Genomic DNA, 144179 nt, shown 5'->3' with positions numbered 1-144179 from the left:
AATTCGTCAATGTGTGGGAGTGAGGGATGCAGTAAAAAAGGATTAGTGGATCGGAAATGTGATTGTCGTATCCCAAAAGAAAATCCTGTCGTTTCCATAGAAACGTTACTCGATTTAGAAGGAAATGTCTTAGAACACATAGTACTCGTATTTCATAGCGACGCAATTTCCGTGTGAATTCGTCAATGTTTGGGAGTGAGGGATGCAGAAAAGAAGGATTAGTGGATCGGAAATGTGATTGTCGTATCCCAAAAGAAAATCCTGTCGTTTCCATAGAAACGTTACTCGATTTAGAAGGAAACGTCTTAGAACACATTGTACTCGTATTTCATGGCGACGCAATTTCCGTGTGAATTCGTCAATGTGTGGGAGTGAGGGATGCAGTAAAGAAGGATTAGAGGATCGGAAATGTGATTGCCGTATCCCAAAAGAAAATCCTGTCGTTTCCATAGAAACGTTACTCGATTTAGAAGGAAATGTCTTAGAACACATAGTACTCGTATTTCATAGTGACGCAATATCCGTGTGAATTCGTCAATGTGTGGGAGTGAGGGATGCAGTAAAGAAGGATTAGTGGATCGGAAATGTGATTGTCGTATCCCAAAAGAAAATCCTGTCGTTTCCATAGAAACGTTACTCGATTTAGAAGGAAATGTCTTAGAACACATAGTACTCGTATTTCATAGCGACGCAATTTCCGTGTGAATTCGTCAATGTGTGTGAGTGAGGGATGCAGTAAAGAAGGATCAGGGGATCGTAAATGAGATTGTCGTATCCCAAAAGAAAATCCTGTCGTTTCTATAGAAACGTTACTCGATTTAGAAGGAAATGTCTAAGAACACATAGTACTCGTATTTCATAGCGACGCAATTTCCGTGTGAATTCGTCAATGTGTGGGAGTGAAGGATGCAGTAAAGAAGGATTAGTGGATCGGAAATGTGATTGTCGTATCCCAAAAGAAAATCCGGTCGTCTCCATAGAAACGTTACTCGATTTAGAAGGAAATGTCTTAGAACACATAGTACTCGGTTGTCATAGCGACGCAATTTCCGTGTGAATTCGTCAATGTGTGGGAGTGAGGGATGCAGTAAAGAAGGATTAGTGGATCGGAAATGAGATTGTCGTATCCCAAAAGAAAATCCTGTCGTTACCATAGAAACGTTACTCGATTTAGAAGGAAATGTCTTAGAATACATAGTATTTCATAGCGACGCAATTTCCGTGTGAATTCGTCAATGTGTGGGAGTGAGGGATGCAGTAAAGAAGGATTAGTGGATCTGAAATGAGATTGTCGTATCCCAAAAGAAAATCCTGTCGTTTCCATTAAAACGTTGCTCGATTTAGAAGGAAACTTCTTAGAACACATAGTGTTTAATAGCGACGCAATTTCCGTGTGAATTCGTCAATGTTTGGGAGTGAGGGATGCAGTAAAGAAGGATTAATGGATCGGAAATGAGATTGTCGTATCCCAAAAAAAAGTCCTGTCGTTTCCATAGAAACGTTACTTGTTTTAGAAGGAGAAGTCATAGAACCCATTGTAATTCATAGCGACGCAATTTCCGTGTGAATTCGTCAATGTGTGGGAGTGAGGGATGCAGTAAAAAAGGATTAGTGGATCGGAAATGTGATTGTCGTATCCCAAAAGAAAATCCTGTCGTTTCCATAGAAACGTTACTCGATTTAGAAGGAAATGTCTTAGAACACATAGTACTCGTATTTCATAGCGACGCAATTTCCGTGTGAATTCGTCAATGTTTGGGAGTGAGGGATGCAGAAAAGAAGGATTACTGGATCGGAAATGTGATTGTCGTATCCCAAAAGAAAATCCTGTCGTTTCCATAGAAACGTTACTCGATTTAGAAGGAAACGTCTTAGAACACATTGTACTCGTATTTCATGGCGACGCAATTTCCGTGTGAATTCGTCAATGTGTGGGAGTGAGGGAAGCAGTAAAGAAGGATTAGAGGATCGGAAATGTGATTGCCGTATCCCAAAAGATAATCCTGTCGTTTCCATAGAAACGTTACTCGATTTAGAAGGAAATGTCTTAGAACACATAGTACTCGTATTTCATAGCGACGCAATTTCCGTGTGAATTCGTCAATGTGTGGGAGTGAGGGATGCAGTAAAGAAGGATTAGTGGATCGGAAATGTGATTGTCGTATCCCAAAAGAAAATCCTGTCGTTTCCATAGAAACGTTACTCGATTTAGAAGGAAATGTCTTAGAACACATAGTACTCGTATTTCATAGCGACGCAATTTCCGTGTGAATTCGTCAATGTGTGGGAGTGAGGGATGCAGTAAAGAAGGATTAGTGGATCGGAAATGAGATTGTCGTATCCCAAAAGAAAATCGTGTCGATTCCATAGAAACGTTAATCGATTTAGAAGGAAATGTCTTAGAACACACAGTATTTCATAGCGACGCAATTTCCGTGTGAATTCGTCAATGTGTGGGAGTGAGGGATGCAGTAAAGAAGGATTAGTGGATCTGAAATGAGATTGTCGTATCCCAAAAGAAAATCCTCTCGTTTCCATAGAAACGTTACTCGATTTAGAAGGAATTGTCTTACAACACATAGTATTTCATAGCGACGCAATTTCCGTGTGAATTCGTCAATGTGTGGGAGTGAGGGATGCAGTAAAGAAGGATTAGTGGATCGGAAATGTGATTGTCGTATCCCAAAAGAAAATCCTGTGGTTTCCATAGAAACGTTACTCGATTTAGAAGGAAATGTCTTAGAACATATAGTACTCGTATTTCATAGCGACGCATTTTCCGTGTGAATTCGTCAATGTGTGGGAGTGAGGGATGCAGTAAAGAAGGATTAGTGGATCGGAAATGAGATTGTCGTATCCCAAAAGAAAATCCTGTCGTTTCCATAGAAACGTTACTCGATTTAGAAGGAAATGTCTTAGAACACACAGTATTTCATAGCGACGCAATTTCCGTGTGAATTCGTCAATGTGTGGCAGTGAGGGATGCAGTAAAGAAGGATTAGTGGATCTGAAATTAGATTGTCGTATCCCAAAAGAAAATCCTGTCGTTTCCATAGAAACGTTACTCGATTTAGAAGGAAATGTCTTAGAACACATAGTTCTCGTATTTCATAGCGACGCAATTTCCGTGTGAATTCGTCAATGTGTGGGAGTGAGGGATGCAGTAGAGAAGGATTAGTGGATCGGAAATGAGATTGTCGTATCCCAAAAGAAAATCCTGTCGTTTCCATAGAAACGTTACTCGATTTAGAAAGAAATGTCTTAGAACACATAGTACTCGTATTTCATAGCGACGCAATTTCCGTGTGAATTCGTCAATGTGTGGGATTGAGGGATGCAGTAAAGAAGGATTAGTGGATCGGAAATGAGATTGTCGTATCCCAAAAGAAAATCCTGTCGTTTCCATAGAAACGTTACTCGATTTAGAAGGAAATGTCTAAGAACACGTAGTACTCGTATCTCATAGCGACGGAATTTCCGTGTGAATTCGTCAATGTTTGGGAGTGAGGGATGCAGTAAAGAAGGATTAGTGGATCGGAAATGAGATTGTCGTATCCCAAAAGAAAATCCTGTCGTTTCCATAGAAACGTTACGCGATTTAGAAGGAAATGTCTTAGAACACACAGTACTCGTATTTCGTAGCGACGCAATTTCCGTGTGAATTTGTCAATGTGTGAGAGTGAGGGATGCAGCAAAGAAGGATTAGTGGATCGGAAATGAGATTGTCGCATCCCAAAAGAAGATCCTGTCATTTCCATAGAAACGTTACTCGATTTAGAAGGAAATGTCTTAGAACACATAGTACTCGTATTTCATAGCGACGCAATTTCCGTGTGAATTCGTCAATGTGTGGGAGTGAGGGATGCAGTAAAGAAGGATTAGTGGATCGGAAATGTGATTGTCGTATCCCAAAAGAAAATCCTGTCGTTTACATAGAAACGTTACTCGATTTAGAAGGAAATGTCTTAGAACACATAGTACTCCTATTTCATAGCGACGCAATTTCCGTGTGAATTCGTCAATGTGTGGGAGTGAGGGATGCAGTAAAGAAGGATTAGTGGATCTGAAATGAGATTGCCGTATCCCAAAAGAAAATCCTGTAGTTTCCATAGAAACGTTACTCGATTTAGAAGGAAATGTCTTAGAACACATAGTATTTCATAGCGACGCAATTTCCGTGTGAATTCGTCAATGTGTGGGAGTGAGGGATGCAGTAAAGAAGGATTAGTGGATCTGAAATGAGATTGCCGTATCCCAAGAGAAAATCCTGTAGTTTCCATAGAAACGTTACTCGATTTAGAAGGAAATGTCTTAGAACACATAGTATTTCATAGCGACGCACTTTCCGTGTGAATTCGTCAATGTTTGGGAGTGAGGGATACAGTAAAGAAGGATTAATGGATCGGAAATGAGATTGTCGTATCCCAAAAAAAAGTCCTGTCGTTTCCATAGAAACGTTACTTGATTTAGAAGGATAACTCATAGAACCCATTGTAATTCATAGCGACGCAATTTCCGTGTGAATTCGTCAATGTGTGGGAGTGAGGGATGCAGTAAAGAAGGATTAGTGGATCGGAAATGTGATTATCGTATCCCAAAAGAAAATCCTGTCGTTTCCATAGAAACGTTACTCGATTTAGAAGGAAATGTCTTAGAACACATAGTACTCGTATTTCATAGCGACGCAATTTCCGTGTGAATTCGTCAATGTTTGAGAGTGAGGGATGCAGAAAAGAAGGATTAGTGGATCGGAAATGTGATTGTCGTATCCCAAAAGAAAATCCTGTCGTTTCCATAGAAACGTTACTCGATTTAGAAGGAAATGTCTTAGAACACATAGTACTCGTATTTCATGGCGACGCAATTTCCGTGTGAATTCGTCGATGTGTGGGAGTGAGGGATGCAGTAAAGAAGGATTAGAGGATCGGAAATGTGATTGCCGTATCCCAAAAGAAAATCCTGTCGTTTCCATAGAAACGTTACTCGATTTAGAAGGAAATGTCTTAGAACACATAGTACTCGTATTTCACAGCGACGCAATTTCCGTGTGAATTCGTCAATGTGTGGGAGTGAGGGATGCAGTAAAGAAGGATTAGTGGATCCGAAATGTGATTGTCGTATCCCAAAAGAAAATCCTGTCGTTTCCATAGAAACGTTACTCGATTTAGAAGGAAATGTCTTAGAACACATAGTACTCGTATTTCATAGCGACGCAATTTCCGTGTGAATTCGTCAATGTGTGGGTGTGAGGGATGCAGTAAAGAAGGATTAGTGGATTGGAAATAAGATTGTCGTATCCCAAAAGAAAATCGTGTCGTTTCCATAGAAACGTTACTCGATTTAGAAGGAAATGTCTTAGGACACACAGTATTTCATAGCGACGCAATTTCCGTGTGAGTTCGTCAATGTGTGGGAGTGAGGGATGCAGTAAAGAAGGATTAGTGGATCTGAAATGAGATTGTCGTATCCCAAAAGAAAATCCTGTCGTTTCCATAGAAACGTTACTCGATTTAGAAGGAAATGTCTTACAACACATAGTATTTCATAGCGACGCCATTTCCGTGTGAATTCGTCAATGTTTGGGAGTGAGGGATGCCGGTAAAGATGGATTAGTGGATCGGAAATGTGATTGTCGTATCCCAAAAGAAAATCCTGTCGTTTTCACAGAAACGTTACTCGATTTAGAAGGAAATGTCTTAGAACACATAGTACTCGTATTTCATAGCGACGGAATTTCCGTGCGAATTCGTCAATGTTTTTGAGTGAGGGATGCAGTAAAGAATGATTAGTGGATTGGAAATGAGATTGTCGTATCCCAAAAGAAAATCCTGTCGTTTCCATAGAAACGTTACTCGATTTAGAAGGAAAAGTCTTAGAACACATTGTACTCGTATTTCATAGCGACGCAATTTCCGTGTGAATTCGTCAATGTGTGGGAGTGAGGGATGCAGTAAAGAAGGATTAGTGGATCGGAAATGAGATTGTCGTATCCCAAAAGAAAATCCTGTCGTTTCCATAGAAACGTTACTCGATTTAGAAGGAAATGTCTTAGAACACATAGTACTCGTATTTCATAGCGACGCAATTTCCGTGTGAATTCGTCAATGTGTGGGAGTGAGGGATGCAGTAAAGAAGGATTAGTGGATCGGAAATGAGATTGTTGTATCCCAAAAGAAAAACCTGTCGTTTCCATAGAAACGTTACTCGATTTAGAAGGAAATGTCTTAGAACACATAGTACTCGTATTGCATAGCGACGCAACTTCCGTGTGAATTCGTCAATGTTTGGGAGTGAGGGATGCAGTAAAGAAGGATTAGAGGATCAGAAATGTGATTGCCGTATCCCAAAAGAAAATCCTGTCGTTTCCATAGAAACGTTACTCGATTTAGAAGGAAATGTCTTAGAACACACAGTATTTCATAGCGACGCAATTTCCGTGTGAATTCGTCAATGTTTGGGAGTGAGGGATGCGGGTAAAGATGGATTAGTGGACCGGAAATGTGATTGTCGTATCCCAAAAGAAAATCTTGTCGTTTCCATAGAAACGTTACTCGATTTAGAAGGAAATGTCTTAGAACACATAGTACTCGTATTTCATAGCGACGGAATTTCCGTGTGAATTCGTCAATGTTTGGGAGTGGGGATGCAGTAAAGAAGGATTAGTGGATCGGAAATGAGAATGTCGTATCCCAAAAGAAAATCCTGTCGTTTCCATAGAAACGTTACTCGATTTAGAAGGAAATGTCTTAGAACACATAGTACTCGTATTTCATAGCGACGCAATTTCCGTGTGAATTCGTCAATGTTTGGGAGTGAGGGATGCAGTAAAGAACGATTTGTGGATCGGAAATGTGATTGTCGTATCCCGAACGAAAATCCTGTCGTTTCCATAGAAACGTTACTCGATTTAGAAGGAAATGTCTTAGAACACATAGTACTCGTATTTCATAGCGACGAAATTTCCGTGTGAATTCGTCAATGTGTGGGAGTGAGGGATGCAGTAAAGAAGGATTAGAGGATCGGAAATGTGATTGTCGTATCCCAAAAGAAAATCCTGTCGCTTCCATAGAAACGTTACTCGATTTAGAAGGAAATGTCTTAGAACACAAAGTATATCATAGCGACGAAATTTCATTGTGAATTCGTCAATGTTTGGGAGTGAGGGATGCAGTAAAGAAGGATTAGTGGATCGGAAATGAGATTGTCGTATCCCAAAAAAAAAGTCCTGTCGTTTCCATAGAAACGTTACTTGATTTAGAAGGAGAAGTCATAAAAACCATAGTAATTCATAGCGACGCAATTTCCGTGTGAATTCGTCAATGTGTGGGAGTGAGGAATGCAGTAAAGAAGGATTAATGGATCGGAAATGAGATTGTCGTATCCCAAAAGAAAATCCTGTCGTTTCCATAGAAACATTACTCGATTTAGAAGGAAATGTCTTAGAACACATAGTACTCGTATTTCATAGCGACGCAATTTCCGTGTGAATTCGTCAATGTGTGGGAGTGAGGGATGCAGTAAAGAAGGATTAGTGGATCGGAAATGAGATTGTCGTATCCCAAAAGAAAATCCTGTCGTTTCCATAGAAACGTTACTCGATTTAGAAGGAAATGTCTTAGAACACATAGTACTCGTATTTCATAGCGACGCAATTTCCGTGTGAATTCGTCAATGTGTGGGAGTGAGGGATGCAGTAAAGAAGGATTAGTGGATCGGAAATGAGATTGTCGTATCCCAAAAGAAAAGGCTGTCGATTCCATAGAAACGTTACTCGATTTAGAAGGTTAAGTCATAGAACCCATAGTAATTCATAGCGACGCAATTTCCGTGTGAATTCGTCAATGTTTGGGAGTGAGGGATGCAGTAAAGAAGGATTAGTGGATCGGAAATGTGATTGTCGTATCCCAAAAGAAAATCCTGTGGTTTCCATAGAAACGTTACTCGATTTAGAAGGAAATGTCTTAGAACACATAGTATTTCATAGCGACGGAATTTCCGTGTGAATTCGTCAATGTTTGGGAGTGAGGGATGCTGTAAAGAAGGATTAGTGGATCGGAAATGAGATTGTCGTATCCCAAAAAAAAGTCCTGTCGTTTCCATAGAAACGTTACACGATTTAGAATGAAATGTCTTAGAACACATAGTACTCGTATTTCATAGCGACGCAATTTCCGTGTGAATTCGTCAATGTTTGAGAGTGAGCGATGCAGAAAAGAAGGATTAGTGGATCGGAAATGTGATTGTCGTATCCCAAAAGAAAATCCTGTCGTTACCATAGAAACGTTACTCGATTTAGAAGGAAATGTCTTAGAACACATAGTACTCGTATTTCATGGCGACGCAATTTCCTTGTGAATTCGTCAATGTGTGGGAGTGAGGGATGCAGTAAAGAAGGATTAGTGGATCGGAAATGTGATTGTCGTATCCCAAAAGAAAATCCTGTCGTTTCCATAGAAACGTTACTCGATTTAGAAGGAAATGTATTAGAACACATAGTACTCGAATTTCATAGCGACGCAATTTCCGTGTGAATTCGTCAATGTGTGGGTGTGAGGGATGCAGTAATGAAGGATTAGTGGATCGGAAATGAGATTGTCGTATCCCAAAAGAAAATCCTGTCGTTTCCATAGAAACGTTACTCGATTTAGAAGGAAATGTCTTAGAACACACAGTATTTCATAGCGACGCAATTTCCGTGTGAATTCGTCAATGTTTGGGAGTGAGGGATGCGGGTAAAGATGGATTAGTGGATCGGAAATGTGATTGTCGTATCCCAAAAGAAAATCCTGTCGTTTCCATAGAAACGTTACTCGATTTAGAAGGAAATGTCTTAGAACACATAGTACTCGTATTTCATAGCGACGGAATTTCCGTGTGAATTCGTCAATGTTTGGGAGTGGGGATGCAGTAAAGAAGGATTAGTGGATCGGAAATGAGATTGTCGTATCCCAAATAAAAATCCTGTCGTTTCCATAGAAACGTTACTCGATTTAGAAGGAAATGTCTTAGAACACATAGTACTCGTATTTCATAGCGACGCAATTTCCGTGTGAATTCGTCAATGTTTGGGAGTGAGGGATGCAGTAAAGAACGATTTGTGGATCCGAAATGTGATTGTCGTATCCCAAACGAAAATCCTGTCGTTTCCATAGAAACGTTACTCGATTTAGAAGGAAATGTCTTAGAACACATAGTACTCGTATTTCATAGCGACGAAATTTCCGTGTGAATTCGTCAATGTGTGGGAGTGACGGATGCAGTAAAGAAGGATTAGAGGATCGGAAATGTGAATGTCGTATCCCAAAAGAAAATCCTGTCGTTTCCATAGAAACGTTACTCGATGTAGAAGGAAATGTCTTAGAACACATAGTATATCATAGCGACGCAATTTCCGTGTGAATTCGTCAATGTTTGGGAGTGAGGGATGCAGTAAAGAAGGATTAGTGGATCGGAAATGAGACTGTCGTATCCCAAAAAAAAGTCCTGTCGTACCATAGAAACGTTACTTGATTTAGAAGGAGAAGTCATAAAAACCATAGTAATTCATAGCGACGCAATTTCCGTGTGAATTCGTCAATGTGTGGGAGTGAGGAATGCAGTAAAGAAGGATTAATGGATCGGAAATGAGATTGTCGTATCCCAAAAGAAAATCCTGTCGTTTCCATAGAAACATTACTCGAGTTAGAAGGAAATGTCTTAGAACACATAGTACTCGTATTTCATAGCGACGCAATTTCCGTGTGAATTCGTCAATGTGTGGGAGTGAGGGATGCAGTAAAGAGGATTAGTGGATCGGAAATGAGATTGTCGTATCCCAAAAGAAAATCCTGTCGTTTCCATAGAAATGTTACTCGATTTAGAAGGAAATGTCTTAGAACACATAGTACTCGTATTTCATAGCGACGCAATTTCCGTGTGAATTCGTCAATGTTTGGGAGTGAGGGATGCAGTAAAGAACGATTTGTGGATCGGAAATGTGATTGTCGTATCCCAAAAGAAAATCCTGTCGTTTCCATAGAAACGTTACTCGATTTAGAAGGAAATGTCTTAGAACACATAGTATTTCATAGCGACGGAATTTCCGTTTGAATTCGTCAATGTTTGGGAGTGAGGGATGCAGTAAAGAAGGATTAGTGGATCGGAAATGAGATTGTCGTATCCCAAAAAAAAGTCCTGTCGTTTCCATAGAAACGTTACTCGATTTAGAGGAAATGTCTTAGAACACATAGTACTCGTATTTCATAGCGACGCAATTTCCGTGTGAATTCGTCAATGTTTGAGAGTGAGCGATGCAGAAAAGAAGGATTAGTGGATCGGAAATGTGATTGTCGTATCCCAAAAGAAAATCCTGTCGTTACCATAGAAACGTTACTCGATTTAGAAGGAAATGTCTTAGAACACATAGTACTCGTATTTCATGGCGACGCAATTTCCGTGTGAATTCGTCAATGTGTGGGAGTGAGGGATGCAGTAAAGAAGGATTAGTGGATCGGAAATGTGATTGTCCTATCCCAAAAGAAAATCCTGTCGTTTCCATAGAAACGTTACTCTATTTGGAAGGAAATGTCTTAGAACACGTAGTACTCGAATTTCATAGCGACGCAATATCCGTGTGAATTCGTCAATGTGTGGGTGTGAGGGATGCAGTAAAGAAGGATTAGTGGATCGGAAATGAGATTGTCGTATCCCAAAAGAAAATCGTGTCGTTTCCATAGAAACGTTACTCGATTTAGAAGGAAATGTCTTAGAACACACAGTATTTCATAGCGACGCAATATCCGTGTGAATTCGTCAATGTGTGGGAGTGAGGGATGCAGTAAAGAAGGATTAGTGGATCTGAAATGAGATTGTCGTATCCCAAAAGAATATCCTGTCGTTTCCATAGAAACGTTACTCGATTTAGAAGGAAATGTCTTAGAACACATAGTATTTCATAGCGACGCAATTTCCGTGTGAATTCGTCAATGTTTGGGAGTGAGGGATGCGGGTAAAGATGGATTAGTGGATCGGAAATGTGATTGTTGTATCCCAAAAGAAAATCCTGTCGTTTCCATAGAAACGTTACTCGATTTAGAAGGAAATGTCTTAGAACACATAGTACTCGTATTTCATAGCGACGGAATTTCCGTGTGAATTCGTCAATGTTTGGGAGTGGGGATGCAGTACAGAAGGATTAGTGGATCGGAAATGAGATTGTCGTATCCCAAAGAAAATCCTGTCGTTTCCATAGAAACGTTACTCGATTTAGAAGGAAATGTCTTAGAACACATAGTACTCGTATTTCATAGCGACGCAATTTCCGTGTGAAATCGTCAATGTGTGGGAGTGAGGGATGCAATAAAGAAGGATTAGTGGATCGGAAATGAGATTGTCGTATCCCAAAAGAAAATCCTGTCGTTTCCATAGAAACGTTACTCGATTTAGAAGGAAATGTCTTAGAACACATAGTACTCGTATTTCATAGCGACGCAATTTCCGTGTGAATTCGTCAATGTTTGGGAGTGAGGGATGCAGTAAAGAACGATTTGTGGATCGGAAATGTGATTGTCGTATCCCAAAAGAAAATCCTGTCGTTTCCATGGAATCGTTACTCGATTTAGAAGGAAATGTCTTAGAACACATTGTACTCGTATTTCATAGCGACGGAATTTCCGTGTGAATTCGTCAATGTGTGGGAGTGAGGGATGCAGTAAAGAAGGATTAGTGGATCGGAAATGAGATTGTCGTATCCCAAAAGAAAAGGCTGTCGATTCCATAGAAACGTTACTCGATTTAGAAGGGGAAGTCATAGAACCCATAGTAATTCATAGCGACGCAATTTCCGTGTGAATTCATCAATGTTTGGGAGTGAGGGATGCAGTAAAGAAGGATTAGTGGATCGGAAATGTGATTGTCGTATCCCAAAAGAAAATCCTGTCGTTTCCATAGAAACGTTACTCGATTTAGAAGGAAATGTCTTAGAACACAAAGTATTTCATAGCGACGCAATTTCCGTGTGAATTCGTCAATGTGTGGGAGTGAGGGATGCAGTAAAGAAGGATTAGTGGATCGGAAATGTGATTGTCGTATCCCAAAAGAAAATCCTGTCGTTTCCATAGAAACGTTACTCGATTTAGAAGGTAATGTCTTAGAACACATAGTATTTCATAGCGACGGAATTTCCGTGTGAATTCGTCAATGTTTGGGAGTGAAGGATGCAGTAAAGGAGGATTAGTGGATCGGAAATGAGATTGTCGTATCCCAAAAAAAAGTCCTGTCGTTTCCATAGAAACGTTACTCGATTTAGAAGGAAATGCCTTAGAACACATAGTACTCGTATTTCATAGCGACGAAATTTCCGTGTTAATTCGTCAATGTTTGGGAGTGAGGAATGCAGTAAAGAAGGATTAGTGGATCGGAAATGTGATTGTCGTATCCCAAAAGAAAATCCTGTCGTTTCCATAGAAACGTTACTCGATTTAGAAGGAAATGTCTTAGAACACATAGTACTCGTATTTCATAGCGACGGAATTTCCGTGTGAATTCGTCAATGTTTGGGAGTGAGGGATGCAGTAGAGAAGGATTAGTGGATCGGAAATGTGATTGTCGTATCCCAAAAGAAAATCCTGTCGTTCCCATAGAAACGTTACTCGATTTAGAAGGAAATGTCTTAGAACACATAGTACTCGTATTTCATAGCGACGGAATTTCCGTGGGAATTCGTCAATGTTTGGGAGTGAGGGATGCAGTAAAGAAGGATTAGTGGATCGGAAATGTGATTGTCGTATCCCAAAAGAAAATCCTGTCGTTTCCATAGAAACGTTACTCGATTTAGAAGGAAATGTCTAAGAACACATAGTACCCGTATTTCATAGCGACGGAATTTCCGTGTGAATTCGTCAATGTTTGGGAGTGAGGGATGCAGTAAAGAAGGATTAGTGGATCGGAAATGTGATTGTCGTACCCCAAAAGAAAATCCTGTCGTTTCCATAGAAACGTTACTCGATTTAGAAGGAACTGTCTTAGAGCACATAGTACTCGTATTTCATAGCGACGCAATTTCCGTGTGAATTCGTCAATGTGTGGGAGTGAGGGATGCAGTAAAGAAGGATTAGTGGATTGGAAATGAGATTGTCGTATCCCAAAAGAAAATCCTGTCGTATCCATAGAAACGTTACTCGATTTAGAAGGAAATGTCTTAGAACACATAGTATTTCATAGCGACGCAATTTCCGTGTGAATTCGTCAATGTGTGGGAGTGAGGGATGCAGTAAAGTAGGATTAGTGGATCTGAAATGAGATTGTCGTATCCCAAAAGAAAATCCTGTCGTATTCATAGAAACGTTACTCGATTTAGAAGGAAATGTCTTAGAACACATAGTACTCGTATTTCATAGCGACGGAATTTCCGTCTGAATTCGCCAATGTGTATGAGTGAGGGATGCAGTAAAGAAGGACTAGTGGATCAGAAATGTGATTGTCATATCCCTAAAGAAAATCCTGTCGTATCCATAGAAACGTTACTCGATTTAGAAGGAAATGTCTTAGAACACATAGTACTCGTATTTCATAGCGACGCAATTTCCGTGTGAATTCGTCAATGTTTGGGAGTGAGGGATGCAGTAAAGAAGGATTAGTGGATCGGAAATGTGATTGTTGAATCCCAAAAGAATATCCTGCCGTTTCCATAGAAGCGTTACTCGATTTAGAAGGAAATGTCTTAGAACACATAGTACTCGTATTTCATAGCGACGGAATTTCCGTGTGAATTCGTCAATGTTTGGGAGTGAGGGATGCAGTAAAGAAGGATTAGTGGATCGGAAATGTGATTGTCGTATCCCAAAAGAAAATCCTGTCGTATCCATAGAAACGTTACTCGATTTAGAAGGAAATGTCTTAGAACACATAGTACTCGTAATTCATAGCGACGGAATTTCCGTGTGAATTCGTCAATGTGTGGGAGTGAGGGATGCAGTAAAGAAGGATTAGTGGATCGGAAATGTGATTGTCATATCCCAAAAGAAAATCCTGTCGTTTCCATAGAAACGTTACTCGATTTAGAAGGAAATGTCTTAGAACACATAGTACTCGTATATCATAGCGACGGAATTTCCGTGTGAATTCGTCAATGTTTGGGAGTGAGGGATGCAGTAAAGAAGGATTAGTGGATCGGAAATGTGATTGTCGTATCCCAAAAGAAAATCCTGTCGTTTCCATAGAAACGTTACTCGATTTAGAAGGAAATGTCTTAGAAGACATAGTACTCGTATTTCATAGCGACGCAATTTCCGTGTGAATTCGTCAATGTGTGGGAGTGAGGGATGCAGTAAAGAAGGATTAGTGGATCGGAAATGTGATTGTCATATCCCAAAAGAAAATCGTGTCGTTTCCATAGAAACGTTACTCGATTTAGAAGGAAATGTCTTAGAACACATAGTACTCGTATTTCATAGCGACGGAATTTCCGTGTGAATTCGTCAATGTTTGGGAGTGGGGGATGCAGTAAAGAAGGATTAGTGGATCGGAAATGTGATTGACGTATCCCAAAAGAAAATCCTGTCGTTTCCATAGAAACGTTACTCGATTTAGAAGGAAATGTCTTAGAACACATAGTACTCGTATTTCATAGCGACGCAATTTCCGTGTGAATTCGTCAATGTTTGGGAGTGAGGGATGCAGAAAAGAAGGATTAGTGGATCGGAAAAGTTATTGTCGTATCCCAAAAGAAAATCCTGTCGTTTCCATAGAAACGTTACTCGATTTAGAAGGAAATGTCTTAGAACACATAGTACTCGTATTTCATAGCGACGAAATTTCCGTGTGAATTCGTCAATGTTTGGGAGTGAGGGATGCAGTAAAGAAGGATTAGTGGATCGGAAATGTGATTGTCGTATCCCAAAAGAAAATCCTGTCGTTTCCATAGAAACGTTACTCGATTTAGAAGGAAATGTCTTAGAACACATAGTACTCGTATTTCATAGCGACGGAATTTCCGTGTGAATTCGTCAATGTTTGGGAGTTAGGGATGCAGCAAAGAAGGATTAGTGGATCGGAAATGTGATTGTCGTATCCCAAGAGAAAATCCTGTCGTTTCCATAGAAACGTTACTCGATTTAGAAGGAAATGTCTTAGAACACATAGTACTCGTATTTCATAGCGACGCAATTTCCGTGTGAATTCGTCAATGTGTGGGAGTGAGGGATGCAGTAAAGAAGGATTAGTGGATTGGAAATGAGATTGTCGTATCCCAAAAGAAAATCCTGTCGTATCCATAAAAACGTTACTAGATGTAGAAGGAAATGTCTTAGAACACATAGTATTTCATAGCGACCCAATTACCGTGTGAATTCGTCAATGTGTGGGAGTGAGGGATGCAGTAAAGAAGGATTAGTTGTTCTGAAATGAGATTGTCGTATCCCAAAAGAAAATTCTGTCGTTTCCATAGAAACGTTACTCGATTTAGAAGGAAATGTCTTAGATCACATAGTATTTCATAGCGACGCAATTTCCGTGTGAATTCGTCAATGTTTGGGAGTGAGGGATGCAGTAAAGAAGGATTAGTGGATCGGAAATGAGATTGTCGTATCCCAAAAAAAAGTCCTGTCGTTTACATAGAAACGTTACTTGATTTAGAAGGAGAAGTCATAGAACTAATAGTAATTCACAGCGACGCAATTTCCGTGTGAATTCGTCAATGTGTGGGAGTGAGGGATGCAGTAAAGAAGGATTAGTGGATCGGAAATGAGATTGTCGTATCCCAAAAGAAAATCCTGTCGTTTCCATAGAAACGTTACTCGATTTAGAAGGAAATGTCTTAGAACACATAGTACTCGTATTTCATAGCGACGCAATTTCCGTGTGAATTCGTCAATGTGTGCGAGTGAGGGATGCAGTAAAGAAGGATTAGTGGATCGGAAATGAGATTGTCGTATCCCAAAAGAAAATCCTGTCGTTTCCATGGAAACGTTACTCGATTTAGAAAGAAATGTCTTAGAACGCATAGTATTTCATAGCGACGCAATTTCCGTGTGAATTCGTCAATGTTTGGGAGTGAGGGATGCGGGTAAAGAAGTATTAGTGGATCGGAAATGTGATTGTCGTATCCCAAAAGAAAATCCTGTCGTTTCTATAGAAACGTTACTCGATTTACAAGGAAATGTCTTAGAACACATAGTACTCGTACTTCATAGCGACGGAATTTCCGTGTGAATTCGTCAATGTGTGGGAGTGAGGGATGCAGTAAAGAAGGATTAGTGGATCGGAAATGTGATTGACGTATCCCAAAAGAAATTCCTGTCGTTTCCATAGAAACGTTACTCAATTTAGAAGGAAATGTCTTAGAACACATAGTACTCGTATTTCATAGCGACGCAATTTCCGTGTGAATTCGTCAATGTGTGGGAGTGAGGGATGCAGTAAAGAAGGATTAGTGGGTCGGAAATGTGATTGACGTATCCCAAAAGAAAATCCTGTCGTTTCCATAGAAACGTTACTCGATTTAGGAGGAAATGTCTTAGAACACATAGTACTCGTATTTCATAGCGACGCAATTTCCGTGTGAATTCGTCAATGTGTGGGAGTGAGGGATGCAGTAAAGAAGGAATAGTGGATCGGAAATGAGATTGTCGTATCCCAAAAAAAAGTCCTGTCGTTTCCATAGAAACGTTACTCGATTTAGAAGAAAATGTCTTAGAACACATAGTACTCGTATTTCATAGCGACGGAATTTACGTGTGAATTCGTCAATGTGTGGGAGTGAGGGATGCAGTAAAGAAGGATTAGTGGATCGGAAATGTGATTGTCGTATCCCAAAAGAAAATCCTGTCGTTTCCATAGAAACGTTACTCGATTTAGAAGGAAATGTCTTAGAACACATAGTACTCGAATTTCATAGCGACGGAATTTCCGTGTGAATTCGTCAATGTGTGGGAGTGAGGGATGCAGTAAAGAAGGATTAGTGGATCGGAAATGTGATTGACGTATCCCAAAAGAAAATCCTGTCGTTTCCATAGAAACGTTACTCGATTTAGAAGGAAATGTCTTAGAACACATAGTACTCGTATTTCATAGCGACGCAATTTCCGTGTGAATTCGTCAATGTGTGGGAGTGAGGGATACAGTAAAGAAGGATTAGAGGATCGGAAATGAGATTGTCGTATCCCAAAAGAAAATCCTGTCGTTTCCATAGAAACGTTACTCGATTTAGAAGGAAATGTCTTAGAACACATAGTACTCATATTTCATAGCGACGCAATTTCCGTGTGAATTCGTCAATGTGTGGGAGTGACGGATGCAGTAAAGAAGGATTAGTGGATCGGAAATGAGATTGTCGTATCCCAAAAAAAGTCCTGTCGTTTCCATAGAAACGTTACTCGATTTAGAAGGAAATGTCTTAGAACACATAGTACTCGTATTTCATAGCGACGCAATTTCCGTGTGAATTCGTCAATGTGTGGGAGTGAGGGATGCAGTAAAGAAGGATTAGTGGATCGGAAATGAGATTGTCGTATCCCAAAAGAAAATCCTGTCGTTTCCATAGAAACGTTACTCGATTTAGAAAGAAATGTCTTAGAACGCATAGTATTTCATAGCGACGCAATTTCCGTGTGAATTCGTCAATGTTTGGGAGTGAGGGATGCGGGTAAAGAAGTATTGGTGGATCGGAAATGTGATTGTCGTATCCTAAAAGAAAATCCTGTCGTTTCAATAGAAACGTTACTCGATTTAGAAGGAAATGTCTTAGAACACATAGTACTCGTATTTCATAGCGACGGAATTTCCGTGTGAATTCGTCAATGTGTGGGAGTGAGCGATGCAGTAAAGATGGATTAGTGGATCGGAAATGTGTTTGACGTATCCCAAAAGAAAATCCTGTCGTTTCCATAGAAACGTTACTCGATTTAGAAGGAAATGTCTTAGAACACATAGTACTCGTATTTCATAGCGACGCTATTTCCGTGTGAATTCGTCAATGTGTGGGAGTGAGGGATGCAGTAAAGAAGGATTAGTGGATCGGAAATGTGATTGACGTATCCCAAAAGAAAATCCGTTCGTTTCCATAGAAACGTTACTCGTTTTAGAAGGAAATGTCTTAGAACACATAGTACTCGTATTTCATAGCGACGCAATTTCCGTGTGAATTCGTCAATGTGTGGGAGTGAGGGATGCAGTAAAGAGGGATTAGTGGATCGGAAATGAGATTGTCGTATCCCAAAAAAAAGTCCTGTCGTTTCCATAGAAACGTTACTCGATTTAGAAGGATATGTCTTAGAACACATAGTACTCGTATTTCATAGCAACGCAATTTCCGTGTGAATTGGTCAATGTTTGGGAGTGAGGGATGCAGTAAAGAAGGATTAGTGGATCGGAAATGTGATTGTCGTATCCCAAAAGAAAATCCTGTCGTTTGCATAGAAACGTTACTCGATTTAGAAGGAAATGTCTTAGAACACATAGTACTCGTATTTCATAGCGACGGAATTTCCGTGTGAATTCGTCAATGTTTGGGAGTGAGGGATGCAGTAAAGAAGGATTAGTGGATCGGAAATGTGATTGTCGTATCCCAAAAGAAAATCCTGTCGTTTCCATAGAAACGTTACTCGATTTAGAAGGAAATGTCTTAGAACACATAGTACTCGTATTTCATAGCGACGCAATTTCCGTGTGAATTCGTCAATGTGTGGGAGTGAGGGATGCAGTAAAGAAGGATTAGTGGATTGGAAATGAGATTGTCGTATCCCAAAAGAAAATCCTGTCGTATCCATAGAAACGTTACTCGATTTAGAAGGAAATGTCTTACAACACATAGTATTTCATAGCGACGCAATTTCCGTGTGAATTCGTCAATGTTTGGGAGTGAGGGATGCAGTAAAGAAGGATTAGTGGATCGGAAATGTGATTCTCGTATCCCAAAAGAAAATCATGTCGTTTCCATAGAAACGTTACTCAATTTAGAAGGAAATGTCTTAGAACACATAGTACTCGTATTTCATAGCGACGGAATTTCCGTGTGAATTCGTCAATGTTTGGGAGTGAGGGATGCAGTAAAGAAGGTTTAGTGGATCGGAAATGTGATTGTCGTATCCCAAAATAAAATCCTGCCGTATCCATAGAAACGTTACTCGATTTAGAAGGAAATGTCTTAGAACACATAGTACTCGTATTTCATAGCGACGGAATTTCCGTGTGAATTCGTCAATGTGTGGGAGTGAAGGATGCAGTAAAGAAGGATCAGTGGATCGGAAATGTGATTGTCATATCCCAAAAGAAAATCATGTCGTTTCCATAGAAACGTTACTCGATTTAGAAGGAAATGTCTTAGAACACATAGTACTCGTATTTCATAGCGACGGAATTTCCGTGTGAATTCGTCAATGTTTGGGAGTGAGGGATGCAGTAAAGAAGGATTACTGGATCGGAAATGTGATTGTCGTATCCCAAAAGGAAATCCTGTCGTTTCCATAGAAACGTTACTCGATTTAGAAGGAAATGTCTTAGAACACATAGTACTCGTATTTCATAGCGACGCAATTTCCGTGTGAATTCGTCAATGTTTGGGAGTGAGGGATGCAGTAAAGAAGGATTAGTGGATCGGAAATGTGATTGTCGTATCCCAAAAGAAAATCCTGTCGTTTCCATAGAAACGTTACTGGATTTAGAAGGAAATGTCTTAGAACACATAGTACTCGTATTTCATAGCGACGCAATTTCCGTGTGAATCCGTCAATGTGTGGGAGTGAGGGATGCAGTAAAGAAGGATTAGTGGATTGGAAATGAGATTGTCAAATCCCAAAAGAAAATCCTTTCGTATCCATAGAAACGTTACTAGATTTAGAAGGAAATGTCTTAGAACACATAGTATTTCATAGCGACGAAATTTCCGTGTGAATTCGTCAATGTGTGGGAGTGAAGGATGCAGTAAGGAAGGATTAGTTGATCTGAAATGAGATTGTCGTATCCCAAAAGAAAATCCTGTCGTTTCCATAGAAACGTTACTCGATTTAGAAGGAAATGTCTTAGAACACATAGTATTTCATAGCGACGCAATTTCCGTGTGAATTCGTCAATGTTTGGGAGTGAGGGATGCAGTAAAGAAGGATTAGTGGATCGGAAATGAGATTGTCGTATCCCAAAAAAAATGTCCTGTCGTTTACATAGAAACGTTACTTGATTTAGAAGGAGAAGTCATAGAACTATTAGTAATTCATAGCGACGCAATTTTCGTGTGAATTCGTCAATGTGTGGGAGTGAGGGATGCAGTAAAGAAGGATTAGTGTATCGGAAATGTGATTGTCGTATCCCAAAAGAAAATCCTGTCGTTTCCATAGAAACGTTACTCGATTTAGAAGGAAATGTCTTAGAACACATAGTACTCGTATTTCATAGCGACGCAACTTGCGTGTGAATTCGTCAATGTGTGGGAGTGAGGGATGCAGTAAAGAAGGATTAGTGGATCGGAAATGAGATTGTCGTATCCCAAAAGAAAATCCTGTCGTTTCCATAGAAACGTTACTCGACTTAGAAAGAAATGTCTTAGAACGCATAGTATTTCATAGCGACGCAATTTCCGTGTGAATTCGTCAATGTTTGGGAGTGAGGGATGCGGGTAAAGAAGTATTAGTGGATCGGAAATGTGATTGTCGTATCCCAAAAGAAAATCCTGTCGTTTCTATAGAAACGTTACTCGATTTAGAAGGAAATGTCTTAGAACACATAGTACTCGTATTTCATAGCGACGGAATTTCCGTGTGAATTCGTCAATGTGTGTGAGTGGGGGATGCAGTAAAGAAGGATTAGTGGATCAGAGATGTGATTGACGTATCCCAAAAGAAAATCCTGTCGTTTCCATAGAAACGTTACTCGTTTTAGAAGGAAATGTTATAGAACACATAGTACTCGTATTTCTTAGCGACGCAATTTCCGTGTGAATTCGTCAATGTGTGGGAGTGAGGGATGCAGTAAAGAAGGATTAGTGGATCGGAAATGAGATTGTCGTATCCCAAAAAAAAGTCCTGTCGTTTCCATAGAAACGTTACTCGATTTAGAAGGAAATGTCTTAGAACACATAGTACTCGTGTTTCTTAGCGACGGAATTTCCGTGTGAATTCGTCAATGTGTGGGTGTGAGGGATGCAGTAAAGAAGGATTAGTGGATCGGAAATGTGATTGACGTATCCCAAAAGAAAATCCTGTCGTTTCCATAGAAACGTTACTCGATTTAGAATGAAATGTCTTAGAACACATAGTACTCGTATTTCATAGCGACGGAATTTCCGTGTGAATTCGTCAATGTGTGGGAGTGAGGGATGCAGTAAAGAAGGATTAGTGGATCGGAAATATGATTGTCGTATCCCAAAAGAAAATTTTGTCGCTTCCATAGAAACGTTACTCGATTTAGAAGGAAATGTCTTAGAACACATAGTACTCGTATTTCATAGCGACGGAATTTCCGTGTGAATTCCACAATGTGTGGGAGTGAGGGATGCAGTAAAGAAGGATTAGTGGATGGGAAATAGGATTGTCGTATCCCAAAAGAAAATCCTGTCGTTTCCATAGAAACGTTACTCGATTTTGAAGGAAATGTCTTAGAACACATAGTACTCGTATTTCATAGCGACGGAATTTCCGTGTGAATTCGTCAATGTTATGGAGTGAGGGGTGCAGTAAAAAAGGATTAGTGGATCGGAAATGTGATTGACGTATCCCAAAAGAAAATCCTGTCGTTTCCATAGAAACGTTACTCGATTTAGAAGGAAATGTCTTAGAACACATAGTACTCGTATTTCATAGCGACGCAATTTCCGTGTGAATTCGTCAATGTGTGGGAGTGAGGGATGCAGTAAAGAAGGATTAGTGGATCGGAAATGTGATTGTCGTATCCCAAAAGAAAATCCTGTCGTTTCCATAGAAACGTTACTCGATTTAGTAGGAAATGTCTTAGAACACATAGCACTCGTATTTCATAGCGACGGAATTTCCGTGTGAATTCGTCATTGTGTGGGAGTGAGGGATGCAGTAAAGAAGGATTAGTGGATCGGAAATGAGATTGTCGTATCCCAAAAAAAAGTCCTGTCGTTTCCATAGAAACGTTACTCGATTTAGAAGGAAATGTCTTAGAACACATAGTACTCGTATTTGATAGCGACGGAATTTCCGTGTGAATTCGTCAATGTGTGGGAGTGAGGGATGCAGTAAAGAAGGTTTAGTGGATCGGAAATGTGATTGACGTATCCCAAAAGAAAATCCTGTCGTTTCCATAGAAACGTTACTCGATTTAGAAGAAAATGTCTTAGAACACATAGTACTCGTATTTCATAGCGACGGAATTTCCGTGTGAATTCGTCAATGTGTGGGAGTGAGGGATGCAGTAAACAAGGATTAGTGGATCGGAAATGTGATTGACGTATCCCAAAAGAAAATCCTGTCGTTTCCATAGAAACGTTACTCGATTTAGAAGGAAATGTCTTAGAACACATAGTACTCGTATTTCATAGCGACGCAATTTCCGTGTGAATTCGTCAATGTGTGGGAGTGAGGGATGCAGTAAAGAATGATTAGTGGATCGGAAATGTGATTGTCGTATCCCAAAAGAAAATCCTGTCGTTTCCATAGAAACGTTACTCGATTTAGAAGGAAATGTCTTAGAACACATAGTACTCGTATTTCATAGCGACGGAATTTCCGTGTGAATTCATCAATGTGTGGGAGTGAGGGATGCAGTAAAGAAGGATTAGTGGATCGGAAATGTGATTCAGGAATCCCAAAAGAAAATCCTGTCGTTTCCATAGAAACGTTACTCGATTTAGAAGGAAATGTCTTAGAACACATAGTACTCGTATTTCATAGCGACGCAATTTCCGTGTGAATTCGTCAATGTGTCGGAGTGAGGGATGCAGTAAAGAAGGATTAGTGGATCGGAAATGTGATTGACGTATCCCAAAAGAAAATCCTGTCGTTTCCATAGAAACGTTACTCGATTCAGAAGGAAATGTCTTAGAACACATAGTACTCGTATTTCATTGCGACGCAATTTCCGTATGAATTCGTCAATGTGTGGGAGTGAGGGATGAAGTAAAGAAGGATTAGTGGATCGGAAATGAGATTGTCGTATCCCAAAAAAAAGTCCTGTCGTTTCCATAGAAACGTTACTCGATTTAGAAGGAAATGTCTTAGAACACATAGTACTCGTATTTCATAGCGACGGAATTTCCGTGTGAATTCGTCAATGTGTGGGAGTGAGGGATGCAGTAAAGAAGGATTAGTGGATCGGAAATGTGATTGACGTATCCCAAAAGAAAATCCTGTCGTTTCCATAGAAACGTTACTCGATTTAGAAGGAAATGTCTTAGAACACATAGTACTCGTATTTCATAGCGACGGAATTTCCGTGTGAATTCGTCAATGTGTGGGAGTGAGGGATGCAGTAAAGAAGGATTAGTGGATCGGAAATGTGATTGACGTATCCCAAAAGAAAATCCTGTCGTTTCCATAGAAACGTTACTCGATTTAGAAGGAAATGTATTAGAACACATAGTACTCGTATTTCATAGCGACGGAATTTCCGTGTGAATTCGTCAATGTGTGGGAGTGAGAGATGCATTAAAGAAGGATTAGTGGATCGGAAATGTGATTGACGTATCCCAAAAGAAAATCCTGTCGTTTCCATAGAAACGTTACTCGATTTAGAAGGAAATGTCTCAGAACACATAGTACTCGTATTTCATAGCGACGGAATTTCCGTGTGAATTCGTCAATGTGTGGGAGTGAGGGATGCAGTAAAGAAGGATTAGTGGATCGGAAATGTGATTGTCATATCCCAAAAGAAAATCCTGTCGTTTCCATAGAAACGTTACCCGATTTAGAAGGAAATGTCTTAGAACACATAGTACTCGTATTTCATAGCGACGGAATTTCCGTGTGAATTCGTCAATGTGTGGGAGTGAGGGATGCAGTAAAGAAGGATTAGTGGATCGGAAATAAGATTGTCGTATCCCAAAAAAAAGTCCTGTCGTTTCCATAGAAACGTTACTCGATTTAGAAGGAAATGTCTTAGAACACATAGTACTCGTATTTCATAGCGACGGAATTTCCGTGTTAATTCGTCAATGTGTGGGAGTGAGGGATGCAGTAAAGAAGGTTTAGTGGATCGGAAATGTGATTGACGTATCCCAAAAGAAATTCCTGTCGTTTCCATATAAACGTTACTCGATTTAGAAGGAAATGTCTTAGAACCCATAGTACTCGTATTTCATAGCGACGGAATTTCCGTGCGAATTCGTCAATGTGTGGGAGTGAGGGATGCAGTAAAGAAGGATTAGTGGATCGGAAATGTGATTGACGTATCCCAAAAGAAAATCCTGTCGTTTCCATAGAAACGTTACTCGATTTAGAAGGAAATGTCTTAGAACACATAGTACTCGTATTTCATAGCGACGGAATTTCCGTGTGAATTCGTCAATGTGTGGGAGTGAGAGATGCATTAAAGAAGGATTAGTGGATCGGAAATGTGATTGACGTATCCCAAAAGAAAATCCTGTCGTTTCCATAGAAACGTTACTCGATTTAGAAGGTAATGTCTTAGAACACATAGTACTCGTATTTCATAGCGACGGAATTTCCGTGTGAATTCGTCAATGTGTGGGAGTGAGGGATGCAGTAAAGAAGGATTAGTGGATCGGAAATGTGATTGTCATATCCCAAAAGAAAATCCTGTCGTTTCCATAGAAACGTTACCCGATTTAGAAGGAAATGTCTTAGAACACATAGTACTCGTATTTCATAGCGACGGAATTTCCGTGTGAATTCGTCAATGTGTGGGAGTGAGGGATGCAGTAAAGAAGGATTAGTGGATCGGAAATAAGATTGTCGTATCCCAAAAAAAAGTCCTGTCGTTTCCATAGAAACGTTACTCGATTTAGAAGGAAATGTCTTAGAACACATAGTACTCGTATTTCATAGCGACGGAATTTCCGTGTAAATTCGTCAATGTGTGGGAGTGAGGGATGCAGTAAAGAAGGTTTAGTGGATCGGAAATGTGATTGACGTATCCCAAAAGAAATTCCTGTCGTTTCCATATAAACGTTACTCGATTTAGAAGGAAATGTCTTAGAACCCATAGTACTCGTATTTCATAGCGACGGAATTTCCGTGCGAATTCGTCAATGTGTGGGAGTGAGGGATGCAGTAAAGAAGGATTAGTGGATCGGAAATGTGATTTACGTATCCCAAAAGAAAATCCTGTCGTCTCCATAGAAACGTTACTCGATTTAGAAGGAAATGTCTTAGAACACATGGTACGCGTATTTCATAGCGACGCAATTTCCGTGTGAATTCGTCAATGTGTGGGAGTGAGGGATGCAGTAAAGAAGGATTAGTGGATCGGAAATGTGATTGTCGTATCCCAAAAGAAAATCCTGTCGTTTCCATAGAAACGTTACTCGATTTAGAAGGAAATGTCTTAGAACACATAGTACTCGTATTTCATAGCGACGGAATTTCCGCGTGAATTCATCAATGTGTGGGAGTGAGGGATGCAGTAAAGAAGGATTAGTGGATCGGAAATGTGATTGACGTATCCCAAAAGAAAATCCTGTCGTTTCCATAGAAACGTTACTCGATTTAGAAGGAAATGTCTTAGAACACATAGTACTCGTATTTCATAGCGACGCAATTTCCGTGTGAATTCGTCAATGTTTGGGAGTGAGGGATGCAGTAAAGAAGGATTAGTGGATCGGAAATGTGATTGACGTATCCCAAAAGAAAATTGTGTCGTTTCCATAGAAACGTTACTCGATTTAGAAGGAAATGTCTTAGAACACATAGTACTCGTATTTCATAGCGACGCAATTTCCGTGTGAATTCGTCAATGTGTGGGAGTGAGGGATGCAGTAAAGAAGGATTAGTGGATCGGAAATGAGGTTGTCGTATCCCAAAAAAAAGTCCTGTCGTTTCCATAGAAACGTTACTCGATTTAGAAGGAAATGTCTTAGAACACATAGTAATCGTATTTCATAGCGACGGAATTTCCGTGTGAATTCGTCAATGTGTGGGAGTGAGGGATGCAGTAAAGAAGGATTAGTGGATCGGAAATGTGATTGACGTATCCCAAAAGAAAATCCTGTCGTTTCCATAGAAACGTTACTCGATTTAGAAGGAAATGTCTTAGAACACATAGTACTCGTATTTCATAGCGACGGAATTTCCGTGTGAATTCGTCAATGTGTTCGAGTGAGGGATGCAGTAAAGAAGGATTAGTGGATCGGAAATGTGATTGTCGTATCCCAAAAGAAAATCCTGTCGTTTCCATAGAAACGTTACTCGATTTATAAGGAAATGTCTTAGAACACATAGTACTCGTATTTCATAGCGACGCAATTTCCGTGTGAATTCGTCAATGTTTGGGAGTGAGGGATGCAGTAAAGAAGGATTAGTGGATCGGAAATGAGATTGTAGTATCCCAAAAGAAAATCCTGTCGTTACCATAGGAACGTTACTCGATTTAGAAGGAAATGTCTTAGAACACGCAGTACTCGTATTTCATAGCGACGGAATTTCCGTGTGAATTCGTCAATGTGTGGGAGTGAGGGATGCAGTAAAGAAGGTTTAGTGGATCGGAAATGTGATTGACGTATCCCAAAAGAAAATCCTGTCGTTTCCATAGAAACGTTACTCGATTTAGAAGAAAATGTCTTAGAACACATAGTACTCGTATTTCATAGCGACGGAATTTCCGTGTGAATTCGTCAATGTGTGGGAGTGAGGGATGCAGTAAACAAGGATTAGTGGATCGGAAATGTGATTGACGTATCCCAAAAGAAAATCCTGTCGTTTCCATAGAAACGTTACTCGATTTAGAAGGAAATGTCTTAGAACACATAGTACTCGTATTTCATAGCGACGCAATTTCCGTGTGAATTCGTCAATGTGTGGGAGTGAGGGATGCAGTAAAGAATGATTAGTGGATCGGAAATGTGATTGTCGTATCCCAAAAGAAAATCCTGTCGTTTCCATAGAAACGTTACTCGATTTAGAAGGAAATGTCTTAGAACACATAGTACTCGTATTTCATAGCGACGGAATTTCCGTGTGAATTCACCAATGTGTGGGAGTGAGGGATGCAGTAAAGAAGGATTAGTGGATCGGAAATGTGATTCAGGAATCCCAAAAGAAAATCCTGTCGTTTCCATAGAAACGTTACTCGATTTAGAAGGAAATGTCTTAGAACACATAGTACTCGTATTTCATAGCGACGCAATTTCCGTGTGAATTCGTCAATGTGTCGGAGTGAGGGATGCAGTAAAGAAGGATTAGTGGATCGGAAATGTGATTGACGTAACCCAAAAGAAAATCCTGTCGTTTCCATAGAAACGTTACTCGATTCAGAAGGAAATGTCTTAGAACACATAGTACTCGTATTTCATTGCGACGCAATTTCCGTATGAATTCGTTAATGTGTGGGAGTGAGGGATGAAGTAAAGAAGGATTAGTGGATCGGAAATGAGATTGTCGTATCCCAAAAAAAAGTCCTGTCGTTTCCATAGAAACGTTACTCGATTTAGAAGGAAATGTCTTAGAACACATAGTACTCGTATTTCATAGCGACGGAATTTCCGTGTGAATTCGTCAATGTGTGGGAGTGAGGGATGCAGTAAAGAAGGATTAGTGGATCGGAAATGTGATTGACGTATCCCAAAAGAAAATCCTGTCGTTTCCATAGAAACGTTACTCGATTTAGAAGGAAATGTCTTAGAACACATAGTACTCGTATTTCATAGCGACGGAATTTCCGTGTGAATTCGTCAATGTGTGGGAGTGAGGGATGCAGTAAAGAAGGATTAGTGGATCGGAAATGTGATTGACGTATCCCAAAAGAAAATCCTGTCGTTTCCATAGAAACGTTACTCGATTTAGAAGGAAATGTCTTAGAACACATAGTACTCGTATTTCATAGCGACGGAATTTCCGTGTGAATTCGTCAATGTGTGGGAGTGAGGGATGCAGTAAAGAAGGATTAGTGGATCGGAAATGTGATTGTCATATCCCAAAAGAAAATCCTGTCGTTTCCATAGAAACGTTACCCGATTTAGAAGGAAATGTCTTAGAACACATAGTACTCGTATTTCATAGCGACGGAATTTCCGTGTGAATTCGTCAATGTGTGGGAGTGAGGGATGCATTAAAGAAGGTTTAGTGGATCGGAAATGTGATTGACGTATCCCAAAAGAAATTCCTGTCGTTTCCATATAAACGTTACTCGATTTAGAAGGAAATGTCTTAGAACCCATAGTACTCGTATTTCATAGCGACGGAATTTCCGTGTGAATTCGTCAATGTGTGGGAGTGAGGGATGCAGTAAAGAAGGATTAGTGGATCGGAAATGTGATTGACGTATCCCAAAAGAAAATCCTGTCGTCTCCATAGAAACGTTACTCGATTTAGAAGGAAATGTCTTAGAACACATGGTACGCGTATTTCATAGCGACGCAATTTCCGTGTGAATTCGACAATGTGTGGGAGTGAGGGATGCAGTAAAGAAGGATTAGTGGATCGGAAATAAGATTGTCGTATCCCAAAAGAAAATCCTGTCGTTTCCATAGAAACGTTACTCGATTTAGAAGGAAATGTCTTAGAACACATAGTACTCGTATTTCATAGCGACGGAATTTCCGTGTGAATTCATCAATGTGTGGGAGTGAGGGATGCAGTAAAGAAGGATTAGTGGATTGGAAATGTGATTGACGTATCCCAAAAGAAAATCCTTTCGTTTCCATAGAAACGTTACTCGATTTAGAAGGAAATGTCTTAGAACACATAGTACTCGTAATTCATAGCGACGCAATTTCCGTGTGAATTCGTCAATGTTTGGGAGTGAGGGATGCAGTAAAGAAGGATTAGTGGATCGGAAATGTGATTGACGTATCCCAAAAGAAAATTGTGTCGTTTCCATAGAAACGTTACTCGATTTAGAAGGAAATGTCTTAGAACACATAGTACTCGTATTTCATAGCGACGCAATTTCCGTGTGAATTCGTCAATGTGTGGGAGTGAGGGATGCAGTAAAGAAGGATTAGTGGATCGGAAATGAGATTGTCGTATCCCAAAAAAAAGTCCTGTCGTTTCCATAGAAACGTTACTCGATTTAGAAGGAAATGTCTTAGAACACATAGTAATCGTATTTCATAGCGACGGAATTTCCGTGTGAATTCGTCAATGTGTGGGAGTGAGGGATGCAGTAAAGAAGGATTAGTGGATCGGAAATGTGATTGACGTATCCCAAAAGAAAATCCTGTCGTTTCCATAGTAACGTTACTCGATTTAGAAGGAAATGTCTTAGAACACATAGTACTCGTATTTCATAGCGACGGAATTTCCGTGTGAATTCGTCAATGTGTTCGAGTGAGGGATGCAGTAAAGAAGGATTAGTGGATCGGAAATGTGATTGTCGTATCCCAAAAGAAAATCCTGTCGTTTCCATAGAAACGTTACTCGATTTGTAAGGAAATGTCTTAGAACACATAGTACTCGTATTTCATAGCGACGCAATTTCCGTGTGAATTCGTCAATGTTTGGGAGTGAGGGATGCAGTAAAGAAGGATTAGTGGATCGGAAATGAGATTGTAGTATCCCAAAAGAAAATCCTGTCGTTACCATAGGAACGGTACTCGATTTAGAAGGAAATGTCTTAGAACACGCAGTACTCGTATTTCATAGCGACGGAATTTCCGTGTGAATTCGTCAATGTGTGGGAGTGAGGGATGCAGTAAAGAAGGATTAGTGGATCGGAAATGAGATTGTCGTATCCCTAAAGAAAATCCTGTCGTTTCCATAGAAACGTTACTCGATTTAGAAGGAAATGTCTTAGAACACACAGTACTCGTATTTCATAGCGACGGAATTTCCGTGTGAATTCGTCAATGTTTGGGAGCGAGGGATGCAGTAAAGAAGGATTAGTGGATCGGAAGTGTGATTGTCGTATCCCAAAAGAAAATCCTGTCGTTTTGATAGAAACGTTACTCGATTTAGAAGGAAATGTCTTAGAACACATAGTACTCGTATTTCATAGCGACGGAATTTCCGTGTGAATTCGTCAATGTGTGGGAGTTAGGGATGCAGTAAAGGAGGATTAGTGGATCGGAAATGAGATTGCCGTATCCCAAAAGAAAAGCCTGTCGATTCCATAGAAACGTTACTCGATTTAGAAGGAGAAAACATAGAACCCATAGTAATTCATAGCGACGCAATTTCCGTGTGAAGTCGTCAATGTTTGGGAGTGAGGGATGCAGTAAAGAAGGATTAGTGGATCGGAAATGTGATTGACGTATCCCAAAAGAAAATCCTGTCGTTTCCATAGAAACGTTACTCGATTCAGAAGGAAATGTCTTAGAACACATAGTACTCGTATTTCATTGCGACGCAATTTCCGTATGAATTCGTCAATGTGTGGGAGTGAGGGATGAAGTAAAGAAGGATTAGTGGATCGGAAATGAGATTGTCGTATCCCAAAAAAAAGTCCTGTCGTTTCCATAGGAACGTTACTCGATTTAGAAGGAACTGTCTTAGAACACATAGTACTCGTATTTCATAGCGACGGAATTTCCGTGTGAATTCGTCAATGTGTGGGAGTGAGGGATGCAGTAAAGAAGGATTAGTGGATCGGAAATGTGATTGACGTATCCCAAAAGAAAATCCTGTCGTTTCCATAGAAACGTTACTCGATTTAGAAGGAAATGTCTTAGAACACATAGTACTCGTATTTCATAGCGACGGAATTTCCGTGTGAATTCGTCAATGTGTGATAGTGAGGGATGCAGTAAAGAAGGAATAGTGGATCGGAAATGTGATTGACGTATCCCAAAAGAAAATCCTGTCGTTTCCATAGAAACGTTACTCGATTTAGAAGGAAATGTCTTAGAACACATAGTACTCGTATTTCATAGCGACGGAATTTCCGTGTGAATTCGTCAATGTGTGGGAGTGAGAGATGCATTAAAGAAGGATTAGTGGATCGGAAATGTGATTGACGTATCCCAAAAGAAAATCCTGTCGTTTCCATAGAAACGTTACTCGATTTAGAAGGAAATGTCTTAGAACACATAGTACTCGTATTTCATAGCGACGGAATTTCCGTGTGAATTCGTCAATGTGTGGGAGTGAGGGATGCAGTAAAGAAGGATTAGTGGATCGGAAATGTGATTGTCATATCCCAAAAGAAAATCCTGTCGTTTCCATAGAAACGTTACCCGATTTAGAAGGAAATGTCTTAGAACACATAGTACTCGTATTTCATAGCGACGGAATTTCCGTGTGAATTCGTCAATGTGTGGGAGTGAGGGATGCAGTAAAGAAGGATTAGTGGATCGGAAATAAGATTGTCGTATCCTAAAACAAAGTCCTGTCGTTTCCATAGAAACGTTACTCGATTTAGAAGGAAGTGTCTTAGAACACATAGTACTCGTATTTCATAGCGACGGAATTTCCGTGTTAATTCGTCAATGTGTGGGAGTGAGGGATGCAGTAAAGAAGGTTTAGTGGATCGGAAATGTGATTGACGTATCCCAAAAGAAATTCCTGTCGTTTCCATATAAACGTTACTCGATTTAGAAGGAAATGTCTTAGAACCCATAGTACTCGTATTTCATAGCGACGGAATTTCCGTGCGAATTCGTCAATGTGTGGGAGTGAGGGATGCAGTAAAGAAGGATTAGTGAATCGAAAATGTGATTGACGTATCCCAAAAGAAAATCCTGTCGTCTCCATAGAAACGTTACTCGATTTAGAAGGAAATGTCTTAGAACACATGGTACGCGTATTTCATAGCGACGCAATTTCCGTGTGAATTCGTCAATGTGTGGGAGTGAGGGATGCAGTAAAGAAGGATTAGTGGATCGGAAATGTGATTGTCGTATCCCAAAAGAAAATCCTGTCGTTTCCATAGAAACGTTACTCGATTTAGAAGGAAATGTCTTAGAACACATAGTACTCGTATTTCATAGCGACGGAATTTCCGTGTGAATTCATCAATGTGTGGGAGTGAGGGATGCAGTAAAGAAGGATTAGTGGATCGGAAATGTGATTGACGTATCCCAAAAGAAAATCCTGTCGTTTCCATAGAAACGTTACTCGATTTAGAAGGAAATGTCTTAGAACACATAGTACTCGTATTTCATAGCGACGCAATTTCCGTGTGAATTCGTCAATGTTTGGGAGTGAGGGATGCAGTAAAGAAGATTTAGTGGATCGGAAATGTGATTGACGTATCCCAAAAGAAAATCCTGTCGTTTCCATAGAAACGTTACTCGATTTAGAAGGAAATGTCTTAGAACACATAGTACTCGTATTTCATAGCGACGCAATTTCCGTGTGAATTCGTCAATGTGTGGGAGTGAGGGATGCAGTAAAGAAGGATTAGTGGATCGGAAATGAGATTGTCGTATCCCAAAAAAAAGTCCTGTCGTTTCCATAGAAACGTTACTCGATTTAGAAGGAAATGTCTTAGAACACATAGTAATCGTATTTCATAGCGACGGAATTTCCGTGTGAATTCGTCAATGTGTGGGAGTGAGGGATGCAGTAAAGAAGGATTAGTGGATCGGAAATGTGATTGACGTATACCAAAAGAAAATCCTGTCGTTTCCATAGAAACGTTACTCGATTTAGAAGGAAATGTCTTAGAACACATAGTACTCGTATTTCATAGCGACGGTATTTCCGTGTGAATTCGTCAATGTGTTCGAGTGAGGGATGCAGTAAAGAAGGATTAGTGGATCGGAAATGTGATTGTCGTATCCCAAAAGAAAATCCTGTCGTTTCCATAGAAACGTTACTCGATTTATAAGGAAATGTCTTAGAACACATAGTACTCGTATTTCATAGCGACGCAATTTCCGTGTGAATTCGTCAATGTTTGGGAGTGAGGGATGCAGTAAAGAAGGATTAGTGGATCGGAAATGAGATTGTAGTATCCCAAAAGAAAATCCTGTCGTTACCATAGGAACGTTACTCGATTTAGAAGGAAATGTCTTAGAACACGCAGTACTCGTATTTCATAGCGACGGAATTTCCGTGTGAATTCGTCAATGTGTGGGAGTGAGGGATGCAGTAAAGAAGGATTAGTGGATCGGAAATGAGATTGTCGTATCCCTAAAGAAAATCCTGTCGTTTCCATAGAAACGTTACTCGATTTAGAAGGAAATGTCTTAGAACACACAGTACTCGTATTTCATAGCGACGGAATTTCCGTGTGAATTCGTCAATGTTTGGGAGTGAGGGATGCAGTAAAGAAGGATTAGTGGATCGGAAGTGTGATTGTCGTATCCCAAAAGAAAATCCTGTCGTTTCCATAGAAACGTTACTCGATTTAGAAGGAAATGTCTTAGAACACATAGCACTTGTATTTCATAGCGACGCAATTTCCGTGTGAATTCGTCAATGTGTGGGAGTTAGGGATGCAGTAAAGGAGGATTAGTGGATCGGAAATGAGATTGCTGTATCCCAAAAGAAAAGCCTGTCGATTCCATAGAAACGTTACTCGATTTAGAAGGAGAAAACATAGAACCCATAGTAATTCATAGCGACGCAATTTCCGTGTGAATTCGTCAATGTTTGGGAGTGAGGGATGCAGTAAAGAAGGATTAGTGGATCGGAAATGTGATTGTCGTATCCCAAAAGAAAATCCTGTCGTTTCCATAGAAACGTTACTCGATTTAGAAGGAAATGTCTTAGAACACATAATACTCGTATTTCATAGCGACGCAATTTCCGTGTGAATTCGTCAATGTGTGGGATTGAGGGATGCAGTAAAGAAGGATTAGTGGATCGGAAATGAGATTGTCGTATCCCAAAAGAAAATCCTGTCGTTTCCATAGAAACGTTACTCGATTTAGAAGGAAATGTCTTAGAACACATAGTACTCGTATTTCATAGCGACGGAATTTCCGTGTGAATTCATCAATGTGTGGGAGTGAGGGATGCAGTAAAGAAGGATTAGTGGATCGGAAATGTGATTGACGTCTCCCAAAAGAAAATCCTGTCGTTTCCATAGAAACGTTACTCGATTTAGAAGGAAATATCTTAGAACACAAAGTACTCGTATTTCATACCGACGGAATTTCCGTGTGAATTCGTCAATGTGTGGGAGTGAGGGATGAAGTAAAGAAGGATTAGTGGATCGGAAATGTGATTGACGTATCCCAAAAGAAAATCCTGTCGTTTCCATAGAAACGTTACTCGATTTAGAAGGAAATGTCTTAGAACACATAGTACTCGTATTTCATAGCGACGGAATTTCCGTGTGAATTCATCAATGTGTGGGAGTGAGGGATGCAGTAAAGAAGGATTAATGGATCGGAAATGTGATTGTCGTATCCCAAAAGAAAATCCTGTCGTTTCCATAGAAACGTTACTCGATTTAGAAGGAAATGTCTTAGAACACACAGTACTCGTATTTCATAGCGACGGAATTTCCGTGTGAATTCGTCAATGTTTGGGAGTGAGGGATGCAGTAAAGAAGGATTAGTGGATCGGAAGTGTGATTGTCGTATCCCAAAAGAAAATCCTGTCGTTTCCATAGAAACGTTACTCGATTTAGAAGGAAATGTCTTAGAACACATAGCACTTGTATTTCATAGCGACGCAATTTCCGTGTGAATTCGTCAATGTGTGGGAGTTAGGGATGCAGTAAAGGAGGATTAGTGGATCGGAAATGAGATTGCCGTATCCCAAAAGAAAAGCCTGTCGATTCCATAGAAACGTTACTCGATTTAGAAGGAGAAAACATAGAACCCATAGTAATTCATAGCGACGCAATTTCCGTGTGAATTCGTCAATGTTTGGGAGTGAGGGATGCAGTAAAGAAGGATTAGTGGATCGGAAATGTGATTGTCGTATCCCAAAAGAAAATCCTGTCGTTTCCATAGAAACGTTACTCGATTTAGAAGGAAATGTCTTAGAACACATGGTACGCGTATTTCATAGCGACGCAATTTCCGTGTGAATTCGTCAATGTGTGGGAGTGAGGGATGCAGTAAAGAAGGATTAGTGGATCGGAAATGTGATTGTCGTATCCCAAAAGAAAATCCTGTCGTTTCCATAGAAACGTTACTCGATTTAGAAGGAAATGTCTTAGAACACATAGTACTCGTATTTCATAGCGACGGAATTTCCGTGTGAATTCATCAATGTGTGGGAGTGAGGGATGCAGTAAAGAAGGATTAGTGGATCGGAAATGTGATTCAGGAATCCCAAAAGAAAATCCTGTCGTTTCCATAGAAACGTTACTCGATTTAGAAGGAAATGTCTTAGAACACATAGTACTCGTATTTCATAGCGACGCAATTTCCGTGTGAATTCGTCAATGTGTCGGAGTGAGGGATGCAGTAAAGAAGGATTAGTGGATCGGAAATGTGATTGACGTATCCCAAAAGAAAATCCTGTCGTTTCCATAGAAACGTTACTCGATTCAGAAGGAAATGTCTTAGAACACATAGTACTCGTATTTCATTGCGACGCAATTTCCGTATGAATTCGTCAATGTGTGGGAGTGAGGGATGAAGTAAAGAAGGATTAGTGGATCGGAAATGAGATTGTCGTATCCCAAAAAAAAGTCCTGTCGTTTCCATAGAAACGTTACTCGATTTAGAAGGAAATGTCTTAGAACACATAGTACTCGTATTTCATAGCGACGGAATTTCCGTGTGAATTCGTCAATGTGTGGGAGTGAGGGATGCAGTAAAGAAGGATTAGTGGATCGGAAATGTGATTGACGTATCCCAAAAGAAAATCCTGTCGTTTCCATAGAAACGTTACTCGATTTAGAAGGAAATGTCTTAGAACACATAGTACTCGTATTTCATAGCGACGGAATTTCCGTGTGAATTCGTCAATGTGTGGGAGTGAGGGATGCAGTAAAGAAGGATTAGTGGATCGGAAATGTGATTGACGTATCCCAAAAGAAAATCCTGTCGTTTCCATAGAAACGTTACTCGATTTAGAAGGAAATGTATTAGAACACATAGTACTCGTATTTCATAGCGACGGAATTTCCGTGTGAATTCGTCAATGTGTGGGAGTGAGAGATGCATTAAAGAAGGATTAGTGGATCGGAAATGTGATTGACGTATCCCAAAAGAAAATCCTGTCGTTTCCATAGAAACGTTACTCGATTTAGAAGGAAATGTCTTAGAACACATAGTACTCGTATTTCATAGCGACGGAATTTCCGTGTGAATTCGTCAATGTGTGGGAGTGAGGGATGCAGTAAAGAAGGATTAGTGGATCGGAAATGTGATTGTCATATCCCAAAAGAAAATCCTGTCGTTTCCATAGAAACGTTACCCGATTTAGAAGGAAATGTCTTAGAACACATAGTACTCGTATTTCATAGCGACGGAATTTCCGTGTGAATTCGTCAATGTGTGGGAGTGAGGGATGCAGTAAAGAAGGATTAGTGGATCGGAAATAAGATTGTCGTATCCCAAAAAAAAGTCCTGTCGTTTCCATAGAAACGTTACTCGATTTAGAAGGAAATGTCTTAGAACACATAGTACTCGTATTTCATAGCGACGGAATTTCCGTGTTAATTCGTCAATGTGTGGGAGTGAGGGATGCAGTAAAGAAGGTTTAGTGGATCGGAAATGTGATTGACATATCCCAAAAGAAATTCCTGTCGTTTCCATATAAACGTTACTCGATTTAGAAGGAAATGTCTTAGAACCCATAGTACTCGTATTTCATAGCGACGGAATTTCCGTGTGAATTCGTCAATGGTTGGGAGTGAGGGATGCAGTAAAGAAGGATTAGTGGATCGGAAATGTGATTGACGTATCCCAATAGAAAATCCTGTCGTTTCCATAGAAACGTTACTCGATTTAGAAGGAAATGTCTTAGAACACATAGTACTCGTATTTCATAGCGACGGAATTTCCGTGTGAATTCGTCAATGTGTGGGAGTGAGAGATGCATTAAAGAAGGATTAGTGGATCGGAAATGTGATTGACGTATCCCAAAAGAAAATCCTGTCGTTTCCATAGGAACGTTACTCGATTTAGAAGGAAATGTCTTAGAACACATAGTACTCGTATTTCATAGCGACGGAATTTCCGTGTGAATTCGTCAATGTGTGGGAGTGAGGGATGCAGTAAAGAAGGATTAGTGGATCGGAAATGTGATTGTCCTATCCCAAAAGAAAATCCTGTCGTTTCCATAGAAACGTTACCCGATTTAGAAGGAAATGTCTTAGAACACATAGTACTCGTATTTCATAGCGACGGAATTTCCGTGTGAATTCGTCAATGTGTGGGAGTGAGGGATGCAGTAAAGAAGGATTAGTGGATCGGAAATAAGATTGTCGTATCCCAAAAAAAAGTCCTGTCGTTTCCATAGAAACGTTACTCGATTTAGAAGGAAATGTCTTAGAACACATAGTACTCGTATTTCATAGCGACGGAATTTCCGTGTTAATTCGTCAATGTGTGGGAGTGAGGGATGCAGTAAAGAAGGTTTAGTGGATCGGAAATGTGATTGACGTATCCCAAAAGAAATTCCTGTCGTTTCCATATAAACGTTACTCGATTTAGAAGGAAATGTCTTAGAACCCATAGTACTCGTATTTCATAGCGACGGAATTTCCGTGCGAATTCTTCAATGTGTGGGAGTGAGGGATGCAGTAAAGAAGGATTAGTGGATCGGAAATGTGATTGACGTATCCCAAAAGAAAATCCTGTCGTTTCCATAGAAACGTTACTCGATTTAGAAGGAAATGTCTTAGAACACATAGTACTCGTATTTCATAGCGACGCAATTTCCGTGTGAATTCGTCAATGTTTGGGATTGAGGGATGCAGTAAAGAAGGATTAGTGGATCGGAAATGTGATTGACGTATCCCAAAAGAAAATCCTGTCGTTTCCATAGAAACGTTACTCGATTTAGAAGGAAATGTCTTAGAACACATAGTACCCGTATTTCATAGCGACGCAATTTCCGTGTGAATTCGTCAATGTGTGGGAGTGAGGGATGCAGTAAAGAAGGATTAGTGGATCGGAAATGAGATTGTCGTATCCCAAAAAAAAGTCCTGTCGTTTCCATAGAAACGTTACTCGATTTAGAAGGAAATGTCTTAGAACACATAGAAATCGTATTTCATAGCGACGGAATTTCCGTGTGAATTCGTCAATGTGTGGGAGTGAGGGATGCAGTAAAGAAGGATTAGCGGATCGGAAATGTGATTGACGTATCCCAAAAGAAAATCCTGTCGTTTCCATAGAAACGTTACTCGATTTAGAAGGAAATGTCTTAGAACACATAGTACTCGTATTTCATAGCGGCGGAATTTCCGTGTGAATTCGTCAATGTGTTCGAGTGAGGGATGCAGTAAAGAAGGATTAGTTGATCGGAAATGTGATTGTCGTATCCCAAAAGAAAATCCTGTCGTTTCCATAGAAACGTTACTCGATTTATAAGGAAATGTCTTAGAACACATAGTACTCGTATTTCATAGCGACGCAATTTCCGTGTGAATTCGTCAATGTTTGGGAGTGAGGGATGCAGTAAAGAAGGATTAGTTGATCGGAAATGAGATTGTAGTATCCCAAAAGAAAATCCTGTCGTTACCATAGGAACGTTACTCGATTTAGAAGGAAATGTCTTAGAACACGCAGTACTCGTATTTCATAGCGACGGAATTTCCGTGTGAATTCGTCAATGTGTGGGAGTGAGGGATGCAGTAAAGAAGGATTAGTGGATCGGAAATGAGATTGTCGTATCCCTAAAGAAAATCCTGTCGTTTCCATAGAAACGTTACTCGATTTAGAAGGAAATGTCTTAGAACACACAGTACTCGTATTTCATAGCGACGGAATTTCCGTGTGAATTCGTCAATGTTTGGGAGTGAGGGATGCAGTAAAGAAGGATTAGTGGATCGGAAGTGTGATTGTCGTATCCCAAAAGAAAATCCTGTCGTTTCCATAGAAACGTTACTCGATTTAGAAGGAAATGTCTTAGAACACATAGCACTTGTATTTCATAGCGACGCAATTTCCTTGTGAATTCGTCAATGTGTGGGAGTTAGGGATGCAGTAAAGGAGGATTAGTGGATCGGAAATGAGATTGCCGTATCCCAAAAGAAAAGCCTGTCGATTCCATAGAAACGTTACTCGATTTAGAAGGAGAAAACATAGAACCCATAGTAATTCATAGCGACGCATTTCCGTGTGAAGTCGTCAATGTTTGGGAGTGAGGGATGCAGTAAAGAAGGATTAGTGGATCGGAAATGTGATTGTCGTATCCCAAAAGAAAATCCTGTCGTTTCCATAGAAACGTTACTCGATTTAGAAGGAAATGTCTTAGAACACATAGTACTCGTATTTCATAGCGACGGAATTTCCGTGTGAATTCATCAATGTGTGGGAGTGAGGGATGCAGTAAAGAAGGATTAGTGGATCGGAAATGTGATTCAGGAATCACAAAAGAAAATCCTGTCGTTTCCATAGAAACGTTACTCGATTTAGAAGGAAATGTCTTAGAACACATAGTACTCGTATTTCATAGCGACGCAATTTCCGTGTGAATTCGTCAATGTGTCGGAGTGAGGGATGCAGTAAAGAAGGATTAGTGGATCGGAAATGTGATTGACGTATCCCAAAAGAAAATCCTGTCGTTTCCATAGAAACGTTACTCGATTCAGAAGGAAATGTCTTAGAACACATAGTACTCGTATTTCATTGCGACGCAATTTCCGTATGAATTCGTCAATGTGTGGGAGTGAGGGATGAAGTAAAGAAGGATTAGTGGATCGGAAATGAGATTGTCGTATCCCAAAAAAGAGTCCTGTCGTTTCCATAGAAACGTTACTCGATTTAGAAGGAACTGTCTTAGAACATATAGTACTCGTATTTCATAGCGACGGAATTTCCGTGTGAATTCGTCAATGTGTGGGAGTGAGGGATGCAGTAAAGAAGGATTAGTGGATCGGAAATGTGATTGACGTATCCCAAAAGAAAATCCTGTCGTTTCCATAGAAACGTTACTCGATTTAGAAGGAAATGTCTTAGAACACATAGTACTCGTATTTCATAGCGACGGAATTTCCGTGTGAATTCGTCAATGTGTGGGAGTGAGGGATGCAGTAAAGAAGGATTAGTGGATCGGAAATGTGATTGACGTATCCCAAAAGAAAATCCTGTCGTTTCCATAGAAACGTTACTCGATTTAGAAGGAAATGTCTTAGAACACATAGTACTCGTATTTCATAGCGACGGAATTTCCGTGTGAATTCGTCAATGTGTGGGAGTGGAGATGCATTAAAGAAGGATTAGTGGATCGGAAATGTGATTGACGTATCCCAAAAGAAAATCCTGTCGTTTCCATAGTAACGTTACTCGATTTAGAAGGAAATGTCTTAGAACACATAGTACTCGTATTTCATAGCGACGGAATTTCCGTGTGAATTCGTCAATGTGTGGGAGTGAGGGATGCAGTAAAGAAGGATTAGTGGATCGGAAATGTGATTGTCATATCCCGAAAGAAAATCCTGTCGTTTCCATAGAAACGTTACCCGATTTAGAAGGAAATGTCTTAGAACACATAGTACTCGTATTTCATAGCGACGGAATTTCCGTGTGAATTCGTCAATGTGTGGGAGTGAGGGATGCAGTAAAGAAGGATTAGTGGATCGGAAATAAGATTGTCGTATCCCAAAAAAAAGTCCTGTCGTTTCCATAGAAACGTTACTCGATTTAGAAGGAAGTGTCTTAGAACACATAGTACTCGTATTTCATAGCGACGGAATTTCCGTGTTAATTCGTCAATGTGTGGGAGTGAGGGATGCAGTAAAGAAGGTTTAGTGGATCGGAAATGTGATTGACGTATCCCAAAAGAAATTCCTGTCGTTTCCATATAAACGTTACTCGATTTAGAAGGAAATGTCTTAGAACCCATAGTACTCGTATTTCATAGCGACGGAATTTCCGTGCGAATTCGTCAATGTGTGGGAGTGAGGGATGCAGTAAAGAAGGATTAGTGGATCGGAAATGTGATTGACGTATCACAAAAGAAAATCCTGTCGTCTCCATAGAAACGTTACTCGATTTAGAAGGAAATGTCTTAGAACACATGGTACGCGTATTTCATAGCGACGCAATTTCCGTGTGAATTCGTCAATGTGTGGGAGTGAGGGATGCAGTAAAGAAGGATTAGTGGATCGGAAATGTGATTGTCGTATCCCAAAAGAAAATCCTGTCGTTTCCATAGAAACGTTACTCGATTTAGAAGGAAATGTCTTAGAACACATAGTACTCGTATTTCATAGCGACGGAATTTCCGTGTGAATTCATCAATGTGTGGGAGTGAGGGATGCAGTAAAGAAGGATTAGTGGATCGGAAATGTGATTGACGTATCCCAAAAGAAAATCCTGTCGTTTCCATAGAAACGTTACTCGATTTAGAAGGAAATGTCTTAGAACACATAGTACTCGTATTTCATAGCGACGCAATTTCCGTGTGAATTCGTCAATGTTTGGGAGTGAGGGATGCAGTAAAGAAGGATTAGTGGATCGGAAATGTGATTGACGTATCCCAAAAGAAAATCCTGTCGTTTCCATAGAAACGTTACTCGATTTAGAAGGAAATGTCTTAGAACACATAGTACTCGTATTTCATAGCGACGCAATTTCCGTGTGAATTCGTCAATGTGTGGGAGTGAGGGATGCAGTAAAGAAGGATTAGTGGATCGGAAATGAGATTGTCGTATCCCAAAAAAAAGTCCTGTTGTTTCCATAGAAACGTTACTCGATTTAGAAGGAAATGTCTTAGAACACATAGTAATCGTATTTCATAGCGACGGAATTTCCGTGTGAATTCGTCAATGTGTGGGAGTGAGGGATGCAGTAAAGAAGGATTAGTGGATCGGAAATGTGATTGACGTATCCCAAAAGAAAATCCTGTCGTTTCCATAGAAACGTTACTCGATTTAGAAGGAAATGTCTTAGAACACATAGTACTCGTATGTCATAGCGACGGAATTTCCGTGTGAATTCGTCAATGTGTGGGAGTGAGGGATGCAGTAAAGAAGGATTAGTGGATCGGAAATGAGATTGTCGTATCCCTAAAGAAAATCCTGTCGTTTCCATAGAAACGTTACTCGATTTAGAAGGAAATGTCTTAGAACACACAGTACTCGTATTTCATAGCGACGGAATTTCCGTGTGAATTCGTCAATGTTTGGGAGTGAGGGATGCAGTAAAGAAGGATTAGTGGATCGGAAGTGTGATTGTCGTATCCCAAAAGAAAATCCTGTCGTTTCCATAGAAACGTTACTCGATTTAGAAGGAAATGTCTTAGAACACATAGCACTTGTATTTCATAGCGACGCAATTTCCGTGTGAATTCGTCAATGTGTGGGAGTTAGGGATGCAGTAAAGGAGGATTAGCGGATCGGAAATGAGATTGCCGTATCCCAAAAGAAAAGCCTGTCGATTCCATAGAAACGTTACTCGATTTAGAAGGAGAAAACATAGAACCCATAGTAATTCATAGCGACGCAATTTCCGTGTGAATTCGTCAATGTTTGGGAGTGAGGGATGCAGTAAAGAAGGATTAGTGGATCGGAAATGTGATTGTCGTATCCCAAAAGAAAATCCTGTCGTTTCCATAGAAACGTTACTCGATTTAGAAGGAAATGTCTTAGAACACATAATACTCGTATTTCATAGCGACGCAATTTCCGTGTGAATTCGTCAATGTGTGGGATTGAGGGATGCAGTAAAGAAGGATTAGTGGATCGGAAATGAGATTGTCGTATCCCAAAAGAAAATCCTGTCGTTTCCATAGAAACGTTACTCGATTTAGAAGGAAATGTCTTAGAACACATAGTACTCGTATTTCATAGCGACGGAATTTCCGTGTGAATTCATCAATGTGTGGGAGTGAGGGATGCAGTAAAGAAGGATTAGTGGATCGGAAATGTGATTGACGTCTCCCAAAAGAAAATCCTGTCGTTTCCATAGAAACGTTACTCGATTTAGAAGGAAATATCTTAGAACACAAAGTACTCGTATTTCATACCGACGGAATTTCCGTGTGAATTCGTCAATGTGTGGGAGTGAGGGATGAAGTAAAGAAGGATTAGTGGATCGGAAATGTGATTGACGTATCCCAAAAGAAAATCCTGTCGTTTCCATAGAAACGTTACACGATTTAGAAGGAAATGTCTTAGAACACATAGTACTCGTATTTCACAGCGACGGAATTTCCGTGTGAATTCGTCAATGTGTAGGAGTGAGGGATGGAGTAAAGAAGGAGTAGTGGATCGGAAATGTGATTGACGTACCCCAAAAGAAAATCCTGTCGTTTCCATAGAAACGTTACTCGAATTTGAAGGAAATGTCTTAGAACACATAGTACTCGTATTTCATAGCGACGGAATTTCCGTGTAAATTCGTCAATGTGTGGAAGTGAGGGATGCAGTAAAGAAGGATTAGTGGATCGGAAATGTGATTGTCGTATCCCAAAAGAAAATCCTGTCTTTTCCATAGAAACGTTACTCGATTTAAAAGGAAATGTCTTAGAACACATAGTACTCGTATTTCATAGCGACGCAATTTCCGTGTGAATTCGCCAATGTTTGGGAGTGAGGGATGCACTAAAGAAGGATTAGTGGATCGGAAATGAGATTGTAGTATCCCAAAAGAAAATCCTGTCGTTTCGATAGAAACGTTACTCGATTTAGAAGGAAATGTCTTAGAACACATAGTACTCGTATTTCATAGCGACACAATTTCCGTGTGAATTCGTCAATGTGTGGGAGTGAGGGATGCAGTAAAGGAGGATTAGTGGATCGGAAATGAGATTGTCGTCACCCAAAAGAAAATCCTGTCGTTTCCATAGAAACGTTATTCGATTTAGAAGGAAATGTCCTAGAACACATAGTACTCGTATTTCATAGCGACGCAATTTCCGTGTGAATTCGTCAATGTGTGGGAGTGAGGGATGCAGTAAAGGAGGATTAGTGGATCGGAAATGAGATTGTCGTATCCCAAAAGAAAACCCTGTCGATTCCATAGAAACGTTACTCGATTTAGAAGGAGAAGTCATAGAACCCATGGTAATTCATAGCGACGCAATTTCCGTGTGAATTCGTCAATGTTTGGGAGTGAGGGATGCAGTAAAGAAGGATTAGTGGATCGGAAGTGTGATTGTCGTATCCCAAAAGAAAATCCTGTCGTTTCCATAGAAACGTTACTCGATTTAGAAGGAAATGTCTTAGAACACATAGTACACGTATTTCATAGCGACGCAATTTCCGTGTGAATTCGTCAATGTGTCGGAGTGAGGGATTCAGTAAAGAAGGATTAGTGGATCGGAAATGTGATTGACGGATCCCAAAAGAAAATCCTGTCGTTTCCATAGAAACGTTACTCGATTTAGAAGGAAATGTCTTAGAACACATAGTACTCGTATTTCATAGCGACGCAATTTCCGTGTGAATTCGTCAATGTGTGGGAGTGAGGGATGTAGTAAAGAAGGATTAGTGGATCGGAAATGAGATTGTCGTATCCCAAAAAAAAGTCCTGTCGTTTCCATAGAAACGTTACTCGATTTAGAAGGAAATGTCTTAGAACACATAGTAATCGTATTTCATAGCGACGGAATTTCCGTGTGAATTCGTCAATGTGTGGGAGTGAGGGATGCAGTAAAGAAGGATTAGTGGATCGGAAATGTGATTGACGTATCCCAAAAGAAAATCCTGTCGTTTCCATAGAAACGTTACTCGATTTAGAAGGAAATGTCTTAGAACACATAGTACTCGTATTTCATAGCGACGGAATTTCCTTGTGAATTCGTCATTGTGTTCGAGTGAGGGATGCAGTAAAGAAGGATTAGTGGATCGGAAATGTGATTGTCGTATCCCAAAAGAAAATCCTGTCGTTTCCATAGAAACGTTACTCCATTTATAAGGAAATGTCTTAGAACACATAGTACTCGTATTTCATAGCGACGCAATTTCCGTGTGAATTCGTCAATGTTTGGGAGTGAGGGATGCAGTAAAGAAGGATTAGTGGATCGGAAATGAGATTGTAGTATCCCAAAAGAAAATCCTGTCGTTACCATAGGAACGTTACTCGATTTAGAAGGAAATGTCTTAGAACACGCAGTACTCGTATTTCATAGCGACGGAATTTCCGTGTGAATTCGTCAATGTGTGGGAGTGAGGGATGCAGTAAAGAAGGATTAGTGGATCGGAAATGAGATTGTCGTATCCCAAAAGAAAATCCTGTCGTTTCCACAGAAACGTTACTCGATTTAGAAGGAAATGTCTTAGAACACACAGTACTCGTATTTCATAGCGACGGAATTTCCGTGTGAATTCGTCAATGTTTGGGAGTGAGGGATGCAGTAAAGAAGGATTAGTGGATCGGAAGTGTGATTGTCGTATCCCAAAAGAAAATCCTGTCGTTTCCATAGAAACGTTACTCGATTTAGAAGGAATTGTCTTAGAACACATAGCACTTGTATTTCATAGCGACGCAATTTCCGTGTGAATTCGTCAATGTGTGGGAGTTAGGGATGCAGTAAAGGAGGATTAGTGGATCGGAAATGAGATTGCCGTATCCCAAAAGAAAAGCCTGTCGATTCCATAGAAACGTTACTCGATTTAGAAGGAGAAAACATAGAACCCATAGTAATTCATAGCGACGCAATTTCCGTGTGAAGTCGTCAATGTTTGGGAGTGAGGGATGCAGTAAAGAAGGATTAGTGGATCGGAAATGTGATTGTCGTATCCCAAAAGAAAATCCTGTCGTTTCCATAGAAACGTTACTCGATTTAGAAGGAAATGTCTTAGAACACATAGTACTCGTATTTCATAGCGACGCAATTTCCGTGTGAATTCGTCAATGTGTGGGAGTGAGGGATGCAGTAAAGAAGGATTAGTGGATCGGAAATGAGATTGTCGTATCCCAAAAGAAAATCCTGTCGTTTCCATAGAAACGTTACTCGATTTAGAAGGAAATGTCTTAGAACACATAGTACTCGTATTTCATAGCGACGCAATTTCTGTGTGAATTCGTCAATGTTTGGGAGTGAGGGACGCAGTAAAGAAGGATTAGTGGATCGGAAATGAGATTGTAGTATCCCAAAAGAAAATCCTATCGTTTCCATAGAAACGTTACTCGATTTAGAAGGAAATGTCTTGGAACACACAGTACTCGTATTTCATAGCGACGGAATTTCCGTGTGAATTTGTCAATGTTTGGGAGTGAGGGATGCAGTAAAGAAGGATTAGTGGATCAGAAGTGTGATTGTCGTATCCCAAAAGAAAATCCTGTCGTTTCCATAGAAACGTTACTCGATTTAGAAGGAAATGTCTTAGAACACATAATACTCGTATTTCATAGCGACGCAATTTCCGTGTGAATTCGTCAATGTTTGGGAGTGAGGGATGCAGTAAAGAAGGATTAGTGGATCGGAAATGAGATTGTCGTATCCCAAAAGAAAATCCTGTCGTTTCCATAGAAACGTTACTCGATTTAGAAAGAAATGTCTTAGAACACATAGTACTCGTATTTCGTAGCGACGGAATTTCCGTGTGAATTCGTCAATGTGTGGGAGTGAGGGATGAAGTATAGAAGGATTAGTGGATCGGAAATGTGATTGACGTATCCCAAAAGAAAATCCTGTCGTTTCCATAGAAACGTTACACGATTTAGAAGGAAATATCTTGGAACACATAGTACACGTATTTCATAGCGACGCAATTTCCGTGTGAATTCGTCAATGTGTAGGAGTGAGGGATGGAGTAAAGAAGGAGTAGTGGATCGGAAATGTGATTGACGTATCCCAAAAGAAAATCCTGTCGTTTCCATAGAAACGTTACTCGACTTAGAAGGAAATGTCTTAGAACACATAGTACTCGTATTCCATAGCGACGCAATTTCCGTGTGAATTCGTCAATGTTTGGGAGTGAGGGATGCAGTAAAGAAGGATTAGTGGATCGGAAATGAGATTGTAGTATCCCAAAAGAAAATCCTGTCGTTACCATAGGAACGTTACTCGATTTAGAAGGAAATGTCTTAGAACACGCAGTACTCGTATTTCATAGCGACGGAATTTCCGTGTGAATTCGTCAATGTGTGGGAGTGAGGGATGCAGTAAAGAAGGATTAGTGGATCGGAAATGAGATTGTCGTATCCCAAAAGAAAATCCTGTCGTTACCATAGGAACGTTACTCGATTTAGAAGGAAATGTCTTAGAACACGCAGTACTCGTATTTCATAGCGACGGAATTTCCGTGTGAATTCGTCAATGTGTGGGAGTGAGGGATGCAGTAAAGAAGGATTAGTGGATCGGAAATGAGATTGTCGTATCCCAAAAGAAAATCCTGTCGTTTCCATAGAAACGCTACTCGATTTAGAAGGAAATGTCTTAGAACACACAGTACTCGTATTTCATAGCGACGGAAATTCCGTGTGAATTCGTCAATGTTTGGGAGTGAGGGATGCAGTAAAGAAGGATTAGTGGATCGGAAGTGTGATTGTCGTATCCCAAAAGAAAATCCTGTCGTTTCCATAGAAACGTCACTCGATTTAGAAGGAAATGTCTTAGAACACATAGCACTTGTATTTCATAGCGACGCAATTTCCGTGTGAATTCGTCAATGTGTGGGAGTTAGGGATGCAGCAAAGGAGGATTAGTGGATCGGAAATGAGATTGCCGTATCCCAAAAGAAAAGCCTGTCGATTCCATAGAAACGTTACTCGATTTAGAAGGAGAAAACATAGAACCCATAGTAATTCATAGCGACGCAATTTCCGTGTGAAGTCGTCAATGTTTGGGAGTGAGGGATGCAGTAAAGAAGGATTAGTGGATCGGAAATGTGATTGTCGTATCCCAAAAGAAAATCCTGTCGTTTCCATAGAAACGTTACTCGATTTAGAAGGAAATGTCTTAGAACACATAGTACTCGTATTTCATAGCGACGCAATTTCCGTGTGAATTCGTCAATGTGTGGGAGTGAGGGATGCAGTAAAGAAGGATTAGTGGATCGGAAATGAGATTGTCGTATCCCAAAAGAAAATCCTGTCGTTTCCATAGAAACGTTACTCGATTTAGAAGGAGAAGTCATAGAACCCATAGTAATTCATAGCGACGCAATTTCCGTGTGAATTCGTCAATGTTTGGGAGTGAGGGATGCAGTAAAGAAGGATTAGTGGATCGGAAATGTGATAGTCGTATCCCAAAAGAAAATCCTGTCGTTTCCATAGAAACGTTACTCGATTTAGAAGGAAATGTCTTAGAACACATAATACTCGTATTTCATAGCGACGCAATTTCCGTGTGAATTCGTCAATGTGTGGGATTGAGGGATGCAGTAAAGAAGGATTAGTGGATCGGAAATGAGATTGTCGTATCCCAAAAGAAAATCCTGTCGTTTCCATAGAAACGTTACTCGATTTAGAAGGAAATGTCTTAGAACACAAAGTACTCGTATTTCATACCGACGGAATTTCCGTGTGAATTCGTCAATGTGTGGGAGTGAGGGATGAAGTAAAGAAGGATTAGTGGATCGGAAATGTGATTGACGTATCCCAAAAGAAAATCCTGCCGTTTCCATAGAAACGTTACACGATTTGGAAGGAAATGTCTTAGAACACATAGTACTCGTATTTCACAGCGACGGAATTTCCGTGTGAATTCGTCAATGTGTAGGAGTGAGGGATGGAGTAAAGAAGGAGTAGTGGATCGGAAATGTGATTGACGTACCCCAAAAGAAAATCCTGTCGTTTCCATAGAAACGTTACTCGAGTTTGAAGGAAATGTCTTAGAACACATAGTACTCGTATTTCATAGCGACGGAATTTCCGTGTAAATTCGTCAATGTGTGGAAGTGAGGGATGCAGTAAAGAAGGATTAGTGGATCGGAAATGTGATTGTCGTATCCCAAAAGAAAATCCTGTCGTTTCCATAGAAACGTTACTCGATTTAAAAGGAAATGTCTTAGAACACATAGTACTCGTATTTCATAGCGACGCAATTTCCGTGTGAATTCGTCAATGTTTGGGAGTGAGGGATGCACTAAAGAAGGATTAGTGGATCGGAAATGAGATTGTAGTATCCCAAAAGAAAATCCTGTCGTTTCCATAGAAACGTTACTCGATTTAGAAGGAAATGTCTTAGAACACACAGTACTCGTATTTCATAGCGACGGAATTTCCGTGTGAATTCGTCAATGTTTGGGAGTGAGGGATGCAGTAAAGAAGGATTAGTGGATCGGAAATGTGATTGTCGTATCCCAAAAGAAAATCCTGTCGTTTCCATAGAAACGTTACTCGATTTAGAAGGAAATGTCTTAGAACACATAGTACTCGTATTTCATAGCGACGCAATTTCCGTGTGAATTCGTCAATGTGTGGGAGTGAGGGATGCAGTAAAGGAGGATTAGTGGATCGGGAATGAGATTGTCGTATCCCAAAAGATAACCCTGTCGATTCCATAGAAACGTTACTCGATTTAGAAGGAGAAGTCATAGAACCCATAGTAATTCATAGCGACGCAATTTCCGTGTGAATTCGTCAATGTTTGGGAGTGAGGGATGCAGTAAAGAAGGATTAGTGGATCGGAAGTGTGATTGCCGTATCCCAAAAGAAAATCCTGTCGTTTCCATAGAAACGTTACTCGATTTACAAGGAAATGTCTTAGAACACATAGTAATCGTATTTCATAGCGACGGAATTTCCGTGTGAATTCGTCAATGTGTGGGAGTGAGGGATGCAGTAAAGACGGATTAGTGGATCGGAAATGTGATTGACGTATCCCAAAAGAAAATCCTGTCGTTTCCATAGAAACGTTACTCGATTTAGAAGGAAATGTCTTAGAACACATAGTACTCGTATTTCATAGCGACGGAATTTCCGTGTGAATTCGTCAATGTGTTCGAGTGAGGGATGCAGTAAAGAAGGATTAGTGGATCGGAAATGTGATTGTCGTATCCCAAAAGAAAATCCTGTCGTTTCCATAGAAACGTTACTCGATTTATAAGGAAATGTCTTAGAACACATAGTACTCGTATTCCATAGCGACGCAATTTCCGTGTGAATTCGTCAATGTTTGGGAGTGAGGGATGCAGTAAAGAAGGATTAGTGGATCGGAAATGAGATTGTAGTATCCCAAAAGAAAATCCTGTCGTTACCATAGGAACGTTACTCGATTTAGAAGGAAATGTCTTAGAACACGCAGTACTCGTATTTCATAGCGACGGAATTTCCGTGTGAATTCGTCAATGTGTGGGAGTGAGGGATGCAGTAAAGAAGGATTAGTGGATCGGAAATGAGATTGTCGCATCCCAAAAGAAAATCCTGTCTTTACCATAGGAACGTTACTCGATTTAGAAGGAAATGTCTTAGAACACGCAGTACTCGTATTTCATAGCGACGGAATTTCCGTGTGAATTCGTCAATGTTTGGGAGTAAGGGATGCAGTAAAGAAGGATTAGTGGATCGGAAGTGTGATTGTCGTATCCCAAAAGAAAATCCTGTCGTTTCCATAGAAACGTTACTCGATTTAGAAGGAAATGTCTTAGAACACATAGCACTTGTATTTCATAGCGACGCAATTTCCGTGTGAATTCGTCAATGTGTGGGTGTTAGGGATGCAGTAAAGGAGGATTAGTGGATCGGAAATGAGATTGCCGTATCCCAAAAGAAAAGCCTGTCGATTCCATAGAAACGTTACTCGATTTAGAAGGAGAAAACATAGAACCCATAGTAATTCATAGCGACGCAATTTCCTTGTGAAGTCGTCAATGTTTGGGAGTGAGGGATGCAGTAAAGAAGGATTAGTGGATCGGAAATGTGATTGTCGTATCCCAAAAGAAAATCCTGTCGTTTCCATAGAAACGTTACTCGATTTAGAAGGAAATGTCTTAGAACACATAGTACTCGTATTTCATAGCGACGCAATTTCCGTGTGAATTCGTCAATGTGTGGGAGTGAGGGATGCAGTAAAGAAGGATTAGTGGATCGGAAATGAGATTGTCGTATCCCAAAAGAAAATCCTGTCGTTTCCATAGAAACGTTACTCGATTTAGAAGGAAATGTCTTAGAACACATAGTACTCGTATTTCATAGCGACGCAATTTCTGTGTGAATTCGTCAATGTTTGGGAGTGAGGAACGCAGTAAAGAAGGACTAGTGGATCGGAAATGAGATTGTAGTATCCCAAAAGAAAATCCTATCGTTTCCATAGAAACGTTACTCGATTTAGAAGGAAATGTCTTGGAACACACAGTACTCGTATTTCATAGCGACGGAATTTCCGTGTGAATTCATCAATGTTTGGGAGTGAGGGATGCAGTAAAGAAGGATTAGTGGATCAGAAGTGTGATTGTCGTATCCGAAAAGAAAATCCTGTCGTTTCCATAGAAACGTTACTCGATTTAGAAGGAAATGTCTTAGAACACATAGTACTCGTATTTCATAGCGACGCAATTTCCGTGTGAATTCGTCAATGTTTGGGAGTGAGGGATGCAGTAAAGAAGGATTAGTGGATCGGAAATGTGATTGACGTATCCCAAAAGAAAATCCTGTCGATTCCATAGAAACGTTACTCGATTTAGAAGGAAATGTCTTAGAACACATAGTACTCGTATTTCATAGCGACGGAATTTCCGTGTGAATTCGTCAATGTGTTCGAGTGAGGGATGCAGTAAAGAAGGATTAGTGGATCGGAAATGTGATTGTCGTATCCCAAAAGAAAATCCTGTCGTTTCCATAGAAACGTTACTCGATTTATAAGGAAATGTCTTAGAACACATAGTACTCGTATTCCATAGCGACGCAATTTCCGTGTGAATTCGTCAATGTTTGGGAGTGAGGGATGCAGTAAAGAAGGATTAGTGGATCGGAAATGAGATTGTAGTATCCCAAAAGAAAATCCTGTCGTTACCATAGGAACGTTACTCGATTTAGAAGGAAATGTCTTAGAACACGCAGTACTCGTATTTCATAGCGACGGAATTTCCGTGTGAATTCGTCAATGTGTGGGAGTGAGGGATGCAGTAAAGAAGGATTAGTGGATCGGAAATGAGATTGTCGTATCCCAAAAGAAAATCCTGTCGTTACCATAGGAACGTTACTCGATTTAGAAGGAAATGTCTTGGAACACATAATACTCGTATTTCATAGCGACGCAATTTCCGTGTGAATTCGTCAATGTGTGGGATTGAGGGATGCAGTAAAGAAGGATTAGTGGATCGGAAATGAGATTGTCGTATCCCAAAAGAAAATCCTGTCGTTTCCATAGAAACGTTACTCGATTTAGAAGGAAATGTCTTAGAACACATAGTACTCGTATTTCGTAGCGACGGAATTTCCGTGTGAATTCATCAATGTGTGGGAGTGAGGGATGCAGTAAAGAAGGATTAGTGGATCGGAAATGTGATTGACGTCTCCCAAAAGAAAATCCTGTCGTTTCCATAGAAACGTTACTCGATTTAGAAGGAAATGTCTTAGAACACAAAGTACTCGTATTTCATAGCGACGGAATTTCCGTGTGAATTCGTCAATGTGTGGGAGTGAGGGATGAAGTAAAGAAGGATTAGTGGATCGGAAGTGTGATTGTCGTATCCCAAAAGAAAATCCTGTCGTTTCCATAGAAACGTTACACGATTTGGAAGGAAATGTCTTAGAACACATAGTACTCGTATTTCACAGCGACGGAATTTCCGTGTGAATTCGTCAATGTGTAGGAGTGAGGGATGGAGTAAAGAAGGAGTAGTGGATCGGAAATGTGATTGACGTACCCCAAAAGAAAATCCTGTCGTTTCCATAGAAACGTTACACGAATTTGAAGGAAATGTCTTAGAACACATAGTACTCGTATTTCATAGCGACGGAATTTCCGTGTAAATTCGTCAATGTGTGGAAGTGAGGGATGCAGTAAAGAAGGATTAGTGGATCGGAAATGTGATTGTCGTATCCCAAAAGAAAATCCTGTCGTTTCCATAGAAACGTTACTCGATTTAAAAGGAAATGTCTTAGAACACATAGTACTCGTATTTCATAGCGACGCAATTTCCGTGTGAATTCGTCAATGTTTGGGAGTGAGGGATGCACTAAAGAAGGATTAGTGGATCGGAAATGAGATTGTAGTATCCCAAAAGAAAATCCTGTCGTTTCCATAGAAACGTTACTCGATTTAGAAGGAAATGTCTTAGAACACACAGTACTCGTATTTCATAGCGACGGAATTTCCGTGTGAATTCGTCAATGTTTGGGAGTGAGGGATGCAGTAAAGAAGGATTAGTGGATCGGAAATGTGATTGTCGTATCCCAAAAGAAAATCCTGTCGTTTCCATAGAAACGTTACTCGATTTAGAAGGAGAAGTCATAGAACCCATAGTAATTCATAGCGACGCAATTTCCGTGTGAATTCGTCAATGTTTGGGAGTGAGGGATGCAGTAAAGAAGGATTAGTGGATCGGAAATGTGATTGTCGTATATCAAAAGAAAATCCTGTCGTTTCCATAGAAACGTTACTCGATTTAGAAGGAAATGTCTTAGAACACATAGTACTCGTATTTCATAGCGACACAATTTCCGTGTGAATTCGTCAATGTGTGGGAGTGAGGGATGCAGTAAAGGAGGATTAGTGGATAGGAAATGAGATTGTCGTCACCCAAAAGAAAATCCTGTCGTTTCCATAGAAACGTTACTCGATTTAGAAGGAAATGTCTTAGAACACATAGTACTCGTATTTCATAGCGACGCAATTTCCGTGTGAATTCGTCAATGTGTGGGAGTGAGGGATGCAGTAAAGGAGGATTAGTGGATCGGAAATGAGATTGTCGTATTCCAAAAGAAAACCCTGTCGATTCCATAGAAACGTTACTCGATTTAGAAGGAGAAGTCATAGAACCCATGGTAATTCATAGCGACGCAATTTCCGTGTGAATTCGTCAATGTGTGGAAGTGAGGGATGCAGTAAAGAAGGATTAGTGGATCGGAAATGTGATTGTCGTATCCCAAAAGAAAATCCTGTCGTTTCCATAGAAACGTTACTCGATTTAAAAGGAAATGTCTTAGAACACATAGTACTCGTATTTCATAGCGACGCAATTTCCGTGTGAATTCGTCAATGTGTGGGAGTGAGGGATGCAGTAAAGAAGGATTAGTGGATCGGAAATGAGATTGTCGTATCCCAAAAAAAAGGCCTGTCGATTCCATAGAAACGTTACTCGATTTAGAAGGAAATGTCTTAGAACACATAGTAATCGTATTTCATAGCGACGGAATTTCCGTGTGAATTCGTCAATGTGTGGGAGTGAGGGATGCAGTAAAGACGGATTAGTGGATCGGAAATGTGATTGACGTATCCCAAAAGAAAATCCTGTCGTTTCCATAGAAACGTTACTCGATTTAGAAGGAAATGTCTTAGAACACATAGTACTCGTATTTCATAGCGACGGAATTTCCGTGTGAATTCGTCAATGTGTTCGAGTGAGGGATGCAGTAAAGAAGGATTAGTGGATCGGAAATGTGATTGTCGTATCCCAAAAGAAAATCCTGTCGTTTCCATAGAAACGTTACTCGATTTATAAGGAAATGTCTTAGAACACATAGTACTCGTATTCCATAGCGACGCAATTTCCGTGTGAATTCGTCAATGTTTGGGAGTGAGGGATGCAGTAAAGAAGGATTAGTGGATCGGAAATGAGATTGTAGTATCCCAAAAGAAAATCCTGTCGTTACCATAGGAACGTTACTCGATTTAGAAGGAAATGTCTTAGAACACGCAGTACTCGTATTTCATAGCGACGGAATTTCCGTGTGAATTCGTCAATGTGTGGGAGTGAGGGATGCAGTAAAGAAGGATTAGTGGATCGGAAATGAGATTGTCGCATCCCAAAAGAAAATCCTGTCGTTACCATAGGAACGTTACTCGATTTAGAAGGAAATGTCTTAGAACACGCAGTACTCGTATTTCATAGCGACGGAATTTCCGTGTGAATTCGTCAATGTTTGGGAGTAAGGGATGCAGTAAAGAAGGATTAGTGGATCGGAAGTGTGATTGTCGTATCCCAAAAGAAAATCCTGTCGTTTCCATAGAAACGTTACTCGATTTAGAAGGAAATGTCTTAGAACACATAGCACTTGTATTTCATAGCGACGCAATTTCCGTGTGAATTCGTCAATGTGTGGGAGTTAGGGATGCAGTAAAGGAGGATTAGTGGATCGGAAATGAGATTGCCGTATCCCAAAAGAAAAGCCTGTCGATTCCATAGAAACGTTACTCGATTTAGAAGGAGAAAACATAGAACCCATAGTAATTCATAGCGACGCAATTTCCGTGTGAAGTCGTCAATGTTTGGGAGTGAGGGATGCAGTAAAGAAGGATTAGTGGATCGGAAATGTGATTGTCGTATCCCAAAAGAAAATCCTGTCGTTTCCATAGAAACGTTACTCGATTTAGAAGGAAATGTCTTAGAACACATAGTACTCGTATTTCATAGCGACGCAATTTCCGTGTGAATTCGTCAATGTGTGGGAGTGAGGGATGCAGTAAAGAAGGATTAGTGGATCGGAAATGAGATTGTCGTATCCCAAAAGAAAATCCTGTCGTTTCCATAGAAACGTTACTCGATTTAGAAGGAAATGTCTTAGAACACATAGTACTCGTATTTCATAGCGACGCAATTTCTGTGTGAATTCGTCAATGTTTGGGAGTGAGGAACGCAGTAAAGAAGGATTAGTGGATCGGAAATGAGATTGTAGTATCCCAAAAGAAAATCCTATCGTTTCCATAGAAACGTTACTCGATTTAGAAGGAAATGTCTTGGAACACACAGTACTCGTATTTCATAGCGACGGAATTTCCGTGTGAATTCATCAATGTTTGGGAGTGAGGGATGCAGTAAAGAAGGATTAGTGGATCAGAAGTGTGATTGTCGTATCCCAAAAGAAAATCCTGTCGTTTCCATAGAAACGTTACTCGATTTAGAAGGAAATGTCTTAGAACACATAGTACTCGTATTTCATAGCGACGCAATTTCCGTGTGAATTCGTCAATGTGTGGGAGTGAGGGATGCAGTAAAGAAGGATTAGTGGATCGGAAATGTGATTGACGTATCCCAAAAGAAAATCCTGTCGATTCCATAGAAACGTTACTCGATTTAGAAGGAAATGTCTTAGAACACATAGTACTCGTATTTCATAGCGACGGAATTTCCGTGTGAATTCGTCAATGTGTTCGAGTGAGGGATGCAGTAAAGAAGGATTAGTGGATCGGAAATGTGATTGTCGTATCCCAAAAGAAAATCCTGTCGTTTCCATAGAAACGTTACTCGATTTATAAGGAAATGTCTTAGAACACATAGTACTCGTATTCCATAGCGACGCAATTTCCGTGTGAATTCGTTAATGTGTGGGAGTGAGGGATGCAGTAAAGAAGGATTAGTGGATCGGAAATGAGATTGTCGTATCCCAAAAGAAAATCCTGTCGTTACCATAGGAACGTTACTCGATTTAGAAGGAAATGTCTTAGAACACATAGTACTCGTATTTCGTAGCGACGGAATTTCCGTGTGAATTCATCAATGTGTGGGAGTGAGGGATGCAGTAAAGAAGGATTAGTGGATCGGAACTGTGATTGACGTCTCCCAAAAGAAAATCCTGTCGTTTCCATAGAAACGTTACTCGATTTAGAAGGAAATGTCTTAGAACACAAAGTACTCGTATTTCATAGCGACGGAATTTCCGTGTGAATTCGTCAATGTGTGGGAGTGAGGGATGAAGTAAAGAAGGATTAGTGGATCGGAAGTGTGATTGTCGTATCCCAAAAGAAAATCCTGTCGTTTCCATAGAAACGTTACACGATTTGGAAGGAAATGTCTTAGAACACATAGTACTCGTATTTCACAGCGACGGAATTTCCGTGTGAATTCGTCAATGTGTAGGAGTGAGGGATGGAGTAAAGAAGGAGTAGTGGATCGGAAATGTGATTGACGTACCCCAAAAGAAAATCCTGTCGTTTCCATAGAAACGTTACTCGAATTTGAAGGAAATGTCTTAGAACACATAGTACTCGTATTTCATAGCGACGGAATTTCCGTGTAAATTCGTCAATGTGTGGAAGTGAGGGATGCAGTAAAGAAGGATTAGTGGATCGGAAATGTGATTGTCGTATCCCAAAAGAAAATCCTGTCGTTTCCATAGAAACGTTACTCGATTTAAAAGGAAATGTCTTAGAACACATAGTACTCGTATTTCATAGCGACGCAATTTCCGTGTGAATTCGTCAATGTTTGGGAGTGAGGGATGCACTAAAGAAGGATTAGTGGATCGGAAATGAGATTGTAGTATCCCAAAAGAAAATCCTGTCGTTTCCATAGAAACGTTACTCGATTTAGAAGGAAATGTCTTAGAACACACAGTACTCGTATTTCATAGCGACGGAATTTCCGTGTGAATTCGTCAATGTTTGGGAGTGAGGGATGCAGTAAAGAAGGATTAGTGGATCGGAAATGTGATTGTCGTATCCCAAAAGAAAATCCTGTCGTTTCCATAGAAACGTTACTCGATTTAGAAGGAGAAGTCATAGAACCCATAGTAATTCATAGCGACGCAATTTCCGTGTGAATTCGTCAATGTTTGGGAGTGAGGGATGCAGTAAACAAGGATTAGTGGATCGGAAATGTGATTGTCGTATATCAAAAGAAAATCCTGTCGTTTCCATAGAAACGTTACTCGATTTAGAAGGAAATGTCTTAGAACACATAGTACTCGTATTTCATAGCGACACAATTTCCGTGTGAATTCGTCAATGTGTGGGAGTGAGGGATGCAGTAAAGGAGGATTAGTGGATCGGAAATGAGATTGTCGTCACCCAAAAGAAAATCCTGTCGTATCCATAGAAACGTTACTCGATTTAGAAGGAAATGTCTTAGAACACATAGTACTCGTATTTCATAGCGACGCAATTTCCGTGTGAATTCGTCAATGTGTGGGAGTGAGGGATGCAGTAAAGGAGGATTAGTGGATCGGAAATGAGATTGTCGTATCCCAAAAGAAAACCCTGTCGATTCCATAGAAACGTTACTCGATTTAGAAGGAGAAGTCATAGAACCCATGGTAATTCATAGCGACGCAATTTCCGTGTGAATTCGTCAATGTTTGGGAGTGAGGGATGCAGTAAAGAAGGATTAGTGGATCGGAAGTGTGATTGTCGTATCCCAAAAGAAAATCCTGTCGTTTCCATAGAAACGTTACTCGATTTAGAAGGAAATGTCTTAGAACACATAGTACTCGTATTTCATAGCGACGCAATTTCCGTGTGAATTCGTCAATGTGTCGGAGTGAGGGATGCAGTAAAGAAGGATTAGTGGATCGGAAATGTGATTGACGTATCCCAAAAGAAAATCCTGTCGTTTCCATAGAAACGTTACTCGATTTAGAAGGAAATGTCTTAGAACACATAGTACTCGTATTTCATAGCGACGCAATTTCCGTGTGAATTCGTCAATGTGTGGGAGTGAGGGATGCAGTAAAGAAGGATTAGTGGATCGGAAATGAGATTGTCGTGTCCCAAAAAAAAGTCCTGTCGTTTCCATAGAAACGTTACTCGATTTAGAAGGAAATGTCTTAGAACACATAGTAATCGTATTTCATAGCGACGGAATTTCCGTGTGAATTCGTCAATGTGTGGGAGTGAGGGATGCAGTAAAGAAGGATTAGTGGATCGGAAATGTGATTGACGTATCCCAAAAGAAAATCCTGTCGTTTCCATAGAAACGTTACTCGATTTAGAAGGAAATGTCTTAGAACACATAGTACTCGTATTTCATAGCGACGGAATTTCCGTGTGAATTCGTCATTGTGTTCGAGTGAGGGATGCAGTAAAGAAGGATTAGTGGATCGGAAATGTGATTGTCGTATCCCAAAAGAAAATCCTGTCGGTTCCATAGAAACGTTACTCCATTTATAAGGAAATGTCTTAGAACACATAGTACTCGTATTTCATAGCGACGCAATTTCCGTGTGAATTCGTCAATGTTTGGGAGTGAGGGATGCAGTAAAGAAGGATTAGTGGATCGGAAATGAGATTGTAGTATCCCAAAAGAAAATCCTGTCGTTACCATAGGAACGTTACTCGATTTAGAAGGAAATGTCTTAGAACACGCAGTACTCGTATTTCATAGCGACGGAATTTCCGTGTGAATTCGTCAATGTGTGGGAGTGAGGGATGCAGTAAAGAAGGATTAGTGGATCGGAAATGAGATTGTCGTATCCCAAAAGAAAATCCTGTCGATTCCATAGAAACGTTACTCGATTTAGAAGGAAATGTCTTAGAACACACAGTACTCGTATTTCATAGCGACGGAATTTCCGTGTGAATTCGTCAATGTTTGGGAGTGAGGGATGCAGTAAAGAAGGATTAGTGGATCGGAAGTGTGATTGTCGTATCCCAAAAGAAAATCCTGTCGTTTCCATAGAAACGTTACTCGATTTAGAAGGAAATGTCTTAGAACACATAGTACTCGTATTTCATAGCGACGCAATTTTCGTGTGACTTCGTCAATGTGTTGGAGTGAGGGTTGTAGTAAAGAAGGATTAGTGGATCGGAAATGAGATTGTCGTATCCCAAAAGAAAATCCTGTCGTTTCCATAGAAACGTTACTCGATTTAGAAGGAAATGTCTTAGAACACATAGTACTCGTATTTCATAGCGACGCAATTTCTGTGTGAATTCGTCAATGTTTGGGAGTGAGGGACGCAGTAAAGAAGGATTAGTGGATCGGAAATGAGATTGTAGTATCCCAAAAGAAAATCCTATCGTTTCCATAGAAACGTTACTCGAATTAGAAGGAAATGTCTTGGAACACACAGTACTCGTATTTCATAGCGACGGAATTTCCGTGTGAATTCGTCAATGTTTGGGAGTGAGGGATGCAGTAAAGAAGGATTAGTGGATCGGAAGTGTGATTGTCGTATCCCAAAAGAAAATCCTGTCGTTTCCATAGAAACGTTACTCGATTTAGAAGGAAATGTCTTAGAACACATAGTACTCGTATTTCATAGCGACGCAATTTCCGTGTGAATTCGTCAATGTTTGGGAGGGGGGGTTGCAGTAAAGAAGGATTAGTGGATCGGAAATGAGATTGTAGTATCCCAAAAGAAAATCCTGTCGTTACCATAGGAACGTTACTCGATTTAGAAGGAAATGTCTTAGAACACGCAGTACTCGTATTTCATAGCGACGGAATTTCCGTGTGAGTTCGTCAATGTGTGGGAGTGAGGGATGCAGTAAAGAAGGATTAGTGGATCGGAAATGAGATTGTCGTATCCCAAAAGAAAATCCTGTCGTTTCCATAGAAACGTTACTCGATTTAGAAGGAAATGTCTTAGAACACACAGTACTCGTATTTCATAGCGACGGAATTTCCGTGTGAATTCGTCAATGTTTGGGAGTGAGGGATGCAATAAAGAAGGATTAGTGGATCGGAAGTGTGATTGTCGTATCCCAAAAGAAAATCCTGTCGTTTCCATAGAAACGTTACTCGATTTAGAAGGAAATGTCTTAGAACACATAGTACTCGTATTTCATAGCGACGCAATTTCCGTGTGAATTCGTCAATGTGTGGGAGTGAGGGATGCAGTAAAGGAGGATTAGTGGATCGGAAATGAGATTGTCGTAACCCAAAAGAAAATCCTGTCGTTTCCATAGAAACGTTACTCGATTTAGAAGGAAATGTCTTAGAACACATTGTACTCGTATTTCATAGCGACGCAATTTCCGTGTGAATTCGTCAATGTGTGGGAGTGAGGGATGCAGTAAAGGAGGATTAGTGGATCGGGAAAGAGATTGTCGTATCCCAAAAGATAACCCTGTCGATTCCATAGAAACGTTACTCGATTTAGAAGGAGAAGTCATAGAACCCATAGTAATTCATAGCGACGCAATTTCCGTGTGAATTCGTCAATGTTTGGGAGTGAGGGATGCAGTAAAGAAGGATTAGTGGATCGGAAATGTGATTGTCGTATCCCAAAAGAAAATCCTGTCGTTTCCATAGAAACGTTACTCGATTTAGAAGGAAATGTCTTAGAACACATAGTACTCGTATTTCATAGCGACGCAATTTCCGTGTGAATTCGTCAATGTGTGGGAGTGAGGGATGCAGTAAAGGAGGATTAGTGGATCGGAAATGAGATTGTCGTAACCCAAAAGAAAATCCTGTCGTTTCCATAGAAACGTTACTCGATTTAGAAGGAAATGTCTTAGAACACATAGTACTCGTATTTCATAGCGACGCAATTTCCGTGTGAATTCGTCAATGTGTGGGAGTGAGGGATGCAGTAACGGAGGATTAGTGGATCGGAAATGAGATTGTCGTATCCCAAAAGAAAACCCTGTCGATTCCATAGAAACGTTACTCGATTTAGAAGGAGAAGTCATAGAACCCATAGTAATTCATAGCGACGCAATTTCCGTGTGAATTCGTCAATGTTTGGGAGTGAGGGATGCAGTAAAGAAGGATTAGTGGATCGGAAGTGTGATTGCCGTATCCCAAAAGAAAATCCTGTCGTTTCCATAGAAACGCTACTCGATTTAGAAGGAAATGTCTTAGAACACATAGTACTCGTATTTCATAGCGACGCAATTTCCGTGTGAATTCGTCAATGTGTCGGAGTGAGGGATGCAGTAAAGAAGGATTAGTGGATCGGAAATGTGATTGACGTATCCCAAAAGAAAATCCTGTCGTTTCCATAGAAACGTTACTCGATTTAGAAGGAAATGTCTTAGAACACATAGTACTTGTATTTCATAGCGACGCAATTTCCGTGTGAATTCGTCAATGTGTGGGAGTGTGGGATGCAGAAAAGAAGGATTAGTGGATCGGAAATGAGATTGTCGTATCCCAAAAAAAAGTCCTGTCGTTTCCATAGAAACGTTACTCGATTTAGAAGGAAATGTCTTAGAACACATAGTAATCGTATTTCATAGCGACGGAATTTCCGTGTGAATTCGTCAATGTGTGGGAGTGAGGGATGCAGTAAAGAAGGATTAGTGGATCGGAAATGTGATTGACGTATCCCAAAAGAAGATCCTGTCGTTTCCATAGAAACGTTACTCGATTTAGAAGGAAATGTCTTAGAACACATAGTACTCGTATTTCATAGCGACGGAATTTCCGTGTGAATTCGTCAATGTGTTCGAGTGAGGGATGCAGTAAAGAAGGATTAGTGGATCGGAAATGTGATTGTCGTATCCCAAAAGAAAATCCTGTCGTTTCCATAGAAACGTTACTCGATTTATAAGGAAATGTCTTAGAACACATAGTACTCGTATTCCATAGCGACGCAATTTCCGTGTGAATTCGTCAATGTTTGGGAGTGAGGGATGCAGTAAAGAAGGATTAGTGGATCGGAAATGAGATTGTAGTATCCCAAAAGAAAATCCTGTCGTTACCATAGGAACGTTACTCGATTTAGAAGGAAATGTCTTAGAACACGCAGTACTCGTATTTCATAGCGACGGAATTTCCGTGTGAATTCGTCAATGTGTGGGAGTGAGGGATGCAGTAAAGAAGGATTAGTGGATCGGAAATGAGATTGTCGTATCCCAAAAGAAAATCCTGTCGTTACCATAGGAACGTTACTCGATTTAGAAGGAAATGTCTTAGAACACGCAGTACTCGTATTTCATAGCGACGGAATTTCCGTGTGAATTCGTCAATGTGTGGGAGTGAGGGATGCAGTAAAGAAGGATTAGTGGATCGGAAATGAGATTGTCGTATCCCAAAAGAAAATCCTGTCGTTTCCATAGAAACGTTACTCGATTTAGAAGGAAATGTCTTAGAACACACAGTACTCGTATTTCTTAGCGACGGAATTTCCGTGTGAATTCGTCAATGTTTGGGAGTGAGGGATGCAGTAAAGAAGGATTAGTGGATCGGAAGTGTGATTGTCGTATCCCAAAAGAAAATCCTGTCGTTTCCATAGAAACGTTACTCGATTTAGAAGGAAATGTCTTAGAACACATAGCACTTGTATTTCATAGCGACGCAATTTCCGTGTGAATTCGTCAATGTGTGGGAGTTAGGGATGCAGTAAAGGAGGATTAGTGGATCGGAAATGAGATTGCCATATCCCAAAAGTAAAGCCTGTCGATTCCATAGAAACGTTACTCGATTTAGAAGGAGAAAACATAGAACCCATAGTAATTCATAGCGACGCAATTTCCGTGTGAAGTCGTCAATGTTTGGGAGTGAGGGATGCAGTAAAGAAGGATTAGTGGATCGGAAATGTGATTGTCGTATCCCAAAAGGAAATCCTGTCGTTTCCATAGAAACGTTACTCGATTTAGAAGGAAATGTCTTAGAACACATAGTACTCGTATTTCATACCGACGCAATTTCCGTGTGAATTCGTCAATGTGTGGGAGTGAGGGATGCAGTAAAGAAGGATTAGTGGATCGGAAATGAGATTGTCGTATCCCAAAAGAAAATCCTGTCGTTCCCATAGAAACGTTACTCGATTTAGGAGGAAATGTCTTAGAACACATAGTACTCGTATTTCATAGCGACGCAAATTCTGTGTGAATTCGTCAATGTTTGGGAGTCAGGGACGCAGTAAAGGAGGATTAGTGGATCGGAAATGAGATTGTAGTATCCCAAAAGAAAATCCTATCGTTTCCATAGAAACGTTACTCGATTTAGAAGGAAATGTCTTGGAACACACAGTACTCGTATTTCATAGCGACGGAATTTCCGTGTGAATTCGTCAATGTTTGGGAGTGAGGGATGCAGTAAAGAAGGATTAGTGGATCAGAAGTGTGATTGTCGTATCCCAAAAGAAAATCCTGTCGTTTCCATAGAAACGTTACTCGATTTAGAAGGAAATGTCTTAGAACACATAGTACTCGTATTTCATAGCGACGCAATTTCCGTGTGAATTCGTCAATGTGTGGGAGTGAGGGACGCAGTAAAGGAGGATTAGTGGATCGGAAATGAGATTGTCGTATCCCAAAAGAAAACCCTGTCGATTCCATAGAAACGTTACTCGATTCAGAAGGAGAAGTCATAGAACCCATAGTAATTCATAGCGACGCGATTTCCGTGTGAATTCGTCAATGTTTGGGAGTGAGGGATGCAGTAAAGAAGGATTAGTGGATCGGAAATGTGATTGTCGTATCCCAAAAGAAAATCCTGTCGTTTCCATAGAAACGTTACTCGATTTAGAAGGAAATGTCTTAGAACACATAATACTCGTATTTCATAGCGACGCAATTTCCGTGTGAATTCGTCAATGTGTGGGATTGAGGGATGCAGTAAAGAAGGATTAGTGGATCGGAAATGAGATTGTCGTATCTCAAAAGAAAATCCTGTCGTTTCCATAGAAACGTTATTCGATTTAGAAGGAAATGTCTTAGAACACATAGTACTCGTATTTCGTAGCGACGGAATTTCCGTGTGAATTCATCAATGTGTGGGAGTGAGGGATGCAGTAAAGAAGGATTAGTGGATCGGAAATGTGATTGACGTCACCCAAAAGAAAATCCTGTCGTTTCCATAGAAACGTTACTCGATTTAGAAGGAAATGTCTTAGAACACAAAGTACTCGTATTTCATAGCGACGGAATTTCCGTGTGAATTCGTCAATGTGTGGGAGTGAGGGATGAAGTAAAGAAGGATTAGTGGATCGGAAATGTGATTGACGTATCCCAAAAGAAAATCCTGTCGTTTCCATAGAAACGTTACACGATTTAGAAGGAAATATCTTAGAACACATAGTACACGTATTTCATAGCGACGCAATTTCCGTGTGAATTCGTCAATGTGTAGGAGTGAGGGATGGAGTAAAGAAGGAGTAGTGGATCGGAAATGTGATTGACGTATCCCAAAAGAAAATCCTGTCGTTTCCATAGAAACGTTACTCGAATTTGAAGGAAATGTCTTAGAACACATAGTACTCGTATTTCATAGCGACGCAATTTCCGTGTGAATTCGTCAATGTTTGGGAGTGAGGGATGCAGTAAAGAAGGATTAGTGGATCGGAAATGAGATTGTAGTATCCCAAAAGAAAATCCTGTCGTTTCCATAGAAACGTTACTCGATTTAGAAGGAAATGTCTTAGAACACACAGTACTCGTATTTCATAGCGACAGAATTTCCGTGTGAATTCGTCAATGTTTGGGAGTGAGGGATGCAGTAAAGAAGGATTAGTGGATCGGAAATGTGATTGTCGTATCCCAAAAGAAAATCCTGTCGTTTCCATAGAAACGTTACTCGATTTAGAAGGAAATGTCTTAGAACACGCAGTACTCGTATTTCATAGCGACGGAATTTCCGTGTGAATTCGTCAATGTGTGGGAGTGAGGGATGCAGTAAAGAAGGATTAGTGGATCGGAAATGAGATTGTCGTATCCCAAAAGAAAATCCTGTCGTTACCATAGGAACGTTACTCGATTTAGAAGGAAATGTCTTAGAACACGCAGTACTCGTATTTCATAGCGACGGAATTTCCGTGTGAATTCGTCAATGTGTGGGAGTGAGGGATGCAGTAAAGATGGATTAGTGGATCGGAAATAAGATTGTCGTATCCCAAAAGAAAATCCTGTCGTTTCCATAGAAACGTTACTCGATTTAGAAGGAGATGTCTTAGAACACACAGTACTCGTATTTCATAGCGACGGAATTTCCGTGTGAATTCGTCAATGTTTGGGAGTGAGGGATGCAGTAAAGAAGGATTAGTGGATCGGAAGTGTGATTGTCGTATCCCAAAAGAAAATCCTGTCGTTTCCATAGAAACGTTACTCGATTTAGAAGGAAATGTCTTAGAACACATAGCACTTGTATTTCATAGCGACGCAATTTCCGTGTGAATTCGTCAATGTGTGGGAGTTAGGGATGCAGTAAAGGAGGATTAGTGGATCGGAAATGAGATTGCCGTATCCCAAAAGAAAAGCCTGTCGATTCCATAGAAACGTTACTCGATTTAGAAGGAGAAAACATAGAACCCATAGTAATTCATAGCGACGCAATTTCCGTGTGAAGTCGTCAATGTTTGGGAGTGAGGGATGCAGTAAAGAAGGATTAGTGGATCGGAAATGTGATTGTCGTATCCCAAAAGAAAATCCTGTCGTTTCCATAGAAACGTTACTCGATTTAGAAGGAAATGTCTTAGAACACATAGTACTCGTATTTCATAGCGACGCAATTTCCGTGTGAATTCGTCAATGTGTGGGAGTGAGGGATGCAGTAAAGAAGGATTAGTGGATCGGAAATGAGATTGTCGTATCCCAAAAGAAAATCCTGTCGTTTCCATAGAAACGTTACTCGATTTAGAAGGAAATGTCTTAGAACACATAGTACTCGTATTTCATAGCGACGCAATTTCTGTGTGAATTCGTCAATGTTTGGGAGTGAGGGACGCAGTAAAGAAGGATTAGTGGATCGGAAATGAGATTGTAGTATCCCAAATAAAAATCCTATCGTTTCCATAGAAACGTTACTCGATTTAGAAGGAAATGTCTTGGAACACACAGTACTCGTATTTCATAGCGACGGAATTTCCGTGTGAATTCGTCAATGTTTGGGAGTGAGGGATGCAGTAAAGAAGGATTAGTGGATCAGAAGTGTGATTGTCGTATCCCAAAAGAAAATCCTGTCGTTTCCATAGAAACGTTACTCGATTTAGAAGGAAATGTCTTAGAACACATAGTACTCGTATTTCATAGCGACGCAATTTCCGTGTGAATTCGTCAATGTGTGGGAGTGAGGGACGCAGTAAAGGAGGATTAGTGGATCGGAAATGAGATTGTCGTATCCCAAAAGAAAACCCTGTCGATTCCATAGAAACGTTACTCGATTTAGAAGGAGAAGTCATAGAACCCATAGTAATTCATAGCGACGCAATTTCCGTGTGAATTCGTCAATGTTTGGGAGTGAGGGATGCAGTAAAGAAGGATTAGTGGATCGGAAATGTGATTGTCGTATCCCAAAAGAAAATCCTGTCGTTTCCATAGAAACGTTACTCGATTTAGAAGGAAATGTCTTAGAACACATAATACTCGTATTTCATAGCGACGCAATTTCCGTGTGAATTCGTCAATGTGTGGGATTGAGGGATGCAGTAAAGAAGGATTAGTGGATCGGAAATGAGATTGTCGTATCCCAAAAGAAAATCCTGTTGTTTCCATAGAAACGTTACTCGATTTAGAAGGAAATGTCTTAGAACACATAGTACTCGTATTTCGTAGCGACGGAATTTCCGTGTGAATTCATCAATGTGTGGGAGTGAGGGATGCAGTAAAGAAGGATTAGTGGATCGGAAATGTGATTGACGTCTCCCAAAAGAAAATCCTGTCGTTTCCATAGAAACGTTACTCGATTTAGAAGGAAATGTCTTAGAACACAAAGTACTCGTATTTCATAGCGACGGAATTTCCGTGTGAATTCGTCAATGTGTGGGAGTGAGGGATGAAGTAAAGAAGGATTAGTGGATCGGAAATGTGATTGACGTATCCCAAAAGAAAATCCTGTCGTTTCCATAGAAACGTTACACGATTTAGAAGGAAATATCTTAGAACACATAGTACACGTATTTCATAGCGACGCAATTTCCGTGTGAATTCGTCAATGTGTAGGAGTGAGGGATGGAGTAAAGAAGGAGTAGTGGATCGGAAATGTGATTGACGTATCCCAAAAGAAAATCCTATCGTTTCCATAGAAACGTTACTCGAATTTGAAGGAAATGTCTTAGAACACATAGTACTCGTATTTCATAGCGACGGAATTTCCGTGTGAATTCGTCAATGTTTGGGAGTGAGGGATGCAGTAAAGAAGGATTAGTGGATCGGAAGTGTGATTGTCGTATCCCAAAAGAAAATCCTGTCGTTTCCATAGAAACGTTACTCGATTTAGAAGGAAATGTCTTAGAACACATAGCACTTGTATTTCACAGCGACGCAATTTCCGTGTGAATTCGTCAATGTGTGGGAGTTAGGGATGCAGTAAAGGAGGATTAGTGGATCGGAAATGAGATTGCCATATCCCAAAAGAAAAGCCTGTCGATTCCATAGAAACGTTACTCGATTTAGAAGGAGAAAACATAGAACCCATAGTAATTCATAGCGACGCAATTTCCGTGTGAATTCGTCAATGTTTGGGAGTGAGGGATGCAGTAAAGAAGGATTAGTGGATCGGAAATGTGATTGTCGTATCCCAAAAGAAAATCCTGTCGTATCCATAGAAACGTTACTCGATTTAGAAGGAAATGTCTTAGAACACATAATACTCGTATTTCATAGCGACGCAATTTCCGTGTGAATTCGTCAATGTGTGGGATTGAGGGATGCAGTAAAGAAGGATTAGTGGATCGGAAATGAGATTGTCGTATCTCAAAAGAAAATCCTGTCGTTTCCATAGAAACGTTACTCGATTTAGAAGGAAATGTCTTAGAACACATAGTACTCGTATTTCGTAGCGACGGAATTTCCGTGTGAATTCATCAATGTGTGGGAGTGAGGGATGCAGTAAAGAAGGATTAGTGGATCGGAAATGTGATTGACGTCACCCAAAAGAAAATCCTGTCGTTTCCATAGAAACGTTACTCGATTTAGAAGGAAATGTCTTAGAACACAAAGTACTCGTATTTCATAGCGACGGAATTTCCGTGTGAATTCGTCAATGTGTGGGAGTGAGGGATGAAGTAAAGAAGGATTAGTGGATCGGAAATGTGATTGACGTATCCCAAAAGAAAATCCTGTCGTTTCCATAGAAACGTTACACGATTTAGAAGGAAATATCTTAGAACACATAGTACACGTATTTCATAGCGACGCAATTTCCGTGTGAATTCGTCAATGTGTAGGAGTGAGGGATGGAGTAAAGAAGGAGTAGTGGATCGGAAATGTGATTGACGTATCCCAAAAGAAAATCCTGTCGTTTCCATAGAAACGTTACTCGAATTTGAAGGAAATGTCTTAGAACACATAGTACTCGTATTTCATAGCGACGCAATTTCCGTGTGAATTCGTCAATGTTTGGGAGTGAGGGATGCAGTAAAGAAGGATTAGTGGATCGGAAATGAGATTGTAGTATCCCAAAAGAAAATCCTGTCGTTTCCATAGAAACGTTACTCGATTTAGAAGGAAATGTCTTAGAACACACAGTACTCGTATTTCATAGCGACAGAATTTCCGTGTGAATTCGTCAATGTTTGGGAGTGAGGGATGCAGTAAAGAAGGATTAGTGGATCGGAAATGTGATTGTCGTATCCCAAAAGAAAATCCTGTCGTTTCCATAGAAACGTTACTCGATTTAGAAGGAAATGTCTTAGAACACGCAGTACTCGTATTTCATAGCGACGGAATTTCCGTGTGAATTCGTCAATGTGTGGGAGTGAGGGATGCAGTAAAGAAGGATTAGTGGATCGGAAATGAGACTGTCGTATCCCAAAAGAAAATCCTGTCGTTACCATAGGAACGTTACTCGATTTAGAAGGAAATGTCTTAGAACACGCAGTACTCGTATTTCATAGCGACGGAATTTCCGTGTGAATTCGTCAATGTGTGGGAGTGAGGGATGCAGTAAAGATGGATTAGTGGATCGGAAATGAGATTGTCGTATCCCAAAAGAAAATCCTGTCGTTTCCATAGAAACGTTACTCGATTTAGAAGGAGATGTCTTAGAACACACAGTACTCGTATTTCATAGCGACGGAATTTCCGTGTGAATTCGTCAATGTTTGGGAGTGAGGGATGCAGTAAAGAAGGATTAGTGGATCGGAAGTGTGATTGTCGTATCCCAAAAGAAAATCCTGTCGTTTCCATAGAAACGTTACTCGATTTAGAAGGAAATGTCTTAGAACACATAGCACTTGTATTTCATAGCGACGCAATTTCCGTGTGAATTCGTCAATGTGTGGGAGTTAGGGATGCAGTAAAGGAGGATTAGTGGATCGGAAATGAGATTGCCGTATCCCAAAAGAAAAGCCTGTCGATTCCATAGAAACGTTACTCGATTTAGAAGCAGAAAACATAGAACCCATAGTAATTCATAGCGACGCAATTTCCGTGTGAAGTCGTCAATGTTTGGGAGTGAGGGATGCAGTAAAGAAGGATTAGTGGATCGGAAATGTGATTGTCGTATCCCAAAAGAAAATCCTGTCGTTTCCATAGAAACGTTACTCGATTTAGAAGGAAATGTCTTAGAACACATAGTACTCGTATTTCATAGCGACGCAATTTCCGTGTGAATTCGTCAATGTGTGGGAGTGAGGGATGCAGTAAAGAAGGATTAGTGGATCGGAAATGAGATTGTCGTATCCCAAAAGAAAATCCTGTCGTTTCCATAGAAACGTTACTCGATTTAGAAGGAAATGTCTTAGAACACATAGTACTCGTATTTCATAGCGACGCAATTTCTGTGTGAATTCGTCAATGTTTGGGAGTGAGGGACGCAGTAAAGAAGGATTAGTGGATCGGAAATGAGATTGTAGTATCCCAAATAAAAATCCTATCGTTTCCATAGAAACGTTACTCGATTTAGAAGGAAATGTCTTGGAACACACAGTACTCGTATTTCATAGCGACGGAATTTCCGTGTGAATTCGTCAATGTTTGGGAGTGAGGGATGCAGTAAAGAAGGATTAGTGGATCAGAAGTGTGATTGTCGTATCCCAAAAGAAAATCCTGTCGTTTCCATAGAAACGTTACTCGATTTAGAAGGAAATGTCTTAGAACACATAGTACTCGTATTTCATAGCGACGCAATTTCCGTGTGAATTCGTCAATGTGTGGGAGTGAGGGACGCAGTAAAGGAGGATTAGTGGATCGGAAATGAGATTGTCGTATCCCAAAAGAAAACCCTGTCGATTCCATAGAAACGTTACTCGATTTAGAAGGAGAAGTCATAGAACCCATAGTAATTCATAGCGACGCAATTTCCGTGTGAATTCGTCAAAGTTTGGGAGTGAGGGATGCAGTAAAGAAGGATTAGTGGATCGGAAATGTGATTGTCGTATCCCAAAAGAAAATCCTGTCGTTTCCATAGAAACGTTACTCGATTTAGAAGGAAATGTCTTAGAACACATAATACTCGTATTTCATAGCGACGCAATTTCCGTGTGAATTCGTCAATGTGTGGGATTGAGGGATGCAGTAAAGAAGGATTAGTGGATCGGAAATGAGATTGTCGTATCCCAAAAGAAAATCCTGTTGTTTCCATAGAAACGTTACTCGATTTAGAAGGAAATGTCTTAGAACACATAGTACTCGTATTTCGTAGCGACGGAATTTCCGTGTGAATTCATCAATGTGTGGGAGTGAGGGATGCAGTAAAGAAGGATTAGTGGATCGGAAATGTGATTGACGTCTCCCAAAAGAAAATCCTGTCGTTTCCATAGAAACGTTACTCGATTTAGAAGGAAATGTCTTAGAACACAAAGTACTCGTATTTCATAGCGACGGAATTTCCGTGTGAATTCGTCAATGTGTGGGAGTGAGGGATGAAGTAAAGAAGGATTAGTGGATCGGAAATGTGATTGACGTATCCCAAAAGAAAATCCTGTCGTTTCCATAGAAACGTTACACGATTTAGAAGGAAATATCTTAGAACACATAGTACACGTATTTCATAGCGACGCAATTTCCGTGTGAATTCGTCAATGTGTAGGAGTGAGGGATGGAGTAAAGAAGGAGTAGTGGATCGGAAATGTGATTGACGTATCCCAAAAGAAAATCCTATCGTTTCCATAGAAACGTTACTCGAATTTGAAGGAAATGTCTTAGAACACATAGTACTCGTATTTCATAGCGACGGAATTTCCGTGTGAATTCGTCAATGTTTGGGTGTGAGGGATGCAGTAAAGAAGGATTAGTGGATCGGAAGTGTGATTGTCGTATCCCAAAAGAAAATCCTGTCGTTTCCATAGAAACGTTACTCGATTTAGAAGGAAATGTCTTAGAACACATAGCACTTGTATTTCACAGCGACGCAATTTCCGTGTGAATTCGTCAATGTGTGGGAGTTAGGGATGCAGTAAAGGAGGATTAGTGGATCGGAAATGAGATTGCCATATCCCAAAAGAAAAGCCTGTCGATTCCATAGAAACGTTACTCGATTTAGAAGGAGAAAACATAGAACCCATAGTAATTCATAGCGACGCAATTTCCGTGTGAAGTCGTCAATGTTTGGGAGTGAGGGATGCAGTAAAGAAGGATTAGTGGATCGGAAATGTGATTGTCGTATCCCAAAAGGAAATCCTGTCGTTTCCATAGAAACGTTACTCGATTTAGAAGGAAATGTCTTAGAACACATAGTACTCGTATTTCATAGCGACGCAATTTCCGTGTGAATTCGTCAATGTGTGGGAGTGAGGGATGCAGGAAAGAAGGATTAGTGGATCGGAAATGAGATTGTCGTATCCCAAAAGAAAATCCTGTCGTTTCCATAGAAACGTTACTCGATTTAGGAGGAAATGTCTTAGAACACATAGTACTCGTATTTCATAGCGACGCAATTTCTGTGTGAATTCGTCAATGTTTGGGAGTCAGGGACGCAGTAAAGAAGGATTAGTGGATCGGAAATGAGATTGTAGTATCCCAAAAGAAAATCCTATCGTTTCCATAGAAACGTTACTCGATTTAGAAGGAAATGTCTTGGAACACACAGTACTCGTATTTCATAGCGACGGAATTTCCGTGTGAATTCGTCAATGTTTGGGAGTGAGGGATGCAGTAAAGAAGGATTAGTGGATCAGAAGTGTGATTGTCGTATCCCAAAAGAAAATCCTGTCGTTTCCATAGAAACGTTACTCGATTTAGAAGGAAATGTCTTAGAACACATAGTACTCGTATTTCATAGCGACGCAATTTCCGTGTGAATTCGTCAATGTGTGGGAGTGAGGGACGCAGTAAAGGAGGATTAGTGGATCGGAAATGAGATTGTCGTATCCCAAAAGAAAACCCTGTCGATTCCATAGAAACGTTACTCAATTTAGAAGGAGAAGTCATAGAACCCATAGTAATTCATAGCGACGCAATTTCCGTGTGAATTCGTCAATGTTTGGGAGTGAGGGATGCAGTAAAGAAGGATTAGTGGATCGGAAATGTGATTGTCGTATCCCAAAAGAAAATCCTGTCGTTTCCATAGAAACGTTACTCGATTTAGAAGGAAATGTCTTAGAACACATAATACTCGTATTTCATAGCGACGCAATTTCCGTGTGAATTCGTCAATGTGTGGTATTGAGGGATGCAGTAAAGAAGGATTAGTGGATCGGAAATGAGATTGTCGTATCCCAAAAGAAAATCCTGTCGTTTCCATAGAAACGTTACTCGATTTAGAAGGAAATGTCTTAGAACACATAGTACTCGTATTTCGTAGCGACGGAATTTCCGTGTGAATTCATCAATGTGTGGGAGTGAGGGATGCAGTAAAGAAGGATTAGTGGATCGGAAATGTGATTGACGTCACCCAAAAGAAAATCCTGTCGTTTCCATAGAAACGTTACTCGATTTAGAAGGAAATGTCTTAGAACACAAAGTAGTCGTATTTCATAGCGACGGAATTTCCGTGTGAATTCGTCAACGTGTGGGAGTGAGGGATGAAGTAAAGAAGGATTAGTGGATCGGAAATGTGATTGACGTATCCCAAAAGAAAATCCTGTCGTTTCCATAGAAACGTTACACGATTTAGAAGGAAATATCTTAGAACACATAGTACACGTATTTCATAGCGACGCAATTTCCGTGTGAATTCGTCAATGTGTAGGAGTGAGGGATGGAGTAAAGAAGGAGTAGTGGATCGGAAATGTGATTGACGTATCCCAAAAGAAAATCCTGTCGTTTCCATAGAAACGTTACTCGAATTTGAAGGAAATGTCTTAGAACACATAGTACTCGTATTTCATAGCGACGCAATTTCCGTGTGAATTCGTCAATGTTTGGGAGTGAGGGATGCAGTAGAGAAGGATTAGTGGATCGGAAATGAGATTGTAGTATCCCAAAAGAAAATCCTGTCGTTTCCATAGAAACGTTACTCGATTTAGAAGGAAATGTCTTAGAACACACAGTACTCGTATTTCATAGCGACAGAATTTCCGTGTGAATTCGTCAATGTTTGGGAGTGAGGGATGCAGTAAAGAAGGATTAGTGGATCGGAAATGTGATTGTCGTATCCCAAAAGAAAATCCTGTCGTTTCCATAGAAACGTTACTCGATTTAGAAGGAAATGTCTTAGAACACGCAGTACTCGTATTTCATAGCGACGGAATTTCCGTGTGAATTCGTCAATGTGTGGGAGTGAGGGATGCAGTAAAGCAGGATTAGTGGATCGGAAATGAGATTGTCGTATCCCAAAAGAAAATCCTGTCGTTACCATAGGAACGTTACTCGATTTAGAAGGAAATGTCTTAGAACACGCAGTACTCGTATTTCATAGCGACGGAATTTCCGTGTGAATTCGTCAATGTGTGGGAGTGAGGGATGCAGTAAAGATGGATTAGTGGATCGGAAATGAGATTGTCGTATCCCAAAAGAAAATCCTGTCGTTTCCATAGAAACGGTACTCGATTTAGAAGGAAATGTCTTAGAACACACAGTACTCGTATTTCATAGCGACGGAATTTCCGTGTGAATTCGTCAATGTTTGGGAGTGAGGGATGCAGTAAAGAAGGATTAGTGGATCGGAAGTGTGATTGTCGTATCCCAAAAGAAAATCCTGTCGTTTCCATAGAAACGTTACTCGATTTAGAAGGAAATGTCTTAGAACACATAGCACTTGTATTTCATAGCGACGCAATTTCCGTGTGAATTCGTCAATGTGTGGGAGTTAGGGATGCAGTAAAGGAGGATTAGTGGATCGGAAATGAGATTGCCGTATCCCAAAAGAAAAGCCTGTCGATTCCATAGAAACGTTACTCGATTTAGAAGGAGAAAACATAGAACCCATAGTAATTCATAGCGACGCAATTTCCGTGTGAAGTCGTCAATGTTTGGGAGTGAGGGATGCAGTAAAGAAGGATTAGTGGATCGGAAATGTGATTGTCGTATCCCAAAAGAAAATCCTGTCGTTTCCATAGAAACGTTACTCGATTTAGAAGGAAATGTCTTAGAACACATAATACTCGTATTTCATAGCGACGCAATTTCCGTGTGAATTCGTCAATGTGTGGGATTGAGGGATGCAGTAAAGAAGGATTAGTGGATCGGAAATGAGATTGTCGTATCCCAAAAGAAAATCCTGTCGTTTCCATAGAAACGTTACTCGATTTAGAAGGAAATGTCTTAGAACACATAGTACTCGTATTTCGTAGCGACGGAATTTCCGTGTGAATTCATCAATGTGTGGGAGTGAGGGATGCAGTAAAGAAGGATTAGTGGATCGGAAATGTGATTGACGTCTCCCAAAAGAAAATCCTGTCGTTTCCATAGAAACGTTACTCGATTTAGAAGGAAATGTCTTAGAACACAAAGTACTCGTATTTCATAGCGACGGAATTTCCGTGTGAATTCGTCGATGTGTGGGAGTGAGGGATGAAGTAAAGAAGGATTAGTGGATCGGAAATGTGATTGACGTATCCCAAAAGAAAATCCTGTCGTTTCCATAGAAACGTTACACGATTTAGAAGGAAATATCTTAGAACACATAGTACACGTATTTCATAGCGACGCAATTTCCGTGTGAATTCGTCAATGTGTAGGAGTGAGGGATGGAGTAAAGAAGGAGTAGTGGATCGGAAATGTGATTGACGTATCCCAAAAGAAAATCCTATCGTTTCCATAGAAACGTTACTCGATTTAGAAGGAAATGTCTTAGAACACACAGTACTCGTATTTCATAGCGACAGAATTTCCGTGTGAATTCGTCAATGTTTGGGAGTGAGGGATGCAGTAAAGAAGGATTAGTGGATCGGAAATCTGATTGTCGTATCCCAAAAGAAAATCCTGTCGTTTCCATAGAAACGTTACTCGATTTAGAAGGAAATGTCTTAGAACACATAGTACTCGTATTTCATAGCGACGCAATTTCCGTGTGAATTCGTCAATGTGTGGGAGTGAGGGATGCAGTAAAGGAGGATTAGTGGATCGGGAAAGAGATTGTCGTATCCCAAAAGATAACCCTGTCGATTCCATAGAAACGTTACTCGATTTAGAAGGAGAAGTCATAGAACCCATAGTAATTCATAGCGACGCAATTTCCGTGTGAATTCATCAATGTTTGGGAGTGAGGGATGCAGTAAAGAAGGATTAGTGGATCGGAAATGTGATTGTCGTATCCCAAAAGAAAATCCTGTCGTTTCCATAGAAACGTTACTCGATTTAGAAGGAAATGTCTTAGAACACATAGTACTCGTATTTCATAGCGACGCAATTTCCGTGTGAATTCGTCAATGTGTGGGAGTGAGGGATGCAGTAAAGGAGGATTAGTGGATCGGAAATGAGATTGTCGTAACCCAAAAGAAAATCCTGTCGTTTCCATAGAAACGTTACTCGATTTAGAAGGAAATGTCTTAGAACACATAGTACTCGTATTTCATAGCGACGCAATTTCCGTGTGAATTCGTCAATGTGTGGGAGTGAGGGATGCAGTAAAGGAGGATTAGTGGATCGGAAATGAGATTGTCGTATCCCAAAAGAAAACCCTGTCGATTCCATAGAAACGTTACTCGATTTAGAAGGAGAAGTCATAGAACCCACAGTAATTCATAGCGACGCAATTTCCGTGTGAATTCGTCAATGTTTGGGAGTGAGGGATGCAGTAAAGAAGGATTAGTGGATCGGAAGTGTGATTGACGTATCCCAAAAGAAAATCCTGTCGTTTCCATAGAAACGTTACACGATTTAGAAGGAAATATCTTAGAACACATAGTACACGTATTTCATAGCGACGCAATTTCCGTGTGAATTCGTCAATGTGTAGGAGTGAGGGATGGAGTAAAGAAGGAGTAGTGGATCGGAAATGTGATTGACGTATCCCAAAAGAAAATCCTGTCGTTTCCATAGAAACGTTACTCGAATTTGAAGGAAATGTCTTAGAACACATAGTACTCGTATTTCATAGCGACGCAATTTCCGTGTGAATTCGTCAATGTTTGGGAGTGAGGGATGCAGTAAAGAAGGATTAGTGGATCGGAAATGAGATTGTAGTATCCCAAAAGAAAATCCTGTCGTTTCCATAGAAACGTTACTCGATTTAGAAGGAAATGTCTTAGAACACACAGTACTCGTATTTCATAGCGACAGAATTTCCGTGTGAATTCGTCAATGTTTGGGAGTGAGGGATGCAGTAAAGAAGGATTAGTGGATCGGAAATGTGATTGTCGTATCCCAAAAGAAAATCCTGTCGTTTCCATAGAAACGTTACTCGATTTAGAAGGAAATGTCTTAGAACACGCAGTACTCGTATTTCATAGCGACGGAATTTCCGTGTGAATTCGTCAATGTGTGGGAGTGAGGGATGCAGTAAAGCAGGATTAGTGGATCGGAAATGAGATTGTCGTATCCCAAAAGAAAATCCTGTCGTTACCATAGGAACGTTACTCGATTTAGAAGGAAATGTCTTAGAACACGCAGTACTCGTATTTCATAGCGACGGAATTTCCGTGTGAATTCGTCAATGTGTGGGAGTGAGGGATGCAGTAAAGATGGATTAGTGGATCGGAAATGAGATTGTCGTATCCCAAAAGAAAATCCTGTCGTTTCCATAGAAACGGTACTCGATTTAGAAGGAAATGTCTTAGAACACACAGTACTCGTATTTCATAGCGACGGAATTTCCGTGTGAATTCGTCAATGTTTGGGAGTGAGGGATGCAGTAAAGAAGGATTAGTGGATCGGAAGTGTGATTGTCGTATCCCAAAAGAAAATCCTGTCGTTTCCATAGAAACGTTACTCGATTTAGAAGGAAATGTCTTAGAACACATAGCACTTGTATTTCATAGCGACGCAATTTCCGTGTGAATTCGTCAATGTGTGGGAGTTAGGGATGCAGTAAAGGAGGATTAGTGGATCGGAAATGAGATTGCCGTATCCCAAAAGAAAAGCCTGTCGATTCCATAGAAACGTTACTCGATTTAGAAGGAGAAAACATAGAACCCATAGTAATTCATAGCGACGCAATTTCCGTGTGAAGTCGTCAATGTTTGGGAGTGAGGGATGCAGTAAAGAAGGATTAGTGGATCGGAAATGTGATTGTCGTATCCCAAAAGAAAATCCTGTCGTTTCCATAGAAACGTTACTCGATTTAGAAGGAAATGTCTTAGAACACATAATACTCGTATTTCATAGCGACGCAATTTCCGTGTGAATTCGTCAATGTGTGGGATTGAGGGATGCAGTAAAGAAGGATTAGTGGATCGGAAATGAGATTGTCGTATCCCAAAAGAAAATCCTGTCGTTTCCATAGAAACGTTACTCGATTTAGAAGGAAATGTCTTAGAACACATAGTACTCGTATTTCGTAGCGACGGAATTTCCGTGTGAATTCATCAATGTGTGGGAGTGAGGGATGCAGTAAAGAAGGATTAGTGGATCGGAAATGTGATTGACGTCTCCCAAAAGAAAATCCTGTCGTTTCCATAGAAACGTTACTCGATTTAGAAGGAAATGTCTTAGAACACAAAGTACTCGTATTTCATAGCGACGCAATTTCCGTGTGAATTCGTCGATGTGTGGGAGTGAGGGATGAAGTAAAGAAGGATTAGTGGATCGGAAATGTGATTGACGTATCCCAAAAGAAAATCCTGTCGTTTCCATAGAAACGTTACACGATTTAGAAGGAAATATCTTAGAACACATAGTACACGTATTTCATAGCGACGCAATTTCCGTGTGAATTCGTCAATGTGTAGGAGTGAGGGATGGAGTAAAGAAGGAGTAGTGGATCGGAAATGTGATTGACGTATCCCAAAAGAAAATCCTATCGTTTCCATAGAAACGTTACTCGATTTAGAAGGAAATGTCTTAGAACACACAGTACTCGTATTTCATAGCGACAGAATTTCCGTGTGAATTCGTCAATGTTTGGGAGTGAGGGATGCAGTAAAGAAGGATTAGTGGATCGGAAATCTGATTGTCGTATCCCAAAAGAAAATCCTGTCGTTTCCATAGAAACGTTACTCGATTTAGAAGGAAATGTCTTAGAACACATAGTACTCGTATTTCATAGCGACGCAATTTCCGTGTGAATTCGTCAATGTGTGGGAGTGAGGGATGCAGTAAAGGAGGATTAGTGGATCGGGAAAGAGATTGTCGTATCCCAAAAGATAACCCTGTCGATTCCATAGAAACGTTACTCGATTTAGAAGGAGAAGTCATAGAACCCATAGTAATTCATAGCGACGCAATTTCCGTGTGAATTCATCAATGTTTGGGAGTGAGGGATGCAGTAAAGAAGGATTAGTGGATCGGAAATGTGATTGTCGTATCCCAAAAGAAAATCCTGTCGTTTCCATAGAAACGTTACTCGATTTAGAAGGAAATGTCTTAGAACACATAGTACTCGTATTTCATAGCGACGCAATTTCCGTGTGAATTCGTCAATGTGTGGGAGTGAGGGATGCAGTAAAGGAGGATTAGTGGATCGGAAATGAGATTGTCGTAACCCAAAAGAAAATCCTGTCGTTTCCATAGAAACGTTACTCGATTTAGAAGGAAATGTCTTAGAACACATAGTACTCGTATTTCATAGCGACGCAATTTCCGTGTGAATTCGTCAATGTGTGGGAGTGAGGGATGCAGTAAAGGAGGATTAGTGGATCGGAAATGAGATTGTCGTATCCCAAAAGAAAACCCTGTCGATTCCATAGAAACGTTACTCGATTTAGAAGGAGAAGTCATAGAACCCACAGTAATTCATAGCGACGCAATTTCCGTGTGAATTCGTCAATGTTTGGGAGTGAGGGATGCAGTAAAGAAGGATTAGTGGATCGGAAGTGTGATTGCCGTATCCCAAAAGAAAATCCTGTCGTTTCCATAGAAACGTTACTCGATTTAGAAGGAAATGTCTTAGAACACATAGTACTCGTATTTCATAGCGACGCAATTTCCGTGTGAATTCGTCAATGTGTCGGAGTGAGGGATGCAGTAAAGAAGGATTAGTGGATCGGAAATGTGATTGACGTATCCCAAAAGAAAATCCTGTCGTTTCCATAGAAACGTTACTCGATTTAGAAGGAAATGTCTTAGAACACATAGTACTCGTATTTCATAGCGACGCAATTTCCGTGTGAATTCGTCAATGTGTGGGAGTGAGGGATGCAGTAAAGATGGATTAGTGGATCGGAAATGAGATTGTCGTATCCCAAAAGAAAATCCTGTCGTTTCCATAGAAACGGTACTCGATTTAGAAGGAAATGTCTTAGAACACACAGTACTCGTATTTCATAGCGACGGAATTTCCGTGTGAATTCGTCAATGTTTGGGAGTGAGGGATGCAGTAAAGAAGGATTAGTGGATCGGAAGTGTGATTGTCGTATCCCAAAAGAAAATCCTGTCGTTTCCATAGAAACGTTACTCGATTTAGAAGGAAATGTCTTAGAACACATAGCACTTGTATTTCATAGCGACGCAATTTCCGTGTGAATTCGTCAATGTGTGGGAGTTAGGGATGCAGTAAAGGAGGATTAGTGGATCGGAAATGAGATTGCCGTATCCCAAAAGAAAAGCCTGTCGATTCCATAGAAACGTTACTCGATTTAGAAGGAGAAAACATAGAACCCATAGTAATTCATAGCGACGCAATTTCCGTGTGAAGTCGTCAATGTTTGGGAGTGAGGGATGCAGTAAAGAAGGATTAGTGGATCGGAAATGTGATTGTCGTATCCCAAAAGAAAATCCTGTCGTTTCCATAGAAACGTTACTCGATTTAGAAGGAAATGTCTTAGAACACATAATACTCGTATTTCATAGCGACGCAATTTCCGTGTGAATTCGTCAATGTGTGGGATTGAGGGATGCAGTAAAGAAGGATTAGTGGATCGGAAATGAGATTGTCGTATCCCAAAAGAAAATCCTGTCGTTTCCATAGAAACGTTACTCGATTTAGAAGGAAATGTCTTAGAACACATAGTACTCGTATTTCGTAGCGACGGAATTTCCGTGTGAATTCATCAATGTGTGGGAGTGAGGGATGCAGTAAAGAAGGATTAGTGGATCGGAAATGTGATTGACGTCTCCCAAAAGAAAATCCTGTCGTTTCCATAGAAACGTTACTCGATTTAGAAGGAAATGTCTTAGAACACAAAGTACTCGTATTTCATAGCGACGGAATTTCCGTGTGAATTCGTCGATGTGTGGGAGTGAGGGATGAAGTAAAGAAGGATTAGTGGATCGGAAATGTGATTGACGTATCCCAAAAGAAAATCCTGTCGTTTCCATAGAAACGTTACACGATTTAGAAGGAAATATCTTAGAACACATAGTACACGTATTTCATAGCGACGCAATTTCCGTGTGAATTCGTCAATGTGTAGGAGTGAGGGATGGAGTAAAGAAGGAGTAGTGGATCGGAAATGTGATTGACGTATCCCAAAAGAAAATCCTATCGTTTCCATAGAAACGTTACTCGATTTAGAAGGAAATGTCTTAGAACACACAGTACTCGTATTTCATAGCGACAGAATTTCCGTGTGAATTCGTCAATGTTTGGGAGTGAGGGATGCAGTAAAGAAGGATTAGTGGATCGGAAATCTGATTGTCGTATCCCAAAAGAAAATCCTGTCGTTTCCATAGAAACGTTACTCGATTTAGAAGGAAATGTCTTAGAACACATAGTACTCGTATTTCATAGCGACGCAATTTCCGTGTGAATTCGTCAATGTGTGGGAGTGAGGGATGCAGTAAAGGAGGATTAGTGGATCGGGAAAGAGATTGTCGTATCCCAAAAGATAACCCTGTCGATTCCATAGAAACGTTACTCGATTTAGAAGGAGAAGTCATAGAACCCATAGTAATTCATAGCGACGCAATTTCCGTGTGAATTCATCAATGTTTGGGAGTGAGGGATGCAGTAAAGAAGGATTAGTGGATCGGAAATGTGATTGTCGTATCCCAAAAGAAAATCCTGTCGTTTCCATAGAAACGTTACTCGATTTAGAAGGAAATGTCTTAGAACACATAGTACTCGTATTTCATAGCGACGCAATTTCCGTGTGAATTCGTCAATGTGTGGGAGTGAGGGATGCAGTAAAGGAGGATTAGTGGATCGGAAATGAGATTGTCGTAACCCAAAAGAAAATCCTGTCGTTTCCATAGAAACGTTACTCGATTTAGAAGGAAATGTCTTAGAACACATAGTACTCGTATTTCATAGCGACGCAATTTCCGTGTGAATTCGTCAATGTGTGGGAGTGAGGGATGCAGTAAAGGAGGATTAGTGGATCGGAAATGAGATTGTCGTATCCCAAAAGAAAACCCTGTCGATTCCATAGAAACGTTACTCGATTTAGAAGGAGAAGTCATAGAACCCACAGTAATTCATAGCGACGCAATTTCCGTGTGAATTCGTCAATGTTTGGGAGTGAGGGATGCAGTAAAGAAGGATTAGTGGATCGGAAGTGTGATTGCCGTATCCCAAAAGAAAATCCTGTCGTTTCCATAGAAACGTTACTCGATTTAGAAGGAAATGTCTTAGAACACATAGTACTCGTATTTCATAGCGACGCAATTTCCGTGTGAATTCGTCAATGTGTCGGAGTGAGGGATGCAGTAAAGAAGGATTAGTGGATCGGAAATGTGATTGACGTATCCCAAAAGAAAATAATGTCGTTTCCATAGAAACGTTACTCGATTTAGAAGGAAATGTCTTAGAACACATAGTACTCGTATTTCATAGCGACGCAATTTCCGTGTGAATTCGTCAATGTGTGGGAGTGAGGGATGCAGTAAAGAAGGATTAGTGGATCGGAAATGAGATTGTCGTATCCCAAAAAAAAGTCCTGTCGTTTCCATAGAAACGTTACTCGATTTAGAAGGAAATGTCTTAGAACACATAGTAATCGTATTTCATAGCGACGGAATTTCCGTGTGAACTCGTCAATGTGTGGGAGTGAGGGATGCAGTAAAGAAGGATTAGTGGATCGGAAATGTGATTGACGTATCCCAAAAGAAAATCCTGTCGTTTCCATAGAAACGTTACTCGATTTAGAAGGAAATGTCTTAGAACACATAGTACTCGTATTTCATAGCGACGGAATTTCCGTGTGAATTCGTCAATGTGTTCGAGTGAGGGATGCAGTAAAGAAGGATTAGTGGATCGGAAATGTGATTGTCGTATCCCAAAAGAAAATCCTGTCGTTTCCATAGAAACGTTACTCGATTTATAAGGAAATGTCTTAGAACACATAGTACTCGTATTCCATAGCGACGCAATTTCCGTGTGAATTCGTCAATGTTTGGGAGTGAGGGATGCAGTAAAGAAGGATTAGTGGATCGGAAATGAGATTGTAGTATCCCAAAAGAAAATCCTGTCGTTACCATAGGAACGTTACTCGATTTAGAAGGAAATGTCTTAGAACACGCAGTACTCGTATTTCATAGCGACGGAATTTCCGTGTGAATTCGTCAATGTGTGGGAGTGAGGGATGCAGTAAAGAAGGATTAGTGGATCGGAAATGAGATTGTCGTATCCCAAAAGAAAATCCTGTCTTTTCCATAGAAACGTTACTCGATTTAGAAGGAAATGTCTTAGAACACACAGTACTCGTATTTCATAGCGACGGAATTTCCGTGTGAATTCGTCAATGTTTGGGAGTGAGGGATGCAGTAAAGAACGATTAGTGGATCGGAAGTGTGATTGTCGTATCCCAAAAGAAAATCCTGTCGTTTCCATAGAAACGTTACTCGATTTAGAAGGAAATGTCTTAGAACACATAGCACTTGTATTTCATAGCGACGCAATTTCCGTGTGAATTCGTCAATGTGTGGGAGTTAGGGATGCAGTAAAGGAGGATTAGTGGATCGGAAATGAGATTGCCGTATCCCAAAAGAAAAGCCTGTCGATTCCATAGAAACGTTACTCGATTTAGAAGGAGAAAACATAGAACCCATAGTAATTCATAGCGACGCAATTTCCGTGTGAAGTCGTCAATGTTTGGGAGTGAGGGATGCAGTAAAGAAGGATTAGTGGATCGGAAATGTGGTTGTCGTATCCCAAAAGAAAATCCTGTCGTTTCCATAGAAACGTTACTCGATTTAGAAGGAAATGTCTTAGAACACATAATACTCGTATTTCATAGCGACGCAATTTCCGTGTGAATTCGTCAATGTGTGGGATTGAGGGATGCAGTAAAGAAGGATTAGTGGATCGGAAATGAGATTGTCGTATCCCAAAAGAAAATCCTGTCGTTTCCATAGAAACGTTACTCGATTTAGAAGGAAATGTCTTAGAACACATAGTACTCGTATATCATAGCGACGGAATTTCCGTGTGAATTCATCAATGTGTGGGAGTGAGGGATGCAGTAAAGAAGGATTAGTGGATCGGAAATGTGATTGACGTCTCCCAAAAGAAAATCCTGTCGTTTCCATAGAAACGTAACTCGATTTAGAAGGAAATGTCTTAGAACACAAAGTACTCGTATTTCATAGCGACGGAATTTCCGTGTGAATTCGTCAATGTGTGGGAGTGAGGGATGAAGTAAAGAAGGATTAGTGGATCGGAAATGTGACTGACGTATCCCAAAAGAAAATCCTGTCGTTTCCATAGAAACGTTACACGATTTAGAAGGAAATGTCTTAGAACACATAGTACTCGTATTTCATAGCGACGGAATTTCCGTGTGAATTCGTCAATGTGTAGGAGTGAGGGATGGAGTAATGAAGGAGTAGTGGATCGGAAATGTGATTGACGTATCCCAAAAGAAAATCCTGTCGTTTCCATAGAAACGTTACTCGAATTTGAAGGAAATGTCTTAGAACACATAGTACTCGTATTTCATAGCGACGGAATTTCCGTGTAAATTCGTCAATGTGTGGAAGTGAGGGATGCAGTAAAGAAGGATTAGTGGATCGGAAATGTGATTGTCGTATCCCAAAAGAAAATCCTGTCGTTTCCATAGAAACGTTACTCGATTTAAAAGGAAACGTCTTAGAACACATAGTACTCGTATTTCATAGCGACGCAATTTCCGTGTGAATTCGTCAATGTTTGGGAGTGAGGGATGCAGTAAAGAATAATTAGTGGATCGGAAATGAGATTGTAGTATCCCAAAAGAGAATCCTGTCGTTTCCATAGAAACGTTACTCGATTTAGAAGGAGAAGACATAGAACCCATAGTAATTCATAGCGACGCAATTTCCGTGTGAATTCGTCAATGTTTGGCAGTGAGGGATGCAGTAAAGAAGGATTAGTGGATCGGAAGTGTGATTGTCGTATCCCAAAAGAAAATCCTGTCGTTTCCATAGAAACGTTACTCGATTTAGAAGGAAATGTCTTAGAACACATAGTACTCGTATTTCATAGCGATGCAATTTCCGTGTGAATTCGTCAATGTGTGGGAGTGAGGGATGCAGTAAAGGAGGATTAGTGGATCGGAAATGAGATTGTCGTATCCCAAAAGAAAACCCTGTCGATTCCATAGAATCGTTACTCGATTTAGAAGGAGAAGTCATAGAACCCATAGTAATTCATAGCGACGCAACTTCCGTGTGAATTCGTCAATGTTTGGGAGTGAGGGATGCAGTAAAGAAGGATTAGTGGATCGGAAATGAGATTGTCGTATCCCAAAAGAAAATCCTGTCGTTTCCATAGAAACGTTACTCGATTTAGAAGGAAATGTCTTAGAACACATAGTATTTCATAGCGACCCAATTTCCGTGTGAATTCGTCAATATTTGGGAGTGAGGGATGCAGTAAAGAAGGATTAGTGGATCGGAAATGTGATTGTCGTATCCCAAAAGAAAATCCTGTCGTTTCCATAGAAACGTAACTCGATTTAGAAGGAAATGTCTTAGAACACAAAGTACTCGTATTTCATAGCGACGGAATTTCCGAGTGAATTCGTCAATGTGTGGGAGTGAGGGATGAAGTAAACAAGGATTAGTGGATCGGAAATGTGATTGACGTATCCCAAAAGAAAATCCTGTCGTTTCCATAGAAACGTTACACGATTTAGAAGGAAATGTCTTAGAACACATAGTACTCGTATTTCATAGCGACGGAATTTCCGTGTGAATTCGTCAATGTGTAGGAGTGAGGGATGGAGTAAAGAAGGAGTAGTGGATCGGAAATGTGATTGACGTATCCCAAAAGAAAATCCTGTCGTTTCCATAGAAACGTTACTCGAATTTGAAGGAAATGTCTTAGAACACATAGTACTCGTATTTCATAGCGACGGAATTTCCGTGTAAATTCGTCAATGTGTGGAAGTGAGGGATGCAGTAAAGAAGGATTAGTGGATCGGAAATGTGATTGTCGTATCCCAAAAGAAAATCCTGTCGTTTCCATAGAAACGTTACTCGATTTAAAAGGAAACGTCTTAAAACACATAGTACTCGTATTTCATAGCGACGCAATTTACGTGTGAATTCGTCAATGTTTGGGAGTGAGGGATGCAGTAAAGAAGGATTAGTGGATCGGAAATGAGATTGTAGTATCCCAAAAGAGAATCCTGTCGTTTCCATAGAAACGTTACTCGATTTAGAAGGAAATGTCTTAGAACACACAGTACTCGTATTTCATACCGACGGAATTTCCGTGTGAATTCGTCAATGTTTGGGAGTGAGGGATGCAGTAAAGAAGGATTAGTGGATCGGAAATGTGATTGTCGTATCCCAAAAGAAAATCCTGTCGTTTCCATAGAAACGTTACTCGATTTAGAAGGAAATGTCTTAGAACACATAGTACTCGTATTTCACAGCGACGCAATTTCCGTGTGAATTCTTCAATGTGTGGGAGTGAGGGTTGCAGTAAAGGAGGATTAGTGGATCGGGAATGAGATTGTCGTATCCCAAAAGATAACCCTGTCGATTCCATAGAAACGTTACTCGATTTAGAAGGAGAAGTCATAGAACCCATAGTAATTCATAGCGACGCAATTTCCGTGTGAATTCGTCAATGTTTGGGAGTGAGGGATGCAGTAAAGAAGGATTAGTGGATCGGAAATGAGATTGTCGTAACCCAAAAGAAAATCCTGTCGTTTCCATAGAAACGTTACTCGATTTAGAAGGAAATGTCTTAGAACACATAGTACTCGTATTTCATAGCGACGCAATTTCCGTGTGAATTCGTCAATGTGTGGGAGTGAGGGATGCAGTAAAGGAGGATTAGTGGATCGGAAATGAGATTGTCGTATCCCAAAAGAAAACCCTGTCGATTCCATAGAAACGTTACTCGATTTAGAAGGAGAAGTCATAGAACCCATAGTAATTCATAGCGACGCAATTTCCGTGTGAATTCGTCAATGTTTGGCAGTGAGGGATGCAGTAAAGAAGGATTAGTGGATCGGAAGTGTGATTGTCGTATCCCAAAAGAAAATCCTGTCGTTTCCATAGAAACGTTACTCGATTTAGAAGGAAATGTCTTAGAACACATAGTACTCGTATTTCATAGCGATGCAATTTCCGTGTGAATTCGTCAATGTGTGGGAGTGAGGGATGCAGTAAAGGAGGATTAGTGGATCGGAAATGAGATTGTCGTATCCCAAAAGAAAACCCTGTCGATTCCATAGAAACGTTACTCGATTTCGAAGGAGAAGTCATAGAACCCATAGTAATTCATAGCGACGCAACTTCCGTGTGAATTCGTCAATGTTTGGGAGTGAGGGATGCAGTAAAGAAGGATTAGTGGATCGGAAATGAGATTGTCGTATCCCAAAAGAAAATCCTGTCGTTTCCATAGAAACGTTACTCGATTTAGAAGGAAATGTCTTAGAACACATAGTATTTCATAGCGACCCAATTTCCGTGTGAATTCGTCAATATTTGGGAGTGAGGGATGCAGTAAAGAAGGATTAGTGGATCAGAAATGTGATTGTCGTATCCCAAAAGAAAATCCTGTCGTTTCCATAGAAACTTTACTCGATTTAGAAGGAAATGTCTTAGAACACATAGTACTCGTATTTCATAGCGACGCAATTTCCGTGTGAATGCTTCAATGTGTGGGAGTGAGGGATACAGTAAAGAAGTATTAGTGGATCGGAAATGAGATTGTCGTATCCCAAAAGAAAATCCTGTCGTTTCCATAGAAACGTTACTCGATTTAGAAGGAAATGTCTTAGAACACATAGTATTTCATAGCGACCCAATTTCCGTGTGAATTAGTCAATATTTGGGAGTGAGGGATGCAGTAAAGAAGGATTAGTGGATCGGAAATGTGATTGTCGTATCCCAAAAGAAAATCCTGTCGTTTCCATAGAAACGTTACTCCATTTATAAGGAAATGTCTTAGAACACATAGTACTCGTATTTCATAGCGACGGAATTTCCGTGTGAATTCGTCAATGTGTGAGAGTGAGGGATGCAGTAAAGAAGGATTAGTGGATCGGAAATGAGATTGTCGTATCCCAAAAGAAAATCCTGTCGTTTCCACAGAAACGTTACTCGATTTAGAAGGAAATGCCTTAGAACACATAGTACTCGTATTTCATAGCGACGCAATTTCCGTGTGAATTCGTGAATGTGTGGGAGTGAGGGATGCAGTAAAGAAGGATTAGTGGATCGGAAATGTGATTGTCGTAACCCAAAGGAAAATCCTGTCGTCTCCATAGAAACGTTACTCGATTTAGAAGGAAATGTCTTAGAACACATAGTACTCGTATTTCATAGCGACGCAATTTCCGTGTGAATTCGTCAATGTGTGGGAGTGAGGGATGCAGTAAAGAAGGATTAGTGGATCCGAAATGAGATTGTCGTATCCCAAAAGAAAATCCTGTCGTTTCCTTAGAAACGTTACTCGATTTAGAAGGAGAAAACATAGAACCCATAGTAATTCATAGCGACGCAATTTCCGTGTGAATTCATCAATGTGTGGGAGTGAGGGATGCAGTAAAGAAAGATTAGTGGATCGGAAATGTGATTGACGTCTCCCAAAAGAAAATCCTGTCGTTTCCATAGAAACGTAACTCGATTTAGAAGGAAATGTCTTAGAACACAAAGTACTCGTATTTCATAGCGACGGAATTTCCGTGTGAATCCGTCAATGTGTGGGAGTGAGGGATGAAGTAAAGAAGGATTAGTGGATCGGAAATGTGATTGACGTATCCCAAAAGAAAATCCTGTCGTTTCCATAGAAACGTTACACGATTTAGAAGGAAATGTCTTAGAACACATAGTACTCGTATTTCATAGCAACGGAATTTCCGTGTGAATTCGTCAATGTGTAGGAGTGAGGGATGGAGTAAAGAAGGAGTAGTGGATCGGAAATGAGATTGTAGTATCCCAAAAGAGAATCCTGTCGTTTCCATAGAAACGTTACTCGATTTAGAAGGAAATGTCTTAGAACACACAGTACTCGTATTTCATACCGACGGAATTTCCGTGTGAATTCGTCAATGTTTGGGAGTGAGGGATGCAGTAAAGAAGGATTAGTGGATCGGAAATGTGATTGTCGTATCCCAAAAGAAAATCCTGTCGTTTCCATAGAAACGTTACTCGATTTAGAAGGAAATGTCTTAGAACACATAGTACTCGTATTTCACAGCGACGCAATTTCCGTGTGAATTCTTCAATGTGTGGGAGTGAGGGTTGCAGTAAAGGAGGATTAGTGGATCGGGAATGAGATTGTCGTATCCCAAAAGATAACCCTGTCGATTCCATAGAAACGTTACTCGATTTAGAAGGAGAAGTCATAGAACCCATAGTAATTCGTAGCGACGCAATTTCCGTGTGAATTCGTCAATGTTTGGGAGTGAGGGATGCAGTAAAGAAGGATTAGTGGATCGGAAATGTGATTGTCGTATCCCAAAAGAAAATCCTGTCGTTTCCATAGAAACGTTACTCGATTTAGAAGGAAATGTCTTAGAACACATAGTACTCGTATTTCATAGCGACGCAATTTCCGTGTGAATTCGTCAATGTGTGGGAGTGAGGGATGCAGTAAAGGAGGATTAGTGGATCGGAAATGAGATTGTCGTAACCCAAAAGAAAATCCTGTCGTTTCCATAGAAACGTTACTCGATTTAGAAGGAAATGTCTTAGAACACATAGTACTCGTATTTCATAGCGACGCAATTTCCGTGTGAATTCGTCAATGTGTGGGAGTGAGGGATGCAGTAAAGGAGGATTAGTGGATCGGAAATGAGATTGTCGTATCCCAAAAGAAAACCCTGTCGATTCCATAGAAACGTTACTCGATTTAGAAGGAGAAGTCATAGAACCCATAGTAATTCATAGCGACGCAATTTCCGTGTGAATTCGTCAATGTTTGGCAGTGAGGGATGCAGTAAAGAAGGATTAGTGGATCGGAAGTGTGATTGTCGTATCCCAAAAGAAAATCCTGTCGTTTCCATAGAAACGTTACTCGATTTAGAAGGAAATGTCTTAGAACACATAGTACTCGTATTTCATAGCGATGCAATTTCCGTGTGAATTCGTCAATGTGTGGGAGTGAGGGATGCAGTAAAGGAGGATTAGTGGATCGGAAATGAGATTGTCGTATCCCAAAAGAAAACCCTGTCGATTCCATAGAAACGTTACTCGATTTAGAAGGAGAAGTCATAGAACCCATAGTAATTCATAGCGACGCAACTTCCGTGTGAATTCGTCAATGTTTGGGAGTGAGGGATGCAGTAAAGAAGGATTAGTGGATCGGAAATGAGATTGTCGTATCCCAAAAGAAAATCCTGTCGTTTCCATAGAAACGTTACTCGATTTAGAAGGAAATGTCTTAGAACACATAGTATTTCATAGCGACCCAATTTCCGTGTGAATTCGTCAATATTTGGGAGTGAGGGATGCAGTAAAGAAGGATTAGTGGATCGGAAATGTGATTGTCGTATCCCAAAAGAAAATCCTGTCGTTTCCATAGAAACGTTACTCAATTTAGAAGGAAATGTCTTAGAACACATAGTACTCGTATTTCATAGCGTTGGAATTTCCATGTTAATTCGTCAATGTTTGGGAGTGAGGGATGCAGTAAAGAAGGATTAGTGGATCAGAAATGTGATTGTCGTATCCCAAAAGAAAATCCTGTCGTTTCCATAGAAACTTTACTCGATTTAGAAGGAAATGTCTTAGAACACATAGTACTCGTATTTCATAGCGACGCAATTTCCGTGTGAATGCTTCAATGTGTGGGAGTGAGGGATACAGTAAAGAAGTATTAGTGGATCGGAAATGAGATTGTCGTATCCCAAAAGAAAATCCTGTCGTTTCCATAGAAACGTTACTCGATTTAGAAGGAAATGTCTTAGAACACATAGTATTTCATAGCGACCCAATTTCCGTGTGAATTAGTCAATATTTGGGAGTGAGGGATGCAGTAAAGAAGGATTAGTGGATCGGAAATGTGATTGTCGTATCCCAAAAGAAAATCCTGTCGTTTCCATAGAAACGTTACTCCATTTATAAGGAAATGTCTTAGAACACATAGTACTCGTATTTCATAGCGACGGAATTTCCGTGTGAATTCGTCAATGTGTGAGAGTGAGGGATGCAGTAAAGAAGGATTAGTGGATCGGAAATGAGATTGTCGTATCCCAAAAGAAAATCCTGTCGTTTCCATAGAAACGTTACTCGATTTAGAAGGAAATGTCTTAGAACACATAGTACTCGTATTTCATAGCGACGCAATTTCCGTGTGAATTCGTGAATGTGTGGGAGTGAGGGATGCAGTAAAGAAGGATTAGTGGATCGGAAATGTGATTGTCGTAACCCAAAGGAAAATCCTGTCGTCTCCATAGAAACGTTACTCGATTTAGAAGGAAATGTCTTAGAACACATAGTACTCGTATTTCATAGCGACGCAATTTCCGTGTGAATTCGTCAATGTGTGGGAGTGAGGGATGCAGTAAAGAAGGATTAGTGGATCCGAAATGAGATTGTCGTATCCCAAAAGAAAATCCTGTCGTTTCCTTAGAAACGTTACTCGATTTAGAAGGAGAAAACATAGAACCCATAGTAATTCATAGCGACGCAATTTCCGTGTGAATTCATCAATGTGTGGGAGTGAGGGATGCAGTAAAGAAAGATTAGTGGATCGGAAATGTGATTGACGTCTCCCAAAAGAAAATCCTGTCGTTTCCATAGAAACGTAACTCGATTTAGAAGGAAATGTCTTAGAACACAAAGTACTCGTATTTCATAGCGACGGAATTTCCGTGTGAATCCGTCAATGTGTGGGAGTGAGGGATGAAGTAAAGAAGGATTAGTGGATCGGAAATGTGATTGACGTATCCCAAAAGAAAATCCTGTCGTTTCCATAGAAACGTTACACGATTTAGAAGGAAATGTCTTAGAACACATAGTACTCGTATTTCATAGCAACGGAATTTCCGTGTGAATTCGTCAATGTGTAGGAGTGAGGGATGGAGTAAAGAAGGAGTAGTGGATCGGAAATGTGATTGACGTATCCCAAAAGAAAATCCTGTCGTTTCCATAGAAACGTTACTCGAATTTGAAGGAAATGTCTTAGAACACATAGTACTCGTTTTTCATAGCGACGGAATTTCCGTGTAAATTCGTCAATGTGTGGAAGTGAGGGATGCAGTAAAGAAGGATTAGTGGATCGGAAATGTGATTGTCGTATCCCAAAAGAAAATCCTGTCGTTTCCATAGAAACGTTACTCGATTTAAAAGGAAATGTCTTAGAACACATAGTACTCGTATTTCATAGCGACGCAATTTCCGTGTGAATTCGTCAATGTTTGGGAGTGAGGGATGCAGTAAAGAAGGATTAGTGGATCGGAAATGAGATTGTAGTATCCCAAAAGAGAATCCTGTCGTTTCCATAGAAACGTTACTCGATTTAGAAGGAAATGTCTTAGAACACACAGTACTCGTATTTCATAGCGACGGAATTTCCGTGTGAATTCGTCAATGTTTGGGAGTGAGGGATGCAGTAAAGAAGGATTAGTGGATCGGAAATGTGATTGTCGTATCCCAAAAGAAAATCCTGTCGTTTCCATAGAAACGTTACTCGATTTAGAAGGAAATGTCTTAGAACACATAGTACTCGTATTTCATAGCGACGCAATTTCCGTGTGAATTCGTCAATGTGTGGGAGTGAGGGATGCAGTAAAGGAGGATTAGTGGATCGGGAATGAGATTGTCGTATCCCAAAAGATAACCCTGTCGATTCCATAGAAACGTTACTCGATTTAGAAGGAGAAGTCATAGAACCCATAGTAATTCATAGCGACGCAATTTCCGTGTGAATTCGTCAATGTTTGGGAGTGAGGGATGCAGTAAAGAAGGATTAGTGGATCGGAAATGTGATTGTCGTATCCCAAAAGAAAATCCTGTCGTTTCCATAGAAACGTTACTCGATTTAGAAGGAAATGTCTTAGAACACATAGTACTCGTATTTCATAGCGACGCAATTTCCGTGTGAATTCGTCAATGTGTGGGAGTGAGGGATGCAGTAAAGGAGGATTAGTGGATCGGAAATGAGATTGTCGTAACCCAAAAGAAAATCCTGTCGTTTCCATAGAAACGTTACTCGATTTAGAAGGAAAGGTCTTAGAACACATAGTACTCGTATTTCATAGCGACGAAATTTCCGTGTGAATTCGTCAATGTGTGGGAGTGAGGGATGCAGTAAAGGAGGATTAGTGGATCGGAAATGAGATTGTCGTATCCCAAAAGAAAACCCTGTCGATTCCATAGAAACGTTACTCGATTTAGAAGGAGAAGTCATAGAACCCATAGTAATTCATAGCGACGCAATTTCCGTGTGAATTCGTCAATGTTTGGCAGTGAGGGATGCAGTGAAGAAGGATTAGTGGATCGGAAGTGTGATTGTCGTATCCCAAAAGAAAATCCTGTCGTTTCCATAGAATCGTTACTCGATTTAGAAGGAAATGTCTTAGAACACATAGTACTCGTATTTCATAGCGATGCAATTTCCGTGTGAATTCGTCAATGTGTGGGAGTGAGGGATGCAGTAAAGGAGGATTAGTGGATCGGAAATGAGATTGTCGTATCCCAAAAGAAAACCCTGTCGATTCCATAGAAACGTTACTCGATTTAGAAGGAGAAGTCATAGAACCCATAGTAATTCATAGCGACGCAACTTCCGTGTGAATTCGTCAATGTTTGGGAGTGAGGGATGCAGTAAAGAAGGATTAGTGGATCGGAAATGAGATTGTCGTATCCCAAAAGAAAACCCTGTCGATTCCATAGAAACGTTACTCGATTTAGAAGGAGAAGTCATAGAACCCATAGTAATTCATAGCGACGCAACTTCCGTGTGAATTCGTCAATGTTTGGGACTGAGGGATGCAGTAAAGAAGGATTAGTGGAACGGAAATGTGATTGTCGTATCCCAAAAGAAAATCCTGTCGTTTCCATAGAAACGTTACTCAATTTAGAAGGAAATGTCTTAGAACACATAGTACTCGTATTTCATAGCGTTGGAATTTCCATGTTAATTCGTCAATGTTTTGGGAGTGAGGGATGCAGTAAAGAAGGATTAGTGGATCAGAAATGTGATTGTCGTATCCCAAAAGAAAATCCTGTCGTTTCCATAGAAACTTTACTCGATTTAGAAGGAAATGTCTTAGAACACATAGTACTCGTATTTCATAGCGACGCATTTTCCGTGTGAATTCTTCAATGTGTGGGAGTGAGGGATACAGTAAAGAAGGATTAGTGGATCGGAAATGAGATTGTCGTATCCCAAAAGAAAATCCTGTCGTTTCCATAGAAACGTTACTCGATTTAGAAGGAAATGTCTTAGAACACATAGTATTTCATAGCGACCCAATTTCCGTGTGAATTCGTCAATATTTGGGAGTGAGGGATGCAGTAAAGAAGGATTAGTGGATCGGAAATGTGATTGTCGTATCCCAAAAGAAAATCCTGTCGTTTCCATAGAAACGTTACTCGATTTAGAAAGAAATGTCTTAGAACACATAGTACTCGTATTTCATAGCGACGGAATTTCCGTGTGAATTCGTCAATGTGTGAGAGTGAGGGATGCAGTAAAGAAGGATTAGTGGATCGGAAATGAGATTGTCGTATCCCAAAAGAAAATCCTGTCGTTTCCATAGAAACGTTACTCGATTTAGAAGGAAATGCCTTAGAACACATAGTACTCGTATTTCATAGCGACGCAATTTCCGTGTGAATTCGTGAATGTGTGGGAGTGAGGGATGCAGTAAAGAAGGATTAGTGGATCGGAAATGTAATTGTCGTAACCCAAAGGAAAATCCTGTCGTCTCCATAGAAACGTTACTCGATTTAGAAGGAAATGTCTTAGAACACATAGTACTCGTATTTCATAGCGACGCAATTTCCGTGTGAATTCGTCAATGTGTGGGAGTGAGGGATGCAGTAAAGAAGGATTAGTGGATCCGAAATGAGATTGTCGTATCCCAAAAGAAAATCCTGTCGTTTCCATAGAAACGTTACTCGATTTAGAAGGAGAAAACATAGAACCCATAGTAATTCATAGCGACGCAATTTCCGTGTGAAGTCGTCAATGTTTGGGAGTGAGGGATGCAGTAAAGAAGGATTAGTGGATCGGAAATGTGATTGTCGTATCCCAAAAGAAAATCCTGTCGTTTCCATAGAAACGTAACTCGATTTAGAAGGAAATGTGTTAGAACACATAGTACTCGTATTTCATAGCGACGCAATTTCCGTGTGAATTCGTCAATGTATGGGAGTGAGGGATGCAGTAAAGAAGGATTAGTGGATCGGAAATGAGATTGTCGTATCCCAGAAGAAAATCCTGTCGTTTCCATAGAAACGTTACTCGATTTAGAAGGAAATGTCTTAGAACACATAGTACTCGTATTTCATAGCGACGCAATTTCTGTGTGAATTCGTCAATGTTTGGGAGTGAGGGACGCAGTAAAGAAGGATTAGTGGATCGGAAATGAGATTGTAGTATCCCAAAAGAAAATCCTATCGTTTCCATAGAAACGTTACTCGATTTAGAAGGAAATGTCTTGGAACACACAGTACTCGTATTTCATAGCGCCGGAATTTCCGTGTGAATTCGTCAATGTTTGGGAGTGAGGGATGCAGTAAAGAAGGATTAGTGGATCGGAAGTGTGATTGTCGTATCCTAAAAGAAAATCCTGTCGTTTCCATAGAAACGTTACTCGATTTAGAAGGAAATGTCTTAGAACACATAGTACTCGTATTTCATAGCGACGCAATTTCCGTGTGAATTCGTCAATGTGTGGGAGTGAGGGATGCAGTAAAGGAGGATTAGTGGATCGGAAATGAGATTGTCGTATCCCAAAAGAAAACCCTGTCGATTCCATAGAAACGTTACTCGATTTAGAAGTAGAAGTCATAGAACCCATAGTAACTCATAGCGACGCAATTTCCGTGTGAATTCGTCAATGTTTGGGAGTGAGGGATGCAGTAAAGAAGGATTAGTGGATCGGAAATGTGATTGTCGTATCCCAAAAGAAAATCCTGTCGTTTCCATAGAAACGTTACTCGATTTAGAAGGAAATGTCTTAGATCACATAATACTCGTATTTCATAGCGACGCAATTTCCGTGTGAATTCGTCAATGTGTGGGATTGTGGGATGCAGTAAAGAAGGATTAGTGGATCGGAAATGAGATTGTCGTATCCCAAAAGAAAATCCTGTCGTTTCCATAGAAACGTTACTCGATTTAGAAGGAAATGTCTTAGAACACATAGTACTCGTATTTCATAGCGACGGAATTTCCGTGTGAATTCATTAATGTGTGGGAGTGAGGGATGCAGTAAAGAAGGATTAGTGGATCGGAAGTGTGATTGACGTCTCCCAAAAGAAAATCCTGTCGTTTCCATAGAAACGTAACTCGATTTAGAAGGAAATGTCTTAGAACACAAAGTACTCGTATTTCATAGCGACGGAATTTCCGTGTGAATTCGTCAATGTGTGGGAGTGAGGGATGAGGTAAAGAAGGATTAGTGGATCGGAAATGTGATTGACGTATCCCAAAAGAAAATCCTGTCGTTTCCATAGAAACGTTACACGATTTAGAAGGAAATGTCTTAGAACACATAGTACTCGTATTTCATAGCGACGGAATTTCCGTGTGAATTCGTCAATGTGTAGGAGTGAGGGATGGAGTAAAGAAGGAGTAGTGGACCGGAAATGTGATTGACGTATCCCAAAAGAAATTCCTGTCGTTTCCATAGAAACGTTACTCGAATTTGAAGGAAATGTCTTAGAACACATAGTTCTCGTATTTCATAGCGACGGAATTTCCGTGTAAATTCGTCAATGTGTGGAAGTGAGGGATGCAGTAAAGAAGGATTAGTGGATCGGAAATGTGATTGTCGTATCCCAAAAGAAAATCCTGTCGTTTCCATAGAAACGTTACTCGATTTAAAAGGAAATGTCTTAGAACACATAGTACTCGTATTTCATAGCGACGCAATTTCCGTGTGCATTCGTCAATGTTTGGGAGTGAGGGATGCAGTAAAGAAGGATTAGTGGATCGGAAATGAGATTGTAGTATCCCAAAAGAGAATCCTGTCGTTTCCATAGAAACGTTACTCGATTTAGAAGGAAATGTCTTAGAACACACAGTACTCGTATTTCATAGCGACGGAATTTCCGTGTGAATTCGTCAATGTTTGGGAGTGAGGGATGCAGTAAAGAAGGATTAGTGGATCGGAAATGTGATTGTCGTATCCCAAAAGAAAATCCTGTCGTTTCCATAGAAACGTTACTCGATTTAGAAGGAAATGTCTTAGGACACATAGTACTCGTATTTCATAACGACGCAATTTCCGTGTGAATTCGTCAATGTGTGGGAGTGAGGGATGCAGTAAAGGAGGATTAGTGGATCGGGAATGAGATTGTCGTATCCCAAAAGATAACCCTGTCGATTCCATAGAAACGTTACTCGATTTAGAAGGAGAAGTCATAGAACCCATAGTAATTCATAGCGACGAAATTTCCGTGTGAATTCGTCAATGTTTGGGAGTGAGGGATGCAGTAAAGAAGGATTAGTGGATCGGAAATGTGATTGTCGTATCCCAAAAGAAAATCCTGTCGTTTCCATAGAAACGTTACTCGATTTAGAAGGAAATGTCTTAGAACACATAGTACTCGTATTTCATAGCGACGCAATTTCCGTGTGAATTTGTCAATGTGTGGGAGTGAGGGATACAGTAAAGGAGGATTAGTGGATCGGAAATGAGATTGTCGTAACCCAAAAGAAAATCCTGTCGTTTCCATAGAAACGTTACTCGATTTAGAAGGAAATGTCTTAGAACACATAGTACTCGTATTTCATAGCGACGCAATTTCCGTGTGAATTCGTCAATGTGTGGGAGTGAGGGATGCAGTAAAGGAGGATTAGTGGATCGGAAATGAGATTGTCGTATCCCAAAAGAAAACCCTGTCGATTCCATAGAAACGTTACTCGATTTAGAAGGAGAAGTCATAGAACCCATAGTAATTCATAGCGACGCAATTTCCGTGTGAATTCGTCAATGTTTGGCAGTGAGGAATGCAGTAAAGAAGGATTAGTGGATCGGAAGTGTGATTGTCGTATCCCAAAAGAAAATCCTGTCGTTTCCATAGAAACGTTACTCGATTTAGAAGGAAATGTCTTAGAACACATAGTACTCGTATTTCATAGCGATGCAATTTCCGTGTGAATTCGTCAATGTGTGGGAGTGAGGGATGCAGTAAAGGAGGATTAGTGGATCGGAAATGAGATTGTCGTATCCCAAAAGAAAACCCTGTCGATTCCATAGAAACGTTACTCGATTTAGAAGGAGAAGTCATAGAACCCATAGTAATTCATAGCGACGCAACTTCCGTGTGAATTCGTCAATGTTTGGGAGTGAGGGATGCAGTAAAGAAGGATTAGTGGATCGGAAATGAGATTGTCGTATCCCAAAAGAAAATCCTGTCGTTTCCGTAGAAACGTTACGCGATTTAGAAGGAAATGTCTTAGAACACATAGTATTTCATAGCGACCCAATTTCCGTGTGAATTCGTCAATATTTGGGAGTGAGGGATGCAGTAAAGAAGGATTAGTGGATCGGAAATGTGATTGTCGTATCCCAAAAGAAAATCCTGTCGTTTCCATAGAAACGTTACTCAATTTAGAAGGAAATGTCTTAGAACACATAGTACTCGTATTTCATAGCGTTGGAATTTCCATGTTAATTCGTCAATGTTTGGGAGTGAGGGATGCAGTAAAGAAGGATTAGTGGATCAGAAATGTGATTGTCGTATCCCAAAAGAAAATCCTGTCGTTTCCATACAAACGTTACTCGATTTAGAAGGAAATGACTTAGAACACATAGTACTCGTATTTCATAGCGACGCAATTTCCGTGTGAATTCTTCAATGTGTGGGAGCGAGGGATGCAGTAAAGAAGGATTAGTGGATCGGAAATGAGATTGTCGTATCCCAAAAGAAAATCCTGTCGTTTCCATAGAAACGTTACTCGATTTAGAAGGAAATGTCTTAGAACACATAGTATTTCATAGCGACCCAATTTCCGTGTGAATTCGTCAATATTTGGGAGTGAGGGATGCAGTAAAGAAGGATTAGTGGATCGGAAATGTGATTGTCGTATCCCAAAAGAAAATCCTGTCGTTTCCATAGAAACGTTACTCGATTTAGAAAGAAATGTCTTAGAACACATAGTACTCGTATTTCATAGCGACGGAATTTCCGTGTGAATTCGTCAATGTGTGAGAGTGAGGGATGCAGTAAAGAAGGATTAGTGGATCGGAAATGAGATTGTCGTATCCCAGAAGAAAATCCTGTCGTTTCCATAGAAACGTTACTCGATTTAGAAGGAAATGCCTTAGAACACATAGTACTCGTATTTCATAGCGACGCAATTTCCGTGTGAATTCGTGAATGTGTGGGAGTGAGGGATGCAGTAAAGAAGGATTAGTGGATCGGAAATGTGATTGTCGTAACCCAAAGGAAAATCCTGTCGTCTCCATAGAAACGTTACTCGATTTAGAAGGAAATGTCTTAGAACACATAGTACTCGTACTTCATAGCGACGCAATTTCCGTGTGAATTCGTCAATGTGTGGGAGTGAGGGATGCAGTAAAGAAGGATTAGTGGATCCGAAATGAGATTGTCGTATCCCAAAAGAAAATCCTGTCGTTTCCATAGAAACGTTACTCGATTTAGAAGGAAATGTCTTAGAACACATAGTATTTCATAGCGACGCAATTTCCGTTTGAATTCGTCAATGTGTGGGAGTGAGGGGTGCAGTAAAGAATTATTAGTGGATCTGAAATGAGATTGTCGTATCCCAAAAGAAAATCCTGTCGTTTCCATAGAAACGTTACTCGATTTAGAAGGAAATGTCTTAGAACACATAGTATTTCATAGCGACGCAATTTCCGTGTGAATTCGTCAATGTTTGGGAGTGAGGGATGCAGTAAAGAAGGATTAGTGGATCGGAAATGAGATTGTCGTATCCCAAAAAAAAGTCCTGTCGTTTCCATAGAAACGTTACTTGATTTAGAAGGAGTAGTCATAGAACCCATAGTAATTCATAGCGACGCAATTTCCGTGTGAATTCGTCAATGTGTGGGAGTGAGGGATGCAGTAAAGAAGTATTAGTGGATCGGAAATGTGATTGTCGTATCCCAAAAGAAAATCCTGTCGTTTCCATAGGAACGTTACTCGATTCAGAAGGAAATGTCTTAGAACACATAGTACTCGTATTTCATAGCGACGCAATTTCCGTGTGAATTCGTCAATGTGTGGGAGTGAGGGATGCAGTAAAGAACGATTAGTGGATCGGAAATGAGATTGTCGTATCCCAAAAGAAAATCCAATCGTTTCCATAGAAACGTTACTCGATTTAGAAAGAAATGTCTTAGAACACAAAGTATTTCATAGCGACGCAATTTCTGTGTGAATTCGTCAATGTTTGGGAGTGAGGGATGCAGTAAAGAAGGATTAGTGGATCGGAAATGTGACAGTCGTATCCCAAAAGAATATCCTGTCGTTTCCATAGAAACGTTACTCGATTTAGAAGGAAATGTCTTAGAACACATAGTACTCGTATTTCATAGCGACGGAATTTCCGTGTGAATTCGTCAATGTGTGTGAGTGAGGGTTGCAGTAAAGAAGGATTAGTAGATCGGAAATGAGATTGTCGGATCCCAAAAGAAAATCCTGTCGTTTCCATAGAAACGTTACTCGATTTAGAAGGAAATGTCTTAGAACACATAGTACTCGTATTTCGTAGGGACGCAATTTCCGTGTGAATTCGTCAATGTTTGGGAGTGAGAGATGCAGTAAAGAAGGATTAGTGGATCGGAAATGTGATTGTCGTATCCCAAAAGAAAATCCTGTCGTTTCCATAGAAACGTTACTCGATTTAGAAGGAAATGTCTTAGAACTCAAAGTACTCGTATTTCATGGCGACGCAATTCCCTTGTGAATTCGTCAATGTGTGGGAGTGAGGGATGCAGTAAAGAAGGATTAGTGGATCGGAAATGTGATTGTCGTATCCCAAAAGAAAATCCTGTCGTTTCCATAGAAACGTTACTCGATTTAGAAGGAAATGTCTTAGAACACATAGTATTTCATAGCGACGCAATTTCCGTGTGAATTCGTCAGTGTGTGGGAGTGAGGGACGCAGTAAAGAAGGATTAGTGGATCGGAAATGAGATTGTCGTATCCCAAAAGAAAATCCTGTCGTTTCCATAGAAACGTTACTCGATTTAGAAGGAAATGTCTTAGAACACATAGTACTCGTATTTCATAGCTTTGGAATTTCCATGTTAATTCGTCAATGTTTGGGAGTGAGGGATGCAGTAAAGAAGGATTAGTGGATCAGAAATGTGATTGTCGTATCCCAAAAGAAAATCCTGTCGTTTCCATACAAACGTTACTCGATTTAGAAGGAAATGACTTAGAACACATAGTAGTCGTATTTCATAGCGACGCAATTTCCGTGTGAATTCTTCAATGTGTGGGAGTGAGGGATGCAGTAAAGAAGGATTAGTGGATCGGAAATGAGATTGTCGTATCCCAAAAGAAAATCCTGTCGTTTCCATAGAAACGTTACTCAATTTAGAAGGAAATGTCTTAGAACACATAGTATTTCATAGCGACGCAATTTCCGTTTGAATTCGTCAATGTGTGGGAGTGAGGGGTGCAGTAAAGAATTATTAGTGGATCTGAAATGAGATTGTCGTATCCCAAAAGAAAATCCTGTCGTTTCCATAGAAACGTTACTCGATTTAGAAGGAAATGTCTTAGAACACATAGTATTTCATAGCGACGCAATTTCCGTGTGAATTCGTCAATGTTTGGGAGTGAGGGATGCAGTAAGGAAGGATTAGTGGATCGGAAATGAGATTGTCGTATCCCAAAAAAAAGTCCTGTCGTTTCCATAGAAACGTTACTTGATTTAGAAGGAGTAGTCATAGAACCCATAGTAATTCATAGCGACGCAATTTCCGTGTGAATTCGTCAATGTGTGGGAGTGAGGGATGCAGTAAAGAAGGATTAGTGGATCGGAAATGTGATTGTCGTATCCCAAAAGAAAATCCTGTCGTTTCCATAGGAACGTTACTCGATTCAGAAGGAAATGTCTTAGAACACATAGTACTCGTATTTCATAGCGACGCAATTTCCGTGTGAATTCGCCAATGTGTGGGAGTGAGGGATGCAGTAAAGAACGATTAGTGGATCGGAAATGAGATTGTCGTATCCCAAAAGAAAATCCAATCGTTTCCATAGAAACGTTACTCGATTTAGAAAGAAATGTCTTAGAACACAAAGTATTTCATAGCGACGCAATTTCTGTGTGAATTCGTCAATGTTTGGGAGTGAGGGATGCAGTAAAGAAGGATTAGTGGATCGGAAATGTGACAGTCGTATCAAAAAGAATATCCTGTCGTTTCCATAGAAACGTTACTCGATTTAGAAGGAAATGTCTTAGAACACATAGTACTCGTATTTCATAGCGACGGAATTTCCGTGTGAATTCGTCAATGTGTGTGAGTGAGGGTTGCAGTAAAGAAGGATTAGTAGATCGGAAATGAGATTGTCGGATCCCAAAAGAAAATCCTGTCGTTTCCATAGAAACGTTACTCGATTTAGAAGGAAATGTCTTAGAACACATAGTACTCGTATTTCGTAGGGACGCAATTTCCGTGTGAATTCGTCAATGTTTGGGAGTGAGAGATGCAGTAAAGAAGGATTAGTGGATCGGAAATGTGATTGTCGTATCCCAAAAGAAAATCCTGTCGTTTCCATAGAAACGTTACTCGATTTAGAAGGAAATGTCTTAGAACTCAAAGTACTCGTATTTCATGGCGACGCAATTCCCTTGTGAATTCGTCAATGTGTGGGAGTGAGGGATGCAGTAAAGAAGGATTAGTGGATCGGAAATGTGATTGTCGTATCCCAAAAGAAAATCCTGTCGTTTCCATAGAAACGTTACTCGATTTAGAAGGAAATGTCTTAGAACACATAGTATTTCATAGCGACGCAATTTCCGTGTGAATTCGTCAGTGTGTGGGAGTGAGGGACGCAGTAAAGAAGGATTAGTGGATCGGAAATGAGATTGTCGTATCCCAAAAGAAAATCCTGTCGTTTCCATAGAAACGTTACTCGATTTAGAAGGAAATGTCTTAGAACACATAGTACTCGTATTTCATAGCTTTGGAATTTCCATGTTAATTCGTCAATGTTTGGGAGTGAGGGATGCAGTAAAGAAGGATTAGTGGATCAGAAATGTGATTGTCGTATCCCAAAAGAAAATCCTGTCGTTTCCATAGAAACTTTACTCGATTTAGAAGGAAATGTCTTAGAACACATAGTACTCGTATTTCATAGCGACGCAATTTCCGTGTGAATTCTTCAATGTGTGGGAGTGAGGGATGCAGTAAAGAAGGATTAGTGGATCGGAATTGAGATTGTCGTATCCCAAAAGAAAATACTGTCGTTTCCATAGAAACGTTACTCGATTTAGAAGGAAATGTCTTAGAACACATAGTATTTCATAGCGACCCAATTTCCGTGTGAATTCGTCAATATTTGGGAGTGAGGGATGCAGTAAAGAAGGATTAGTGGATCGGAAATGTGATTGTCGTATCCCAAAAGAAAATCCTGTCGTTTCCATAGAAACGTTACTCGATTTAGAAGGAAATGTCTTAGAACACATAGTACTCGTATTTCATAGCGACGGAATTTCCGTGTGAATTCGTCAATGTGTGAGAGTGAGGGATGCAGTAAAGAAGGATTAGTGGATCGGAAATGAGATTGTCGTATCCCAAAAGATAATCCTGTCGTTTCCATAGAAACGTTACTCGATTTAGAAGGAAACGTCTTAGAACACATAGTATTTCATAGCGACGCAATTTTCGTTTGAATTCGTCAATGTGTGGGAGTGAGGGGTGCAGTAAAGAATTATTAGTGGATCTGAAATGAGATTGTCTTATCCCAAAAGAAAATCCTGTCGTTTCCATAGAAACGTTACTCGATTTAGAAGGAAATGTCTTAGAACACATAGTATTTCATAGCGACGCAATTTCCGTGTGAATTCGTCAATGTTTGGGAGTGAGGGATGCAGTAAAGAAGGATTAGTGGATCGGAAATGAGATTGTCGTATCCCAAAAAAAAGTCCTGTCGTTTCCATAGAAACGTTACTTGATTTAGCTGGAGAAGTCATAGAACCCATTGTAATTCATAGCGACGCAATTTCCGTGTGAATTCGTCAATGTGTGGGAGTGAGGGATGCAGTAAAGAAGGATTAGTGGATCGGAAATGTGATTGTCGTATCTCAAAAAAAAATCCTGTCGTTTCCATAGAAACGTTACTCGATTTAGAAGGAAATGTTTTAGAACACATAGTACTCGTATTTCATAGCGACGCAATTTCCGTGTGAATTCGTCAATGTGTGGGAGTGAGGGATGCAGTAAAGAAGGATTAGTGGATCGGAAATGAGATTGTCGTATCCCAAAAGAAAATCCTGTCGTTTCCATAGAAACGTTACTCGATTTAGAAAGAAATGTCTTAGAACACATAGTATTTCATAGCGACGCAATTTCCGTGTGAATTCGTCAATGTTTGGGAGTGAGGGATGCAGTAAAGAAGGATTAGTGGATCGGAAACGTGATTGTCGTATCCCAAAAGAAAGTCCTGTCGTTTCCATAGAAACGTTACTTGATTTAGAAGGAGAAGTCATAGAACCCATAGTAATTCATAGCGACGGAATTTCCGTGTGAAATCGTCAATGTGTGGGAGTGAGGGATGCAGTTAAGAAGGATTAGTGGATCGGAAATGTGATTGTCGTATCCCAAAAGAAAATCCTGTCGTTTCCATAGAAACGTTACTCGATTTAGAAGGAAATGCCTTAGAACACATAGTACTCGTATTTCATAGCGACGCAATTTCCGTGTGAATTCGTCAATGTATGGGAGTGAGGGATGCAGTAAAGAAGGATTAGTGGATCGGAAATTAGATTGTCGTATCCCAAAAAAAAGTCCTGTCGTTTCCATAGAAACGTTACTTGATTTAGAAGGAGAAGTCATAGAACCCATAGTAATTCATAGTGATGCAATTTCCGTGTGAATTCGTCAATGTGTGGGAGTGAGGGATGCAGTAAAGAAGAATTAGTGGATCGGAAATGTGATTGTCGTATCCCAAAAGAAAATCCTGTCGTTTCCATACGAACGTTACTCGATTCAGAAGGAAATGTCTTAGAACACATAGTACTCGTATTATATAGCGACGCAATTTCCGTGTGAATTCGTCAATGTGTGGGAGTGAGGGATGCAGTAAAGAAGGATTAGTGGATCGGAAATGAGATTGTCGTACCCCAAAAGAAAATCCAATCGTTTCTATAGAAACGTTACTCGATTTAGAAAGAAATGTCTTAGAACACAAAGTATTTCATAGCGACGCAATTTCCGTGTGAATTCGTTAATGTTTGGGAGTGAGGGATGCAGTAAAGAAGGATTAGTGGATCGGAAATGTGATAGTCGTATCCCAAAAGAAAATCCTGTCGTCTCCATAGAAACGTTACTCGATTTAGAAGGAAATGTCTTAGAACACATAGTACTCGTATTTCATAGCGACGGAATTTCCGTGTGAATTCGTCAATGTTTGGGAGTGAGGGATGCAGTAAAGAAGAATTAGTGGATCGGAAATGAGATTGTCGTATCCCAAAAGAAAATCCTGTCGTTTCCATAGAAACGTTACTCGATGTAGAAGGAAATGTCTTAGAACAAATCGTACTCGTATTTCATAGCGACGGAATTTCCGTGTGAATTCGTCAGTGTTTGGGAGTGAGGGATGCAGTAAAGAAGGATTAGTGGATCGGAAATGAGATTGTCGTATCCCAAAAGAAAATCCTGTCGTTTCCATAGAAACGTTACTCGATTTAGAAGGAAATGTCTTAGAACACATAGTACTCGTATTTCGTAGCGACGCAATTTCCGTGTGAGTTCGTCAATGTGTGTGAGTGAGGGATGCAGTAAAGAAGGATTAGTGGATCGGAAATGAGATTGTCGTATCCCAAAAGAAAATCCTGTCGTTTCCATAGAAACGTTACTCGATTTAGAAGGAAATGTCTTAGAACACATAGTACTCGTATTTCATAGCGACGCAATTTCCGTGTGAATTCGTCACTGTGTGGGAGTGAGGGATGCAGTAAAGAAGGATTAGTAGATCGGAAATGAGATTGTCGTATCCCAAAAGAAAATCCTGTCGTTTCCATAGAAACGTTACTCGATTTAGGAGGAAATGTCTTAGAACACATAGTATTTCATAGCGACGCAATTTCCGTGTGAATTCGTCAATGTGTGGGAGTGAGGGACGCAGTAAAGAAGGATTAGTGGACTGGAAATGAGATTGTCGTATCCCAAAAGAAAATCCTGTCGTTTCCATAGAAACGTTACTCGATTTAGAAAGAAATGTCTTAGAACACATAGTACTCGTATTTCATAGCGACGGAATTTCCATGTTAGTTCGTCAATGTTTGGGAGTGAGGGATGCAGTAAAGAAGGATTAGTGGATCGGAAATGTGATTGTCGTATCCCAAAAGAAAATCCTGTCGTTTCCATAGAAACGTTACTCGATTTGGAAGGAAATGTCTTAGAACACATAGTACTCGTATTTCATAGCGACGCAATTTCCGTGTGAATTCGTCAATGTGTGGGAGTGAGGGATGCAGTAAAGAAGGATTAGTGGATCGGAAATGAGATTGTCGTATCCCAAAAGAAAATCCTGTCGTTTCCATAGAAACGTTACTCGATTTAGAAAGAAATGTCTTAGAACACATAGTATTTCATAGCGACCCAATTTCCGTGTGAATTCGTCAATATTTGGGAGTGAGGGATGCAGTAAAGAAGGATTAGTGGATCGGAAATGTGATTGTCGTATCCCAAAAGAAAATCCTGTCGTTTCCATAGAAACGTTACTCGATTTAGAAAGAAATGTCTTAGAACACATAGTACTCGTATTTCATAGCGACGGAATTTCCGTGTGAATTCGTCAATGTTTTGGAGTGAGGGATGCAGTAAAGAAGGATTAGTGGATCGGAAATGAGATTGTCGTATCCCACAAGAAAATCCTGTCGTTTCCATAGGAACGTTACTCGATTTAGAAGGAAATGTCTTAGAACACATAGTACTCGAAATTCATAGCGACGCAATTTCCGTGTGAATTCGTGAATGTGTGGGAGTGAGGGATGCAGTAAAGAAGGATTAGTGGATCGGAAATGTGATTGTCGTATCCCAAAAGAAAATCCTGTCGCTTCCATAGAAACGTTACTCGATTTAGAAGGAAATGTCTTAGAAAACATAGTACTCGTATTTCATAGCGACGCAATTTCCGTGTGAATTCGTCAATGTGTGGGAGTGAGGGATGCAGTAAAGAAGGATTAGTGGATCGGAAATAAGATTGTCGTATCCCAAAAGAAAATCCTGTCGTTTCCATAGAAACGTTACTCGATTTAGAAGGAAATGTCTTAGAACACATAGTATTTCATAGCGACGCAATTTCCGTTTGAATTCGTCAATGTGTGGGAGTGAGGGATGCAGTAAAGAAGGATTAGTGGATCTGAAATGAGATTGTCGTATCCCAAAAGAAAATCCTGTCGTTTCCATAGAGACGTTACTCGATTTAGAAGGAAATATCTTAGAACACATAGTATTTCATAGCGTCGCAATTTCCGTGTGAATTCGTCAATCTTTGGGAGTGAGGGATGCAGTAAAGAAGGATTAGTGGATCGGAAATGAGATTGTCGCATCCCAAAAAAAAGTCCTGTCGTTTCCATAGAAACGTTACTTGATTTAGAAGGAGAAGTCATAGAACCCATTGTAATTCATAGCGACGCAATTTCCGTGTGAATTCGTCAATGTGAGGGAGTGAGGGATGCAGTAAAGAAGGATTAGTGGATCGGAAATGTGATTGTCGTATCCCAAAAGAAAATCCTGTCGTTTCCATAGAAACGTTACTCGATTTAGAAGGAAATGTCTTAGAACACATAGTACTCGTATTTCATAGCGACGCAATTTCCGTGTGAATTCGTCAATGTTTGGGAGTGAGGGATGCAGTAAAGATGGATTAGTGGATCGGAAATGTGATTGTCGTATCCCAAAAGAAAATCCTGTCGTTTCCATAGAAACGTTACTCGATTTAGAAGGACATGTCTTAGAACACATAGTACTCGTATTTCATGGCGACGCAATTTCCGTGTGAATTCGTCAATGTGTGGGTGTGAGGGATGCAGTAAAGAAGGATTAGTGGATCGGAAATGTGATTGTCGTATCCCAAAAGAAAATCCTGTCGTTTCCATAGAAACGTTACTCGATTTAGAAGGAAATGTCTTAGAACACATAGTACTAGTATTTCATAGCGACGCAATTTCCGTGTGAATTCGTCAATGTTTGGGAGTGAGGGATGCAGTAAAGGAGGATTAGTGGATCGGAAAAGAGATTGTCGTATCCCAAAAAAAAGTCCTGTCGTTTCCATAGAAACGTTACTTGATTTAGAAGGGGAAGTCATAGAACCCATAGTAATTCATAGCGACGGAATTTCCGTGTGAATTCGTCAATGTGTGGGAGTGAGGGATGCAGTAAAGAAGGATTAGTGGATCGGACATGTGATTGTCGTATCCCAAAAGAAAATCCTGTCGTTTCCATAGAAACGTTACTCGATTTAGAATGAAATGCATTAGAACACATACTACTCGTATTTCATAGCGACGCAATTTCCGTGTGAATTCGTCAATGTGTGGGAGTGAGGGATGCAGTAAAGAAGGATTAGTGGATCGGAAATGTGATTGTCGTATCCCAAAAGAAAGTCCTGTCGTTTCCATAGAAACGTTACTCGATTTAGAAGGAAATGTCTTAGAAAACATAGTACTCGTATTTCATAGCGACGCAATTTCCGTGTGAATTCGTCAATGTGTGGGAGTGAGGGATGCAGTAAAGAAGGATTAGTGGATCGGAAATGAGATTGTCGTATCGCAAAAGAAAATCCTGTCGTTTCCATAGAAACGTTACTTGATTTAGAAGGAGAAGTCATAGAACTCATTGTAATTCATAGCGACGCAATTTCCGTGTGAATTCGTCAATGTGAGGGAGTGAGGGATGCAGTAAAGAAGGATTAGTGGATCGGAAATGTGATTGTCGTATCCCAAAAGAAAATCCTGTCGTTTCCATAGAAACGTTACTCGATTTAGAAGGAAATGTCTTAGAACACATAGTACTCGTATATCATAGCGACGCAATTTCCGTGTGAATTCGTCAATGTTTGGGAGTGAGGGATGCAGTAAAGAAGGATTAGGGGATCGGAAATGTGATTGTTGTATCCCAAAAGAAAATCCTGTCGTTTCCATAGAAACGTTACTGGATTTAGAAGGACCTGTCTTAGATCACATACTACTCGTATTTCATGGCGACGCAATTTCCGTGTGAATTCGTCAATGTGTGGGTGTGAGGGATGCAGTAAAGAAGGATTAGTGGATCGGAAATGTGATTGTCGTATCCCAAAAGAAAATCCTGTCGTTTCCATAGAAACGTTACTCGATTTAGAAGGAAATGTCTTAGAACACATAGTACTCGTATTTCATAGCGACGCAATTTCCGTGTGAATTCGTCAATGTTTGGGAGTGAGGGATGCAGCAAAGGAGGATTAGTGGATCGGAAATGAGATTGTCGTATCCCAAAAAAAAGTCCTGTGGTTTCCATAGAAACGTTACTTGATTTAGAAGGAGAAGTCATAGAACCCATAGTAATTCATAGCGACGGAATTTCCGTGTGAATTCGTCAATGTGTGGGAGTGAGGGATGCAGTAAAGAAGGATTAGTGGATCGGACATGTGATTGTCGTATCCCAAAAGAAAATCCTGTCGTTTCCATAGAAACGTTAATCGATTTAGAAGGAAATGCATTAGAACACATAGTACTCGTATTTCATAGCGACGCAATTTCCGTGTGAATTCGTCAATGTGTGGGAGTGAGGGATGCAGTAAAGAAGGATTAGTGGATCGGAAATGAGATTGTCGTATCCCAAAAGAAAATCCTGTCGTTTCCATAGAAACGTTACTCGATTTAGAAGGAGAAGTCATAGAACCCATAGTAATTCATAGCGACGCAAATTTCCGTGTGAATTCGTCAATGTTTGGGAATGGGGGATGCAGTAAAGAAGGATTAGTGGATGGGAAATGTGATTGTCGTATCCCAAAAGAAGATCCATTCGTTTCCATAGAAACGTTACTCGATTTAGAAGGAAATGTCTTAGAACACATAGTACTCGTATTTCATAGCGACGCAATTTCCGTGTGAATTCGTCAATGTGAGGGAGTGAGGGATGCAGTAAAGAAGGATTAGTGGATCGGAAATAAGATTGTCGTATCCCAAAAGAAAATCCTGTCGTTTCTATAGAAACGTTACCGGATTTAGAAGGAAATGTCTTAGAACACATAGTATTTCATAGCGACGCAATCTCCGTGTGAATTCGTCAATGTTTGGGAGTGAGGGATGCAGTAAAGAAGCATTAGTGGATCGGAAATGAGATTGTCGTATCCCAAAGAAAAGTCCTGTCGTTTCCATAGAAACGTTACTTGATTTAGAAGGAGAAGTCATAGAATCCATAGTAATTCATAGCGACGCAATTTCCGTGTGAATTCGTCAATGTGTGGGAGTGAGGGATGCAGTAAAGAAGGATTAGTGGATCGGAAATGTGATTGTCGTATCCCAAAGGAAAATCCTGTCAATTCCATAGAAACGTTACTCGATTTAGAAGGAAATGTCTTAGAACACATAGTACTCGTATTTCATAGCGACGGAATTTCCGTGTGAATTGGTCAGTGTTTGGGAGTGAGGGATGCAGTAAAGAAGGATTAGTGGATCGGAAATGAGATTGTCGTATCATAAAAGAAAATCCTGTCGTTTCCATAGAAACGTTACTCGATGTAGAAAGAAATGTCTTAGAACACATAGTACTCGTATTTCATAGCGACGCAATTTCCGTGTGAATTCGTCAGTGTTTGGGAGTGAGGGATGCAGTAAAGAAGGATTAGTGGATCGGAAATGAGATTGTCGTATCCCAAAAGAAAATCCTGTCGTTTCCATAGAAACGTTACTCGATTTAGAAGGAAATGTCTTAGAACACATAGTACTCGTATTTCGTAGCGACGCAATTTCCGTGTGAATTCGTCAATGTGTGTGAGTGAGGGATGCAGTAAAGAAGGATTAGTGGATCGGAAATGAGATTGTCGTATCCCAAAAGAAAATCCTGTCGTTTTCATAGAAACGTTACTCGATATAGAAGGAAATGTCTTAGAACACATAGTATTTCATAGCGACGCAATTTCCGTGTGAATTCGTAATGTTTGGGAGTGAGGGATGCAGTAAAGAAGGATTAGTGGATCTGAAATGAGATTGTCGTATCCCAAAAGAAAATCCTGTCGTTTCCATAGAAACGTTACTCGATTTAGAAGGAAATGTCTTAGAACACATAGTATTTCATAGCGACGCAATTTCCGTGTGAATTCGTCAATGAGTGGGAGTGAGGGATGCAGTAAAGAAGGATTAGTGGATCTGAAATGAGATTGTCGTATCCCAAAAGAAAATCCTGTCGTTTCCATAGAAACGTTACTCGATTTAGAAGGAAATGTCTTAGAACACATAGTATTTCATAGCGACGCAATTTCCGTGTGAATTCGTCAATGTGTGGGAGTGAGGGATGCAGTAAAGAAGGATTAGTGGATCTGAAATGAGATTGTCGTATCCCAAAAGTAAATCCTGTCGTTACCATAGAAACGCTACTCGATTTAGAAGGACATGTCTTAGAACACATAGTACTCGTATTTCATGGCGACGCAATTTCCGTGTGAATTCGTCAATGTGTGGGTGTGAGGGATGCAGTAAAGAAGGATTAGTGGATCGGAAATGTGATTGTCGTATCCCAAAAGAAAATCCTGTCGTTTCCATAGAAACGTTACTCGATTTAGAAGGAAATGTCTTAGAACACATAGTATTTCATAGCGACGCTATTTCCGTGTGAATTCGTCAATGTGTGGGAGTGAGGGATGCAGTAAAGAAGGATTAGTGGATCGGAAATGAGATTGTCGTATCCCAAAAGAAAATCCTGTCGTTTCCATAGAAACGTTACTGGATTTAGAAGGAAATGTCTTAGAACACATAGTACTCGTATTTCATAGCGACGGAATTTCCGTGTGAATTCGTCAATGTTTGGGAGTGAGGGATGCAGTAAAGAAGGATTAATGGATCGGAAATGAGATTGTCGTATTCCAAAAAAAAGGCTTGTCGTTTCCATAGAAACGTAACTTGATTTAGAAGGAGAAGTCATAGAACCCATTGTAATTCATAGCGACGCAATTTCCGTGTGAATTCGTCAATGTGTGGGAGTGAGGGATGCAGTAAAGAAGGATTAGTGGATCGGAAATGAGATTGTCGTATCCCAAAAAAAAGTCCTGTCGTTTCCGTAGAAACGTTACTTGATTTAGAAGGAGAAGTCATAGAACCCATTGTAATTCATAGCGACGCAATTTCCGTGTGAATTCGTCAATGTGTGGGAGTGAGGGATGCAGTAAAGAAGGATTAGTGGATCGGAAATGTGATTGTCGTATCCCAAAAGAAAATCCTGACGTTTCCATAGAAACGTTACTCGATTTAGAAGGAAATGTCTTAGAACACATAGTATTTCATAGCGACGCAATTTCCGTGTGAATTCGTCAATGTTTGGGAGTGAGAGATGCAGTAAAGAAGGATTAGTGGATCGGAAATGTGATTGTCGTATCCCAAAAGAAAATCCTGTCGTTTCCATAGAAACGTTACTCGATTTAGAAGGAAATGTCTTAGAACACATAGTACTCGTATTTCATAGCGACGCAATTTCCGTGTGAATTCGTCAATGTTTGAGAGTGAGGGATGCAGTAAAGGAGGATTAGTGGATCGGAAATGAGATTGTCGTATCCCAAAAAAAAGTCCTGTCGTTTCCATAGAAACGTTACGTGATTTAGAAGGAGAAGTCATAGAACCCATAGTAATTCATAGCGACGGAATTTCCGTGTGAATTCGTCAATGTGTGGGAGTGAGGGATGCAGTAAAGAAGGATTAGTGGATCGGACATGTGATTGTCGTATCCCAAAAGAAAATCCTGTCGTTTCCATAGAAACGTTACTCGATTTAGAAGGAAATGCCTTAGAACACATAGTACTCGTATTTCATAGCGACGCAATTTCCGTGTGAATTCGTCAATGTGTGGGAGTGAGGGATGCAGTAAAGAAGGATTAGTGGATCGGAAATGAGATTGTCGTACCCCAAAAGAAAATCCAGTCGTTTCCATAGAAACGTTACTCGATTTAGAAAGAAATGTCTTAGAACACAAAGTATTTCATAGCGACGCAATTTCCGTGTGAATTCGTTAATGTTTGGGAGTGAGGGATGCAGTAAAGAAGGATTAGTGGATCGGAAATGTGATAGTCGTATCCCAAAAGAAAATCCTGTCGTCTCCATAGAAACGTTACTCGATTTAGAAGGAAATGTCTTAGAACACATAGTACTCGTATTTCATAGCGACGGAATTTCCGTGTGAATTCGTCAATGTTTGGGAGTGAGGGATGCAGTAAAGAAGAATTAGTGGATCGGAAATGAGATTGTCGTATCCCAAAAGAAAATCCTGTCGTTTCCATAGAAACGTTACTCGATGTAGAAGGAAATGTCTTAGAACAAATCGTACTCGTATTTCGTAGCGACGGAATTTCCGTGTGAATTCGTCAGTGTTTGGGAGTGAGGGATGCAGTAAAGAAGGATTAGTGGATCGGAAATGAGATTGTCGTATCCCAAAAGAAAATCCTGTCGTTTCCATAGAAACGTTACTCGATTTAGAAGGAAATGTCTTAGAACACATAGTACTCGTATTTCGTAGCGACGCAATTTCCGTGTGAATTCGTCAATGTGTGTGAGTGAGGGATGCAGTAAAGAAGGATTAGTGGATCGGAAATGAGATTGTCGTATCCCAAAAGAAAATCCTGTCGTTTCCATAGAAACGTTACTCGATTTAGAAGGAAATGTCTTAGAACACATAGTACTCGTATTTCATAGCGACGCAATTTCCGTGTGAATTCGTCACTGTGTGGGAGTGAGGGATGCAGTAAAGAAGGATTAGTGGATCGGAAATGAGATTGTCGTATCCCAAAAGAAAATCCTGTCGTTTCCATAGAAACGTTACTCGATTTAGGAGGAAATGTCTTAGAACACATAGTATTTCATAGCGACGCAATTTCCGTGTGAATTCGTCAATGTGTGGGAGTGAGGGACGCAGTAAAGAAGGATTAGTGGACTGGAAATGAGATTGTCGTATCCCAAAAGAAAATCCTGTCGTTTCCATAGAAACGTTACTCGATTTAGAAAGAAATGTCTTAGAACACATAGTACTCGTATTTCATAGCGACGGAATTTCCATGTTAGTTCGTCAATGTTTGGGAGTGAGGGATGCAGTAAAGAAGGATTAGTGGATCGGAAATGTGATTGTCGTATCCCAAAAGAAAATCCTGTCGTTTCCATAGAAACGTTACTCGATTTAGAAGGAAATGTCTTAGAACACATAGTACTCGTATTTCATAGCGACGCAATTTCCGTGTGAATTCGTCAATGTGTGGGAGTGAGGGATGCAGTAAAGAAGGATTAGTGGATCGGAAATGAGATTGTCGTATCCCAAAAGAAAATCCTGTCGTTTCCATAGAAACGTTACTCGATTTAGAAAGAAATGTCTTAGAACACATAGTATTTCATAGCGACACAATTTCCGTGTGAATTCGTCAATATTTGGGAGTGAGGGATGCAGTAAAGAAGGATTAGTGGATCGGAAATGTGATTGTCGTATCCCAAAAGAAAATCCTGTCGTTTCCATAGAAACGTTACTTGATTTAGAAAGAAATGTCTTAGAACACATAGTACTCGTATTTCATAGCGACGGAATTTCCGTGTGAATTCGTCAATGTTTTGAAGTGAGGGATGCAGTAAAGAAGGATTAGTGGATCGGAAATGAGATTGTCGTATCCCACAAGAAAATCCTGTCGTTTCCATAGGAACGTTACTCGATTTAGAAGGAAATGTCTTAGAACACATAGTACTCGTATTTCGTAGCGACGCAATTTCCGTGTGAATTTGTCAATGTGTGAGAGTGAGGGATGCAGTAAAGAAAGATTAGTGGATCGGAAATGAGATTGTCGTATCCCAAAAGAAAATCCTGTCGTTTCCATAGAAACGTTACTCGATTTAGAAGGAAATGTCTTAGAACACATAGTACTCGAAATTCATAGCGACGCAATTTCCGTGTGAATTCGTGAATGTGTGGGAGTGAGGGATGCAGTAAAGAAGGATTAGTGGATCGGAAATGTGATTGTCGTATCCCAAAAGAAAATCCTGTCGTTTCCATAGAAACGTTACTCGATTTAGAAGGAAATGTCTTAGAACACATAGTATTTCATAGCGACGCAATTTCCGTTTGAATTCGTCAATGTGTGGGAGTGAGGGATGCAGTAAAGAAGGATTAGTGGATCTGAAATGAGATTGTCGTATCCCAAAAGAAAATCCTGTCGTTTCCATAGAGACGTTACTCGATTTAGAAGGAAATATCTTAGAACACATAGTATTTCATAGCGACGCAATTTCCGTGTGAATTCGTCAATCTTTGGGAGTGAGGGATGCAGTAAAGAAGGATTAGTGGATCGGAAATGAGATTGTCGTATCCCAAAAAAAAGTCCTGTCGTTTCCATAGAAACGTTACTTGATTTAGAAGGAGAAGTCATAGAACCCATTGTAATTCATAGCGACGCAATTTCCGTGTGAATTCGTCAATGTGAGGGAGTGAGGGATGCAGTAAAGAAGGATTAGTGGATCGGAAATGTGATTGTCGTATCCCAAAAGAAAATCCTGTCGTTTCCATAGAAACGTTACTCGATTTAGAAGGAAATGTCTTAGAACACATAGTACTCGTATTTCATAGCGACGCAATTTCCGTGTGAATTCGTCAATGTTTGGGAGTGAGGGATGCAGTAAAGATGGATTAGTGGATCGGAAATGTGATTGTCGTATCCCAAAAGAAAATCCTGTCGTTTCCATAGAAACGTTACTCGATTTAGAAGGACATGTCTTAGAACACATAGTACTCGTATTTCATGGCGACGCAATTTCCGTGTGAATTCGTCAATGTGTGGGTGTGAGGGATGCAGTAAAGAAGGATTAGTGGATCGGAAATGTGATTGTCGTATCCCAAAAGAAAATCCTGTCGTTTCCATAGAAACGTTACTCGATTTAGAAGGAAATGTCTTAGAACACATAGTACTAGTATTTCATAGCGACGCAATTTCCGTGTGAATTCGTCAATGTTTGGGAGTGAGGGATGCAGTAAAGGAGGATTAGTGGATCGGAAATGAGATTGTCGTATCCCAAAAAAAAGTCCTGTCGTTTCCATAGAAACGTTACTTGATTTAGAAGGAGAAGTCATAGAACCCATAGTAATTCATAGCGACGGAATTTCCGTGTGAATTCGTCAATGTGTGGGAGTGAGGGATGCAGTAAAGAAGGATTAGTGGATCGGACATGTGATTGTCGTATCCCAAAAGAAAATCCTGTCGTTTCCATAGAAACGTTACTCGATTTAGAATGAAATGCATTAGAACACATAGTACTCGTATTTCATAGCGACGCAATTTCCGTGTGAATTCGTCAATGTGAGGGAGTGAGGGATGCAGTAAAGAAGGATTAGTGGATCGGAAATGTGATTGTCATATCCCAAAAGAAAATCCTGTCGTTTCCATAGAAACGTTACTCGATTTAGAAGGAAATGTCTTAGAACACATAGTACTCGTATTTCATAGCGACGCAATTTCCGTGTGAATTCGTCAATGTTTGGGAGTGAGGGATGCAGTAAAGAAGGATTAGTGGATCGGAAATGTGATTGTTGAATCCCAAAAGAAAATCCTGTCGTTTCCATAGAAACGTTACTCGATTTAGAAGGACATGTCTTAGATCACATAGTACTCGTATTTCATGGCGACGCAATTTCCGTGTGAATTCGTCAATGTGTGGGTGTGAGGGATGCAGTAAAGAAGGATTAGTGGATCGGAAATGTGATTGTCGTATCCCAAAAGAAAATCCTGTCGTTTCCATAGAAACGTTACTCGATTTAGAAGGAAATGTCTTAGAACACATAGTACTCGTATTTCATAGCGACGCAATTTCCGTGTGAATTCGTCAATGTTTGGGAGTGAGGGATGCAGCAAAGGAGGATTAGTGGATCGGAAATGAGATTGTCGTATCCCAAAAAAAAGTCCTTTGGTTTCCATAGAAACGTTACTTGATTTAGAAGGAGAAGTCATAGAACCCATAGTAATTCATAGCGACGGAATTTCCGTGTGAATTCGTCAATGTGTGGGAGTGAGGGATGCAGTAAAGAAGGATTAGTGGATCGGACATGTGATTGTCGTATCCCAAAAGAAAATCCTGTCGTTTCCATAGAAACGTTAATCGATTTAGAAGGAAATGCATTAGAACACATAGTACTCGTATTTCATAGCGACGCAATTTCCGTGTGAATTCGTCAATGTGTGGGAGTGAGGGATGCAGTAAAGAAGGATTAGTGGATCGGAAATGAGATTGTCGTATCCCAAAAGAAAATCCTGTCGTTTCCATAGAAACGTTACTCGATTTAGAAGGAGAAGTCATAGAACCCATAGTAATTCATAGCGACGCAAATTTCCGTGTGAATTCGTCAATGTTTGGGAGTGGGGGATGCAGTAAAGAAGGATTAGTGGATGGGAAATGTGATTGTCGTATCCCAAAAGAAGATCCATTCGTTTCCATAGAAACGTTACTCGATTTAGAAGGAAATGTCTTAGAACACATAGTACTCGTATTTCATAGCGACGCAATTTCCGTGTGAATTCGTCAATGTGAGGGAGTGAGGGATGCAGTAAAGAAGGATTAGTGGATCGGAAATAAGATTGTCGTATCCCAAAAGAAAATCCTGTCGTTTCCATAGAAACGTTACCGGATTTAGAAGGAAATGTCTTAGAACACATAGTATTTCATAGCGACGCAATCTCCGTGTGAATTCGTCAATGTTTGGGAGTGAGGGATGCAGTAAAGAAGCATTAGTGGATCGGAAATGAGATTGTCGTATCCCAAAGAAAAGTCCTGTCGTTTCCATAGAAACGTTACTTGATTTAGAAGGAGAAGTCATAGAATCCATAGTAATTCATAGCGACGCAATTTCCGTGTGAATTCGTCAATGTGTGGGAGTGAGGGATGCAGTAAAGAAGGATTAGTGGATCGGAAATGTGATTGTCGTATCCCAAAGGAAAATGCTGTCAATTCCATAGAAACGTTACTCGATTTAGAAGGAAATGTCTTAGAACACATAGTACTCGTATTTCATAGCGACGGAATTTCCGTGTGAATTCGTCAATGTTTGGGAGTGAGGGATGCAGTAAAGAAGGATTAGTGGATCGGAAATGAGATTGTCGTATCCCAAAAGAAAATCCTGTCGTTCCCATAGAAACGTTACTCGATGTAGAAAGAAATGTCTTAGAACACATAGTACTCGTATTTCATAGCGACGCAATTTCCGTGTGAATTCGTCAGTGTTTGGGAGTGAGGGATGCAGTAAAGAAGGATTAGTGGATCGGAAATGAGATTGTCGTATCCCAAAAGAAAATCCTGTCGTTTCCATAGAAACGTTACTCGATTTAGAAGGAAATGTCTTAGAACACGTAGTACTCGTATTTCGTAGCGACGCAATTTCCGTGTGAATTCGTCAATGTGTGTGAGTGAGGGATGCAGTAAAGAAGGATTAGTGGATCGGAAATGAGATTGTCGTATCCCAAAAGAAAATCCTGTCGTTTTCATAGAAACGTTACTCGATATAGAAGGAAATGTCTTAGAACACATAGTATTTCATAGCGACGCAATTTCCGTGTGAATTCGTAATGTTTGGGAGTGAGGGATGCAGTAAAGAAGGATTAGTGGATCTGAAATCAGATTGTCGTATCCCAAAAGAAAATCCTGTCGTTTCCATAGAAACGTTACTCGATTTAGAAGGAAATGTCTTAGAACACATAGTATTTCATAGCGACGCAATTTCCGTGTGAATTCGTCAATGAGTGGGAGTGAGGGATGCAGTAAAGAAGGATTAGTGGATCTGAAATGAGATTGTCGTATCCCAAAAGAAAATCCTGTCGTTTCCATAGAAACGTTACTCGATTTAGAAGGAAATGTCTTAGAACACATAGTATTTCATAGCGACGCAATTTCCGTGTGAATTCGTCAATGTGTGGGAGTGAGGGATGCAGTAAAGAAGGATTAGTGGATCTGAAATGAGATTGTCGTATCCCAAAAGTAAATCCTGTCGTTACCATAGAAACGTTACTCGATTTAGAAGGACATGTCTTAGAACACATAGTACTCGTATTTCATGGCGACGCAATTTCCGTGTGAATTCGTCAATGTGTGGGTGTGAGGGATGCAGTAAAGAAGGATTAGTGGATCGGAAATGTGATTGTCGTATCCCAAAAGAAAATCCTGTCGTTTCCATAGAAACGTTACTCGATTTAGAAGGAAATGTCTTAGAACACATAGTATTTCATAGCGACGCAATTTCCGTGTGAATTCGTCAATGTGTGGGAGTGAGGGATGCAGTAAAGAAGGATTAGTGGATCGGAAATGAGATTGTCGTATCCCAAAAGAAAATCCTGTCGTTTCCATAGAAACGTTACTGGATTTAGAAGGAAATGTCTTAGAACACATAGTACTCGTATTTCATAGCGACGGAATTTCCGTGTGAATTCGTCAATGTTTGGGAGTGAGGGATGCAGTAAAGAAGGATTAATGGATCGGAAATGAGATTGTCGTATTCCAAAAAAAAGGCTTGTCGTTTCCATAGAAACGTAACTTGATTTAGAAGGAGAAGTCATAGAACCCATTGTAATTCATAGCGACGCAATTTCCGTGTGAATTCGTCAATGTGTGGGAGTGAGGGATGCAGTAAAGAAGGATTAGTGGATCGGAAATGAGATTGTCGTATCCCAAAAAAAAGTCCTGTCGTTTCCGTAGAAACGTTACTTGATTTAGAAGGAGAAGTCATAGAACCCATTGTAATTCATAGCGACGCAATTTCCGTGTGAATTCGTCAATGTGTGGGAGTGAGGGATGCAGTAAAGAAGGATTAGTGGATCGGAAATGTGATTGTCGTATCCCAAAAGAAAATCCTGTCGTTTCCATAGAAACGTTACTCGATTTAGAAGGAAATGTCTTAGAACACATAGTATTTCATAGCGACGCAATTTCCGTGTGAATTCGTCAATGTTTGGGAGTGAGAGATGCAGTAAAGAAGGATTAGTGGATCGGAAATGTGATTGTCGTATCCCAAAAGAAAATCCTGTAGTTTCCATAGAAACGTTACTGGATTTAGAAGGAAATGTCTTAGAACACATAGTACTCGTATTTCATAGCGACGGAATTTCCGTGTGAATTCGTCAATGTTTGGGAGTGAGGGATGCAGTAAAGAAGGATTAATGGATCGGAAATGAGATTGTCGTATTCCAAAAAAAAGGCTTGTCGTTTCCATAGAAACGTAACTTGATTTAGAAGGAGAAGTCATAGAACCCATTGTAATTCATAGCGACGCAATTTCCGTGTGAATTCGTCAATGTGTGGGAGTGAGGGATGCAGTAAAGAAGGATTAGTGGATCGGAAATGAGATTGTCGTATCCCAAAAAAAAGTCCTGTCGTTTCCGTAGAAACGTTACTTGATTTAGAAGGAGAAGTCATAGAACCCATTGTAATTCATAGCGACGCAATTTCCGTGTGAATTCGTCAATGTGTGGGAGTGAGGGATGCAGTAAAGAAGGATTAGTGGATCGGACATGTGATTGTCGTATCCCAAAAGAAAATCCTGTCGTTTCCATAGAAACGTTACTCGATTTAGAAGGAAATGCCTTAGAACACATAGTACTCGTATTTCATAGCGACGCAATTTCCGTGTGAATTCGTCAATGTGTGGGAGTGAGGGATGCAGTAAAGAAGGATTAGTGGATCGGAAATGAGTTTGTCGTATCCCAAAAGAAAATCCTGTCGTTTCCATAGAAACGTTACTCGATTTAGAAAGAAATGTCTTAGAACAAATAGTATTTCATAGCGACGCAATTTCCGTGTGAATTCGTCAATGTTTGGGAGTGAGGGATGTAGTAAAGAAGGATTAGTGGATAGGAAATGTGATTGTCGTATCCCAAGAGAAAGTCCTGTCGTTTCCATAGAAACGTTACTTGATTTAGAAGGAGAAGTCATAGAACCCATAGTAATTCATAGCGACGGAATTTCCGTGTGAATTCGTCAATGTGTGGGAGTGAGGGATGCAGTAAAGAAGGATTAGTGGATCGGACATGTGAATGTCGTATCCCAAAAGAAAATCCTGTCGTTTCCATAGAAACGTTACTCGATTTAGAAGGAAATGTCTTAGAACACATAGTACTCGTATTTCATAGCGACGGAATTTCCGTGTGAATTCGTCAATGTTTGGGAGTGAGGGATGCAGTAAAGAAGGATTAGTGGATCGGAAATGAGATTGTCGTATCCCAAAAGAAAATCCTGTCGTTTCCATAGAAACGTTACTCGATGTAGAAGGAAATGTCTTAGAACACATAGTACTCGTATTTCATAGCGACGGAATTTCCGTGTGAATTCGTCAGTGTTTGGGAGTGAGGGATGCAGTAAAGAAGGATTAGTGGATCGGAAATGAGATTGTCGTATCCCAAAAGAAAATCCTGTCGTTTCCATAGAAACGTTACTCGATGTAGAAGGAAATGTCTTAGAACACATAGTACTCGTATTTCGTAGCGACGCAATTTCCGTGTGAATTCGTCAATGTGTGTGAGTGAGGGATGCAGTAAAGAAGGATTAGTGGATCGGAAATGAGATTGTCGTATCCCAAAAGAAAATCCTGTCGTTTTCATAGAAACGTTACTCGATATAGAAGGAAATGTCTTAGAACACATAGTATTTCATAGCGACGCAATTTCCGTGTGAATTCGTAATGTTTGGGAGTGAGGGATTCAGTAAAGAAGGATTAGTGGATCTGAAATGAGATTGTCGTATCCCAAAAGAAAATCCTGTCGTTTCCATAGAAACGTTACTCGATTTAGAAGGAAATGTCTTAGAACACATAGTATTTCATAGCGACGCAATTTCCGTGTGAATTCGTCAATGAGTGGGAGTGAGGGATGCAGTAAAGAAGGATTAGTGGATCTGAAATGAGATTGTCGTATCCCAAAAGAAAATCCTGTCGTTTCCATAGAAACGTTACTCGATTTAGAAGGAAATGTCTTAGAACACATAGTATTTCATAGCGACGCAATTTCCGTGTGAATTCGTCAATGTGTGGGAGTGAGGGATGCAGTAAAGAAGGATTAGTGGATCTGAAATGAGATTGTCGTATCCCAAAAGAAAATCCTGTCGTTTCCATAGAAACGTTACTCGATTTAGAAGGAAATGTCTTAGAACACATAGTACTCGTATTTCATAGCGACGCAATTTCCGTGTGAATTCGTCAATGTTTGGGAGTGAGGGATGCAGTAAAGAAGGATTAGTGGATCGGAAATGTGATTGTTGTATCCCAAAAGAAAATCCTGTCGTTTCCATAGAAACGTTACTCGATTTAGAAGGACATGTCTTAGATCACATAGTACTCGTATTTCATGGCGACGCAATTTCCGTGTGAATTCGTCAATGTGTGGGTGTGAGGGATGCAGTAAAGAAGGATTAGTGGATCGGAAATGTGATTGTCGTATCCCAAAAGAAAATCCTGTCGTTTCCATAGAAACGTTACTCGATTTAGAAGGAAATGTCTTAGAACACATAGTACTCGTATTTCATAGCGACGCAATTTCCGTGTGAATTCGTCAATGTTTGGGAGTGAGGGATGCAGCAAAGGAGGATTAGTGGATCGGAAATGAGATTGTCGTATCCCAAAAAAAAGTCCTGTGGTTTCCATAGAAACGTTACTTGATTTAGAAGGAGAAGTCATAGAACCCATAGTAATTCATAGCGACGGAATTTCCGTGTGAATTCGTCAATGTGTGGGAGTGAGGGATGCAGTAAAGAAGGATTAGTGGATCGGACATGTGATTGTCGTATCCCAAAAGAAAATCCTGTCGTTTCCATAGAAACGTTAATCGATTTAGAAGGAAATGCATTAGAACACATAGTACTCGTATTTCATAGCGACGCAATTTCCGTGTGAATTCGTCAATGTGTGGGAGTGAGGGATGCAGTAAAGAAGGATTAGTGGATCGGAAATGAGAGAATCGTATCCCAAAAGAAAATCCTGTCGTTTCCATAGAAACGTTACTCGATTTAGAAGGAGAAGTCATAGAACCCATAGTAATTCATAGCGACGCAAATTTCCGTGTGAATTCGTCAATGTTTGGGAGTGGGGGATGCAGTAAAGAAGGATTAGTGGATGGGAAATGTGATTGTCGTATCCCAAAAGAAGATCCATTCGTTTCCATAGAAACGTTACTCGATTTAGAAGGAAATGTCTTAGAACACATAGTACTCGTATTTCATAGCGACGCAATTTCCGTGTGAATTCGTCAATGTGAGGGAGTGAGGGATGCAGTAAAGAAGGATTAGTGGATCGGAAATAAGATTGTCGTATCCCAAAAGAAAATCCTGTCGTTTCCATAGAAACGTTACCGGATTTAGAAGGAAATGTCTTAGAACACATAGTATTTCATAGCGACGCAATCTCCGTGTGAATTCGTCAATGTTTGGGAGTGAGGGATGCAGTAAAGAAGCATTAGTGGATCGGAAATGAGATTGTCGTATCCCAAAGAAAAGTCCTGTCGTTTCCATAGAAACGTTACTTGATTTAGAAGGAGAAGTCATAGAATCCATAGTAATTCATAGCGACGCAATTTCCGTGTGAATTCGTCAATGTGTGGGAGTGAGGGATGCAGTAAAGAAGGATTAGTGGATCGGAAATGTGATTGTCGTATCCCAAAGGAAAATGCTGTCAATTCCATAGAAACGTTACTCGATTTAGAAGGAAATGTCTTAGAACACATAGTACTCGTATTTCATAGCGACGGAATTTCCGTGTGAATTCGTCAATGTTTGGGAGTGAGGGATGCAGTAAAGAAGGATTAGTGGATCGGAAATGAGATTGTCGTATCCCAAAAGAAAATCCTGTCGTTTCCATAGAAACGTTACTCGATGTAGAAAGAAATGTCTTAGAACACATAGTACTCGTATTTCATAGCGACGCAATTTCCGTGTGAATTCGTCAGTGTTTGGGAGTGAGGGATGCAGTAAAGAAGGATTAGTGGATCGGAAATGAGATTGTCGTATCCCAAAAGAAAATCCTGTCGTTTCCATAGAAACGTTACTCGATTTAGAAGGAAATGTCTTAGAACACATAGTACTCGTATTTCGTAGCGACGCAATTTCCGTGTGAATTCGTCAATGTGTGTGAGTGAGGGATGCAGTAAAGAAGGATTAGTGGATCGGAAATGAGATTGTCGTATCCCAAAAGAAAATCCTGTCGTTTTCATAGAAACGTTACTCGATATAGAAGGAAATGTCTTAGAACACATGGTATTTCATAGCGACGCAATTTCCGTGTGAATTCGTAATGTTTGGGAGTGAGGGATGCAGTAAAGAAGGATTAGTGGATCTGAAATGAGATTGTCGTATCCCAAAAGAAAATCCTGTCGTTTCCATAGAAACGTTACTCGATTTAGAAGGAAATGTCTTAGAACACATAGTATTTCATAGCGACGCAATTTCCGTGTGAATTCGTCAATGAGTGGGACTGAGGGATGCAGTAAAGAAGGATTAGTGGATCTGAAATGAGATTGTCGTATCCCAAAAGAAAATCCTGTCGTTTCCATAGAAACGTTACTCGATTTAGAAGGAAATGTCTTAGAACACATAGTATTTCATAGCGACGCAATTTCCGTGTGAATTCGTCAATGTGTGGGAGTGAGGGATGCAGTAAAGAAGGATTAGTGGATCTGAAATGAGATTGTCGTATCCCAAAAGTAAATCCTGTCGTTACCATAGAAACGTTACTCGATTTAGAAGGACATGTCTTAGAACACATAGTACTCGTATTTCATGGCGACGCAATTTCCGTGTGAATTCGTCAATGTGTGGGTGTGAGGGATGCAGTAAAGAAGGATTAGTGGATCGGAAATGTGATTGTCGTATCCCAAAAGAAAATCCTGTCGTTTCCATAGAAACGTTACTCGATTTAGAAGGAAATGTCCTAGAACACATAGTATTTCATAGCGACGCAATTTCCGTGTGAATTCGTCAATGTGTGGGAGTGAGGGATGCAGTAAAGAAGGATTAGTGGATCGGAAATGAGATTGTCGTATCCCAAAAGAAAATCCTGTCGTTTCCATAGAAACGTTACTGGATTTAGAAGGAAATGTCTTAGAACACATAGTACTCGTATTTCATAGCGACGGAATTTCCGTGTGAATTCGTCAATGTTTGGGAGTGAGGGATGCAGTAAAGAAGGATTAATGGATCGGAAATGAGATTGTCGTATTCCAAAAAAAAGGCTTGTCGTTTCCATAGAAACGTAACTTGATTTAGAAGGAGAAGTCATAGAACCCACTGTAATTCATAGCGACGCAATTTCCGTGTGAATTCGTCAATGTGTGGGAGTGAGGGATGCAGTAAAGAGGGATTAGTGGATCGGAAATGAGATTGTCGTATCCCAAAAAAAAGTCCTGTCGTTTCCGTAGAAACGTTACTTGATTTAGAAGGAGAAGTCATAGAACCCATTGTAATTCATAGCGACGCAATTTCCGTGTGAATTCGTCAATGTGTGGGAGTGAGGGATGCAGTAAAGAAGGATTAGTGGATCGGAAATGTGATTGTCGTATCCCAAAAGAAAATCCTGACGTTTCCATAGAAACGTTACTCGATTTAGAAGGAAATGTCTTAGAACACATAGTATTTCATAGCGACGCAATTTCCGTGTGAATTCGTCAATGTTTGGGAGTGAGAGATGCAGTAAAGAAGGATTAGTGGATCGGAAATGTGATTGTCGTATCCCAAAAGAAAATCCTGTCGTTTCCATAGAAACGTTACTCGATTTAGAAGGAAATGTCTTAGAACACATAGTACTCGTATTTCATAGCGACGCAATTTCCGTGTGAATTCGTCAATGTTTGAGAGTGAGGGATGCAGTAAAGGAGGATTAGTGGATCGGAAATGAGATTGTCGTATCCCAAAAAAAAGTCCTGTCGTTTCCATAGAAACGTTACGTGATTTAGAAGGCGAAGTCATAGAACCCATAGTAATTCATAGCGACGGAATTTCCGTGTGAATTCGTCAATGTGTGGGAGTGAGGGATGCAGTAAAGAAGGATTAGTGGATCGGACATGTGATTGTCGTATCCCAAAAGAAAATCCTGTCGTTTCCATAGAAACGTTACTCGATTTAGAAGGAAATGCCTTAGAACACATAGTACTCGTATTTCATAGCGACGCAATTTCCGTGTGAATTCGTCAATGTGTGGGAGTGAGGGATGCAGTAAAGAAGGATTAGTGGATCGGAAATGAGTTTGTCGTACCCCAAAAGAAAATCCTGTCGTTTCCATAGAAACGTTACTCGATTTAGAAAGAAATGTCTTAGAACAAATAGTATTTCATAGCGACGCAATTTCCGTGTGAATTCGTCAATGTTTGGGAGTGAGGGATGTAGTAAAGAAGGATTAGTGGATAGGAAATGTGATTGTCGTATCCCAAGAGAAAGTCCTGTCGTTTCCATAGAAACGTTACTTGATTTAGAAGGAGAAGTCATAGAACCCATAGTAATTCATAGCGACGGAATTTCCGTGTGAATTCGTCAATGTGTGGGAGTGAGGGATGCAGTAAAGAAGGATTAGTGGATCGGACATGTGAATGTCGTATCCCAAAAGAAAATCCTGTCGTTTCCATAGAAACGTTACTCGATTTAGAAGGAAATGTCTTAGAACACATAGTACTCGTATTTCATAGCGACGGAATTTCCGTGTGAATTCGTCAATGTTTGGGAGTGAGGGATGCAGTAAAGAAGGATTAGTGGATCGGAAATGAGATAGTCGTATCCCAAAAGAAAATCCTGTCGTTTCCATAGAAACGTTACTCGATGTAGAAGGAAATGTCTTAGAACACATAGTACTCGTATTTCATAGCGACGGAATTTCCGTGTGAATTCGTCAGTGTTTGGGAGTGAGGGATGCAGTAAAGAAGGATTAGTGGATCGGAAATGAGATTGTCGTATCCCAAAAGAAAATCCTGTCGTTTCCATAGAAACGTTACTCGATTTAGAAGGAAATGTCTTAGAACACATAGTACTCGTATTTCGTAGCGACGCAATTTCCGTGTGAATTCGTCAATGTGTGTGAGTGAGGGATGCAGTAAAGAAGGATTAGTGGATCGGAAATGAGATTGTCGTATCCCAAAAGAAAATCCTGTCGTTTTCATAGAAACGTTACTCGATATAGAAGGAAATGTCTTAGAACACATAGTATTTCATAGCGACGCAATTTCCGTGTGAATTCGTAATGTTTGGGAGTGAGGGATTCAGTAAAGAAGGATTAGTGGATCTGAAATGAGATTGTCGTATCCCAAAAGAAAATCCTGTCGTTTCCATAGAAACGTTACTCGATTTAGAAGGAAATGTCTTAGAACACATAGTATTTCATAGCGACGCAATTTCCGTGTGAATTCGTCAATGAGTGGGAGTGAGGGATGCAGTAAAGAAGGATTAGTGGATCGGAAATGAGATTGTCGTATCCCAAAAGAAAATCCTGTCGTTTCCATAGAAACGTTACTCGATTTAGAAGGAAATGTCTTAGAACACATAGTATTTCATAGCGACGCAATTTCCGTGTGAATTCGTCAATGTGTGGGAGTGAGGGATGCAGTAAAGAAGGATTAGTGGATCTGAAATGAGATTGTCGTATCCCAAAAGAAAATCCTGTCGTTTCCATAGAAACGTTACTCGATTTAGAAGGACATGTCTTAGAACACATAGTACTCGTATTTCATGGCGACGCAATTTCCGTGTGAATTCGTCAATGTGTGGGTGTGAGGGATGCAGTAAAGAAGGATTAGTGGATCGGAAATGTGATTGTCGTATCCCAAAAGAAAATCCTGTCGTTTCCATAGAAACGTCACTCGATTTAGAAGGAAATGTCTTAGAACACATAGTATTTCATAGCGACGCAATTTCCGTGTGAATTCGTCAATGTGTGGGAGTGAGGGATGCAGTAAAGAAGGATTAGTGGATCGGAAATGAGATTGTCGTATCCCAAAAGAAAATCCTGTCGTTTCCATAGAAACGTTACTGGATTTAGAAGGAAATGTTTTAGAACACATAGTACTCGAATTTCATAGCGACGGAATTTCCGTGTGAATTCGTCAATGTTTGGGAGTGAGGGATGCAGTAAAGAAGGATTAATGGATCGGAAATGAGATTGTCGTATCCCAAAAAAAAGGCTTGTTGTTTCCATAGAAACGTTACTTGATTTAGAAGGAGAAGTCATAGAACCCATTGTAATTCATAGCGACGCAATTTCCGTGTGAATTCGTCAATGTGTGGGAGTGAGGGATGCAGTAAAGAAGGATTAGTGGATCGGAAATGAGATTGTCGTATCCCAAAAAAAAGTCCTGACGTTTCCATAGAAACGTTACTTGATTTAGAAGGAGAAGTCATAGAACCCATTGTAATTCATAGCGACGCAATTTCCGTGTGAATTCGTCAATGTGTGGGAGTGAGGGATGCAGTAAAGAAGGATTAGTGGATCGGACATGTGATTGTCGTATCCCAAAAGAAAATCCTGTCGTTTCCATAGAAACGTTACTCGATTTAGAAGGAAATGTCTTAGAACACATAGTACTCGTATTTCATAGCGACGGAATTTCCGTGTGAATTCGTCAATGTGTTGGAGTGATAGATGCAGTAAAGAAGGATTAGTGGATCGGAAATGAGATTGTCGTATCCCAAAAGAAAATCCTGTCGTTTCCATAGAAACGTTACTCGATGTAGAAGGAAATGTCTTAGAACACATAGTACTCGTATTTCATAGCGACGGAATTTCCGTGTGAATTCGTCAGTGTTTGGGAGTGAGGGATGCAGTAAAGAAGGATTAGTGGATCGGAAATGAGATTGTCGTATCCCAAAAGAAAATCCTGTCGTTTCCATAGAAACGTTACTCGATTTAGAAGGAAATGTCTTAGAACACATAGCACTCGTATTTCGTAGCGACGCAATTTCCGTGTGAATTCGTCAATGTGTGTGAGTGAGGGATGCAGTAAAGAAGGATTAGTGGATCGGAAATGAGATTGTCGTATCCCAAAAGAAAATCCTGTCGTTTTCATAGAAACGTTACTCGATATAGAAGGAAATGTCTTAGAACACATAGTATTTCATAGCGACGCAATTTCCGTGTGAATTCGTAATGTTTGGGAGTGAGGGATGCAGTAAAGAAGGATTAGTGGATCTGAAATGAGATTGTCGTATCCCAAAAGAAAATCCTGTCGTTTCCATAGAAACGTTACTCGATTTAGAAGGAAATGTCTTAGAACACATAGTATTTCATAGCGACGCAATTTCCGTGTGAATTCGTCAATGAGTGGGAGTGAGGGATGCAGTAAAGAAGGATTAGTGGATCTGAAATGAGATTGTCGTATCCCAAAAGAAAATCCTGTCGTTTCCATAGAAACGTTACTCGATTTAGAAGGAAATGTCTTAGAACACATAGTATTTCATAGCGACGCAATTTCCGTGTGAATTCGTCAATGTGTGGGAGTGAGGGATGCAGTAAAGAAGGATTAGTGGATCTGAAATGAGATTGTCGTATCCCAAAAGAAAATCCTGTCGTTTCCATAGAAACGTTACTCGATTTAGAAGGACATGTCTTAGAACACATAGTACTCGTATTTCATGGCGACGCAATTTCCGTGTGAATTCGTCAATGTGTGGGTGTGAGGGATGCAGTAAAGAAGGATTAGTGGATCGGAAATGTGATTGTCGTATCCCAAAAGAAAATCCTGTCGTTTCCATAGAAACGTTACTCGATTTAGAAGGAAATGTCTTAGAACACATAGTATTTCATAGCGACGCAATTTCCGTGTGAATTCGTCAATGTGTGGGAGTGAGGGATGCAGTAAAGAAGGATTAGTGGATCGGAAATGAGATTGTCGTATCCCAAAAGAAAATCCTGTCGTTTCCATAGAAACGTTACTGGATTTAGAAGGAAATGTCTTAGAACACATAGTACTCGTATTTCATAGCGACGGAATTTCCGTGTGAATTCGTCAATGTTTGGGAGTGAGGGATGCAGTAAAGAAGGATTAATGGATCGGAAATGAGATTGTCGTATCCCAAAAAAAAGGCTTGTCGTTTCCATAGAAACGTTACTTGATTTAGAAGGAGAAGTCATAGAACCCATTGTAATTCATAGCGACGCAATTTCCGTGTGAATTCGTCAATGTGTGGGAGTGAGGGATGCAGTAAAGAAGGATTAGTGGATCGGAAATGAGATTGTCGTATCCCAAAAAAAAGTCCTGTCGTTTCCATAGAAACGTTACTTGATTTAGAAGGAGAAGTCATAGAACCCATTGTAATTCATAGCGACGCAATTTCCGTGTGAATTCGTCAATGTGTGGGAGTGAGGGATGCAGTAAAGAAGGATTAGTGGATCGGAAATGTGATTGTCGTATCCCAAAAGAAAATCCTGTCGTCTCCATAGAAACGTTACTCGATTTAGAAGGAAATGTCTTAGAACACATAGTACTCGTATTTCATAGCGACGCAATTTCCGTGTGAATTCGTCAATGTTTGAGAGTGAGGGATGCAGTAAAGGAGGATTAGTGGATCGTAATGAGATTGTCGTATCCCAAAAAAAAGTCCTGTCGTTTCCATAGAAACGTTACTTGATTTAGAAGGAGAAGTCATAGAACCCATAGTAATTCATAGCGACGGAATTTCCGTGTGAATTCGTCAATGTGTGGGAGTGAGGGATGCAGTAAAGAAGGATTAGTGGATCGGACATGTGATTGTCGTATCCCAAAAGAAAATCCTGTCGTTTCCATAGAAACGTTACTCGATTGAGAAGGAAATGCCTTAGAACACATAGTACTCGTATTTCATAGCGACGCAATTTCCGTGTGAATTCGTCAATGTGTGGGAGTGAGGGATGCAGTAAAGAAGGATTAGTGGATCGGAAATGAGATTGTCGTATCCCAAAAGAAAATCCTGTCGTTTCCATAGAAACGTTACTCGATTTAGAAAGAAATGTCTTAGAACAAATAGTATTTCATAGCGACGCAATTTCCGTGTGAATTCGTCAATGTTTGGGAGTGAGGGATGCAGTAAAGAAGGATTAGTGGATAGGAAATGTGATTGTCGCATCCCAAGAGAAAGTCCTGTCGTTTCCATAGAAACGTTACTTGATTTAGAAGGAGAAGTCATAGAACCCATAGTAATTCATAGCGACGGAATTTCCGTGTGAATTCGTCAATGTGTGGGAGTGAGGGATGCAGTAAAGAAGGATTAGTGGATCGGACATGTGATTGTCGTATCCCAAAAGAAAATCCTGTCGTTTCCATAGAAACGTTACTCGAATTAGAGGGAAATGCCTTAGAACACATAGTATTCGTATTTCATAGCGGCGCAATTTCCGTGTGAATTCGTCAATGTGTGGGAGTGAATGATGCAGTAAAGAAGGATTAGTGGATCGGAAATGAGATTGTCGTATCCCAAAAGAAAATCCTGTCGTTTCCACAGAAATGTTACTCGATTTACAAGGAGAAGTCATAGAACCCATAGTAATTCATAGCGACGCAAATTTCCGTGTGAATTCGTCAATGTTTGGGAGTGGGGGATGCAGTAAAGAAGGATTAGTGGACGGGAAATGTGATTATCGTATCCCAAAGGAAGATCCTGTCGCTTCCATAGAAACGTTACTCGATTTAGAAGGAAATGTCTTAGAACACATAGTACTCGTATTTCAAAGCGACGCAATTTCCGTGTGAATTCGTCAATGTGTGGGAGTGAGGGATGCAGTAAAGAAGGATTAGTGGATCGGAAATAAGATTGTCGTATCCCAAAAGAAAATCCTGTGGTTTCCATAGAAACGTTACTCGATTTAGAAGGAAATGTCTTAGAACACATAGTATTTCATAGCGACGCAATTTCCGTGTGAATTCGTCAATGTTTGGGAGTGAGGGATGCAGTAAAGAAGGATTAGTGGATCGGAAATGAGATTGTCGTATCCCAAAAAAAAGTCCTGTCGTTTCCATAGAAACGTTACTTGATTTAGAAGGAGAAGTCATAGAACCTATAGTAATTCATAGCGACGCAATTTCCGTGTGAATTCGTCAATGTGTGGGAGTGAGGGATGCAGTAAAGAAGGATTAGTGGATCGGAAATGTGATTGTCGTATCCCAAACGAAAATCCTGTCGTTTCCATAGGAACGTTACTCGATCTAGAAGGAAATGTCTTAGAACACATAATACTCGTATTTCATAGCGACGCAATTTCCGTGTGAATTCGTCAATGTGTGGGAGTGAGGGATGCAGTAAAGAAGGATTAGTGGATCGGAAATGAGATTGTCGTGTCCCAAAAGAAAATCCAGTCGTTTCCATAGAAACGTTACTCGATTTACAAAGAAATGTCTTAGAACACATAGTATTTGATAGCGACGCAATTTCCGTGTGAATTCGTCAATGTTTGGGAGTGAGGGATGCAGTAAAGAAGGATTAGTGGATAGTAAATTTGATTGTCGTATCCCAAAAGAAAATCCTGTCGTTTCCATAGAAACGTTACTCGATTTAGAAGGAAATGTCTTAGAACACATAGTACTCGTATTTCATAGCGACGGAATTTCCGTGTGAATTCGTCAATGTTTGTGAGTGAGAGATGCAGTAAAGAAGGATTAGTGGATCGGAAATGAGATTGTCGTATCCCAAAAGAAAATCCTGTCGTTTCCATAGAAACGTTACTCGATGTAGAAGGAAATGTCTTAGAACACATAGTACTCGTATTTCGTAGCGACGGAATTTCCGTGTGAATTCGTCAGTGTTTGGGAGTGAGGGATGCAGTAAAGAAGGATTAGTGGATCGGAAATGAGATTGTCATATCCCAAAAGAAAATCCTGTCGTTTCCATAGAAACGTTACTCGATTTAGAAGGAAATGTCTTAGAACACATAGTTCTCGTATTTCGTAGCGACGCAATTTCCGTGTGAAGTCGTCAATGTGTGTGAGTGAGGGATGCAGTAAAGAAGGATTAGTGGATCGGAAATGAGATTGTCGTATCCCAAAAAAAAGGCTTGTCGTTTCCATAGAAACGTTACTTGATTTAGAAGGAGAAGTCATAGAACCCATTGTAATTCATAGCGACGCAATTTCCGTGTGAATTCGTCAATGTGTGGGAGTGATGGATGCAGTAAAGAAGGATTAGTGGATCGGAAATGAGATTGTCGTATCACAAAAAAAAGTCCTGTCGTTTCCATAGAAACGTTACTTGATTTAGAAGGAGAAGTCATAGAACCCATTGTAATTCATAGCGACGCAATTTCCGTGTGAATTCGTCAATGTGTGGGAGTGAGGGATGCAGTAAAGAAGGATTAGTGGATCGGAAATGTGATTGTCGTATCCCAAAAGAAAATCCTGTCGTTTCCATAGAAACGTTACTCGATTTAGAAGGAAATGTCTTAGAACACATAGTATTTCATAGCGACGCAATTTCCGTGTGAATTCGTCAATGTTTGGGAGTGAGAGATGCAGTAAAGAAGGATTAGTGGATCGGAAATGTGATTGTCGTATCCCAAAAGAAAATCCTGTCGTTTCCATAGAAACGTTACTCGAATTAGAAGGACATGTCTTAGAACACATAGTACTCGTATTTCATGGCGACGCAATTTCCGTGTGAATTCGTCAATGTGTGGGTGTGTGGGATGCAGTAAAGAACGATTAGTGGATCGGAAATGTGATTGTATCCCAAAAGAAAATCCTGTCGTTTCCATAGAAACGTTACTCGATTTACAAGGAAATGTCATAGAACACATAGTACTCGTATTTCATAGCGACGCAATTTCCGTGTGAATTCGTCAATGTTTGAGAGTGAGGGATGCAGTAAAGGAGGATTAGTGGATCGGAAATGAGATTGTCGTATCCCAAAAAAAAGTCCTGTCGTTTCCATAGAAACGTTACTTGATTTAGAAGGAGAAGTCATAGAACCCATAGTAATTCATAGCGACGGAATTTCCGTGTGAATTCGTCAATGTGTGGGAGTGAGGGATGCAGTAAAGAAGGATTAGTGGATCGGACATGTGATTGTCGTATCCCAAAAGAAAATCCTGTCGTTTCCATAGAAACGTTACTCGATTTAGAAGGAAATGCCTTAGAACACATGGTACTCGTATTTCATAGCGACGCAATTTCCGTGTGAATTCGTCAATGTGTGGGAGTGAGGGATGCAGTAAAGAAGGATTAGTGGATAGGAAATGTGATTGTCGCATCCCAAGAGAAAGTCCTGTCGTTTCCATAGAAACGTTACTTGATTTAGAAGGAGAAGTCATAGAACCCATAGTAATTCATAGCGACGGAATTTCCGTGTGAATTCGTCAATGTGTGGGAGTGAGGGATGCAGTAAAGAAGGATTAGTGGATCGGACATGTGATTGTCGTATCCCAAAAGAAAATCCTGTCGTTTCCATAGAAACGTTACTCGAATTAGAGGGAAATGCCTTAGAACACATAGTATTCGTATTTCATAGCGACGCAATTTCCGTGTGAATTCGTCAATGTGTGGGAGTGAATGATGCAGTAAAGAAGGATTAGTGGATCGGAAATGAGATTGTCGTATCCCAAAAGAAAATCCTGTCGTTTCCACAGAAATGTTACTCGATTTACAAGGAGAAGTCATAGAACCCATAGTAATTCATAGCGACGCAAATTTCCGTGTGAATTCGTCAATGTTTGGGAGTGGGGGATGCAGTAAAGAAGGATTAGTGGACGGGAAATGTGATTATCGTATCCCAAAGGAAGATCCTGTCGCTTCCATAGAAACGTTACTCGATTTAGAAGGAAATGTCTTAGAACACATAGTACTCGTATTTCAAAGCGACGCAATTTCCGTGTGAATTCGTCAATGTGTGGGAGTGAGGGATGCAGTAAAGAAGGATTAGTGGATCGGAAATAAGATTGTCGTATCCCAAAAGAAAATCCTGTGGTTTCCATAGAAACGTTACTCGATTTAGAAGGAAATGTCTTAGAACACATAGTATTTCATAGCGACGCAATTTCCGTGTGAATTCGTCAATGTTTGGGAGTGAGGGATGCAGTAAAGAAGGATTAGTGGATCGGAAATGAGATTGTCGTATCCCAAAAAAAAGTCCTGTCGTTTCCATAGAAACGTTACTTGATTTAGAAGGAGAAGTCATAGAACCTATAGTAATTCATAGCGACGCAATTTCCGTGTGAATTCGTCAATGTGTGGGAGTGAGGGATGCAGTAAAGAAGGATTAGTGGATCGGAAATGTGATTGTCGTATCCCAAACGAAAATCCTGTCGTTTCCATAGGAACGTTACTCGATCTAGAAGGAAATGTCTTAGAACACATAATACTCGTATTTCATAGCGACGCAATTTCCGTGTGAATTCGTCAATGTGTGGGAGTGAGGGATGCAGTAAAGAAGGATTAGTGGATCGGAAATGAGATTGTCGTGTCCCAAAAGAAAATCCAGTCGTTTCCATAGAAACGTTACTCGATTTACAAAGAAATGTCTTAGAACACATAGTATTTGATAGCGACGCAATTTCCGTGTGAATTCGTCAATGTTTGGGAGTGAGGGATGCAGTAAAGAAGGATTAGTGGATAGTAAATTTGATTGTCGTATCCCAAAAGAAAATCCTGTCGTTTCCATAGAAACGTTACTCGATTTAGAAGGAAATGTCTTAGAACACATAGTACTCGTATTTCATAGCGACGGAATTTCCGTGTGAATTCGTCAATGTTTGTGAGTGAGAGATGCAGTAAAGAAGGATTAGTGGATCGGAAATGAGATTGTCGTATCCCAAAAGAAAATCCTGTCGTTTCCATAGAAACGTTACTCGATGTAGAAGGAAATGTCTTAGAACACATAGTACTCGTATTTCGTAGCGACGGAATTTCCGTGTGAATTCGTCAGTGTTTGGGAGTGAGGGATGCAGTAAAGAAGGATTAGTGGATCGGAAATGAGATTGTCATATCCCAAAAGAAAATCCTGTCGTTTCCATAGAAACGTTACTCGATTTAGAAGGAAATGTCTTAGAACACATAGTTCTCGTATTTCGTAGCGACGCAATTTCCGTGTGAAGTCGTCAATGTGTGTGAGTGAGGGATGCAGTAAAGAAGGATTAGTGGATCGGAAATGAGATTGTCGTATCCCAAAAAAAAGGCTTGTCGTTTCCATAGAAACGTTACTTGATTTAGAAGGAGAAGTCATAGAACCCATTGTAATTCATAGCGACGCAATTTCCGTGTGAATTCGTCAATGTGTGGGAGTGATGGATGCAGTAAAGAAGGATTAGTGGATCGGAAATGAGATTGTCGTATCACAAAAAAAAGTCCTGTCGTTTCCATAGAAACGTTACTTGATTTAGAAGGAGAAGTCATAGAACCCATTGTAATTCATAGCGACGCAATTTCCGTGTGAATTCGTCAATGTGTGGGAGTGAGGGATGCAGTAAAGAAGGATTAGTGGATCGGAAATGTGATTGTCGTATCCCAAAAGAAAATCCTGTCGTTTCCATAGAAACGTTACTCGATTTAGAAGGAAATGTCTTAGAACACATAGTATTTCATAGCGACGCAATTTCCGTGTGAATTCGTCAATGTTTGGGAGTGAGAGATGCAGTAAAGAAGGATTAGTGGATCGGAAATGTGATTGTCGTATCCCAAAAGAAAATCCTGTCGTTTCCATAGAAACGTTACTCGAATTAGAAGGACATGTCTTAGAACACATAGTACTCGTATTTCATGGCGACGCAATTTCCGTGTGAATTCGTCAATGTGTGGGTGTGTGGGATGCAGTAAAGAACGATTAGTGGATCGGAAATGTGATTGTATCCCAAAAGAAAATCCTGTCGTTTCCATAGAAACGTTACTCGATTTACAAGGAAATGTCATAGAACACATAGTACTCGTATTTCATAGCGACGCAATTTCCGTGTGAATTCGTCAATGTTTGAGAGTGAGGGATGCAGTAAAGGAGGATTAGTGGATCGGAAATGAGATTGTCGTATCCCAAAAAAAAGTCCTGTCGTTTCCATAGAAACGTTACTTGATTTAGAAGGAGAAGTCATAGAACAAATAGTAATTCATAGCGACGGAATTTCCGTGTGAATTCGTCAATGTGTGGGAGTGAGGGATGCAGTAAAGAAGGATTAGTGGATCGGACATGTGATTGTCGTATCCCAAAAGAAAATCCTGTCGTTTCCATAGAAACGTTACTCGATTTAGAAGGAAATGCCTTAGAACACATGGTACTCGTATTTCATAGCGACGCAATTTCCGTGTGAATTCGTCAATGTGTGGGAGTGAGGGATGCAGTAAAGAAGGATTAGTGGATCGGAAATGAGATTGTCGTATCCCAAAAGAAAATCCTGTCGTTTCCATAGAAACGTTACTCGATTTAGAAAGAAATGTCTTAGAACACATAGTATTTCATAGCGACGCAATTTCCGTGTGAATTCGACAATGTTTGGGAGTGAGGGATGCAGTAAAGAAGGATTAGTGGATAGGAAATGTGATTGTCGTATCCCAAGAGAAAGTCCTGTCGTTTCCATAGAAACGTTACTTGATTTAGAAGGAGAAGTCATAGAACCCATAGTAATTCATAGCGACGGAATTTCCGTGTGAATTCGTCAATGTTTGGGAGTGAGGGATGCAGTAAAGAAGGATTAGTGAATAGTAAATGTGATTGTCGTATCCCAAAAGAAAATCCTGTCGTTTCCATAGAAACGTTACTCGATTTAGAAGGAAATGTCTTAGAACACATAGTACTCGTATTTCATAGCGACGGAATTTCCGTGTGAATTCGTCAATGTTTGGGAGTGAGGGATGCAGTAAAGAAGGATTAGTGGATCGGAAATGAGATTGTCGTATCCCAAAAGAAAATCCTGTCGTTTCCATAGAAACGTTACTCGATGTAGAAGGAAATGTCTTAGAACCCATAGTACTCGTATTTCATAGCGACGGAATTTCCGTGTGAATTCGTCAGTGTTTGGGTGTGAGGGATGCAGTAAAGAAGGATTAGTGGATCGGAAATGAGATTGTCGTATCCCAAAAGAAAATCCTGTCGTTTCCATAGAAACGTTACTCGATTTAGAAAGAAATGTCTTAGAACACATAGTATTTCATAGCGACGCAATTTCCGTGTGAATTCGTCAATGTTTGGGAGTGAGGGATGCAGTAAAGAAGGATTAGTGGATCGGACATGTGATTGTCGTATCCCAAAAGAAAATCCTGTCGTTTCCATAGAAACGTTGCTTGATTTAGAAGGAGAAGTCATAGAACCCATAGTATTTCATAGCGACAGAATTTCCGTGTGAATTCGTCAATGTGTGGGAGTGAGGGATGCAGTAAAGAAGGATTAGTGGATCGGACATGTGATTGTCGTATCCCAAAAGAAAATCCTGTCGTTTCCATAGAAACGTTACTCGATTTAGAAGGAAATGCCTTAGAACACATAGTACTCGTATTTCATAGCGACGCAATTTCCGTGTGAATTCGTCAATGTGTGGGAGTGAGGGATGCAGTAAAGAAGGATTAGTGGATCGGAAATGAGATTGTCGTATCCCAAAAGAAAATCCTGTCGTTTCTATAGAAACGTTACTCGATTTAGAAAGAAATGTCTTAGAACACATAGTATTTCATAGCGACGCAATTTCCGTGTGAATTCGTCAATGTTTGGGAGTGAGGGATGCAGTAAAGAAGGATTAGTGGATAGGAAATGTGATTGTCGTATCCCAAGAGAAAGTCCTGTCGTTTCCATAGAAACGTTACTTGATTTAGAAGGAGAAGTCATAGAACCCATAGTAATTCATAGCGACGGAATTTCCGTGTGAATTCGTCAATGTGTGGGAGTGAGGGATGCAGTAAAGAAGGATTAGTGGATCGGACATGTGATTGTCGTATCCCAAAAGAAAATCCTGTCGTTTCCATAGAAACGTTACTCGATTTAGAAGGAAATGCCTTAGAACACATAGTATTCGTATTTCATAGCGACGCAATTTCCGTGTGAATTCGTCAATGTGTGGGAGTGAGGGATGCAGTAAAGAAGGATTAGTGGATCGGAAATGAGATTGTCGTATCCCAAAAGAAAATCCTGTCGTTTCCATAGAAATGTTACTCGATTTACAAGGAGAAGTCATAGAACCCATAGTAATTCATAGCGACGCAAATTTCCGTGTGAATTCGTCAATGTTTGGGAGTGGGGGATGCAGTAAAGACGGATTAGTGGACGGGAAATGTGATTATCGTATCCCAAAGGAAGATCCTGTTGTTTCCATAGAAACGTTACTCGATTTAGAAGGAAATGTCTTAGAACACATAGTACTCGTATTTCAAAGCGACGCAATTTCCGTGTGAATTCGTCAATGTTTGGGAGTGAGGGATGCAGTAAAGAAGGATTAGTGGATCGGAAATGTGATTGTCGTATCCCAAAAGAAAATCCTGTCATTTCCATAGGAACGTTACTCGATTTAGAAGGATATGTCTTAGAACACATAATACTCGTATTTATAGCGACGCAATTTCCGTGTGAATTCGTCAATGTGTGGGAGTGAGGGATGCAGTAAAGAAGGATTAGTGGTTCGGAAATGAGATTGTCGTAACCCAAAAGAAAATCCAGTCGTTTCCGTAGAAACGTTACTCGATTTAGAAAGAAATGTCTTAGAACACATAGTATTTCATAGCGACGCAATTTCCGTGTGAATTCGTCAATGTTTGGGAGTGAGGGATGCAGTAAAGAAGGATTAGTGGATCGGAAATGTGATTGTCGTATCCCAAGAGAAAGTCCTGTCGTTTCCATAGAAACGTTACTTGATTTAGAAGGAGAAGTCATAGAACCCATAGTAATTCATAGCGACGGAATTTCCGTGTGAAGTCGTCAAAGTGTGGGAGTGAGGGATGCAGTAAAGAAGGATTAGTGGATGGGACATGTGATTGTCGTATCCCAAAAAAAATCCTGTCGTTTCCATAGAAACGTTACTCGATTTAGAATGAAATGCCTTAGAACACATAGTATTCGTATTTCATAGCGACGCAATTTCCGTGTGAATTCGTCAATGTGTGGGAGTGGGGGATGCAGTAAAGAAGGATTAGTGGATCGGAAATGAGATTGTCGTATCCCAAAATAAAGTCCTGTCGTTTCCATAGAAACGTTACTTGATTTAGAAGGAGAAGTCATAGAACCCATAGTAATTCATAGCGACGGAATTTCCGTGTGAATTCGTCAATGTGTGGGAGTGAGGGATGCAGTAAAGAAGGATTAGTGGATCGGAAATGTGATTGTCGTATCCCAAAAGAAAATCCTGTCGTTTCCATAGGAACGTTACTCGATTTAGAAGGATATGTCTTAGAACACATAATACTCGTATTTCATAGCGACGCAATTTCCGTGTGAATTCGTCAATGTGTGGGAGTGAGGGATGCAGTAAAGAAGGATTAGTGGATCGGAAATGAGATTGTCGTAACCCAAAAGAAAATCCAGTCGTTTCCGTAGAAACGTTACTCGATTTAGAAAGAAATGTCTTAGAACACATAGTATTTCATAGCGAAGCAATTTCCGTGTGAATTCGTCAATGTTTGGGAGTGAGGGATGCAGTAAAGAAGGATTAGTGGATCGGAAATGAGATTGTCGTATCCCAAAAGAAAATCCTGTCGTTTCCATAGAAACGTTACTCGATGTAGAAGGAAATGTCTTAGAACACATAGTACTCGTATCTCATAGCGACGGAATTTCCGTGTGAATTCGTCAGTGTTTGGGAGTGAGGGATGCAGTAAAGAAGGATTAGTGGATCGGAAATGAGATTGTCGTATCCCAAAAGAAAATCCTGTCGTTTCCATAGAAACGTTACTCGATTTAGAAGGAAATGTCTTAGAACACATAGTGCTCGTATTTCGTAGCGACGCAATTTCCGTGTGAATTCGTCAATGTGTGTGAGTGAGGGATGCAGTAAAGAAGGAATAGTGGATCGGAAATGAGATTGTCGTATCCCAAAAGAAAATCCTGTCGTTTCCATAGAAACGATACTCGATTTAGAAGGAAATGTCTTAGAACACACAGTACTCGTATTTCATAGCGACGCAATTTCCGTGTGAATTCGTCAATGTTTGGGAGTGAGGGATGCAGTAAAGAAGGATTAGTGGATCGGAAATGTGATTGTCGTATCCCAAAAGAAAATCCTGTCGTTTCCATAGAAACGTTACTCGATTTAGAAGGAAATGTCTTAGAACACAAAGTACTCGTTTTTCATGGCGACGCAATTTCCGTGTGAATTCGTCAATGTGTGTGAGTGAGGGATGCAGTAAAGAAGGATTAGTGGATCCTAAATGTGATTGTCGTATCCCAAAAGAAAATCCTGTCGTTTCCATAGAAACGTTACTCGATTTAGAAGGAAATGTCTTAGAAAACATAGTATTTCATAGCGACGCAATTTCCGTGTGAATTCGTCAATGTGTGGGAGTGAGGGATGCAGTAAAGAAGGATTAGAGGATCGGAAATGAGATTGTCGTATCCCAAAAGAAAATCCTGTCGTTTCCATAGAAACGTTACTCGATTTAGAAGGAAATGTCTTAGATCACATAGTACTCGTATTTCATAGCGACGGAATTTCCATGTTAATTCGTCAATGTTTGGGAGTGAGGGATGCAGTAAAGAAGGATTAGTGGATCGGAAATGTGATTGTCGTGTCCCAAAAGAAAATCCTGTCGTTTCCATAGAAACGTTACTCGATTTAGAAGGATATGTCTTAGAACACACAGTACTCGTATTTCATAGCGACGCAATTTCCGTGTGAATTCGTACTGTGTGGGAGTGAGGGATGCAGTAAAGAAGGATTAGTGGATCGGAAATGAGATTGTCGTGTCCCAAAAGAAAATGCTGTCGTTTCCATAGAAACGTTACTCGATGTAGAAGGAAATGTCTTAGAACACATAGTACTCGTATTTCATAGCGACGGAATTTCCGTGTGAATTCGTCAGTGTTTGGGAGTGAGGGATGCAGTAAAGAAGGATTAGTGGATCGGAAATGTGATTGTCGTATCCCAAAAGAAAATCCTGTCGTTTCCATAGAAACGTTACTCGATTTAGAAGGAAATGTCTTAGAACACATAGTACTCGTATTTCGTAGCGACGCGACTTCCGTGTGAATTCGTCAATGTGTGTGAGTGAGGGATGCAGTAAAGAAGGATTAGTGGATCGGAAATGTGATTGTCGTATCCCAAAAGAAAATCCTGTCGTTTCCATAGAAACGTTACTCGATTTAGAAGGAAATGTCTTAGAACACAAAGTACTCGTTTTTCATGGCGACGCAATTTCCGTGTGAATTCGTCAATGTGTGGGAGTGAGGGATGCAGTAAAGAAGGATTAGTAGATCGGAAATGAGATTGTCGTATCCCAAAAGAAAATCCTGTCGTTTCCATAGAAACGTTACTCGATTTAGAAGGAAATGTCTTAGAACACCTAGTATTTCATAACGACGCAATTTCCGTGTGAATTCGTCAATGTTTGGGAGTGAGGGATGCAGTAAAGAAGGATTAGTGGATCGGAAATGAGATTGTCGTATCCCAAAAAAAAGTCCTGTCGTTTCCATAGAAACGTAACTTGATTTAGAAGGAGAAGTCATAGAACCCATTGTAATTCATAGCGACGCAATTTCCGTGTGAATTCGTCAATGTGTGGGAGTGAGGGATGCAGTAAAGAAGGATTAGTGGATCGGAAATGAGATTGTCGTATCCCAAAAGAAAATCCTGTCGTTTCCATAGAAACGTTACTCGATTTAGAAGGACATGTCTTAGAGCACATAGTACTCGTATTTCATGGCGACGCAATTTCCGTGTGAATTCGTCAATGTGTGGGTGTGAGGGATGCAGTAAAGGAGGATTAGTGGATCGGAAATGAGATTGTCGTATCCCAAAAAAAAGTCCTGTCGTTTCCATAGACACGTTACTTGATTTAGAAGGAGAAGTCATAGAACCCATAGTAATTCATAGCGACGGAATTTCCGTGTGAATTCGTCAATGTGTGGGAGTGAGGGATGCAGTAAAGAAGGATTAGTGGATCGGACATGTGATTGTCGTATCCCAAAAGAAAATCCTGTCGTTTCCATAGAAACGTTACTCGATTTAGAAGGAAATGCCTTAGAACACATAGTACTCGTATTTCATAGCGACGCAATTTCCGTGTGAATTCGTCAATGTGTGGGAGTGAGGGATGCAGTAAAGAAGGATTAGTGGATCGGAAATGAGATTGTCGTATCCCATAAGAAAATCCTGTCGTTTCCATAGAAACGTTACTCGATTTAGAAAGAAATGTCTTAGAACACATAGTATTTCATAG

This window comes from Schistocerca americana, chromosome 5 (genome assembly GCF_021461395.2).
Source record: "Schistocerca americana isolate TAMUIC-IGC-003095 chromosome 5, iqSchAmer2.1, whole genome shotgun sequence".
Taxonomy (NCBI): domain Eukaryota; kingdom Metazoa; phylum Arthropoda; class Insecta; order Orthoptera; family Acrididae; genus Schistocerca; species Schistocerca americana.
The sequence above is the reverse complement of the archived record's forward strand: the minus strand, read 5'-3'. Positions refer to the sequence as shown.